The sequence below is a fragment of the Sylvia atricapilla genome, chromosome 1, assembly GCF_009819655.1.
Source record: "Sylvia atricapilla isolate bSylAtr1 chromosome 1, bSylAtr1.pri, whole genome shotgun sequence".
Classification (NCBI taxonomy): Eukaryota; Metazoa; Chordata; class Aves; order Passeriformes; family Sylviidae; genus Sylvia; species Sylvia atricapilla.
In genome coordinates this window covers 15,695,377-15,817,272 of record NC_089140.1, presented here as the reverse complement: position 1 = coordinate 15,817,272, position 121,896 = coordinate 15,695,377, and the positions used below count along the sequence as shown (strand labels likewise).

Below are 121,896 nucleotides of genomic sequence, written 5' to 3'. Positions count from 1 at the left end.
GTTGTAAAGATTAACATTTAACATGTGTGCTCCCTGATCCCAGAAACAGCAAGGAAAGTGTCAGATCAGGAAGGCCAGAGGAATCCCAGATGGCAAAGGAATCTGCAGGGTGCAGAGGGAAGTCGTGCTGCTCTGCCAAGCAGGAGCAGTTTGCTGCTCTGCCCTCATATTTATCTCAAACTTACCATTTGCTTATTTTAAACACTGTTCAGTCAAATGTGTCATTCAGGAGAGAAGAATTTGATCTACTTGCAATAAGAATTTGTCACTTGAAAGGTGTCTGAATTCCTATATGGATTCATCTGCATGTTTTACCAGTCAATCAATGACAATTCTGCCACAAGAATATTTCTCTTACTTCTTAACAGAACTTGTCACTGCCAAGTTACATCTTGAAGCCATCTTGTGTGTGTTTTAACACTGCAAGTGAAAAAGTAGTCATTTACTTCACAGTGTTCACTTTGAATGACTTAAGCATCACAATAAAGGATTTACAAAAAAACATGTTGTGTTTTATTGCCCGCAAAATCTAAATATTTTTCCCCTGAGAGCAGGGCATGATGAACTGAGCAGTGCTTTTGTCAGCTGTATGTGCTGAAGCTGAAACGCTCTTCGGAGGAGCCAGGTCTATCCATCGACTCTAGAGGGAAGCAAAGACAAACCGGGCCCCCAGTTCGCCCTCTCCCCTGGATGCCCGTGTTAGCTGGGACAGATGCAGGCACTGCTGCACGCTCTGCCCTTCCCATTGCCCGTTCTGTCTAAAGGTCGCCGGAATTCTGCCCTCTCGGGAGTGTCCTAAATTAAATTTCTTACAGCATGATGGGGCTGAAAATTCCAAAAATGTAGACAGTCATAAACAGGAGCTCCAGCAAAGGCTGCTGTGAAATGTTTCACGCTTATTTTCCCAAATCCAGGACCGCCCTCTCCTGGCGGTCCGGGCGAGCTGCCCGTGCCGGGCACAAAGAGCGCCGGGGGATTTCTGCCTGCCCGGGATGTACCGAACTGAGATTTCCCTGTCGAGCACAGAGCATCCATGGCTCCCCTTACAGACATACTGAGTTTTAGAATTAAATGCCTGAGGCAGCAGAAACACAGCGCGAGTGACAAAACGAATTGTTTAATCTGCCTGCTTGGTAGCAGATAAACGGCAAATCTGATTTTATCTCTTCTAAGTGAAGTGGAAATTATGGAGATGAACAAACTCCTAAAAATAACAGAACAGCTAAAAGCTCTGCTTTCTCTAGAGTAAATGTAGCCCTTTGGGGAAGTGCAACAAATACCATCTGTGTTTCCAAAACTCCAATGTTAATTTGTTGCAGACGTCTCCGTATTTACTGAAAATGGACATATTTTTGTGGTAGAACAACATCTTGCAGTGATGAAAAACAACCCAAATACTCCCATCCAATTAACTCCAAAGGGGGATTTACCTGAAAAAGCTCAATTTGAAAGATCACTGTTTAAATCAGCCATCAAACCTATCTGTTGGGCGTTTTTAAGTTAGTTTCATACACATATTGACAGCTGTTCACAGAGGAAGCTGAGAGGGGAAACTGTGAAGGAGTTATGACATTTATGACAGCTATCTTTTTCTGATTATCAGACTAGAAGTGTGACTTACAAATAGCTAACACCTTGGTGAGGTTTCTTCAGAATGGATAACTCCACAGGCTTTCCTGACAATCTGTTCTTTTCATTGTCCCTTTTAAGCACTTCTGTTGCTTATAGTTCATGTTCAGTGTAAAGGAGAATTTAGAAGATATGCTTTTGCATCAAAATGTTTAAGTGGAATTTAAAAAGAATTCAGAGTATAATTCTGAGATGACATAAAGGAGTATTCACTTTAAAACAGCTTATCTGATGGGAAGCCAGGGGAACCCAATACAGTACTTCAGCTGACAGCACCTAAACATCTTTGTTTAAAACTATAGCTGGAATTGGGCCATGAAATACAGAATACAGATGGAAATGTGGATCTGAATTTCTCCAATGTTGGGTGTGCAGTTTGGGTCTGTTGCAAAGACAAATTCTGAACTAGATTTTAATCTAACTTTTTTGAAGCACAGTAGGTCCCCAAATGTTACCCTGTGAAATGCAAAAAGGGAGGCAGCACATGGGAAGCTGAGGCACTGTGGTGCTGTGATTTTATATTTGACTGCAAAGATTAAATATGTCTGTTTTCTCTTGCACTGCTTGGACTCTGAATGACTGAGAGATCAAGCATCAACTGCTCCTGTAGCAGCAAAAATCCCTTTGTAGGGTTGTTACTTCACTTTTTTCCCCCTACAATTGGGTTATGAGAATGCAGAAAATGTGGAGTCATTTGAGCAGGCAGTGATGCAAACACAAAGAAGCGAGCCCTGGAAGGCAGCGCTGTGGCCGAGGGGATGACAAAGCCAGGCACTGTCACTGCTGAGACGAGTTCAGTGCAGAAAAATGTTTCTGGAATGCATATGTGAGTCCTTGTCCCTGGCTCTTTGTTTGTGAGCTTAAATCAATACTGCTGCAACAAAGATTCCCAATAAGCTGAAACAAAATAAAATATGCATTCATGGGAGCATTGCCATTCAAAAGCACTCATTTCCCAGTTAAAATGAAGGTCAGTCATAAATTACATCTCTGATTCCCTCAGGATTTCTCTCTCTTGCTCTATTTTGGCAGTTTAAGACCCCTTTGATATTTGAGCAAGGCCTTTCCCTTTGCACATCTGATCTTGATTACGGTTTATGGCAATGGTAATTCGTTACCTCCCCAAGGCAGCAATTCTGAGAAGGAAAGTGAGTACAGTATGATTGTTTAGGAGAGAGGCACACTGTACAATGTTTTAACCATTTCTCCTTTTTATAGCTGTCTCTTCCCCACAGATTGCCCTTGCACACAGCAACACCATGAGCTCCTCCCATGGGAATGCCCCACATCCATCAGAGAAATAACTGTAATCTGGAGGCACGAAAAATCAGGTTGCATATTTACCGATCAAACAGTGACCTCTGAGCAATAAATTTGTGGTTTGGATACGTTTTTAGATGCTGTTTTGTGGTGAACAAAGACTAATGAGGTATCAATAAGCACCAAAGTTTTCCTTCCAGCTATAATGGTCTCAGGGGTTGCCCTCCCCACTTCTCTCTTATTTTACAAAATGAAGAATGTTCTTGCTCAGTTTCAGGAATTCAAGTCTAGATTTCTTCATGGATCAACTTTGTGGCAGCCAAAAATACACTGATGCTTTGCATGAGGGAATGGCATGAATGAAACTGGGGTTTGCACTGCTTTTCTGCTTATGCAAAAGACAGAGGCAAATGTTCCAGCTGAAAGTGTATTTGAGAGCATTTGAGACGTGAAGGTGGCAGAAAATGTTGGATGTTTATGTGCTTTTCCCTGTGGGTGGTATGACGCATTTTGAGGTGATTACAATTCAGAAAGATTTTTCATGTCAGTTTATAACATACATTTCATTCTTTTACTGCTTTCACTTTTCTGGCTTGGTTCTATTGACCAAGTTCCTTGGGTTCATTGAGGATTTTCAGAGTTTCCAGTGTGAGAGGCTATTGAACATGCCTTTAGCACCATCAAAATGCTGCTGGAGAAAATACATTTTTATAGACTTCGGGGAAGATTACAGAATTATTTAATTGCCCTTCAGGCAGTATAAATACCACCCTGTTAGTGACGACAAGTGATGGGTACATTTCTTCATAAAGGTGACCACAAATACTGCACTGAAGTGCAGGGAACTGGCAAGTTTTTCAAGTTTGATCTTGGTGCCTGGCAGAAACACAACAGGCAGAATTGCTAACGATATTTTTTTTTTGTTTGCTTGTGTAATACATTTTCAAAAGCTTAAATGTGTTTTTAAATAGGCTCATGTACATTTTCAATGGGACTTCCAAAGTGCAGCAGGACTTTCCAGGGACACACTGCATCTTGCCATGAAAATACCAAGGAAGTGTGATGAACTAAGGATATTCATAACATTTTCCCTGGAAGAAGGAAATTTTCTAGCTTATCATACATAAGCCTTTCATAAAAGTAATGCAAAACTTCCACAGAGCAGGAGAGAAACAAACCTATCAGCTCTTCTTGTTCCAGTGACACAGCGAACTTGCTTGAGGAGTACTTTGTAAGCCAAAATTTACACATAGTTAACACTACGGAAGGATCTCTCTCCTCTATTACTTTAATTAGACTTCTAATATTAACTTGGAACATCCAACTTGTGAAGAATACCACGTGAAGGAAAGATGTGTTTATTGCACGTGTTTGTCCATTTTCACTGATATTAAACGTTGAAGAGATGGGGGTCCTCCAGTCCGAGCCAGCGGGGAGGCCCAGCTCTGCACTGCCAGCAGCTGGGTGGGTGCCCAGCCTCCCGTGGGGAACACTGTATTAGGAAAGCTCTCCTCCACTGTGCCACTTTCTCATAAATCAGCCTAATTACTCTAATGAGGAGGGCTACATCCCTCTGCTGCGAGCCCTGCTGGTTTACAGAGAGGGGGAAGTAAATAAAAAGGAACAATGTTGGCTGCTGCTGCAGGAGGGATACAGGGATGGAGAACAATAGCCTTCAGTCTCCTCCCTGCCACCACCCCGTTAGGAGGGAAAAAGGAGATGGCTTCGTGCGTGCCCCTGGAGTTATTCCAGATCAGGACAGAAATCAGGCGCTGGGCTTGGCAGCACCTGCTGAAGAAAAATGCACATAAAACAGAGGGCAGAGACATGCTATTTTCCAGGCTCTGAGAGAATGTTGCTAAGCAAAGAAAAAGGATGGGATACAAGGCTTTGCAATGCCTGCCTGAGCAACCAACACACTATAAATACTGACCTGAGCTCTAATAGCTGCACCAAGTCAAAGTACGCCTTTGGATTTTTTTAAGTAAAGGTGATTTTACTTTTTGTCTCTTAAAAAGATGTATTTTGGTTCCTCTTCGTACTTTGTATATAAGCTATTTTTTGCAATTGCAGAAATTAGAAACTTGTTTTTGTGTTATGAAATCTTAAGATTGTTTACTACATGAATCTGAGAGCTGAGGCTTTAAGCAAACCACAAAGATCTCCATAAAAATAGGAGAGGCAAAATTATGTGCAGCTCTACTTGTTGTCTATATTTTTGTCATGTTTCCTCTATTGTCCCTTCTTTATGATGACTGAAACAAATCATTCAGTTCTAGATTGCATACTATGACACCCACAAAGCCTCCTTGCTATTGTTTGGACCAAATCAATAGCATTTATCAAAAATAATTGTGGAATGGCATTAAAATTCATGTTCATTTTTCAAGGATTCAATTATTTCTATTGTGATAAATTTTTGTTCATGTTAGATACTAAATTTTTATGTTTTAACAATTTTGGCAGTTCTTCTGATGATCTCCTCTTGGAAAAATTCCCCTGGATGTTGTCAGTTGCTTATTCTCTCTTGATCAGAGTTAGTTTTATTAAAATGTTTTTGTCCTGCCCTTTATACAGCATGCTTACTTCTATCTTTAGCTGGAGTCTGATAAATTGTTCCATTTCTAAATTACATCTTCAGTCTTCAGCTAGATGTTGTGATCATAGTTTTGGCCTTTCAGACTCCAAAGCAAGCTCTGCAAAAGCACTACAAACCCCTCCTGTTCAGTCATCTTCTCATTTACCTTTCCTGCATTCACTTGAAGGGAATAAATACATTGTGATATTAGGAGATCCCTTGGAGCCTCTTTCAGCCCTAAAATTGCTTTTTCCTCTAAGATTCTTGTTTCTGGGAAGCATCATGTCAGGTTGACACTTCTGACAGACAGGCCATGTACTGCTGCTGCATACTCTCTCTCCCAGGAGTCAGCCCATCCCATAGAGCTTCCAGCTTCTGCTGATCTGGAAGCTCCACAATTCCATCTCCAAACCACACCTTGTTCCCTGACACCCGCACATCACATTGAGGTTGGACTAAAAGGGGCTTCCCTGACAGTTCTGAGTAACCCATAATGAACGTGGAAAGCCGGGTGTAATTGCTAAAGGTATACTAAGAGAGGAATTTAAATACACATTTACAGAAAGCCACTTATGTCCTATAGCCACAGATTATGGGTGCCTTTCTTAGAGCCATCACTGCATCTGACTTGACTGAAGTATAACATGGTGTGAAATTTTCAATAGGACTTTGACCATAACCAGCTTCAGGCACTGAAAAAGACACACATCGGGCGAAGCACAAAGTGTGAGACTGCTGTTAAATCACAAAAAAAGACTTAGAATTAATTGTATTTGCATTTCTGAGCCTTTCTACATGCTTTTACACTTTCAGACTTTTCTCTACAAGAAACAGAAATGTAACTTCAGAGGGTAGGGGGAGGAAAAACAAAGAAAATGCCCTGCTTTCAGAAGCCAGCCCTTTGAGAAATGCACGCAGAATCCTGAATCTTAAAAACCAGAGGAACAGCAAGCAGAGCACAAGACCTACTAACTTTCAGTCAGTCTTGGGGCATAAAATCCTTGGGCACCTATTAAATTCTAAGTAATATCTCAAAACTCATTCCAGAATTATAAGATTAATTTTCGTTATCTTCTTTGTTCTTATACAGGCCACAGCACAAGAATCAAAAGTCTACATTTTGAAATCCAGTAACACTGTACTTTAGTTAGTTTAAGGGGATTTGTGCTCCTGCTAATGAGATTATTTTAACTACAAGTTACATCATAGCTTCCCAACATAACAATCCCAATGTAGCAGAGGTAGCATCAAGTAGCTCAAGCAGATATTATCTATATAAAAACACTTAGATGTGGCACTTAAGCACATGGTTTAGTGGTGGACTTGGCAGTTCTGAGTTAATGGTTGGACTTGACCATCTGGGAGGTTCTTTTCAATTTAAATGGTTCTATGGCTTTTGATACATCTTTAAAACATTTGGCTGTGCTCTCCCACCACACAACCAGATGTAGAATTTATTTGAAACAAAGGCAAGTTCTGTGTAATGAAATATGCAAATTTTAATTTAAATCTGCAAAGTTAAGTTACACTTCTCAATGTTTGGCTACTTCTGACTTTGCCAACACCTGAAACTATAAAATACTTAACAGCTAATCCAAATTTAAAGGTCATCTTAATGTCTGAGAACCAAGATTCACTCCAGCTACATCAGTGTGGTAACACATGTAGTAATACATGGCACAGTAAGCCATGGAAAAACACTTTTACTTAAGAATTACACGTAAATTTTATACCTAAGTAACAACACACTCATATAAGTAATGTATAATATGTATATATAATATACATACAACTAAAGTAACAATGTACACTGCTTTATTAAGTTTATCTAAAATAAGAAAAGGAATTTTAGACTGAAGAGGTGTGAGACCAAAAATCCATGTTTTGGACAAGCAGTACCTGCAGCCAAGAGAGTGCACATAGGAATGTAGTTAATGAAGTATAAAAGATCTGCAATGACAAGCAAACACAACATTTTGTTGTTTCTCTTTTCCTTAAAATGGCTGCTTGCTTTTAAAACTTGCATTATAAAAATTTTTTGAAGGAAAAAAAAAAATAAAGCTTGCATGGAGCAGCTTTAGATGCCTCCTGTGTGGAACTAGCTTTCCTTGAAGCAAATTATCCCATTTATTATTATTCAAAAGAAAATTCTTTTCTTACTCAGCCCTGTAATGATGTAGGAGGGAGCAAGATAAAAGAAAGAAAAGCCCTCTCACTCGCTACTCTTGGAAGCAATCTCATTTGATTCAGACCATGGCTAGCAGTTTTGTCCTTTTGTGCTTCTCCTTGTCTTTGATGGAGGCCAATACTAGATACTGCCCGGCCCCAGGTTCTTTCACAGCATTATCAGAAATTTGCCCTTTCTTTGTCAGAAATTAAATGATGTGCTGTAATAAAACAGTGTCTGATCTGGAGGAGCCACTTTGTCACCCAGACTTTGCTATCAGTAAATAAAAATGGAAACCTTTATGCAAACCAGCAGGACTTTAGGCAGCATGAAAATAACTGAGTTACTGTCCCTGTTCAAAAACTATTTGCATTCGGTCACCCCAGACAGCAGGAAAACCAATTGTTCCCTAAAACATTGTAAAGGTCTGTGCAGACACTGTTGGTACCCAGAGACTTCACAGCATGCAGACTTTTAATTGCCTCTCCTTCCTCTCTGCACACAAAGGCATCTGCAATGTTTATCTCTAGCACATCTTAGTGGGGAATAGATTAGGCTGTAAAATAGAGCAGGATTGCAAAGAAAATTGCTGAATACATACAATGCCTTGACATAACTTTTTCCAAGTAGTATTACTGTGCCATACTCCACTCTGTCTTAGCACCTATTTATTAATTTGCAATACAGGTCACAGAACTTTGAAGAAGACACAGGTGACCTGTAACAGCTTCCTCAATGAGATCATTATCTGCAAGATCCAGCACTCTATTCCTTTTCCTCTTTCCATTTTCAAGTTATAATCTTTTCTCAAACACAGAGCAAACATTTCTGGAACAAACTCACATCCCTCTGAACACAGCCTTAATACTCATTAAATTACAGTGTTTCATAAAAACCTTTATCTGCAGATTATACTATTTATCCTCAATGACAACAAAGATAAACTTCTGTTCTTTAATCTCCATAGTATATCAGGAAAGATTCCCATCTATCCATTGCTTTGACCTACACCCTTTTTTTTAGGATGAAACTCAGATCAGGTGTCTGTTGTTTCTTGCAATATAGTATTATCACCTCATCCAACCGTAACTTTTGGGGGCGTTATCCAATTGAATGTAATCTGTTTATCTTTGCAAACAATTTTCCCAAGTGTGCCAGAACATGTCTGGACAGCACCAAGATACTGGAAGCATCTCTGACCCACCACGTGTCAGTGCAGACATGCAAGAGCAGCATATTTCCAGTCAGCACCTTGGGATAACCAAAACCATGGCAAAAAAGGAGCTACAAAATAGAGGCAACAAAAAAGTTGTTGCAGGAGGAAGATGAGGATGGTGCTACAAATGATGGCTTATGTGGATGCAAGACTGTGAAGGCTACTGAAAAAACAGGGTACACACGATCATGCAAGTTGGTAATGTCCAACGTGTTTGAATTGTCTTTTCTAATGGCAGATAATACTGAAGTATTAGACAGCTTTCTACCAAGAGCTCTCTATACTTATGAAAATGCTGAGTATATTTATATATACATTTCAATGTGAGTATGTGTGAGTGTATATATATGTATGTACATATATGTATATATATATGTGTGTGAATATACGAATACTGCTGTCAGGTGCCACCTGTCCTAAGTCAAAGCAGTTCTTAATCTGAATTCATACAGCCAACTTCTTTTCACTATAGAAAAGCCCCATCCATTCAGATATCTAGAGTTCCTCACTTGCCATACTACTTCAATCCATTAACCCAAAACAAGCTGTGGTGGAATATGGTTGCCCTTGCAGCCTGCTGCTGTTATATGTGCTCTGCATGCTGTTACAGATAAAACAATAGGATCTATAAAGGCAAGGTATCTGAAAAAGGTTAGGCTCCTAAAGGTAATTAATTAGCAACTATCATTAAAAGTTCTTTCTGTTCCTCTGCTCTACCTCATACAGTCAGGCCCAAAGCAGGGGCTTGGAAAAAGCAGGTCTGGAAAGCGAGAGTGGGCGCTCAGGAGTTGGGATACCTTGTCATGCAGGGTCTACCAACAGAGAAAGGAGTAACACATTTAAACATCACCATCATGCTGCATGCAATATGGAGAAAGCAACATAAAAAAAGTGTGCCTCTAATCAGTTATATCTATCCCCTCCCCCAGTACACAGGTTGAGAATGCATAATCCTGTCCATTTATGTCAAAACATCAAACAAGACATGAATCCCCTGGGAACCAGTCCAAGTCAGAGCATTGAATTGAGGCTGAAAAAGCAAAGCCTCCATTCCCAGATCTGTCCCTCATTTGGGGCAGATTACTCCTGAGTGTCACTGTCAGTCAAGGGGATAAAGATATTAACATTCTCTGTAAGGTACTATGTGATCAGTTCACTGGAAGCACTTGTTTATATACCCTATATAATGTATCTATTTATATATGCATAATTTTTAAACACTTTTAAAAACAAAACCACCACAGCATAAACCCAAATCTTGTTTCAGTTCGATTGCTGCTGTACAGATAGTTTCCTTTTGACATTCTCAAAGAAAACATTCTCACATGCACACCATGAATGTGTATGGCAGAGTGCCATGGGAGGCTTCAATAGAATAATTCATTAAAAAACAAACAAACAACTGAAAGCACATTCCAAATCCAGCAAGCAACACTTGGTGCAAATCATTTAAACTAAGAGGGGCCACAAAGTTTGCAACTTTACTGAAGGATTAAGACTGCATTTGACCAAGAACTTGGTGTACTACACAGTGAATACCAACAACTTACAAGCCTGTGGGCCTCAGTGGAACTTGAACATCGGTATTTTTGGTCACAGGTATTTGAACAACTTGAATCTAAAGCAAGAACACTTCAGGCTTCAGAGAAAAATCACTAAATTGTACAGGATTTTAAATAAATATCCTTCTTATGGTGTCATGCCACTAAGTCACATGTCACTAAGATGCAGAATTCCCTGAGTTTCAAGAACAGGAAGAGGTCACACTTTTCTAACAAGTCCAGTGACTCCAGAGTGTATCAGATTTCGTAAGTGTGTCCACAGGGCCAACTGCTCCTTGACAGGTCACAACAATCCTCACCAAGCCCAGTTTTGCAGCTGCTGCTTCCAGCTGCACCTGAACCCCTGCATTTAAAGATAACCTGGCTGCAATCAAGTATCACATTCCTTGTCACTGACAGCATGGACTGGGTTTTCTTTTTTTCAGCTTGCTTCAGTGAACCTTACAACAGGGAACTATGACCATTATAACCACTTTATTTGAATTGTTTCACATCACTTTACCACGGACAAGGCTAACAGGGATGCTCCTCTCTTTCCAGATGGTGGTCTCTACTAAAAAGGCAGCTCATCTTTTGTTCCCTGGAATGGAGTATCCATTCTGCTCATGCTAGCAATGATACTTGAGGAAGAATCAGTATTTAACAAAAAAGTACCTTGGGTTCATGAGGTACAGCAATTAGCCACAAGGCAATGAACAGCACAAATGTCTAGCACGATTTCTATTACAGAGTAACTGTAAAACTGCATATAAAAATGACTGCAAGTTTTTTGTTTTAAACTCCTGACATTGTATGGTTCAGCCCTGAATACTAACTATGTTAAAAATTCAGAAAACAAACTCTCATACTGATATTCAACTTAAAGTGCTCTTACTATTACTAAGGAAAAGGAGGTTTTAAAAAAGTGTAAGCTTGTAGAATATGAAGAGGGTTTTGTGTCAGGAACTGACAGACATGCCCAACTAGAATCAGTATCCAAGTTGTATCAACTTGTTAATAATCATATCACAAAAACAAATAGTACTTGGATCTGATTCTGAATACAGAGAGAGACTTGAAAGCCTTTAGGAAAGAAATGTAATACTTTTTTACTACCTTCAACTAAATCAACTATATGGTTTTTAAAAAAATGTAAATTATAAATCTGTCATGGACTATGATGAAAATAATTTTCTGGAAGTGTTCCCATATATCCCATATTAATGGAAAACCTTAAGCCAATTATGGGAGCTCTGACTGAAGCAAGAGAACCTACGCATATGAAGCTCAAAAAACACCACCTGTGAAGATTTAACTTTAAAATGCTCTGTGACCAGTCTATTAGGTTTTGTAATTTTAAACATTTGTCAAAGTAGGTGTTAAAAACTGTTCAGCCTCTTACTTTGTTTTATAGTCTCTAACACTCCTGTGGCCTTGATTTAGGCTGGCCAGGAAGCTGCTTCTTTCTTCACACAAGATAGTAAACAAGAACACTCAACACTGCTCTAAACCCCTGAGAACCAAGTGCACTCACTCTGTACACAAGTGCTGCTAAGGCTGAGAGGAGAAGCCACCCCTTGAAACTTCACAGACCTGAAGTGAGGTGTGAGAGAAACAAGCTCCCATCATAGTCAGTGGATCATGATCAAGCCCACCTCCAGAACATGACTGCCACCACCTTTTCCAAATGCTTTTTTCCTGAGCATGATCTCTGTCTGCATGTGTTTGTTTTCCTCTAATATGGATGAATCTTATTCTAAAAGTAACATTTTCCTATTTGTGACATTCCAATTAAGCATACTTACAAATATTATCAGCTTTGTATCGGGTCACAAACAATAGGTGTGCTATAATCAAAATACATATATTTTCCACTGTTATTTTCCACTGTGCTGCTAAGTAAGATATTCAAGTCTGTACTAAAATTTAAAATTTTCTGTAGTAGTTACTGCAGCATATCCATAGCCTTGCACAAATAGACAAAAAAACCCCGCAATTGTTCCACCCCAGAAGATCTTGTAAAACTACTTTTGAAACCACTAACAAATGGAAGTGTTCTACTAGCTCCAATTCTATCGACATCTTATTTTTGTAAATAGACTACAACACTGAACTTCTTCTCACACAAACCCTACAAGCTAGAGCTATGTATGACCATACAGCTCCCTGTTCTGCAAGCTTGAACCTCTCTGTGTTTTATCAACACACAATATGTAAGTAGCTGGTTTTTACAGCTAGATAGTGACCCGAACTTCATCTGAAACCACTGAGGTAGACATCTGTCAAGGACTACTCTGGGGCATCTAAAAAAATCCCTGACAGATTTATAAGTAGTTAAGGGGCCAAGAATACAAAACCCATCCCAAGTTTAAAAAAGGCATAGAACAGACACCCAAGTGGCCATGGTGCCTCACTCCTTCCCAGTAAAACAACAGACACTGACAAAACAATTGGTGCACAAATTAAATCAAAGTCTAGTCTGTCCTTTACCCAAACGAGAAAAAAGAAAACACATCTATATTTAAAAACACACGCATACATGAAAGCTAAAACTGCACTCTGATTTTAGGAAAACTTGCCTATTCATCTGTTAAGAATACCACCAACACACACATAAATAAATCAATACTAAAGTATTTATTAATACTTCTTTGCTCATTCCTGAAAAGGAAGAAATTAAAAAAATAAAATAAATTCTAAAAAAACCCATTTTGTCTACTTCTTGCATAAAATCCCAAGAATCTAGGATCTACTCAAAGTTAAGGCAACTGCCACAAGCTACATCTTATTACTCAAATCTCTCCTAACAAGCAAAATCATCTAAGGAGTAATAGATACTGGTTTTCTGCACAAGACTCATCTGTATAATAAACATTTGATCCTTTGGCTAGCAATCTTCTGAATGTTCTTGTTACAGAACTACCATTACCTTGTTCCAGTTGAGCTTAATCCACTTAATCCGTTTGGAGTGGAACACACTTGTACCCCAAGGCCAGATGGAATTGATTCTCAATACTGAAACAGCAACCCAAGATCCAGCCACCTCTGTTCAGACTACAGTTTGCTTCATTGTTTGAATGGGTAATTCTTTGGGTATTTGAAGATGCCTAGTCTTCCTGGTTTGATGAATTCTTAGTTCAAGGAAACTAATCTCTTGCATTCACAAAGAGCTAAAAACCTGCCAATCCTCTGCCTAAACTCTCCAAGGTCAATCTGACATAGAGAGTACATCAAGTACACACAGAACTTGAGGTTCTTTATACAACCTGAGCAGTTCACTGAGGACTGTTCACAGCAGAGCAACCAGGACAGGAAACAACAGCACTGCACCCTGTGTGAGCCTGGCAGCACACTTACCCAGCAAACACGAGGCTCAGAGTCCACAGCCTCTGCTGCAACAGAACGAAATAAAAGACAGAGAGAGAAAACAAAACACAGGTTGCCTCTTCTGCTGAGTGTCGGTGGGCTTAAAGGAAGGGGGAGAAAGTCCAGAGTTCAGATGAAGCTCAGATGATTTCTAAAATTTGATTTATTGGGTAGCAAGAACTGTAAGCAATAGCTCAGTACAAGTACACTTAGAGCAGACATAAATTAGCAGAAACTCCACCTCTCTCTCCATCATACCCCCTCATGCTCCAGTCTTCCCAAACCAGAACTTCACATCCATACCTTTTCTTTATGCCCTACCCTTAAAATTAGGCGAACCCTCAGTCCTCACCTCCATTTCTGTAAAGTGATTAACAGAAACTGCAGGTGGGAGGTACCTGAACTGCAGTGTAAGCACCTCCAAAAAGAGACAGTAATGTGTGAAAAGCTGCTGCCATAAGCACTTCAGCCCAGTGGTACCCCTATCACTTCCACACAGAAAATTACTTTAACATACCACCCACAAGCAGCTTCTTTGGGAACTGCCAAAATCTCTTCAGTTTACTTGCAAGGAGTCAAAAGTCAAATGTTTTGAAAGAACTGTTGATCACTAGTGTTTTAAGCACTGGGTACATTTTCAAGAAGCATTGCTATAAAAGCAGGGAATCATCTGATCTCTTCCAGCTATGTTCTGTTACCTGGAAACAAGGCAAAGTGCCTTGACATAAATTCAGGGCTTTACACCAATGCTCTAAATGCATTTCACTAAATCTCTAAATCAGGCACAGGTAGGAGTTTCAAAAACTGTGTCTCCTCACATACTAAATAAGACACAGAACAACACAGCAGTTTAGATTAGGAAGCCAACTTCTGTCAGTAAAGCTCCTAGACTGTAAGCACTCCAGTAAAGCACCAGGTCGAACTCAGAGAGTCAGAAATATATAAAATATCAATATAAAAATTAAGTTAGGAATAATTATGATACTTTTAATTTATGACTCGCCTTATTCAAGGTAAACTTTCTGTTTCAGGCTACCCCTGCAGACCTGCTGCCATCTGCAAACAATCATTTCTCTTTCAGCAATGCTTTGGACCGACTTACTCTGCATGTCTTCTGAACAAGGTGAAGCTGTTTAACAAAAGCTATTCATGTCAAGATTTATAGTGTCTGAAAAAGCAGTGGAAAAGGTTGCCACTTCAATAAAAGGGTTCAATTGGGTCAATACAGAATAAAATGGTAAACACTATGTTTGCGCAGCAACTCTACAGGTGCACAGTGACTGCCACACTTGGGAGTTATTCTAAAAATAGGCAAGCCTTAGAGGTATATTATTTCTCTCCATTTTTAAATGTGAATTTGAATGGAAATTTTTGATTGGGATCACTGAATGGAATTCTAGCAACACTTCAAATTTTTATTTGAATCTTGGGAGGCCCGAGTATGTGCAAAAGTACTAGCCAAGTTACATTTTCCCCTTAGTTTTGTGTAAAAAAAAAAAAAAAAAAAAAAAAAAAAAAAAAAAAAAAAAAAAAAAAAAAAAAAAGCACCTCCAGTTATTTGGTTTTGACACTGTAATAGCTACAACTAAACATAATGGCTGTGAAGTAGATTTCTTCAAAATCTTATAAAGCTTCTCTTAAAGCTTCTTTAGTTTTATCAGCTTCAGTGGAACAAGAGGCATTATTTATGATTACTCTAAGGCAAACAAACCTGTAATTATTGTGTGCGACCAATACTAGTAGTTAACTGTACTGTTCTCTATAATTGAGCTTTCTATTATATAAATTTTCAGTTTTGCGTTCCTGTGCAGCTAATAAGAAGCATCAGCTTACATTTCCAACTCAAAATTCTTGCTCTTTAGTTAGCACTTTTCCCAAATCTTCCTATTTTGCTGTAAATCAGTTACTGCTACCAGTCTGAGGGCAGACAGAATGCCATAAAAATGTCCAGTCAAATAAATCACTTTTTTGCTACTAAAAATAGCAAAATTTTTGTGTTTCACTTCAGCATAAACAAGGTGGTCCTGAGTGCTGTGGTACTACAACAGCAATACCCCTGAGATGATGTAATTTTATCACCTGTGCATTACCCACTGGGAATTCCCCAGAGGGAAGCCCCTGGAAGTGCCATACAAGTAAACTGTGATTAGCCCTGTCACACTCATCCCTGATGTAGCTTGGCAACCAGAAGAACGTAACATTTGCTCCCTATTATTGATGAAGAGCTATTACCAAAACTATTCACATCTCCATTCCCTCTGTACATGCACCTGAGAAACACACTGCTATCAAGTCCGGATATTTCAGTTGCACTTCTTTCAATTTAATTAATTGGCATTGAATGGAGATTTGACTACAAGACACAGCTTAAAAAGCTGCTGTTGTAACACACAAGTAAGTGGGACAAAATGCAGGTGTATGTACACACACACTGCTGAGAAATTTCTGCTGAACAGAGAGGTTCAGCAGAAACAAAAATCAGCATTAAATTAAAATTTATGCCATGCTGTTATGTCATCCCTGATCTCTGAACTAAGTTCTATTATAATGTCCTCTGTAAGAATGGCTGATATCTGCAAACCACTTCTCATTTTCTTCTTTCACCTTCCATTTGTATTTCTTTTGCATCATTTCAGGATGTTCATTATTCTCCCCAGTCTTATTACAATTATTTAATAGATCAGTATGCAGCTAAAAGGCACTAATAAAAAGGCTTTCAGAAATTCTATTGCTGGCTTTTAGCTAGGATTATCTTCTTTGGTCTTGTATTTACCTCTGTATTTTTAACTGGACCCCAGTGGTTTTTCAGAACTTCCAGTCACTACCGACACGTTTTCTTACCCCCAAGTGAATTACTTGTCCAAGTGTTCATGGTGTAGCTGTCTGTGCATCTGCACCAAACCCGACCTACCCCGCAGCAAATCTCCTTTTCTAACAAGGCTTTGGAGAACGGCTTCAGAAGATGCATGAACCACATACAGTGTTAAATTTTAAGCCTCCAGGCCCTGCATTAGTCCTGATTTCTGACCTTATCCCTCTATTATTCAAGTAGGCAATTATTGTAAACAGGGCTGTCTTTGTGCATGCATCAGACAGAATTCCAAGCTCCCAGGGGAAGCTAAATAGCTCACTTCTACTTAGTCCCACCAGTAAAGCCTAAGCATTTGTAAAGTGAAAAGAAGTAGTATCTGGTTGACTTGCACCCATTAGTTTTCAAAGAATAATTTACTTCAGAATAATAATCTGAAGTGAACCAATAAAACATGCCTTCTTAAAGCCTTGAAGCATCATGATGTCAAAACTGACAATCTCCCATCTGCCTCGACTATCTATGTGCTCATTTTTGTAGTGTTCAATTAAGTAGATTTTTAAAGCAAAACGGCAGCTTTATTTAATCTATGTTCTAGTGCACTTAAAAATAATAAAATATACAGAAAGACTGGAAGAAAATCCCTCTCTGCTCATACTGTGGCTGTAAGGTTCCGTGGCTGACCACGTTTCTCACCTAGTGGAATTTTAGCACTGCAGAGTCCAAACATTTGACTGTTTCACGTTACATTGGTTTTCAGATCTGGTGAATGCTTTAAGCTTCCCACTTCCTTCTTCAGGACATTAAGTAAAGTTCTAGAGCTATCCAAAATTTTCATGTAAGCAGCTTCAGTTTCAGCAAGTATTTTATCAAGCTCATTCCTTGAAGCCACCTTTTGGGCCAGATTTTCACATACACACTCCAGCTGTTCACTGAGGACTTGGATTTCATGCTGGAGTTTATTCTTTTCCTCTTCTGCTTGCTGGATTTGTTTGTTCAGTTCTTCTTTTTGCATACATAAATCTTCAATGCATTTCACCAGTTCATTATTGTAACCCTGAAGAACAGCTCCCTGCTGAGTCATCCTGCACTCACTCCCTTCAGTCCTCTTTCAGCAACGGCCTTCTGCACTCCAATTAAAGGAAAACAAACAAACAAAGAAACAGAAAAAAAATCTGTAAGAGTGTTGCCATAAATAATGCTTCACTAGCACAGATAAGAGCCACGGGGCAAGGTTCTCTGCTTAATGTTAACATGCCCACTCTGAGATATGCCACATCTCTTCCCTCTTCAGGAGGGGGACAGCACAAAATTCGGCACATGCTCTTAAACCTGTACTGAAAACTGCCAGCTCCTATGACACTGTCATGGCAATAGTATCGAAGTATTTATTATATGTTTTTTAGTATCTTTATACAACCCTGAATATAGGATGCTTTGTACCTCAAACTTCGAGAGCCTGGTCAGAAATAAGCAAAAATTACAGAATCACAGAGTGGTTAGAGCTGGAAGGTACTTCTGGAGATCATCCAGTCCAACCCCCTGGCAAGACAAGGTCAGCTAGAGCATCCAAGTGGGTTTTGAATGTCTCCGCACAAGGAGACTCCATGCCCTTCCCGGGCAACCTCTTCCAGTGCTCTTCCACCCTCAACACGAGGAAGTTCTTCCTCACGCTGAGGTGAAACTTGTGTTTTAGTTTATGGCCATCGCTCCTCGTCCTGTCACCGGGGACCACCCTGAGGGGCTCAGCAGACACTGACAACAGCAGGGAATCATCCCGACACAGCGAGCGCCCGGAGCCCCCGCACACCGGGGTGACCCGGAACGCGTGTGCCGGGGCCACGACGATCCCCTTCGCCCGCCGCTTACACCCTCTGCAGACGCACCGGGGCCAAGGCCCGAGCCGCGCGGCCGCCGACCCAGGGACATTTTAACACCCTCCTCGCCGCCGAGCGCGGCCCCGCGGAACACGCGCCGCGCACAAAATGGCTGCTGCCTGCATATCGGGTGCCCGGGCGGAAGGGGAGGAGGGGGTAGGTAAGAGGAGACCTTCCCATTTCTATCTCCCCCCCTCGCAATTCCCCCTGTTGCCCCCACCTGCCTGGCAAGATGGCGATTCCTCCCCACCGAGGGAGCGGCTCTGCCACCGAGGCCGCGCTGCCCTCGGCTAACCGGCCCCGTGCGCCCGCCAACGGCCGCGCCGGCCCGTGAGGGGTCACGGAAACACCCGAGCGCTTCCGAACGCGGCGCCGCCCTGACGGCCGCGCGGAAACGTCTCTCCGGAAAAACGCGATGTTTTCCGAAGACAGGTAGAGCTCGGGAGAGTGGGCCGAGGCGGGAGGGGCAGGGAGGGCCGAGCGTTACGGAAGGAGCCGATGTTTGCCGAAGGGAGGGACTGAAGGGCGTCGTGCTCGGCGGAGGCAGCCGATGTTTGCCGAAGGGAGGGACTGAGGGGCGTCGGGTTCGGCGGAGGCAGCCGATGTTTACCGAAGGCAGAGTCGCCCGAGAGCAAAGGGGACAGAGGGGACGGAGCGCGTCGGAAAGAGCCGGAAAGAGCCGACGTTGACCGAGCGCGGCGTCGCCCGAGTTCCCCGGATGTAGTTGGAGCGGCGGCGGCGGCGGGCGCGGCGGGGGGAGGCGGTGGCCGAGTCGGTGCTCCCGGTGTGTCTCAGCGCGCGCGGGGCCGAGCTGCCGGCGTCTCCCCGCTCGAGGCGATGGGCCCGTGAGCGCCGCTCCAGCCGAGCTGCCCGAGCCGCCCCCTTCCCCCGCCCCTGCCCCCGGAGCGCTGCCGCCCCCGCCTCCCCCCTCGGCGCCTGTGGCCCGGCCGCGGCCGTGCCCTCCTGGTCCCCTCACCCTCACACACACAGGCCGGGCATTGATGGTAATGTATGCGAGGAAACAGCAGAGACTCAGTGATGGGTAAATTCAGCCCCCCCCCCACCCCCCGGCCCCGCGGGGCCGCCCCCCCCCTCCTCCGCCATGTTCGGCCCGGCCGCGGGGCCGGTAACGGGTGCTCGCTAACGCCTCTCTCTCTTTCTCTCGCTCTCTCCTCAGCTGTCACGACCGCAGGGGGGACTCGCAGCCCTACCAGGTACCGCCGGGCCGGGAGGAGGAGCAGGGGAGACGGGGGGGTGCTACTCCAGCGGAGGCTCCGGCGGCCGCCGCAGGCCGCGGTTCCTCGGCCGCCCCGGTCCGGGCCCGGGCGGCGCTCTGGGCCTGGGGCCGCCGGGCGGAGAGGCGGCGGCGGCCCTGGCTCAGGGAACGGGGCCCCGGTGCTCGGCCGAGGCCTACGGAGCCGGGGCGAGCAGGAGCGGCCTAGTGCGACCCGTGCGGGGCTCGAGCCTGGGAGTCGGGGAGGGTGCGAGGGGCGGGAGAGGGAGCCGGGGTCACCTGCGGTGGAGTGGAGACCCAGGAGAGGTGAACGTTTTTCTTCTAAAAACAAAAGGAGTCTTGTTTCTCCACCGCCTCACCCCTTTCCCAAAGTCCTTTTTTCTCCCCAAAACTGCTACTGTGGGCTGTAACTTGAGCAGGGTACAGGTTTAGACCCTCACCAGCTTGGGGTTGCATATGAGGCTTAATTTCTGCAGTTGCCAGCTGCTAGGCATGTTCAGAAACCATCAAATCCTTCAGTTACTGACAATAGCGTCAATTTCTGTAAGGTGGATACTGCACTCCTTGCTGTGTCTACTGAAAAAACCCAATTGTCGAGATTTGAGTCTGTGGAAAGCTGTATGTTGTGATATTGCTCTCTGTGGGCCCTGAAGTCAACTGTTCTACTGCATTTCTGTGTATTTGAATCACTAAAATGCAGTACGGCAGTCCAAGGCAGATGTCAGTGACAGTTCATGTGAATGTAAACACTTGCCTTTCAGGAGTTCACACTGCAAAACTAAGCAGGTCAAAGTGAGGCTAAGCATGTAATGTTTGGTAAAGACTTTAGAACAGTTGTTATATTACATGTTTTGGCCTCCTAAAATTACTTTTTTTTAAAATTACATCTGTTACAGGGGTATTAGTACTAGAAAAACATCACAGAACTTCAAAGTAATGTTGAAACTAAATGGTCTTGACCACAGTATGGAGGACATACTCAAAGTTTACACTGATTCAGAGTAACTTTAAATTTGTTTCCCTAGGAACAAGTGGAGACTAGTTCTTCTCCCAAAAGTGTGGAAGAACTATGGCCCATTTACTGCTAAAAGTGTGTAGTCTATCAGTGAAAAGATAGAGAAATGAGGTTCTTCTTAACAGCAAGGGTTGCATTGGATTTAATAGTGGGAGAAGGTGGTTTGAGTTCTAATTACAGAACTTGTTGCTTTAACGCAGGTAATTAAAACTAGGAAGACTTGATACTGATTTTTTTTTTTTAATAGAAAATGAAAACTAATTAACTTTTTAAAATACTTTTGAAAGAGAAGAAAAAAACCCCCAAATTTCCTGTCTAATGTGAATGCCTGTTTTCTTGTTATCTGTTACAGGCTCTTAAGTACTCATCCAAGAGTCACCCCAGTGGTGGTGATCACCGTCATGACAAGATGCGAGACACCACAGATCCTTCACCACCAAATAAAATGCTGCGGCGCTCTGACAGCCCTGAAAACAAATACGGTGACAGCACAGGGCACAGTAAAGCAAAAAGTGTGCATACTCACAGAGTTAGAGAGAGGGATGGTGGTGAGTTCTCTTTAACAAACTTTTACTTAAGCATTCACTAACTTCTCATTAAAATTAGCTATTATCACTCAGGGGATGTCTTACACTAAATGGGCCTTGTACTCAGCTAGGGTGACTACAGTGGACCCAGAATGGGAATTTAATTGGAAGTAATCATCGAGGCATTGTAACACATAATAATTTTTTGGTAGGGTAGTTTTCCTTATAGTCCCAAAGATTAAATGAACCCTTTTTTTATTATTTTAACTAGTATGTCTCATTTATTTCGACATAGTGCAGTGTTTGACAACATAAAATAGTTTTTTTAATTTTTCATTAGCAACAAATATTGGCTGTTTTGGATCATTTTTTATAACTTTGTGTATTGGATGCTGAACTATGTAGGCACATGCTCCATAGACTAAACCCCATCAGAAATGAAAAAAGCTTCTTTGTATTTAGCTGCTATGTAGAACTCTTAATAGATGATCAAAGGTAGCACATACTAGAGCCTTTCTTCACAGGAGCTTTAAGAAGTGTGTTCACAGTCAAGTCAGCCTCCTGTGTTTTTACAGGTTTATAAACAGTAGTAATATCCCCAGTATTTTTTAACTGATCTTATTTTGTATCCCTGCTTCCTAGGAAAAGAGGAACGTTTTCCAGGTAATATACAGTGTTAGGTAACAAACAGCCAGAGTTTAGAAAATTGCACTTACTGTCAGAATTTGGAAAAGTTCTTTTATTTATTGGTGTTTGTGTCAAGGTACAAGATGAAGTATTCAAGTAGAGAATTTGGAGCTTTAAATCAGTGCTTCTTTGTTCTGTATAAAGCTAACAAATTCTGATGTACATATACATTTATTGCTGCACTAGTTTTACTTGATATAATAATTATAGTAAAATAGAAGAAGTGTCTTTCAAGTACTTTTTTAGGAAATACTAGTTCCATACCACAAATCTGTTCATGGTACTAAGTTGTTCTTATAGATCCTATTTGTTTTTCCTTTTTTGACTTAATGTTGAGGCTCTGTAGACCACTGTTAGTGTCACAGAGGTGTGTAGATGGATAAGAATATGCCTCTTTTGTTAATACACTGATTTTCGTTGTATGTGATAATAATTAGAATTGTAGTAATCTCAGAATTAAATGCAGCCCAGATGCTGCTATTCTGTGCTACCTTTCACAGTATAGAGGTGTCCTGTCTTATTTGCTCTTCACCTGTCCAAAGGTATTACTCCCACAATTCTACTTAGTTTTGCTACAGTCAGTATTTTTTTTCTGCTTGAATGGAGCTGCATTTAGTGGAATCATGCATATATGGAAACATCTGGAGGATGAGGCTCTCTGTGGGGAAGTGCATTTGCTTATTTGTGTGGTGGAAGTGTTCTAAGGTAGGAAAGACATTCTCAAGTTCTTACAGGGTCCAGCTGCATTTAATAGCTGGAGAGTGATATGAAGCATTTAGGCATGCAGTCAGGATGAAGGAAAATGAATTATTTGTAATTTTGTAAATGAAAGGAACACCATCCTACTGTACCTCCTCCTACTTGTTAAGACAGTGGAAAGTTGAATTCATTCTGATCTGAAAGCAGGTGTTTTCACATCGTGTTAACAAACTGGAAGAAGGAAGTAGTCTTCAACAGTCTCAGAGAAATGACTAATTTTAAAAGTTGAACATTTGTACTGTTTAATGCAAATAACAGATTTTTTTGTGTGTATGTCATTAGCAAGGTTAGTTTGACCATAGTTTCACCTTTGTAAAATATATTCAAAACAACCAAAATTATGTTAAATCCTGTGTACTGTATGTAGTAAACCAAAGCTGAGCAGATGTGGGCAGAAGGATATCAATTTGTATTTGCTGTACTGAATATTTCTGTCAGTATGAATTGAAGGTAGGTGTTGAAGTATAGGAGAAATGCTGTAATAGACATTTGCATATTGCTAATATGCAAAAGACAAAATAATTTACCATTTTCTCTGTTTGTTGAATAACACTGAAGGGCTGCTATTGCTATAGTATTCCCTTAGTTTTGCATTTAGAGGCATACAGTGGAAAAAAGAAAAAACACTACAGAAGTGCTAATGTTTTTCATCTAAGCCTTTATATGACAGAAGAATATTAATTTGCTTTGATACTGCTGTAATTGTCTGTCATGTTTTCTTTTTGCATTCTTTGTAGAGAAGGGAAGAAGTTGAGTTGTTTTTATTTTTTGTAATTGCTGTGTATTGTTTTAAAATTGGCGCTGCTTGATTTTAAACTACTAGAGGTGTTACTGCCTTCCTGTAATGTAGCTGAATTTAACAGAGCAAATCTCGCTGAAACATCTCCAGTATTTATTTTTCTAAACTGAATTAAAGTCCAAAACAAACAATCTCTTCTTCTCTCATACCTTAGAAAATGAAATAGGACATAAATTTGGAGTATTACTACTGGACATAAAGCTGATTTAACCTGATCTCTCCCTCTCAACTCAATGTTTAGCAAGAACTCTCAAACATCTCTTAGTAATTTTAGCTCTGAAGAGAAACAGGAAGATTCAGTGGTGTAGCATGCTGATTCAGTCATGACTGGTTCATGTTTTTGTGGTAAATGCAGAATGTCATTTAAATGTCATTTCAAGATTTAAATGTACACATTGAAAATATAAGAGCCGGACTTGACTGAAAATTAATTAGTCAAAAATGGTAGAACCACCTCCTATTAATATCCTTAATATGTGCATAAAGGTATTTTTTGTAACAGCTTATTTTTGTAATATTCATGGCAGAATGTTTTGTAGAATAGTAATCCCTGGTGAGAAATTCAATTAAGGTTTTAAAATGTGTTAGGGGTAAGCCCTCCATACTGATACAGTGCAAACAAAGCGTTTTTCAAAGTTGCTTACTGCATGGTTTCTGTGGAAAGAGACTGTGTACAGGGACAGTCCTTCTCTGGAGAGAGACTTCGAAGTTTATCTTGGACTGAACACGGTGGAGTAATTGCAAGTTTTTGTCACATCCCTGGTTTCCTAAGAGCACTTGTACATCCAGCGTGTCAAAAAAACTGCCTTAACCTTGTTCTTGCTTTCAGGTCCCTGTGCATGTGGGCATTGTCTCTGTATGCAAGTGTTTAAAACACAATGAACAGCTTCCCCCCCTCAGTGCATCTCTTATTTATAGGTCAGCTGCCATAGGCAAGTGTGGGGTTTGAAGAGATTAGGGGGTCTTATGAGACCAGCTCAAGTGTGAAGTTGCTTAACAGTAACAAATAGGGACTTAAAGCCAGCATTGTTTATGGGGAATAGAACTATGAAGGGCCTTGTAGATGTGGAAAAATGTTTCCATTAAAGAAAAAAGGAAATAAAAAGATTTAAGGGCTCTCATGCTTGAGGATGGAAGGCTGTTGTAGGTCTTTTAAAATGCATGAATGACGATATACTGGTGTACAGAAAAGAAAATAAAAAGGCCAGATAAGTTGTGTAGCTTTGGGAATAATGACGGCGAAATATATTGATATATATGATTTAAGAGTAAAAATGTGAGATGCAACCCTTGTTACAAAAAGGGCAAAGGGTGTTTTTCTACTTAACTGTACGGAGCAGAATGACCCACTAAGATACACAGTAGAACTTCCTGCAAGAAAGGTTAGTTCAGTTAAGCCACGTGTACTCAATTGTTTCTTACTGTGAAGAGAATACTGCATGTTTCACTTCATGTTTAAGAGACTTTGAAACTTTGCTTCATGCCATGATCTTACTGAATTGCTTGAAATAACAACTGGAGAGTGTAAATGTACGCAGCATGAAATCTGCTGAATTGTGTGCTGTTGTGCAGTGTAGGCTCTTTTAATGAAACTTGATTATAACTTGTGATATTTAAATTCTAAAGTATAATTGAAGCTTTGTGGCTGTTTCTTTTGCACGTGAGTTGTTTTTGGTTTTTTGTTTGTTTTTTTTTTAAATTAGCAATTAACATTTGTCAGTGAGCACTGTTACTGACTAACAGTTCTAAGATTAAAAACATTACTGCTGTTAGAGGCTGAATGAAATATTTTAAATAATGAGTTCTGATTTTTATCGAAGTGGTGGTGGAAACTTCTGTTATTTTTTTGTTGGTTTGCTTTGTTTTACTGGTCCCTGAAGGAGTTCAGAGTCCTCATAGCAAAGGGATAGTGAGCAGCCCTAAACAGAGAGCTGTGTTAGGTTCCTGTGTTGGCAGCCCTGGCAGTCGGGGGAACTGCTGGTTAAAATGAGTGTGATCATTGGCCAGTGAAACAGACAATGAACGGGGTGTTAGGGCAGCTGCAAGAGAATGGAAGATGCTCAGGCAGTGGGCCTTGTGAAGAGGAAATTGGGTAGGGTAGTTGGAAAGAGGCAAGTCTGAGAGTAATGGAACATAGTGAAGGTTTCAGGAAGAAGCTGGAGTCGATTCTATACTATTAACTGCTGTTAATGTTGAAGTAATAATTCATTACTATGAAAGCCATTTCCTGACCACAACTATATGGTCAAAGCTGGGATGAGAGAAGTCTGATCACACAGAAGAGTGAGCTCTCCATGAAACATGCTTGGAATACCCCCTAGAAGCCAAGTGTAGATTTAGTGATTCACTTCACTGTTCCCTGAATGATGGCTGTTTAGATGCTTTAAAGGGGGTAGGGGTTGGTGGCTGGTTTGTTTTTAAAAAAAAATTGGAATTGCTTCCGGGATCAGTCACCTTTTAGAAGCTTTTCTTTGAACTTAAAAAAAAAAATTGGGAAAAGTAAGTTTCTGTTTTCTGAAATTTATAAAAGCTTTCTTTTAAGTGTTCCTACTGCCTTCAAACAGGGTTTTAATTTCAAGTTTGCTTTCAAGATTAGGACTTCTAGATAGAAAGTAGCTTTCCATTTACTCAGTGGATTTGGCAATATTTCTGAGGTGAGTTTTTGCAGGATCAGTTATAGAACCATTTCTTTATGTTACTCTGTTGTGAGGATCTCTAGTAGAAAAGAAATTGAGAATGATGTGCTCATAGAATGACAGTAAAAGATACGACTTATGTTTGTACTTCTTAAATCCAGAGGTTTAGAATGTTAATACTGAAAGTTGCTTTTGAAAAATACCTGCAAAGCTTGCTTTTAACTAGCGCAGAATGGAAGATAAAACCCCCTAATTTTATATTATTGATGTTAGGTAGGAATTGTGATATTAATAGGGTGATATTAAATGGTAAGTCTTTATTCATGTAGGTGGATGGAATTCTCTCTTTCTCTTAATCAAGTTCAAGTATCTGGTGTAGGTTGCTAGAATAAAAGATATATTAGTGGGAGACTTGATCTGAAATGGAGGCTGCATCAAATGTTAATAAGCAGTGCTATTTGTTTGTAACCTGTTGATGCAGCTGCTTCCCAACCTCTGTTGCTATTAGGACTTTGACATGGGGAATTTTTACTTACTGTTTTTACATTCTTTTATATGTGAGAGTGTAGAATTCAGATCTGTAAATAGGTGCTCCGAAGGTTTTCATTTATAATTGTTCTGTTTAGGCAAATACATATCTTAGTTTTGAGAATTCGTTGGATTGTAAATGTATGTAGTATGTTCAAGTCAGTCTGCCTGCTAGGTCAGGTAAGCTTCTGTACATAAGTATATTTTATGTTTTGGGAAAGAGAAGGTAACTGACTATATACAAAATATCTTGAATTTGGTTGTTTTTGGTATGTAAACTAATCAGAAGGGAATAACTTTTACTTAGTATCATGCTTTAACATGTGCTGCTTAGCTCTGACTGCAGAGCTGGAATGTACAGTTTACTAAGCTACTTTAGGGCTGCTGTTTTGAAGATGAAAATAAGCAATGAAAACTATTAGTTTCTCATGAGCTGCCTGCTACTAGGCCATAGTCAAGATAGCAGTTTGTAAATTGTGTAACATTTTGCTCTGTATTCCCCAATGACCCCTGATTAGAATTATTCCTTAACCATGTGTTGAGACATGGCTGCTTTCTAAGAGAAACACTTTTTATTAACAGTTTACATTTGTTTTCCTTGCCATTTCTGCCTGTTCAGTGTAAAGTGTCCAGTAAGCCAAGTATCACTGAAACTGTGCAGAACTTGGAAGAAAATGCTCTGCTTCTGTTTTGGCTGAGAGGGGAAGTGAAGCTGTAATAACTTTACTGTGAGGGATAGTAATTTAATGGCACCCAACTTGCAATGGTAACTGCATTTGTTTACTAAGTCAGGCCTTTATGCAATTTCATGGACATTTTCAGGGGAAAACTTCTTGCTGTACAGTGAGATTATCCCTTATGTAGCTCTTCAGTAAGGACTGTTTCCCTTTTTCTCCCAGCTTTCAAGCTTGTGAAGTGAGATATGTATTCTAAGACACTAGTTTGTACTTGCCTGCTAACTGGAAGTAGAGTGATAGAATACTAGTCAAGAATAATCACAGAGTGGGTCAGATTGGAAGGGGCCCCAGTGGGTCTGGTCCAAACTCCCTGCTCAAGCAGAGTCATCCTAGAACGAATGGTGCAGGATTGTGTCCCGATTCCAGTCCTGGTTTCTCTCCAGTGAGGGAGGCTCCACAACTGCCCTGGGCAACCTGCTCCAGTGCTCGGTCACTCATGCAGTAAAGAAGTTCTTTTTCATATTCAGGTGGAACTTCCTGCACCACAGTTTGTGCCCGTTGCTTCTTGACCTGTTGTTTGGCACTGCTGAGAAGAGCCTGGATCTATCCTATGACACCCTCCATTCAGATACTTGCAGACAGTGATGAGGGTCCCCCTTAGTATGTCTAGTTGGAAACTGTCCTTCAGGTCACTAGAAAGGGAGATAAAATTTTTGAGCAGATGACTGACTTCACTGTTTTTACCAGATGCATTAAGAGATGTCTGTTGAGCTTTTATTGCCTTGACTTACCTTTCCATGCATGCAGCAATGTTACGTTGTGTTTGAAATTAGTGAAAAATGAGGCCTAGAGACCTGTGATGAGGCCCTGTGGTAGTTTGGGATATCTGTTCCTTAATGTGACTGTTGTTACAAAGGAGAGTTGCAGAGGAACAGTCCATCGAAGTTAAATGGAATTTTTTTCTGTTGCAGTATTAAAACGTGATTTGTTTTGTTTCTGCAGCAGAGGTATGACAAAAAATGCTAATACCCTCCTTTTGTCATTACTCAAAAAAAGATATGTAAAACAGTTTTCAAGTGCTTCATGACAAGGAAAAGGCAGCCAGAAATATGAACAATGAGCTAAATGAACTAAATTCCCTGTGTCTGAGGGGCAGCAGAAATCTTGGAAAGGTCTTTTTTTGGTCTAAACTTTTATCATTACTTTACTTACCTGTCAATATACTTTGTGACTTGCTATATATATTTAGGCATGTCAGGCTTTCTGAAAATACTTTTACAGAACAGATTTACAGTTCCATCCTAGCTACACAGTTCAGTTCCTCTACGATGATTTCCCAGATTTCTTAAATCTTGTGCTTTATTATGTCCTCCAAAACAACAGTCTTCCTCAGTGTTTTTCTAAATTTATTACTGAGTTTGTTTGAGTAGCAGAGTTATCAATTATTCATGTCTATCAGTAGCAGAAACAAGGAAAGGAAATTATGGTCTGTCCTGCTCATCTCATTTTTATGTTTCAAACATACCTATTCACTCCAAAGTGTGGGAAAACCACAAAGATTTTTTTAAATTGAGCTATATAATAAATAATGCACATTTGTGCATAAATGCCACAATGCAAGTTAGGTAATGTGCTCTACCTATTTTTTTTCCTGCTGTGTTTATTTCACATAATTATGTTCTTCTGGGCCCTGGTGTGTTTATGCCAGCTCTGCCCCTTGAATGCATAGGGAGGAGTTTAGATCTCATCCAGTTAAGTTGGCTGAGTAGGTTCCTCATTCAGACACCTGCTGCTGGCAGATTAACACAGACTTAATTTTAAAAACTGTTCATTTGAAAGAATGCTGTTTTTGCTTGCTTTAATACAAGAAATAATATGATCCTCTTCAAATTCAAGTATTATGAAGTCCATCTCATATTGGCTAGACACTGTTGATAATGATTGCAGTTTTTGTATTGTCCTTTTGAGAGTGCTTACTTAACTAGTGAAATAAAATGAAACACTTAGGCAATCAAACAATTGTAAAATAGATTTTGACATAGTAAACATAACTACAGCTTTTGTGAAGAGGCTTACTTTCCTATAGTAAGTTCCAGGAAAGACCAGTTGAATTTTATGTATGCAGTAATTACTTAATGGGAAGAAGGATGAATTGTCTTGTCACCTATTGTGCTTCAGATGCTTGAAAACCCTGTTGCACAATACCTTTGTTAAGCTGAGCTAAACTTTGTTAAGCTGAGCTGGGCCAGCCTGAAATAAAGCCGTGAATCCTGTGGTTTCTTTTATAACCACAACACTATATATATTAATTCTTAGGTCAGCTTGCTTGCCATCTTTGCTTCCTCCCAGAGCTGTGGGCCAGCATTCCTTTATTAGCGAAGAACTTCTATGTGAAAGAGAGTAATGAAGTAACTTTTTTTTTTAGTATTACTTGCATTGCTTCTTTTGAAAAACGATTCCCAGTTGTAAATTAAATAAGCATGAAATTAAAATTATGCTTGTTGCAATTTTTTACTGAAATAAATACATGTGTGGCAAAGTGTGTCCAGAACTGAAAATGTATTTTGTCTAAACCGAATAATTTCTCATGTTACATAAAAGTGTACTGACCAATTGCTGCTTTTAATACTAAGTATTTTCAAGTTAGGTTGCTCATTTGTGGTGAAGAAATAACATGTCCGGGAAAAAAAGAGTAATCTTTCTGAAAACAAAACTATTCCAGAATTCTTTACAGGCAGATCAATCAGTATCTAAATTTTAGCTGAAATAATGCTTTCTCTGTTTCACTGAGACATTGCTATAGTCTTAGAAGAAAAAAAGTTCTCTTCAAATAGCAAATATAAGTAGCACTCAAGGAATGATCTGGTATTGAAATAGAGGTTGGTTCTTCTATTGTGTTTGATGTATCTTAAGATACGAATTTGAGATAATCTGACTTACAGCTACTATTTTTAAGATACATGTTAGAAGGGAGATACAGAGTGCCTTTTTTATTGCCTAATTTAATGTGGTTAGACATTGATTCTGCCACAGGTTTCTGATTAAGGATATAAGTGTGACTTATATCCTTATAAGTGTGATATAAGTGTTATGTGTGTGACTAACCTTCTTGCAGGATTGCAGTAACGTTTTATAAGACAGACTCCTTTTTTTTAGTACTTGTGCAACATCATGTACTCGGTGAATTGCTGATTCTGAGTGGTTCATGGTCAGTTGGGATGAAGGAAACTTAAGATGGGATGAAGTTCACAAGAAAAGCATTTGTCATTGCATGGCACTACCTATATGCATAAAAACTTGTAGTTTCACTTTCCTTATTCTATGCCTAGTAATGGAAACACTCAGTGCAAGTTCATTTGTAAGTAGTATTGCATTCACAGAGTTTTCTGTTTAAACTTCTTTGTCCTTGAGGAGCTATTCTCAAAACATCAGAAGAAATTTGAGAGTTGCTAAACAACCTGGCCTTGTACTTAATTAACCTTATTTTTACTCAGTGGATTTTGTTAGGCAGATTAAGATGTCATATCTTAATTGTTTGGAGCTTCTGAGTGGGAGTCCTAATTTGGTGCTGTGGATACATAGAAAGAGGGGAAATAGTCTGAGAGCTGTGTTTGTCAACTGCTTTTGTTTCTCCTTTGTAAGGAGAAAATGTTTTGCATGACCCCTGATTTTAATCAAACTAAAATTTGTGATGACTAGGTTATGGTGTGTCATACAGAATATTAATGTTTTATATTCTTTGAGAAGCTCTTTGAATGAAAAGTAAAATATACGTTGCTTGCCCCCTCCCCCTCCTGCAGTGTTAAAGAAATTGTTTATCATCCCTTGAGCCTAGTTTTCATGAAGCATTTGAGTATGTGCCTGTTGCCTCAGATGACTAATACATTTTTTTAGAAATGTCTTGAGTTCTCTAGTTTTTCTTGGCTTTTTAGAGGGAAAATCTTCTAAAATTGGAATTACCTACTGAAAATTAATGTGAATCAGAAATAGAGATTCAGTCTTGTGCTTAGCCTTAGTTGATCAGTTTTGTGAAGTGTTGTTGCTGAAAGTAGGAGTGTGTTGTGGTGCTTGTTAGACTTCCATCACTGAGCTTGACTCTCTGGGTGCTGTATTACAGTGTGTTCATGGGGGGCTCCTTTGGGTTTCGTGGTGTGTTGCTAAGGGAAGGGGGAAATTCAGTCCATTGTCCATTTGCTGTGCTGATCCATGTGGAGTTCAGATAATGTGGTTCTTAGTTTCTGGTGAGGCTTCTAGCTGTCAGTTTAACATACCTGTTTTTGCTGTCATAGTAATTAAAAAGTCTCTATGTTACTTGAGGTCAGAAGAACCTCTCTTGAGCAGTCTCTGACACTGTATTAGAGATGTAAATGCTTTATGGGCCACAGTCTAGAACAAAGGCAGAGTTTGGCTTCATTCTCAACCTGCTTCCTTTCTTTTTGGAGCAATGTCCCACTCCTGGTACAAATATGGTAATGTTAATTAGTGTTGCAGGCTTAAAAATACTTTAAACTGTCATTACTGATGTTGAACAAGGATTTTTGTTTTTATTAAACACACTAAAATCTTCTGGTGTCATGAGCCAGAGAGTTTGGAATATGACTCCGTGTTGCTGAAATTCATGGTACTTACTCACATTTCCGTGGGTGAAAATGCTTAAGCTGCCTTTTTCAAATTGATTGATCTCAAATGAAATACGTGTCTTGGTAGATCTTCAGCAGTGTTGAGGATGTTGATAACAGTTTTTTTTATTTTATTGGGTGACCTGAACCTAAAGTTCCCTATGGGGAGGAAATGACAAACTTAATCTGAAAAATTTATCTGCTCATAGTTTTTAATTCCACATAAATTCATTTTGTAGATTATAATTGTTCAATCTGCTTTAGTAACGTTTACGTCTTACCAGAAATGTTTAGAAGCTGGTGGGAATTTCCCTTAATTCTTGGGAAACAAGCAAATTCTTTCAAATGTACTGTTTACCCCACTTCAGAGTAAAGAATAAATATCTTTATGGGTGATGGTAAAATTATTTGTCTAGTCTTTGTTTATTGTTATTTCAGTAGTTGAGGTATCGAGGAAACTGATGATGTACTGCCTTTTTTTTTTTTTTTTTTTAAGAAGAAAAATGGTAGGCATTCTGTCTGGAGTGTGTTGAAGATGCATTTTCATCCCTTAGGCTTTTTTCAGCTCTCTGATTTGTGACATGTGAGTACAGGATCATACGGAAACTCACTGCATTCAGTGGACCTTGTTAGTGAACCTGATAATGTTCAAAGTTGCGTCTTAAGTTAAAAAGGGATTTCTCATTGCTGCTGGGAAATGGACTGAGGGGAGAAAGAAAACAACCTCCAAATTATTTAATTATTAAGCTGTAGCTGTAACAAGGAAAGGAGCAAATGAGAGGATGGTTAGACAAAAATAAGTTTATCTGCTCTATCAGTGAGGGGAACCCAAGCTGTGTTACTCATTTAGGCTGAAATACAACCCTAGGAAAACAGTTAGCTGCTGGAGTAATAAAACTCTGAATTATTATTTGAAAATTCAAAGTCTGAATTTAGTTTGAGGCATTTTATTACCTTTTGCTTTCCATTTTGGTGGGCAGGAATAATTTGGTATTCTTTTAAGAGCAGTTTAGTCTGTTTGCTCTAAAATCAAGCTTCAATTTCTGAAATAAATTGAGTAAAACTAATTAAAAAAGTAAGCTGCCAAGAGTAAAATAAAATTAACTCTACATGATGCAATGTGTAAGATTTAACTTTATCTTCTTCATTTTAGTAATCAGTAATGCATTTGCATTTACATTAGTAAAATGAGTCCTTGACTTTCATTAGTTTTCTGCTTCTCACTTTCCCTTCTCAAAGTGTCTGGAGTGGACTTCACTAGGATTTTAGAAAAAAATTTCTATTACGAATAAAACCATTTGTTAACAGTATAGTATTTGTCCACTGTTGGTCATTTGTGCCACTCCATGTATGTGTGACTCCTGGTCTGTTTATAGTTATGTTTTTAGCTGATGTCTGTGAAATCGTTTGTGAATGGTAACTTGGAGAAAAAGAGAGCTTCTTTACATTGGAATGATTACCCTGTGAACTGGATATTGCAGAACAGTACAGACTTGCTGTCCGGGATTGGCAGTGTGGCAGGAGAGAAGGGTAGGGAATGCAATAAGGCTTTTTAAGTTTTTTTGTTCTATAGAGCTACTCGTTGACTGGTATAAACCATTTATTTGGGGGGGCATAATGAGTATGTAGTTGGGCAGTACAGTGATCAGGCTAGATTTTCTCTTTTGGCAGAGCATTGTTCATTCAGCTTAGTAGATTATGAATTTCTGGAAAATGTTACTGCACAGTTGGTGTATTCTCTGAGGCCACTGTTTTGCTAGGAAAATTGCAAGTTTTTATGCTTTTGGTTGCATGTGGAAGGCAGTCATGTTTATTTCAATACACCAGGCCACATAAAAATGCAGTGAAGAAAAATTGTTTTGTCTTACTACTTTTATATTTGGCAAATCAAAAAGACCATGGTAGGCTGTTCTGTTACTGTTGGCATGTTGGGTATTGTGTTCCTATTGTGTTGGTTTATTTCCTCCCATATGCAGTACTTTAGAAAGTGTTCTGCACAAAGATTTGTGCTGAAGTAACAAAGCTAGTTGAAATACGCTTCAGGCATTTTAATTTAAGCATATCCTAGATAAATTTCTATCATTTTTACTTTTGAAGAAGTCTTCTTAATTAGTTATCCCCATGTAATATCACTACCATAAAATATCTTGCTGTCAAGTTTTCTCTGTTAACAGCTAATCAGTATCTGTTACTTGCAGTGTTTGTTCTGTTGAGGAAGTTCAGATTCTGATACTGGATGTAGTGTAATGAGTTTGGTTGCAGGTTAGCTGAGAGGTGGAACATGGAGTCATAGAAAGTATGGATGGAGTTGTCACAAATGACCTTCCTTGCTTTTCTGCTGCCCAGTGTTTGTTTCTGTCTGCCTAGTATGTGGGCACAGAAATGGTGACTCTGCTAAAACCCTTCCTGAATCCCAGTTCCCTTTGGAGGAACTGAAGGAGTAGACACTCTTTGAGTTCCAGCTGGTGAGCACTTTAGGTAAACTTCCTTTATTTTGTGTAGACACTGACACTTTTTGGTATGGACAAATGAGAGTTAGGATATTAACAAGGTAGTTTTGTGGCTAAAAAGAAAAACATAAATGCTCTATCAGTGGTGAACTGTGTAAAGTTAACTGCGATTAACTTTAGTTAACTGTAGTGCATTAACTGTAGTGCAACAGTGTATGTACTGCAGCTGTAATGTCTCTGTCCCAACTTGTGCATTTCAGTTGTAGATTTTATGATTTTGATACTGTACAATGTTATAAACCAAAAAGAGACTAAGATACTTGGAGCCAGAGGGTGAGGAATGCACAGTCATGTATTAGATTATTCTAATCAAGTGGCAGGAGAGTTTATTTTAGGTGGTTTCAGGTGGATGTTGTAAATACAGGTTTTGTAAAGGAGTTTCAGTTTGGTCTTGAAAGATGGCAGGGGAAGAGGGAGGGAAACCAGGTGCTTTATTAGAACAGTCTGATCCTTAGTTAACTCAAAATTCGAACTTCTTATACTTTCAGAATTGAAGTGGTGTTAATGGAAATGCTATCTAAGTGTAATAATTGCTAGAGAAAATGACTGTATTGCAAAATGGAGTATTCTTATTTCATCATGCGTTTGATCTGTTTTTCAAGTCCAGCATAGTTTTGAGCCCTTGTTGCAGTTCAAAGTGTCTTGGATTCAGCAGTTGGGATATGGAAACAACTTACAAAAAACATTAAAATGAGTCCTACTGTAACAATCTCAGATCTGTGGTAGGCATTAAGTCAATTTTGAATTGCGTCCCAGGCCCTTGCTCTTTGTGCTTTCTGGTGATTTTCATGCATTAGTAAGGAAGATGTGATTTTTGTTGGAAAGACTAGGAGATAGCTGTGATATTTTAACCTTGACTCTGATCTGCCCTATGACTTGTTCATCACTAGGGACGACTTGCTTCCACAGTTGCACCACTACAGTTTTATATAACTGTAAGGCTGATGCCCTTGTTGGCCATCTTCCAGTTAGGAGTAGCTCTTTCCAGCCTCATCTACTTTCAAAATAATGATTAAACTGAGGAAACTCACTGTGATTGTGCAGTAAACGTTTCCATGGGGAGTTCTGAAACTGAATTGAGGTATTTATGACATGATATGAATTTCCTTATGGTGCACTGAAGATATGTATTGCTAAATCTGAAAATATGCTAATAAGGAGTGCAAAAACAAGTCTTTGTTCCTCTTTCCTGAAGAAAGTGTAGCTACTAAGGAAGTCTAAGAGGAAAAGGTGAGAAGTGCTATAAGGATCTGTCTCAAGGGACAGTAGTATGCTCTCTACCTTATCTGGGCTATTTCTGGGGTATGGACTAGTCTTGGTGATCCTGTTCTTGTGATCTGCTTTGCCAGGCATGCAGCTGGGTGATGCAGAGCTGGTGGCTAGTCACAGCCACCTTAAAATGGCTCGAGGTTAGACTTCGCTAATTAGCGTTCAAGTGAGGGGAACCCCGTTGTTTTCAGAGGTAAACCTCTGCTTGCGGGTTGCTTTCTGGCCTTTTGAACATCTTCAACAGCTTTCCCAGACAGCTTGAGCTGGCACTGCCTGCTTGGCTGGGTTGTCAGGTTCCTAGATGACTGCTGTGATTTGGTAATATGGTTGTCATGTTTACATACAGTGTTTAAACCCTTGTTTGAAGTGCCTAAAATTCTTGTTCTCCAGAGGATCTTCTGCTTTGGTTCTTGTAAGCTTTCCAACAGCAAGCAGTTCGGCAGTCCTTTTGTATGCTCATTCCTGAAGTTTAGGTACAGATCCAAATATAAAGTGATATTATGTGTAAAATAAAATGGAGGTATGGGGTGGTGAACCCACACCTGTGATTGCCCTGTGTAACTGTCCCTGGCACCATCAGTGTGTATTTATGGCTGGCCCTGTAAATGCCCACATCACTTGTCATGGTGACCCAAGGCAGTCAGCATGGGTGTAGCAGCCAAGATTAGTTTCTTTGCAGCTGAGGCCAGCTCAGGTAGGACAGTATTCCTGATGGATGGAGTGTGTGGGTGGACAGTCTGGGAGGACTGCAGCTCAGAGAGACCCGGGGGCCCCTCCTGAAGAACCCTCTGCATCCTAAGTGTCCTCCTATCGGTGCCAGCTGAGGTGGGTGCAGCTTGCTGCAGCTGCTCTGATACTCTTGCAGAGTGCTTGGTGACTCAGTACAGTGTGAAATGGGGGCATGCTGCTGAGCTGATACACCATGTGAGTTTTGAAAGTCTGCATAGTGAATTGGAGGATTTCTTTATGGGTTGGATAGAATCGGCTTTGTAATATTTTCTTGATGTAATAAGTATGTTGTTGGCTCTTTGTCACGTTTGGAAAATACCTGGTAGATTAGATTCACGGTGGCGGTGTATAGAGCACTACAGGGTTTAAAAATCACCATGTACATCTTAAGCATGCTGAAGAAAATGTACGAAGACTGCATCCATGGTACAGGATTATAGTAAATTAAATACATTGATACTTTCTGATGTTTTGAAGGGACTGTTTAAACAAAGCCATCTGGTAAATTTTCATTTCATTTTTTTCCTTGAAAAAGGGAGATGATTTCTACCTCATAGTAGAAATTAATTAAAGGATATCTATGTTGAACAACCTACAAAAATACATTAAGAAATTTTAATCATTTTTATCTCAGTAGAAGGATGTATTAAATACAGACTAAAAGAATTGCTAATATGAAAATATTTAGCAGCTATTTCGCCGCATAATCAGTGTCCAAAAAATTTTGAAACTGTTGGTGTAACTAAGGCATACGGTTTTGTAATTATGATATACTACTTATATCTAGCAGAATCGAATGCATCTGTAAATGTTTTTTTTGTGTTTGTTATGCATGTGCATCACAAGTGTGTGATGGTTGTACGTATTGCTTTGACAAGCCTAGCTTGCCAACGTGCGAAGTCATTCTGCTGGGCTCTGAACATGCAAGGTACTTTTGGTGTAGGATTATGGTATAGCTTTTGAAACACTGTATTTGAGTATGAGACTTACTGTGTTTTCCTTATTTTTTCCCCTTCTGTCTTTACAGAAAATAACATACAGTTTTAGCCAACATAGTGTAGGGAAAGATTTTGAGGTAGTGCTGGTTCAGGTTGCAGTAACTCGTGTTTGTGTAAATTGACCTTTAACCTTTGTAGGGTACTAAACAGTTCGGTGATGGTGTACCTCTTTGCTTTTGTGATGGACTGTTTTTCTAACCTGCGGGGTTAAAAGTGGAGAGAAAGAAGTTTGAAATAGTAAATGTTTTGCTTGTGTAGTTAGAAGGTTCAGAAGACGGAATTTGCATTATAATGGCTCTCATTTTGCACCATACTGTGTCATTCAGTCATGCTCTGTATGTGTTGCTCTTGGAAGACTTTGAAACAATTACTTTATTTTTTTATGACTCCATTCACTCCTACCTATCAGTCCTTTACTGTAATTGCCCATAAGATAAAGTCTTTGCCATTTTCCAGTCACTTTGACTTCATGTTTAGATTGCTATACAACTTGTGAAGCTAATGGAACTTCATGTAGTACCCCTGGGTATTGAGAAATTTCTCAGTAGGGAAAGGGAAAATAAAAGCTGGGAGAGTGTTATATTTGCAGTATCTAGATTTTTCCCTGAAATGCGTAAGAAAATTATTTTTCTTTGGTGTGATTTACGTGAACGTTTAAATCCCATCAAGAATAATAAAGAGTTTTTACTTGCTTAGCTATTTTAGAGAAAGGCGGCTTTAAGAGCAGGAAGTTTAAAAGAAGATTGCAGAGTGGAATGGGTGTCCTTGTTTAATTGCAGATGGAACTGTTCAGGTGACTTGAGCTTACATACAAATACAGATCTAAAAGATGTTCAGAATTATCTCCTATCTCGTTTCAGCTGTTCAAGTATTTTCACGTTGAGGAAAACAAAGTTGCCTTGAAGAGTAGTTGATAGGGAGGCCAGAAGGAGGTGGTGGTTTGAGAAGTGCTGCTTTTGGTGTTCTGGATGTCAGTACCTTTGTTGCAGAGACTCAGGTGCAGGAAAATTTAGACTGCTTGGTATGCATAAACAGAAATGGTTACCTAGAACTAATAACAGACAGTCTCAGAAGAAAACAGCAGTTTTAAGAAAGCAGCATTACTTCAGTAAACTTAAAACCTGATTTTGTCCAACCATGTAGGCTGTTGATAAGCCTATTTAAATTTTCTGATCTAATGTTGAGGAGAAAATAGCTGTTAATATCTGAATTGGCATGTTAGGGCTCTTAGAAGCATCAAAATTATAAAGGCTGTTTGTTTGCTAATAATGGAGTAAAGTTTGAGAGCTAGACAGTGAAGGGGCAAATTGCATTACTCTGATTATAAAATCAAAGTGAGTTTTTATGTTATGTGGAAAAGGAACGTGCATGTGGTCTCTTGAAATACTTCTGCATCTGAACTATTATGTGATCCAGGTTTTGGACAACTTGCCTTGTCTTCTTCCCTCTTCTTTCCCCTTCCACCTCCTTATAATGCAGATGATTGATTTCTTTGAAAGCATACATGGTGAATAGTCTTTCTCTTTCCTTTCAGGGACCAGTTACTCTCCACAAGAAAATTCACATAACCACAGTGCTCTTCATAGTTCAAATTCACATTCTTCTAATCCCAGCAATAATCCAAGCAAAACTTCTGATGCAGTGAGTATTCGTGATTTGATTTTCATGCCTGTATTGCCCTGTTCATACCCACCATATTTTCATAATTTTGTCTAAGGCAGCATGTGCGTTGTTCTTGAGTAGTTTTCCAACATCAGTCTTTATTTTATAAACACACTGTAAACCCAGCCTGCAGTTGTCATGTGTCTTAAAACTATTCCACTTGGGTAATCATTACAGCTTTCAGTTACCTGTCATTAATTTAAAAATACTGGATTATTTAAATGTCATAGATACAGAAATATTTTCCATGAATCCATGGTAAATCTCGACTAGGCAGTATGATTTAACTTATTTGAAATACATTACATATTGTGAATTTTAGTCACTTCAGTATTGAAGATTTAGTAGTCAGAGTGGCGTGTTTGTAAAAAACTGCCCAAAACCAAAATCGGTAAATTGGTGGTCAGTAAAAAAATTTGGAAAAGATAATAATTTTGAGAGTGTTGTAAGGTGAAGGCAACTAATGTTATCACTGTTGACCTTACTGTATCCCTCTAAATGTACTATTAGATTTTTAAAGGGGTTTGATGGGTATAAACCAGAGGAAACTATTGCAAAATGCAACAGAAGGATACTGGTCATGTGTCAAAGCTATCAATGAAAGGGCCATTTAGAGGTGGTGGAAAGTAATGATATGGATACATTAAAGGGTGCTATGTAGTTTTAAAAACAGTGAAAGCTGTTGAATTTGTATATTAAAGCTCTCAAGTAGTCTTTTGTCCAACACTGTTTGTATTTAAAGGCTTATGATTCTGCGGATGATTGGTCTGAGCACATCAGCTCTTCAGGCAAAAAATACTACTACAACTGCCGAACAGAAGTTTCACAGTGGGAAAAACCAAAAGAGTGGCTGGAAAGGTATATGTTTGTATTTGTTTGAATTGTGTAAAGAACAAATATTCTTAAGCACATTTCAGAGCAGTTGAGCTTATCTAATAGATTACTGCTGTAAAAGATTGTGCTCTAAGTCTGTGTGTTCCTACCCTTACCATGACCTCTGGCACCTCTTTGATCCCTTGACAATCCAGAGCCTGAGAGGGAAGTATGATTGGTTTGTGTGGGGATGATTTTTTGGGTGGTGGTGGTGTTTGGGGGCGGGGGGGTGGTGGTGGAAGGGTTGGTTGGTTTGTTTTTTGTTCCGTTCTGGGGTTTGTTTGCTTGTTTTGGTTGGGGTTTGGTTTTGGGTTTTTTTGGTGAGTGTCGGTTTTAATGTTTTGGTTTTGTTTTTTTTTCTTTTTTCTTTTTTTTTTATTTTTTTTTTTTGTTTTTTTTTGAGATTAGTTAGCTGAACTGGTATATTGTGGGCTTCAACAAGCACAGATGTAAGGAAGCCGTGGCTGGAGTTTGCTAACCCCACCTGTAGCAGCAAGCTCTTAACAGTTTAATTCATCTCATATAATTTATAGAAACTGTTACATTGTTAGATAATGCAAGTTCTTACCTAACTTTTGTTCTCTTTTCTTCAGAGAGCAGAGACAAAAAGAAGCAAGCAAAATGTCTGTTAACAGTTTTCCAAAAGATAGGGATTACAGAAGAGAGGTGATGCAGGCGACAGCTGCCAGTGGGTTTGCCAGTGGAAGTATGTGGTTTTATTACAGCAATACATTCTTGCCTTGTTCGCATTACTGTTTTCTTTTCCAAGCTTCAAAAATCATAAAAAATCCCTTTCCTTAGCTCTTCTTCTCACCTTTTCCTGCATAAAAGCCAAAGTGGATAGCACAGTTAACTCTCCCAAATATTGTTTCTTTAAATAACTTTACTGGTGCAACACTTGGCTTAATGCATTTCATGGAGCTCCTCCTTTTTGTGGCTTTTACAGTCGAGTTTAATTATCTTCATGGGTAGTTATTAAATAGCTTGCATAGTCTGTATTTTAGTTGGACTGTTGTGATCATTGAGAGCTGCTCATGTCATATTCTGACCTTAAAAATAAAGATTCCACATCTAAAAACAATAACCTGATTCAATGGATTTTGATTCCAGGGTTTTCAGATGCTTGTGTATGTTATTGAGAGCTTATTTTTACCTCACCAGTGCTGTTAGCAAAACTTTTCCTGGACTGTAAATTTCTGTAACTTGGAGATTTTTGTCCTGCTATCTAGCTTTTATTTTTGTCAGTTTTCTTTTGGAAAATAGTTGTGCTGAGAGATTCTGTCTGTATGCTGATGTAGTTTGGATAAATCTGTAGTACAGTTCTCAGGGTAGTTTAAAAGTAGAAGCCAGAGTATTATTCTTCACCCACGCTCTTTGGATTTGACAAGGTGGTGGAGGTATAAAGGGGTATTTCTCTGTGTACATGAAACTTACTCCATATGCTAAAATATACTGAATGCTGCAAAAAGATAAGAGCCATGCATAATGCAGTGAGTATTTGTCTTGTGACAGGTGAAAATGTAAGAATCTATAAAAAGAGCTACTCTGTGTTTACTTGGTATGTTCACTGAGTATCATATTTTAAAGTCTGTGATCATGTGACCAGTGGCAGATTAGTCATTCATTAATATATATAAATGTCTTGAATTAGCTCTAAGTTTGTTGTAGTAGTACTCAAGTGACATGAAGAGGAGTTCTTCAAAGGCTAGAATGTGAAACTGTTAAATTATACTTGATGTTCAGGGGTTTTGATGAACAAAAGAAAAATGGCACAAATTATCTCTTCACACTAAATACAAGATGGAAATAATAGATCTTGATTTAGATCTTTTTAGGAGACTTCAAAAGTTAACTTGACTGTAACACTCGTTATAAAGCAGCCTTTCATCAAAACACAGTGCTAAACCGGAAATCTAAATCAAGCAAAGGTCAGAGAAAATGCATTTTGTTAGTGAGTAGAATTAAATTTTGCTCTTTTTATGCTGATCTACTTGAGGCTTTTTTTAATCATAAATTCAGCTCTAGTTATTGGTGTGCAGCTGTATTAATCAGTCACAGCAATCTTAGACTTGTTTCTAATTCAATCTTTTTTTTTCTTATTGCAACTTTACTTGGGAATCCTGAAAAAAAGTGGAAGACAAGCATTCCAGTGACACCAGCAGTATGCTCCCACAGAATATTTTATCTCAAACAAGCAGGCACAATGACAGAGACTACAGACTGCCAAGAGCAGAGACTCACAGTAGTTCTACTCCAGTACAGCATCCCATCAAACCAGTGGTTCATCCAACTGCTACCCCAAGCACTGTTCCTCCTAGTCCATTTTCTCTACAATCTGATCACCAGCCAAAGAAATCCTTTGATGCTAATGGAGCATCTACTTTATCAAAACTGTCTACATCCACATCTTCCATCCCCGCACAGAAAACAGAGAGAAAAGGTATGTCTGATGAAATTCCCTCTAGTATTCAATATGATACATTGCAATATATTGCTTGTTTGAGGTATGTTAGTACTAGAATGCAAAGATTTTTTTTCCTGTTTGATTGTATGTGCTTAGAACCTGATTACTGTTTTTATGTGTTTATTTCCCCCTAAACCTCGTTTGCTCAGATTGACACTGTGATAGTTACAATGTACTGGCTTATTCTGCAAATTAACATTTCAAATGATAATTTGAAAGATGTGTTTTTGTAGAACATATTTTAATTCTTGTCTTCTCTTGTTTTGGATCTTTGCCATTTATTTGAGTTGTAATGTAGTTACATAATTTGAAAGTCATTTCGGACCATTATGTTTTATGAACTGCTGTTACTGTTTGGAATGCCAGTGTCAAACCTTTCAGTCAACACAAGCACAGTTCTTACAGAAAGCAAGAGTTTTCTACATGTTTGTAAGAGCTGATCTGTTTTGATCTGTATCTTGAGAAATATTGGACTTCAGTTCTAAATCTGCTGATAGTATGTGTTTTATTATCTGATAATACCTGTTAGATGCAGTTAGAGTCAAGCGAAGATCAGGACTTCACTGTGCATTGTTTGTGACATTTCAGACTTGTCTTTTAGTTAGATTTTCTTCATTATTAGGGATGAAGAGCTCAGGAAGATTGTGAGAATGAAATGTGTGTCATTAATGATAGTGTGTTACTTAGGTGTAGGTGAGTTTTAGGATCGTGGTATTATGTAAGAAAATTCTATTTTGAGGGCTTAGAGAAGGAGAAGAGTAATTTTTGGATAATCATGTTGTGTTTTAATTTAAAATACTGTATAATTAATATGTAATTGAATTATTTTTTGAAAGATGGCTTTTTGCACTGTCCACACTTGCAAGTTGGCCTAGTTAAATAGTTCTGAAAATAAGACCAAAACAGACTCTGGTCTGACACTGGTCTTGTACTCTGTGTTTGTTTTCGAGTCTTCCAGTTCTGTTTATTAAAGAGTTCTAGCTTCTATACAGACTTGAGAGCAGCTGGCCACCCAAAATACTCAAACGATAGCATACACTGACAAATACTATAAGACAGTTGTGCATGTAAAGAAAATTAAGGTTTTTTCTTGACACTTTGTGCAATATTTATATAACCTGGTTTGTAAATGCTGACTGTAAACTACAGAGGAACAGGTTATTTTCAGCAAGCCTTTTCTTGTTCAATACATTAAAGCCCAAAGTTTGGTGTAGTAGTTGAAGCATAATTCTTGTACTGAGTGTGGTAGTTACCTGCTTCAGTTAAGGCTCTGTTTTCTGATTGCAATTTGATGCACTTATACACATTACAGCACAAAACATCCATGTCAAGTGTTCTTTCCTTTAGAGCGTCTACTCCATTTCTATATTTAATATACACTTAAAACTCCTCTTTATTATTTTTCAATTCTGGCACGTTCTTGAATCCTGTTTGGTGTGTGATTAGATTTCACACTGGATATTCTTTCACTGCTTTACTGCATGTCTTCATTGACTTAACAGCTGACTCTTAGAGCAATTAAAGGAACTTCCCATTCTGACAGCTGCTACAGATGTTGGCAGAGAGTTCTAACACTTCTTATATACAACATTAATTTGAGAACATACAGCTGGGTATAATATTGAAAACAATTGCACTGGGCAGTCTTAATACTGTAATCTTACTTTAGAATCCATATTACCATGGATGGTTCTATATTAAATCATTCACTGAATTTCTGTATTGTTAGATAGTTGGGGTTTTTTAATTTTATGTAGGTTAAATGAATAGATTCTCTGTAATAATCATATCTCATTGATTTGTTTCATGACACTTTATTGTGAGCAAATATTGTACTTACTGAGCTTCAGAAAAAGGTGGATTACAGAGAGTTAGTAAATAATTTAAGAATTGGAATAGGTGAATGTTGGGCTTGAAATTCTTACTCTAGAAAATGTGAGTTTTTACATGTTGCTTTAGCTCTTGTACAGAAACAGAAGAATTCAGTGCCAGTGCTGTCATGATCAAAGGTCATCAAAGAGTACATTCAGTTGACTTTTTTTGTGGGGAATGTCAGACTGTCTTTTTAAGGAAATTAAACCAGTAAATTTTCTGTAGAATTGTGCATATTTAAATTTTAAAAAAGGGAAGAAGCAGTGCTTTGGATGATTTACTGTTACTCATTCTCTCAGAGGTGACTGTGAACCTGCAGTACTAGAAATATGCAGTTTATAAAGTATTTTTTGTAGCTGTTATAAAAATCGAAAATGCAATAATTGTCCTGAGAGACTTGGTTCAAACAATCTTCTAAAAGTGTCTTTGCAAAACTGAAAAATAGTTTGAGAAGTTTATGTTTACAGTAGCAAAGCAGATAGCGTTTAATCTTGTTTTTCTGTTCACTGACGGTGCCATCCCTCTCTAAAAAGAGGTAAAACTATTTTTTGCCTATAAAAATAGGTTGGTCCAAATGACTGAATGCGTGCAGAAGTCCTTCCTTAAATGAATTCTTGCTTCTTGTGGATGTGTTTCTAGCTGCCTTATGCCAGCATATTTGTACCACTGTTCTATTAGTTCTGATTTCAGTGTGGTGGGTTTTTTTGTTTTGTTGTTTTGGTTTGTTTTTTTTTTTTTCCCAAGCAGTAATAGTTTTGAAAAGCAGAACAACAGAAAAACACAAAACCCAACAACAATGCTTTTTTCAGCTCAATCTCTTTTGCTGCAGGGATATGTTGTAGTCCCACAAGGAGATTGAATAAAATCCCTGGCTGAACTATAGCTCAGCTGTTAGCAGTAGTCTTCTCCCCTCAATGGCTGGCAGTAGTGGAGAGTTCCTGGGGAACTATTTGACCTCTACCCTTTGGTTTGAATGTTCCAGTCAGAATCTGCTGCTTCTGTTTGTGCTCACTGTGAGTGCTTTATGCAGGTAAAGTGTGGGGTTGCTTTTCCTACTTTTTGGCTGCTTTATCTGTAGGGCACATCATATTTTCCTATTTTTAATTCAGAATGAAATGTTGTATTGTCCGTATCTTAACAGTGTGTCTGTCTGTAGGATACTGCTGCTCACACCTTTCCTCCAAGTCCCCTCAGGCAGCACTTCTGTTTCTAGCGCAGCAGTAATCTAAAACTTCTGTGAGAACACAGTAACTACCCAGTGCAGTGCTGTGTGGGTTGTGACTCTGGTGCTTCTTTTCCTTTTCTCACCCCTGTGGTTTTCTTGTAACACTGAGTAGTCTTTAGTGGTCAGTTATTAACATTGCTTCTGGTATTGTTGCATCTTCTTCGGCTGAGTTTTACAGTTTCAAGTATATTACTCAATTCATATGTCAGTTAGGAGAAGTTACGCGTGAGACTGTTCGTTTCTTCCGATTCCTTATAATTGTTTGCTGAGCATTGCTGCTACATTTGTTTTGACAGCAGAGGTAAAATACAAAAAATTCAGATTTAAGACTGAAGGAATCCAAATGTGTGAAATAGGGATTTTTTTTGTATTTTAGATAATTTGAGTATTTTTGAGAATCTAATTGCTTTTGTTACTATAGTTTCATTGGTCTAATGTGTTTACAGAATGCATTGCTTATAATCTTTATGTATTTTTGTTGTGGCTTACAGTCCCCTAGTAGATCAGAACTGAACTATGTAGAACATATGAATGTGACTGTCAGTGCTCAGAGAGCTTAGTTGATGGACTGTACACTCCAGGTGCTTCAGCACAGAAAATGTGTTACGGTTCTTAGTCAACAGCAGAAAATGAAGCAATTCTGTTAGCTGTTCTGGGTAGTAGATTTTTAATCAGCAGAGATGAGGTTTATAGGGCAACAAGATAAATATTTCTGAAAATTTTGTAATGCAGTTTTCCTCCTACAGAGAGCACACTGTGAAAACACACCTACCTGATGGTTGCTAGCAGGGCAAAGATAACAGCTCAAGCTCACAATAGAGTGGTTGGGTAATATTGTAGTGTTGACTCCAGAGGACTTCGGATGCATTTGTTTTGTTTTAAATGGGATAAAAATTACATCAGTAGTAAAAGCTATTGGAACACTCAGAGTAATTTTAATAATTTAGGAATCATCTAGTCAACAGCAGTCAGTAATTTCCACATCATTAGAAATAAATCTTGGTTGCTATAAATCAGAATAAGAGCATGCTAATATATAGCATTAATTTAAAGCTAGTCATGCAGGGAGTCCTTGCATGTTAGCTGTCAGAAAGAGGGCTGTGAAGGAAAGTCCTTCCTTCACAAAAGAGGCATTTCCCAGTTTTGTTCTTTTTTCCCCATCCATTTCTCTCTCATGCTGATGTGCCTGATGAGCTTGGCACACTCTGGTCAGGAGGAGGGTGAGTAAGTTACAGGACTCCAGCAGGTTGGCAGAGGCACAGCAGAGGTGTAGGACTGTCAGTGTTCAAACCTCTTGATTGAAGCAGAGTGCCTGAACAGTCAGAGGGCTTCATTCCCACCCCCTTGCATTCAAGCTTGTAGGCTCAGGGTTGCCGTTCAGAATGTCAGTCCTGGCAGGAGCAAAAATTCTTGCCATAAGGGGCGGAGATTGAGTCAGTATGCAAACATGCTGCTGACTCTTGCCATCACCAAACTGAGAAGCGAAGGGTGCCAAGAAAAAACTGAAGATCATTTTGGCACAACTGCTGAAGATGATCTGTAATTTTTTTTCCGAAAGGGTCATTTGGCCCTGTTGTTAAAAAATTCCCACTGCTTGGAAGCATCACATCGGAATGTTCCCATTCTGATTTGACCTGGTGTTTCTACTTAAGCAAAAATTTCAGCAAAACTCTTCACAAAATTTATAATGCATCTTGTGTCATACAGGTTCTTGTCATATGAAATTCAGACTGATAGTTTAGATTTCTTTACTTTTTGTCCAAAAGATGTGATTGTGGGTCACATTCCTAGCAGAGAGGGTTATTAATAGAAAGCTCTTCCCTAATCATTGTGGTCTACAAAAATTATTTTCATTATAAAAAGTTTTTTTCCTGCTCCATTTTAATGTTAAGCCAATTTAAAATTCTTCCCATTAAGTTAATCACCACATCTAATGGTGTTTCTTTTTTGCCATCTGCTTACTTTGTTTTCCTCATTTTTTTTGTTTTGTTTTTGGATGGCTTTATTTTTTGGTAATTTTTTTTTCCATGTGAATAAAGTTGCTGGTCCAGAAAATTGTTTAGTTCTATAATATAGTTCTGTATGTAGGCTGTGTCTAATAAACTTGTTTGCATAATTGTCAGAAAGCAAACACTATTTTCATGTTACTGCCACAAAGTGAATGGATTTTTAAAGTTTTTTTTTAAAGCTCCGGATATTGAGACTTTATTGTGCATAGCTTATAATGGAGAAATATGTGCAAAGTCATATTTTTAAAATCACAATAAGTAATTTAAAAAATAATCTAATTTTCTTTTTTTTTTTTTAAGTTATTCAGAGGAAGAGAAATTTTATTTAATGAAGTTCTTAAAACTTGAAGAGATCAAAACGTGCTATGTTCTAATTTTAGTTTTTGTTTCATTTTTTTTATTATTAAAAAAGCTTTCCTTGGGACTTCCATGATAAAAGGTGGAGTTTCAGGTGAGGTTAGTCATTTGCATAGCATTTGTTTTGAAATTGATGTTGACAATGAAGAGGCTGCAGCCTTGCCCTGTTCCACTTCTTCAGCCATAGTCTGTGCTGTAAAGGCTGCGAAATTCTTAAGTTGTTACAAAAAATTTTTTTATAACATACAGGTTAATTTGCATTTTCTGTTGGTAAAATTCCAGTTGTTACTTCAGAGTTAGTCTGATGCTTAATGATTCAGATTAGGTTTATGAATGACTGCCATGTAATCCAAATCCTTATTCTGCAATAATAGTGTAGATTGTTTGTTTAGAAACGTGAATTGATGTTGACCCAGATGTAGGGACCAGTGTATCAGAATTGTAAAACTATAGGATTTAAATTTGTGGAGATACTTAACTTCTCTCAGCATGTTATGTTCATCTTGGCTGTGTTTCATGATGTTTGAGGGCTTCAAGTGCACTTAAGAGCTACAGGATTGTATTATTGATAAGTATTTCTAAAAACTCTAATAAAACTAGAAGATAGTGCTTAGATGTTGGAAAGTAAACTTAATTCTGTGGCAAAATAAACAATAAAACAGTCTCTCAGAAAAAGGGAGTTAGGCAGGAAAAGAAAGGAGTGAGGAGTTTCTGTTTCTGTTTGTGGAAAAAGCAGAGGAAATGCATACACCCCAGTGAGTGATATCTGAGGGGTTTTGTCAGGCAAATATTTAATCTTGAGTTCTGCCTAGTTAAATTAACTTCAAAAAGCAAAACTTACAGCTCTGTACAGCATCATAAATTAAACCAGGCTTTAACCTTTGTAGTTACGTTACTCAAAAATAGATGTTAAAATATTTGGAGGCTTTGTTTTGTTAGCAGTATTTCTGGGATTTAGGATGCTGTCTGAGCCATTAAGTAAGATAGATGGGTGTGAATTAAGCTAAAGAGAGTTGTGATTATATACAACAAATTTGTAGTCTTTTTTTGAATATGTGAGTTTGCATCACAGAGGAGTTTCCCTTTGTGGAGAAGATACAAGATCACGGCTTGAAATGAGAACAGTTTACTGGGAACAGCAATGAAACAAGAAGTGAACAGTAAAAGCAACAATATTATTAGACGGGTGTACAAGAGAGATGAAAAATTCACGAAGCTCACCAGGGGGGAACTGCTGCCACCCTCTCCAACTGGAGAAGGACTCCCCTCCCCTCCCCAAGGCAGTGAAGTGAGGTGGTACAAAATAACTGCCTTTCCTGGCTGCTGAGGAGATTAACCCTGTGCTGGCCAGAACCAGGATGTTACCCACTCCTTATTCAATACCACCTACATCAAGCCCAAATCCTGCACATTCCAACTGGCGTGCTCCCGGCTAATTGCGAGATGTATCAGAAGTCCTGATTGGTGTATCTGAAGCAGTCCAGACTCACTGTCTGTGGTGTTACAGCATACAGTCAGTGACAGTGTCATTCAGCAGCTAGTGTTTTAAAATTCAACATTACACACTATTCTCATATAAGAGTCAAATCCCCTTAAGGTACACAGTGTTTCCCCATCCCTCTGCATTACCCACCAAGTCCACCCAGGTCCTTGAGCAAAAACATGGATGGGTTTGCCTACCCTTATGGGACAGGTTTTGCCTTTGCTTGAGGAAGGACTAATCTAAACTGTCTTCCCTAACACAGTCTTCATATGCACCAGAGGGACTTAATCCTCTTCTATGGTACATGGAAGTTTTGTTTGGACAGGGCCAGCTTGCTTGGTAGAGCTTCTGGCATTAACTAACAATGTGGCCTTTGCTAAATGCATCTTCCAGTGTTTGAAAGTCCTACCACTTACTGCTTTCAATGCGTTTTTAAACAGTCCGTTGTGTAGTTCAGTTTTCCCAGAGGCTGGTGTGTGATAGGGAATGTTTCATACCCACTCAGTACTGTGGCCAAGTGTCTATGAGTCTGTTTTTGAAATCAGTCCCGTTATCTGATTCAGTTCTTTCAGGGTACCATGTAGCTACAGGACTTGTTTTTCAAGGCCTGAGGTGGTGTTCTGGGCAGTTGTGTGAGGGACAGGTTATGTCTCCAGCCATCCATTAGTTGGTTCTATCATTGTAAGCATGTAGAGCTTCCCGTGGTGGGTTTGTGGAAGTGGTAGTCAGGATGCCAGGAGTAGCTGTACTTTGGTGCTGGTGACTTCCGAAGCATCTCAAACCCCTTCATAAGTTGCCAGTGTCTTTTTTTTTCAGTTGAGACATAGCAGGCCTTGTATCTTTGCATCCTTTCTCCAGACCTCCAAAGGTTGTCCTTGAATCTCCTCAGGTGCTTTTTACCAGACTCCAGGAAGGATCATTCTCCCTGACTGCAGCGTAGAGCACATTTTTCACTACTGCATGATTCTGTTTTGTTTAAAAGCTTGTTGTTCAGGACCCCACTTGAAGTCATTCTTCCATGTCACATGATAGAGAGGCCTGACAATCTGACTGTAATCTGGAATATGCATTCTCAGAAAACCCATAGCACCTAGAAAGCTTGTGCTTACTATTTGCTCATTGATGAGAACATAGCTGCTATTTTGTTGACCACATCCATTGGACTCTGATGATGTCCATCTTGCCATTTTACTTCTAAAAACTGTATTTCCTGGACAAGTCCCTTGACCCTACTTTGCTTTATGGCAAAATTGGCCTTGTAGAGGATTCGAATTATCTTCTCCCTTTTCTCAACAACTTCCTGTGCTGTGTTCCTCCATACAGTGATGTCATCAATGTACCGCAAGTGTTCTGGAGCCTCACCCTTTACCAGTGCATTCTGGATCAGTCCATGGCAAATATGGCAAATAGTGAGGCTGTGTTTGCGCCCTCGGGACAGTCGGTTCCAAGTGTACTGCACACTCCTCAGGTGAAGGCAAACTGTGGCCTTCACTGTCCTGCCAGGGGAATGGAGAAAAATGTATTAGCAGTGTCGGTGGTGGCATGACTTCCATGCTTTGGACTCCAGTTCATATGGAAATTCAAGCCGTGTTTCTGCACAGCAGCACTCAGTGTTGTTGGTGTGACTTCATTCAGGCCATGACAGTCCAGTGGCAATCTCCACTCTCCACTGAACTTACACTTTTTTTTCAGTTGAGACATAGCAGGCCTTACCATATGAGCCGTTGAAGTATGAGTTGAGTCTTGCTGACATTCCCTGGCTCTCCAGGTCACAAATCATCTCATGCATGGAGGTCACAGAGTCCCAGTTGGTCTGGTATTGTCGAGAGTTACTGTTGTGGTAGCAGTTGGGTACCTATTCTTCTTCAGCTCTCAGCAATCCCAGAACAGAAGGGTCCTCTGACAGACCAGGCAAGGTATTGAGCTATCTTAATTTATTCTGTCTCTAGAGCATCTATCCCGGACACCCAACAATGCCCTTTTTGGGTCCTTGAAATACCCTCTCCTCAAGTAATATATGCCAAGGATGCATGGTGCTTCTGGGTCAGTCACAGTGGCATAGTTTTGCTGTTCATTCCCAGTCAGATTCACTTGGCTTCCAGTACAGTCAGCTGTTGGGATCCCCATGTCACCCCAGAAATACAGATGGATTCTGCCCCTATGTATCTTGATGGCATCATATACATTGTGGGCTGATATCAGCTAAAGCCTTATACTCTTGTGGGTCTGATACACCAGGGCATTGCATCCACAGAGTCCAATAGATCTGGTTATCCCTTTCCTGCATCTGTGTGGGGGCAGGACCCCTTTAGTCCTGGTTGTAGCTCTCATTGCTCACTCCTTGTAAATATGGGCTGGAGGTCCCTTCTAGAGGATCAGCAGTAACAATCAGCTCTTCTGTCTGAGGACTTGCCCACTGAAAACTAGAGTGGCATTTGTCCTTGAAGAATTTCCTGTTGTGGTTGTTTTTCCATATATTTAGCTCACATACACTGCTAGGGCAGAGGTGGATTTTCCACCCCACTTCCTCATGTCCTCTGTTTTGCTCACAGGAGAAACACAGGTTACCTTGTTGTGTCTGTCTTCTCTCTCGAGCAGGGGGATGCTTGCTCCCAATAGCAGAGACTCTGGTCCCTACTGGTAGGGCATGAGATATTTCCACACTGACTTTTTCAAGTCTGTCCAAAGTCTTGGACAGTCTGCACAACCAAAATGTGGGTCAAGATGATCTTCATGTCCGGTTCACATACTGGATACCTTTTTTCCATGGCATTCTGCCTACTGGGGTGCACTACTAGATTGTCCTTGAGACAGTATTTTCCCTCCTGCATGACAAGAGTCACTTTCAAAGGTTGAGAGTTTGTATTCTTTCCAACTGCGTTTTCAATGCCCATGTCACAGGACAGGGATCCCAGTTGCTTGACTTCACTACCACCTAGTTTCGTATCGTGGGCCATGATACCCCAGCATTGGAGCAGCTGTATCACCAGGGGTTCATTTGACTGGCAGCTGAAATCTTTCTGCATGCCTCACAACTTACACATGGACAGGGATTGGGTGATTATCTTTGGCCCTTCCTCTTCCTGCTTTTGTGAGGGTTCTACTTCCTCTTCATCCCTACCAACTGAGCTGATTTGATCTTGGATTTCTTCTTCTGTATAGGGACAACTGCTACTGGCACAGGTTCCTCCTCTGGTTCAGCTGCTGTTTGAGTTGTCTCAGTACTTGTTTGTTTTCCTCCTGTTCTCCCTGAGGGACTGTCTACTATTGAACAGTAAAAGTAAAGAGTAGCCAGTGCCCAGCGCACTGCAATGATTTGCTCCCCTCTGGAGATGTCACACCATCCTCCTTGAAAATGCCCTGCTGCTTTATCAGGATCCTGTAGTTGTTCAGGGGTGAACTTCCAAATCACTGAAACATAATTTTCTCCAAAACTCGCCCATTTTCTCCCACATTCCATGCAACTCATGACAATGCACCCACAGGGCAGACAGACCTTCTTAGAAATCTCTCTTCTCCCTCTAAACGTGGTGTGGGCCACACTGACTCTTAAAAGTGATATGGACTATGTCATGAGACATAGCAACAAGACCACATTTTATTAACAACCAGAGGAAATTCAAAATTCTCAAAAGCTGGTTTAACAGGCCTGAAAGAGACAAAGGCATAAAAAGCTGGGGAAAATTACCTGTGCCTGTTCCCCCATAGACTAGGTACAATTTAATGAACTCCCAGAGGTAGGCCCCAAAAGAAGGGTAAACCAGCATTACTGAACACACATCCCAAATCACCCTCATTGCCCCACATGTCATAAATTGGTTCCCTACAATACAGCACTACAGCAACAGAGCAATCCTGATTCCTCTCTCTCCCTGCTCTGAAAAAAATACCATGGTGGGCCCCCAGGGCGTATACAGGAGTACATACAGGGTTAGGTGCCACAAGCAAGCAACACTGTCACCACTGACACCCTGCCTAGTACAAGAAATGCTTAAATCAAATTTGTTTCAAAGCACTCTGGTCAGATCTGATCATCACAACCCTTTGTACCCCATTGGGCTCCAAATAAGGCTGTTGAGGTTTGTGATTGGTGTTCCCCCTGCACTGTTCATTCACTACCTCTGCCCTCTCCCCTGTGGCAGGCTAGAGCGGAGAATTTGAGGCACAAAAGGGAAAGATTGCAGGTTGAGATAAGAAAAAAATTACTGGGATCAGTAATGAAATAAGAAATGAACACTAGCAGCAACAATATTAATAAAAGGGTATACAAGAGAGACAATTCACACCATACTGTGACTGGAAAACAACTCCCTTACCCCTGCTCCTGAAAGTAAAGTGAGGCGGTATAGAATAACCAACCTTTCTGGCTACTCCAAAAATTAACCTTGTCCTGTCCAGAACCAGCACAGGTACTTAAGAGAAACAAGAAGTGCTTTTGATTTTCTACCAATATTTTTACAGGTTTGGGTTTTTTTTTTTTTTTTGGGCAGAAACAGGTTTATAGCTTGAATTTCAGTAATAATAATTCAATTTGTGTAATGCAGTGATGCTCTGAACAGTCATTTTATTCTGCATCTTCTATGATGTTAAATACCAGTTCAAGTGTGATGTACATGTAGGTAGTCATAATCATAGAGATGTATTCTTTTATAGCATTTAGTGTTTTGTTTCTGAGTTGTTAAACATCTCAGAAGATTGGAATGTTAGCATTGTATCTTTTCTCTAGGTTTAATAGGGTGATTGTACAAAGATACCTTTCACAGATACATTTTAACACATACTTAAAATACCTGCAGTAATAGAGCTATGAAATAGTGACCCTATATTATCTGAGTAAATAACTTGGCTGTATTGTGTCGATGCAATTCAGTGTGCATTTTTATAGCATAAAGGCTCAAGTAGTTTTACGGACCTCATGGAATTCAGTGGTTTTGAGTGATGTATTTTGAGTTCTGTTATTCAAGAAATAAGTGAATACCCAGATCTGGGTTTGTATAAGGTTAATTTAAACTGCATTGTTAACTTGAGTTTGCCTTTGATTCAGTGTGTTTTCTGTTCAGAACTGCAGCGTGGGTGAAAAGCACTTCGAGCTGTTTGGTATGGTGGTGTTGTTTGAGGGTCAGGTATTTGCTTACATGAATAAATAGTACAGTAGTGAGTTGCTTCTTTACTTCAAAAAACTAAATATTGAACTGTGAAGACAAGCCTGAATACATTAAATGTGTTTTGAAATTAGTGCTGGCAGTTGCTCAGCATTCTTTTTTCATTTTGAAATGAGAGTATTTTGTGTTTTGGGGTTTTTTAAGTGGTTATTTTACTGGTAAAAAACCCTGTAGGTAGCAAGCTTGTACATAAAAGCACTAACATGCCCCATTGTGCTTATTTCCCTTGCTTTTGTCTGCCAGTGTATCTTGATCTTACTTGGACAGATCCAAGTTCAATTTGAACTTGACATGTTTTTGTTTAATGTGATGAGATTCTTGTTTGGTAGATGTGTCTTGACCTCCAGTTGTCTTAACATTTACTTTGAACACTATAACATAAGATTTTATATGCATTACTTAATAATTAAAACGTTTACTAATGACTTCATGTTTTACGGGTAACTAATACCTCATCAGCTGTCCCAGTTCACCTCACTGAAAACCATACAGAAATTTTATAACTGGTTTTTCTTTTTTTCCCTGTCTTCAATCTTCGTAACCCTTTTTATCCCTTTTAAAGTTGTTCTTATGAAAGCTTCTGGCCAAATGACCAGGTCCCTTCACAGATACATTCATTGCAACCAACCCTGAGGAGACTATAACTAGATATGGGCACATCTTTTTCAGAAGTTCGCCTGAAACTCCGAAATAATATGTGTTTGTGTCCTGGCTGTTGCATCCTTGCAAGCTTTCAGATTTGGGTTCTTCAGGGATTTTTTTCCTGGTTCAGATTTCTCAGCTACTTGTCTGGAAAAAGTTTTCTGGAGTATTTGTGACCTTCATAAGCTATATATAGTGTAACAGCGTGGAAGCAGAAATCCTCTTCCCAGTGAGATTAGAAATCTGAGTGAAAAGATTTACACATCGTTACTCACTTCTGTAATTTTTTATGTTTATTTTTTTAGGGTTCTTCTCCAAATTAGCCTTGAAAGTTGCAGTTAAGGTTATTGTACTACAAAAGCTGTTAGAAATTCTGTAACATTTTATTCTTCAGTAGTAAAACAAAACAAGACCTTTTCACTTCCTTACTAATGAAGTCAGCATCGTTTTACTTCAACCATTTCTTCAAATTAAAAAAAAAAAACAAAACAACAAGCACACCCTTATAGTTAAAGAACTTCCCAGCCCATTTAATTTAGACTTTTGCCTGAAATGTAGAATATCCAGGTTGACTTTCTCTGCCTGGTTTGAGGTAGGTTTAAAATCTAGATGTTCATTACTGTGGGCAAACATCCTGCATGAGATTTTGGATCCATAGCTTCATGCTCTGCATCCAACTTCTTTGGTGCTATAGAGGTGTTAGTCTTGGCTGAATTTGGAGGCAGGGATCTCTGAGAGTTCAATGAGGATGAGAGAAGGAGGAGCCAAGATTGAAATACAATAGTCCAGATTTCTTAAAGGAAGGATATTTGAAGTGACTGATGGTACACCTGTACTAAGTTGAAATACTTCCATTGCAGAGATTTCTCATGGTATTGGAATGGAGGAGCAACTTTCTGTTAAATGGAAGTAATATTTAAAATTAATTAAATAGCTCATATTAATCAGAGCAAATTGCCATGCAGTACAATTGAATTTAAGTACTGTGTATTTCTGTGGATAGTAAGTAACCCTAATATTTCCTAAAATGGTATTAATGAAATAAAGGATATAGGTCTTAATGCTTCAGAAGAAGCTGACAAGTTAAAAACTAAATTGTGGGCAGATAAATTTTTAGATGTTTTTCTACCCTGCTATGGGGATGTTAATAGCACTGTCTTTACATTTCTAGTACAGCTCATTATCCTTTCTATATCCTCAGCAATGTAGCTGGATTTTGTATAATAGACTTACTTTATATGTGTGGCTTCTTGTACTGGTCTCGTAATAAGTGAAGCATGGCTTATACCCTCCCCTCAAATTCGGCACAGTAGCCTAAATGCAAAATCCATGGGCTGTAAGGTTTTTGTTCATACTATATTTTCCAAAGAAAGGTTGAAATCATACATAAAAATGTAGAATGAGTGTAGGCACAGTGAAAGAAAAGATCAGTAAGGGATTTTTGCCCCATATTTGCTGTAAAAGCTAAGGGAAAAAAAAAATTAATACTGGCTGTTTTTCATCCAGTATCTTGAAGTGGAAGAGTTGCGTGTGTGTGCTCATAATAAATATTAGGTTCAGTAGCATAAATTGCATTAAATATCACCCCTCTTTAATTTTTGTTCTATTAATGTTGTGAGTTTTTTTCTTAAAATGGTAGTTAGGTATTTTATCTTCTGAATTTGAGTATTGTACTAGCGAGCTGTCAGGTTATATTGGGGAAAATGAAAAATACTCTCTGTCTTCTGTTCAGAGTCTGCATCTGTGGACAAGTCTGTATCCCATTCTTGCACAACTCCTTCTACATCTTCTGCTTCTGGACTGAATCCAACTTCTGCGCCTGCTTCATCTGCTCCTACAGTTCCTGTTTCACCTATCCCACAATCACCAATTCCTCCATTACTTCAGGACCCAAATCTCCTTCGACAGCTGCTGCCTGCTCTGCAAGCCACCTTGCAGCTTAATAATTCTAGCGTAGATATATCCAAAATCAATGAAGGTAAGGATTCTTTAAAGTTCATGTAATCTCTCATTTACTTACATTAGTATATTATTGGATACCAGGCTGTAGTAAATGAAAGCCTTATTTGAAATGAAAAGTGAATTAATGAATCCCTAGGTAAAGTGGAGATTTTTGTGGGTTTTTTTTTCCCTTAAACCTTCTCAACATCTAAGGTTTTCAAATCAATAAATGTTGATGTACTGAGCATTCTGATTGAGACTGGTGACTTAATCGCTGTATCAGCGTTTGTCTGTTGCACAAAATTTTGTTAGAGCTCTTTGTCCTTTTGTTTCGTGCACTGTTCTTTGTTTTCTGTAGTTTGTGCTGCTGTTCTGTTAACGTTTGTTGCAAATAGTGAAACTTCTGGGGTTCTTAAATCTTGTTGCCTAACAACTTTTTTCTTCAGCATAACAAGTTAGCCTCTCTGAATACAGGTAGTGTATCAGTATTCACTATCAGTATTAAGTTAGTATTCACTAACTTAGCTAGCCAGTGAAATTTTCTGCATTTTATCAGTGTGTCCCTTAGATTTTTGTCACATTGGTGTAGTTTGTTAGAAGTCAGTTTATCCTTTACCTATAGTGCCTTTTGCTACAAGAGCAGGTAGAGTTGATGATTTTGAAAGTTGTTTTATCTGTGTCTGCATGTGACAGGTTACTGATAAAGTAGTGTAGGATTTTCTTGTTTGCTTCTTGTGCACAGATGACCAATTTAAATAGGAAGTATAACATTTACATGTAGTCCCAAGAGTTAATTGTCTTTAACTTTCTGAAAGTGCAAATCAAGTAAGTGAAAATACGTAGAAAATATTCTATACCTTTCAATTATTTATCAGAAAAAGCTGTCAGTTGCTTTTTTTTAATCAACAGATATTCTGTCTTCATTAAGTACTAATAAGTGAGTTGGTCACTGGTTTCTTTTTCCTGTGCAGGGAGATGCGTTTAAAACTGCAGTGCACTAGGTTGGACTACGAAAAGGCATGTTATGGTTGTGTTGAAAAATGAAAGGTGCACTGAACTCCAATTGTATTTTTTTTTAAAAGCAGTGAAATTTCTAGTTATTTTCTCTTGCCATATCTGAGCAGCAACTGTGTCTTGGAACAAGAGTGTTCAGAATTGTACTGGTGGCATGAGGGCCTGGCTGTGTCTGTGTGGGCAGAGTGACTTCACCTTGCACAGCAGGGCTGCCCTTACTGTGCACACAGTTACTCTGTGCCTGTGCTGGTGAGTCAGTTTTTTCATGAGTGTGCATGGGTGGAAGTATCCCACAGAGCCTGTAGACTTTTTTGGAAGAGTTATTCAGAAGCTCATAGTTCAGGGTCTTGTCATCTCATACTGCAAGATCCTGTTCCTGTATTGTGCAGTTTTTAAATGGTTAAAAGTGATTGTGTTTTTTTTTTGTTTGTTTGTTTGTTTGTTTGTTTTTTACTGGGGGGGGATGACATGGGACAGCTAAACCAGGAACAGATAGGAGTTTTTTTAACAGTAAAAAGAAACACAGATTTTTAACTTGAAAGATACTTGTTTTCCTCTTGAACGTGAAGTCTGACCCTCATCTCTTTTATTGAGTTAAAGTGATTCTGCTTTTTGCTTTTTAAAAAAATTACTGTAGTGTAAAAACACTTCACACACATTCAGCTTACTATAGTAGCAAATGGAACAAGTTTTCTCTTGCTGTTTACAAGAATTATTACTGATCCATATTCAAGTGGAAGACTTGAAGTTACTTTTTAAAAGAATTTTTAAGTGTATGTCTTAAATTTAAAACTGCCCAAAAAGGACATGCTAGCCATTCCAAATCAACTTGAAATCAAGTAACTGAAAAACAATTCAGGTGGATCTTTGGTCATGGTAGATATGGGAAATAAATCTGAAAGAAAATGTACCTTAAATGTAATTAGCCAGTTTAAAGAGTTTCAAGTGGTGTTCTAGAATTGTCAGTAAAACAGAATGTTTGTTTTCAGTTCTAACAGCAGCTGTGACACAAGCCTCTCTGCAGTCTATACTCCATAAAATTCTTACTGCTGGACCATCTGCTTTCAATATCACCTCCCTAATTTCTCAAGCTGCACAACTGTCTACGCAAGGTATTCAGAATCTTTTTTTTCACTTATGTAAATTTGTTATGCAGCGTTTTTAAAAGGCTGATACAGTTGTAGAAGCTGTCTCTTGTCATATCTTTGCCCACACAATGTGGAGAATGTTGAATTACTTCTTTTTGCAAAGATAGGATAAAAAAATTGTTATTGAGGAGCAGGAACCCGACACAACCAAGTAAACATGCTTCTGTGTCTCACCTTTTGGGATTTTCTTGGTGTATTAAATAATTCTGTATGAGTAATGTGAAACTTCGGTGAGACCCTCTCAATTTATTCTAGATCAGAATTAAGTGGTATTTAACAGTATAAAACAGAACTCGCCCTTACTTCAACACCCATCTTGTAGTACTGTGCAACTGTAACTCTTAGGGGAGGCTTTAAATTCTTAAAGTTTCCTCTGTCTGGTGGGGAGCCTTCTTTTTCCATCTTCCAGGCAAGATACTCTTTCAGGTATTTTCTAAGCATTTCCTAACAGCTTCTTCTTGTGCCCTGTTCTGTGAAATTTTAGAAGTGAGGAGTTTGGGTGAATCCTTAGCTAGGATGTTTTTGGAATATTTGATTATTCTAGTTGTTCACGGTAAATGTGTTTCTATATCATCTAATATCACATACTCCAAAGTACCAGAAGAAAATTTAATTCACATTTAAGATAGGACATGGTTTTATTAAAAGCAATTTTTGTTCCTTTACAGCTCAGCCATCGAATCAGTCTCCAATGTCTCTAACATCGGATGCCTCATCGCCAAGATCATACGTGTCTCCAAGGATCAGCACGCCGCAGACTAACACTGTTCCACTTAAACCTTTGATGACTACGCCACCAGTATCATCCCAGCAGAAGGTAAGCTCCTTTTGATTTATGCCATATTGTAGTAAGCCACTGCATATAATAATAAGTATTGCCCCTCTATATCTGTGTGCTAACAGTTGTATATAGGATTATAAAACACTTATGTTATCTTGCCCTGTAATAGAAGCAAACAGCTGGAAGCAGCTTCTTGACTGTATTTTGGCAGTGCAGCTCCACCATGAGATCTAGTTTACTTTTCTTGAAGAAATTTTTATGTTGGCTTCAGATGCTGTCTGGAGAGATTACCAAGGCATCACTATTCTAGCATATTTAAATAGAAATAAAAACATACTTCACAGGCAACAGCTGCTACAATTCTCTAGACTTATCCAATAAAACTTGGAGAAATTAACTTGATGTAGTCTCAGATTTGGTTTAGAAATGTTCTAGGTGTTTACAGATCAATTCATTTGGAATTCTTTCATTGGATCAGTGACTAGGAAATGTAAATTGAAGCTAACATATAAGCTCCTGAGGTTCTTGCTGAGAAGCATGACTGTAGACTTTGGGGTGAGACACCCCCACCTTCATAAATCTGTGTTCTCTATCACTAGCCTTGCTTAGCTAAGGTGTCGTTTTCTCAATTTTCTGCTTGCAAGTGAACCTCTAATGTCTTGGATGCCTTTGAGGAATACTTTTCTCTTCAGGAGAACATACTGCATTCCTCATGGTATTCAAAATGCCTTACTCTCTTTCATCAGATCTTTTTCATGGGTAGAGGGAAAAACAAGTAATTCTCCCAGTTTCTTTGATCAACAATGATACAATGAATTGCAAAAGCTTCATGTGTGTACCGCTACTGGTTATTACCTTGGTTTCTGCCCCTGGATTGCATCCTTGATCTGTCTTCACATCCCATAGCTGGATGGCAAGTAATGAAATTGTCAAATAGCAGGGTTAAGATATTTGGCACTTCCAGATCCTGAGATATGAAAAAGAATCTCCTTGTGTACTGTGAGTAACAGGAAGTAGATCTCTTCTGGTCTCTACAGCCCAGAAATTGTTGGTCCCAGAAGTAACAAATTTCGATTCAGCAGCAGATACTTTTCCAGTTCACTAGGGAAAGAACTATCTTGATAGTTGTTGCATTTATGTACTCAGTTCCACGAGATGGGAACTTAGATGTTGATAGCTCCAGTGTGAGTATGTCTGTTTTAGTAGCCTGTCAAATATGTCACTCAGGCTAGATTGTCCAGTTGTACAGTTTGAGGTAAATTATGCCCAATCAAGATCAAGTGCTCTGCCAGGATGCTTGGTTTTAGTGGATATGGGCTTAGGGCAGACAAAGCTGAACTGGCCCTGTTCAAGAGGAGTCCAGTGCCAGATGCACAGGTATTTGAACTGGCTGTTGGACTCCCGTAGTGCCGTTGGCAAACTACTATTGCACAGGACTCCTTGAACATGTCAGTGCTGCTTTCACACTGAAGCTGGTGTGTCTGCCTGCAGGTGTGCTGTCTGTGGCAGCTTAGGGGTCACAGACTGCAGGAGCCGGGGTGTCACCTTCTGCCTTTTAGCTGTGCCTGTATTGTGTGATCAGAAACAGTTCTGAATTTCTGCAAAATAGCTGTGTAAAGCACTTTACACAGACCTGTCAAGCTCAGTGAGAATGTTGCTGTTGGTTGGTATTTTGAATTTATGTAGCCCTCACTGTTTTTCTGTTTCTGGTATATGTATTTACAGTCTTTGAAACACTTGGTTTTGTGGTTCATTTATCTTAAAATCCCACTTGTTCACAGTCCTTTTTCTTTGGTTATTTTCACCAGCCAAGGAGCTGGTTACTTTACCAGTTTGGATATACAATGTGATCCCGTTATTGCTGGTGGACTTCCCTTTTCAAATTGTTCTGTTTGAGCAGCCTTGATGGTTTAATGTCTGCTCACAGGCTGAGCAAAATGCAGGCATTAATAGCAAAGTTCTTCTTGTCATGCATTTCATAAAGGTACTTGTGTAGTCTGTTCTCATAAATCAGTTTACAAACTGCTACTGTTTCAGCCCTGTCTAGTATATAGTTCTGTTTATTTCAACAGCAGAGTGATCATACAATTATCTTGCTTTTTCCTTTTAATACCCTGGCTTTTCATGTGCTACTCAGACTTTTTTAGCATATACCTATTAATCTAAAAACCAAAAAGAACACCTTTTCATTTTGATGATAATTTTAAAAGGTGACTTTTCCTCTTAGACATGTAAGAGTTTGAATTTGCATTAAAACTCCCCTCTGCGTATTTAAATGAATCAAGTCATGTCTTGAGTTTGCTTTAGCAGATAATGTCTGACTTGCCATCTGTGGTTTGTTTCACAGAAGTCTGTTACTGAAATAGAGAATTTCTGGAGGTTCAGGTGATCTATAGTTAATAATTCACACTAATGTGAAGTCAGCAAATGCCAGACAGGCCAGACAGTTTGTGGTTTTTGTCTTTATGGACCCCTAGAAGCCATTCTTTCTTTGTTCCCTCTCTTTTCTCTTAAAATCGTTAGCTTGATTTTGCAGAGCTAATTTTGAAGCTCAACCTCTCTTGTACATACTTTGAAATTGACTGAGGTATGCAAAGCATTGGGCAAGATGAAGTGTCTTGAACTTCATTTGCTGTAAATTGGATGTTCCTATATTCCCAAACTTCTCATCCTGACATAGTTCAGAAATTCACATAAAAGACTGTATCTTACTACTGGTATCTTAATACCTTGCATTGAATGTACACTACAAAGGAAAAGCAACAAGGTACTGATGATTATTTTTGTAGTCATACATGAGTTTAGAACTTAGAGAAAAGGGAGCAACAAACTCCCTTTTTGTAAAGCAAAACAAATACACTTTAGATTTTCTTTCCTATTTTTGATAGAGATGTTTTTAATGTGCTGTGATGTAATTATGTTCTCGACACCATGTAATGTATTTTCAAATAGGGAATTCTTAAGATTGTACATGAAGATTTTACTTGGGTAATGAACAACTCTTTTGAGGTTGAAAACTCAGAGCTCAGATGGAAGATACAGTCAAAATAATATTAAGTTGAACTGTTTTGCCTAATAAGCTTGCAATATTTTGACAAGTCACATGGGTCTAAATTTGCTTCTGTTATGTCTATTAATAATCACTTCTTAGTAAAAAATAGTCTTTCTATCACAGCTGTGAAATTAGATTTTTTTTTAAAAAAAGAACACCTTGTAAAGAGTAAAAATTGTGTCAAAAAACCCCACAGGTGTTGAAACTGTAATTTGCTTGGTTTCCTCTGTTTCTTACACTTGCTCTTTACTGTGGAGGAATTCTAATGAAATTTTGAATTTTCCAGGTTGCTACTCCAGGTGTTAAACAAGGACCAGCTTCCCAGGCAGCACCTCAGCAGCCAGTAATAGCTGACAAGCAGGCTGGTCATGAACCTGCCTCTCCACGAAGTCTTCAGCGTTCAAGGTATGTTGAAATGCTTCTCTCTTCTGTCATTACTTTTTTATCTGCATTCAGTGTGTATTGAATATGCTGCAGTTAATGGACTGATCTTTGCCCTATCTATTGAACATAAAATTTAACTGCTGCTACTGAGACGATGCAGATGAGTTGTTGCATAGTTAATGTGATAGATTCTCCATTTTTGGGGATAATCATTAGCCCATTTTCACAGAAGCAAAATGGAACTCATAGTTGTGTTCTGTCACTCTGGTATCATTTTTAGAAGTGATTCCTTGTATTTTGATTTGAGAGTTTGGAGTTTCTGTCTCTCTGCAGTTACGGAATCTATGATGTGCTTAGTGTTAGATGTTTGTAGGGGCTTGCTGTAGTGTAATTTGATTTTGAAATTGGCATGGGTTTTTTTGTTTGTCCAGTGATTTTGCTGCTGTAATAAAAAATAGTAAAAATTAAGTAAGTTTCGCAAACACCTTTCCTTGGCCAGACTTTTTTGTCAACATTGCAACATATTTAGATGTTGCATTGATTTACAGGGTAGGTTTAGAATCTGTATTTTGTTTGGAATTTTTCTTTTGAGAAGATGGACTCTTCATAGTGTCAGATGCTTTGCTTTTTGTCATATTGGTTCCAGGGGCTGTAAGCAAAGATGTGTCATGAGGACATTTTGTGATGGAGTCATAGTATTGAACTGTAGCAGGAAGAAGTTGACTTTTTTAGAGGTTCTGTATATCTACAGTTCTTAATAGCTGGATTTTTTTAGAGTGATTGAATAAAGTGTGTGGTGTGGTATGGTATTAAAAAAAAAAGAAGCAAAAAACCCAAACCCAGTACTCTTTCATTGTCAGCATACATGAAAGCTACATGTGCTGGTGCTTTCCAGATCATAAAATACCGAGGTCCTTTTATCTGCCCTTCTGGGGCTAATAACAAAGGGGACCTTTGTTTTCTTTGTTGGTTTTGGCTATTTTTGTGGGGAGAAGGGATGATTTTGTGGTTTGAGGTGTTTCGGGGGACTGAGTTGTCTGTTGTGCGCTTGACGGTCCTGTTGCAGAAGCTGGCTATACTGGAGACCCTTTAGTATTGACCAGTTGAGGGTATAAACACAAGCAAGTCAGAAATTTTGAGGTTTTAGTGTAAGCTATTTTACAAACACTTGATTTTAATCTTTGTCAGATTACAAGCCTATAACTCATTTTATCTCTTTTGGGAGAATAAAAGCAGAGTGTCCAGCTCCAGTCCCTAGTAATTATGAATGGTGCTATTTAAATCTTTTTGAGTTACAGTACCAAAGATAAAATTACACTTTGCAGCAAGGTAAGCTTTTTTATAGCGGTGAAGTTCTGGGAAACAGCTCTCAGTCACAGGCCCTTTTGTTCTTTGCTCATCACCCTTTCCCCATGGAAGATCTTCTTAAGAAAGATAGTCTTATTTTTGGGAACCTTTAATGTGGCATGGAGTCTGTGTGAGTTGATAGTGGTGGGCCTTTTGCCTGCTAGTCCACACCTCACCCTTTGGGTTACATGACTCTGTACTCCAGCATGACCCTTACCTACAGTGAGTTTAGGGATCTGCTGTTCCTCTGCAAACCATTGCTCCATTTGGCATCAGCGTTTCAGTGGAGGAAGCTGAGTTTGCCCCAGCACTGCTGGAGCAGGGACATTGTGCAGGTAGCACAGGAGGCAGTGTGCAGGCCAAGATGAAAGATACTGAGACAGTATGAGTATTGTTCGGTGTCTCGTAGCTCTCAAATTAATACACGTTTGTGATTCTGCTGTATTGTGAGTTCACATGATGCAGTTTGCTTTGGAAGTGTCTCATTCACAACAAGTGGAAGATTAAGGAAATGGGTGACTTGGAAAAACCTATGTGACTGGTGTTTCCTTCTGTTTAGTGCAGTGGAATTGAATAAAGGTGGACCAGGTCAGATATTTATTTACTTACCTGCAAAAGATTTGCTGCATCGAGGCAGTATGTCTGAATTGATACAGAACGGATGATTTCTTTGTGGGTGAAACCAGTTGGTTGGATTGGGAATTGCTCTTGGGAGCTAATGTCCTTTACTTTTGTAGGAGTGAAAAACAATTTAGCGAACTGAACTGTGGACAGATGGTCCAAAATCTTTTTAGCTCTGTGAATTAAGGTTGCATTTTTCTCCCAGCTTAAATACAGATTAGTTGAGCAGAAGTTAATCACAACATTTCCTTGGCTTATTAAATGTTTTAAGTGAATGGAAGTAAAATTATTTTTGACTTGTTGGGGTGGAAACACTGTGTAAGAAAACCTGAGTAGTTATTGCTAACTTTAAAGAAGTGAACATTTCAGCCATTTAAGTTGGGAAATGGACGCAATGCAGGCATACAGTGAGTCTGTGCATTAGAGATTATTCCAAAGACACACCATGAATTATGGCTGCTTTAAAAATGAAACTAAATGTGTGTTTCCATAATTAATAGTTTCATCAGGTTGGTAGGTTTTTTTTTGTTTTCAGAAAGAACTGAGAAAATTTTTCCTTTACCTTGGAAAAGTGCTGTGAAGGGAGGTATTTAATTCCATTTTTTGTAGGTTGTAAAATTCTGATGTTTGTAGTGGAGTATTTCAGAACCATCGTGTTCTCGTACCCTTGTTCCGGATATTTTTACCTCTCTGGAGGCATTCTGTTGCTTGTGGCAGTCAGTCTTTAACTCAGCTAAGGCAAGTATTTGCCTTTAGTGAAGCATTTAAAAATACTGTGACCACTTGGAACAGTCATAGCTGCATTCAGAGCTCCCCCTGCTGCTAACATAGCAGTGCTTAGGCTATTTCGTGACAGTATGTTTTAGTCATAATTAAGATACAACTTGATTTTTGAGAAGCCCACAAATTTTATTTATTTATTTTCTTGAATAATTTCCAATGTGTTAGAGTGATTTTTACTGATGAAGTAGAGTAGGAGAAGGCAGGCTGATAAATGAAGAGGAGGCAAGTCATAAGGGGAAGTTTAGTACTGGTGGAACTTAGAAGTAAATAAAGTTATGCCTGAATTCTACTTACTTAAATTCTACTTAATAAAAGTAGCCTTTCTGTGCACCATCACTATGCTGATGCTAAATGAATACATTGAAACTTAGAATAATTTACTTTGGAACAGAATTCTAGTTACGGTCTACTTTGGTCCCAGCTTACTGTAGGACTGGCGAGTTTGAATTGCTAAGGGCATAATATAGGTGATTTTTTTAATGTCTCAGAATATCTTCTTCTGATGTTTAGCTGCCCTTATGGCAATTTTTTTTCTCGTGTCGAATTGGCATTTCCCTTGTAGCAGCTTGTCTCTGCCTCTTGTGCTATCACACTGTATCTCTGAAAAGAGTCTCTCCAGAAGTAGTAAAAATCTGTAAAAAGATCCCTCAGTCCCCTTCCCCTCAGCCTTCTGTTTTCCAGACTGAATAAACTTTAAGCTTCTCCTGATACAGTGTGTATTTCAGCCCCTTAGTCATCTCTGTGGTCCTCTGCCACATTCCTTTGATATAGCAGTTTAATTCTTGTCTAGTTTTAGGCTTCCCACTACACAGTGCTCCAGATAATGTGAATCTCATAAACTCTGAGAAGAGGGGAGGATTTGCCTTTTTTTATAGGGGAAGTGCTTCATCCCTCTTGTTGACTTGGTGACTCTCTGGCTTTGTTCCACCAGGGCCATGTCAGACATCCAGTTTGTTGACTATAATTCTTCTTGCTGTAATTCTTTGCACGTGTGAATCCATTAGGATAAATGTTTGGGCATTGGACTAGAATGATAGTTGCATTCCGTAAGGATGTTTCCCAGGGGACTGACAGGTTGGGTGATGAATCAAAAAGTCCTTCAAAATTTGGTTCTCTTTCATAATACTTCTGCTTGCCTGCAAGTGATATAAAGTTTTAAAGACTGAAATTATGGTCTGTGTGGAAAAGCTTCTGCCAGTGGGAGAGTTGTTTTTACACAATTAGTGCTACTGTTTCTCAGTATATGTAGTGCCAAAGAACATTTAACTGTGAGGTACCATCACTGTTATGCTGAGTATGTTCCAGTAAAGCAGTCAAGTTTAGTGGCTACAAACACACTACTCCTGTGATACTTCTTTCCTCCTGAGTGCACTAAATGAAGATGTACAGTGTCACAAAACCATCTAGGTTGTGTTTTGACATGAGTAGTACAACTCCTCAAATCCCATATGTGGATGCATTTTCAGATCAGGCACTGTTCTTAATGATTATTGTGGCAAACCTCTGTTTTACTCTCATCTGACACATCATTACTGAAAATCTTAGGTTTGCAGCTGTTTGAAGGAAGAACATGCATGTATATATTTTCTATTCAACACCATCTAGGCACAGCTTACTTCTCTTGAACAGCTCTTAGAGTTAAAAAACCAGACAAACACAAAACCCTGCTAAACAACAAAGACTTCTTACATTGTAACACTCAGTTCCAATAAAAGTTAGAGGTTTGTAGAAAGGTGGCACTGGTTTGGTCTACCAGCAGTATTTATTTGTGGTTTGAACACTTAATGGATTTTTGTGCCTGGAAGCAATGAATTTTCAGTGTTCGTTACTCTGTAGATTCACATATGTTTTTAAATGCTTACTTACTTTTTTTAATTCTTTCTTCTAGTAGTCAAAGAAGTCCATCACCAGGTCCAAATCATACCTCTAGCAGTAGTGCATCAAACTCAACACCTGCACCACAGAATACATCTGTACGACCCACATGTTCATTAACACCTACGCTAGCAGCACACTTCAATGAAAACCTTATAAAGCATGTTCAAGGCTGGCCTGCAGATCATGCAGAAAAGCAGGTGAGTACTCCTTTGCTTTGTTACCTCTGAGAGTGCATACTGTGTAGCTTAAAATTTGGGTTTCTTACTCAGGTTGCTTTTCCTAGGAATTAAAGAATTAAAACCCTTATGCTTCTCCTTACCCAGAAGAGAGGAGAGAAAAGAGAGATTAGGCCAGACCTGCAGGTTTTACATGTGTTTGCCTTTCAGTGGTTGGGTATTCTCAATCTCACTTGAAGTGTCAATGCTTTTGAAATTGCCTCAGATGAGTAGCTGTCCTCATAACTATTTTCTTACTACCAAAGCTCTGTTGAAATTAGCAGAGAACACAGAGTTCAACATATTTTTTCATAATGATAATGGTTTGGTTATGTGGAAAATGTTACAAATTTGGTACAGAGTTAAACTATTTGAGACTACTCTACAGTTTTAGTTACTGACTTGTTAGTTCTACACAAAGTCTACCCTTTTTGTAAATTGATGTAGAGTACTCAGACTGAAGTTGGGCTGTTTTTATAATGGGAAATCCAGTAGTACTGCCATCCATATATTATAGCTACTTGCATGAAACCTGTTCTGTTGCAGTAGTACAAGGAAACTGGATGCATGTCAGCTGCTTGGAATGTATTACTCAAAGGAACCATATTGGTTATTGAATCTAGTTCAGTTCTTTCCACAGGCAGCTCTATGTAGTGCATTCTGTTTGGGTTAATGATCTTACCTAGCTCAGTTTACTTTGGTCTTTTGAAGAATTGTTGCATGCTGGCACAAGTCTACACTGGAGGCTTTTGGGTAGTAGCTTGCAAGATGACTCTTAAAAGCACAGTCTAAACTGAGACTCTTGTTAGGATTCTTGTTTTATTTCATTGATTTTTTTTAAAATCAGTTTTAAGACATTCCAAACCTGTACTGAGTCAAACACTGAGGCATTGCTGAGGAGTGTCTTTAAGGAAATGTTGTAGCACAGGCACTTATCTGTGGCCTTGATCCTTAGTTTCGAAAGTATTATTTTCACTGTGTACTGAATTCACAAGTAGCTTAACATAGAAAACAGATTTATGCAGTGCATAGGTTTTGGGGTCTTTTTCCCTTGCTGGTAATAAAGAGAGCAGAAAACTCAGCTAATGCTAGGCAGTCATGTACTCAGTTGGGTACTTTTCCCTTTGTGTTACATGCTGTGTTATCCTGTCCACTATTTCAGATGGTTTCACATGGCAGTGTTGTTTATAGACCAGTTTTGAATAGTAACACTTGAGCCACTTAAGTGAGATGTTTGATATAAAAGTAAAGGAAAGTATAGGTGCAGTACATAGTGAAGAAGATAAGATTCATCTTATGGAGATGAAAGTGGAGAGACTAAAAATGCAGTGCCTTGGTTTCTTCAGATAGCTGCCAGATACACAGTGTAATTTGAACTTAGGGTAGAAGAGCACATGCCAGAGTAAACTAATGAATAAATAAATTAGAAGGGTCAGGACAGGTATGTGCTAAAGCATTAGACTTGAAGAAATGTACTGTGCAGTAGTTAATAGCTAAAACATTCTTGAAGTACAGCAGTTACCTCACAGAACTCATAAAAAGCACATAATATGGAAAACTGAAAAACAAGTCAGTAACTGGAGTTGTGCAGAGAAGACATGGGCAATTACATCCTGCTGGAGACCAGGGTACTCCTGGATGTTAACAAACCTCAGAAAAGAAAATTTTTATTGTAGGGAATTAGAACACAAAATGCTGCTTTGAACTGGAGAAATGCCAAAAGTTGATGAAGACCTCTGCTAAATAACATTATTTTTGGGAAGGAAAATTAAGCAGGTGTGGATGAATTCCAGTTGGCAGCTAAGCACCACACAGCCACTTGCTTGCTCTGCCACAGTTGGATAGGGGAAACAATTAGGCAGAAGTGAGAAAACTCAGGAATTGAAGTGAAAGCAGGTTAAAGAGTAAAAGAGGATGGGGGAAAGTGATACAAAAGCAGTCGCTACCAGCCAGCCAGTGCACAGCCAGTCCCGAAGCCTTGGTAACCCTGGAACACTATCCCCCAGTTTTACTGCTGAGCATGACACACTGTTTGGTGTGGAGTATCCCTGAGGTCAGTTGTCCCAGTTTTGTTGCCTCCCTGCCTATTGCCCACCCACAATGTATTTTCTGGGTGGTGAGGGGGTCAGAGAGAGAAAGGGAGAAACCTTTGATGCTGTGTAGGGTCTGCTTAGAAATAGCTAAAATGTGATTGTGTTGTCAGCACTGGCTTGGTCCTAGTTTCAAGAGCATGGTACCACCTGGGCTGCTACGAAGAGAACTAGTTCCATCCCAGCCGGACCGAGTGTACAGAGGATAACATTGCTGAACAGTAATGCTACAAGGAAAGCTGTATTTTGAAACCATTTTTCCATGTGCCAATTGAAAGAAGTCCTGTTCCTTATTGCAGTGTAATACACAGGGCCTCCAAGTAATTATACTGGTCTCCTTGGTGCTGTTGAGGAGTTCTCTGGAATCATATTCAGTTCAGTGATGACAGTTCAAGAAATACACAAATTGGGAATTGGAGAGGTCATGCTCTTTAAATTTACTCTTCTGCTTGTTTCCAGCTGACTAAATAGGAATAGTAAAGTAATGGACTTGGTCTGTTATAGAACACCTGAAGAGGCTTGAAAAGTTTTTTTGGTCAGGTAGAAGGTAGCTGGAAGGAAGATGACATTCAGTTATTTTTTAAGTCACTAAGGCTTAATTAGATGGGAGGTTTAAGTCTGCCATTGGAATAATGGTTGGATACTTGGAACTACTTGAAAAAATCATTTTAGAAACTGCAAACCCTGTCACGTACTGTCTTTCAAGATGATCGGGTAAACATTTGTTAGGATGAAGAAAATTTAAACTATCCCTGCTTTAGCATAGGCGTGAGTTAGACAGTTTCTGGGCAGCAGTATTGTTTATTTGTGATTCAGAATACGTTTTTGTAGAGAACTTAATGTGCTTCTGATTTAATACTCCCTTTTGAAATTAGAGGGCTTTGCTGTTTCAAGAGATACTCATCCAGCAGTTCTCTGAGTATTGCCAGTTGTTTCCAAAGCATGATTCAAAATCCTAACCTTCATGTTTCACCACTGCAGGCATCAAGATTACGTGAGGAAGCCCATAACATGGGAAGTGTGCATATGTCAGAAATTTGTACTGAATTAAAGAATTTAAGGTCTTTAGTTCGAGTATGTGAAATTCAAGCAACTTTGCGTGAGCAAAGGTAAGTGTGTGCTCTGTGCTTATGTTCAGTTTCCAGGCTGCTATTAGAACTTCTGTTCTGGCATTACTTTACGTGAGTTCTGTTTACTGATGACTTTTTAAGTACACCAGTACTTGCCATGTTTGCAAGCTGTCTTCCCTGTGTACATTCTGCCTATTTCTCTCTGCTAAATAGAACCAGGTATGCAGTTTCTATATCTATTATTACTTGGATAGAAAAGAAACATCTTTGCAGAAATCTTAGTGCATTACAAAAAACGGATTAACTCACAGTATTTCAGCATGCTTCTAGAGTATCAGCCCATACGTAATGCATAGATCACATAGGTACACATCTGCACAATTTATCCTGATCTGAAACACTACAGTTTAGATGAGAGATTCAATAATTCAATAGGTCTAAAGTCAGAGCAAGTTTGAACAGGTGTAATTTACCTCGTAAGCTTAGGAAAAATTAACGTTTGCTTATGGCAAAATAGATTTTGCTTCTTTAGTCGGTGACAACAGGTGTCATGTGTATCACTGAAGTAATACACAACCATGCTCTTGAGTACTTTCTTGCTGGATTGGAAACTGTAATCATAAAATACCTGCTCAAAATATTCACCAGTGGTCATAATTTTGTATCTGTTTTCATACTCAGTTTCATCTTTCGGTGGTGTTATCCCAGCTGTTAAGTCACACTACAGTATGAATACAGTGCTTCTAATTTACTATTTGAAGCCACCCTAATTGTGTTGCATGCTGTTAAAATAGCTGCATTTATTCTAGAAGTTCTTGCATTTTGGCAGTTAGTGAAAGAATCCTTTAGAAGTAAGATATAATATATTTGTAAACCTTTCCTGATAAAGAATTGAAAATACCCATTCTTTCTGAAGCTTTATTGCATAACTTCACTACATGAATTATGATTTCTGTAGTATATTTAGTGAACTGCTTGGTTTCTTACAGTTTTAATTTTCTGAGGTTTGCCTTTGACTACACATTTGATCTGAAATAACATGTCAAATGTTCAGCTCATTAAATAGCACCTTCTTTCTTGTACACTTTGTATCCTTAAACTGTCAATGGATAATTATTATTATGACTTTGAGCCTATAGTAACATGTATCTTTTATTTTTGCTGCAATCCCAAAGATGTGGAATACAAGGCATAAGTAACCAAGTTGATGGGGGAGGCTTTTGCAAAGGATGGGATGATGAAAATCAATAAGTTTAAATGATAATACTATTTCTGTACTTTGGCACAGAGGAGTACTACTTAAGTGTATTCTAAGAAGGAACTTCTTCTCTTGACAAAGCACATACATTGTTTGAATCATAACTGACAGCATGTGAAAAGGCACTTTTCATTGACTGATATATTTTATATGCCCATGCCTTGAAGCTAAGTGTCCTCTTTTCAGTGTGTCTATATTAATATATTATTTTCCACCTACTTTTGAGTAGAGAATTTATTTTTAATGAACTAGGCACATATTTGTAAAGTGTTCCACAAAAGTGCTGAATTGATGCTTTTTCTGCATTAATTAAAGTTGCTTCAGACTTCATAGAATATTTATATAAAACCTAAACTCTCCCTGAGTATTTTCTTATTTCACTGACATGTTTGCATTACACTTCAGCATCATGAAAAGTGTTTTCAAAGTGTTCATTAAAAATTCTGGGAAACAGTCCTTTGAACCAGATGTTTGTTAGTTGCAGTAATTGCTTATGTCAGTTCAGAAGAAGAAGAAAAAAATGTATAAAAAGTTGTGAGCAATATAATTTATCTCTTAGCAAGGTGTAGTTCCAACTTTTTTTCCTTAGATGCCTTTAAATGATGCCTTAAATGTTTTTGAGATTGGAGCTTACCATAACTAGAGACTACCATTAGCCACAGAGCCAAATACTTTTAAAAAAGCAAGTGAGAAGGAAACTCACTTCTTCTTTTTTTTTAAATGAGCACTTCAGGTTGTTTTACAATCTGGGAAACTGCATGACACTGGCATAATGCTGTTCTCCAGATTACTTAGTTTACTTGCCTTGTTTGCCAGTGTCCTGCTTTTTCTGGGAGCCACATTCAAGTGAAGAGCAGATGTAAGCATAACTGTATCAGTCGTTATAGAAATAGAGCAACTTAGTTTCTTGAACTGAAGTATCAAACACACCAAGCCTTTCTGCATCTGCATATGGCTGTAGGTTATTGAACAGATTCAGAATTAACTTGATACCTGAATTTTTTAATGAGGCTCAAGAACTTGGTATCTTTCATTGAAATTGTAGAAGTACATGTATACTTACGTAATACATCTGTATAATGGAAATGTTTATACTAATTTGTTTCTTTTCTCTTGCAGGATACTATTTTTGAGGCAACAAATTAAAGAACTTGAAAAGCTAAAGAATCAGAATTCCTTCATGGTGTGAAAAGTTTTAAACAATTGCACATGGTTTTGAGTACAAGAACTATTAAACTGATGCCCAGTCTTAACACTTTTGAGCTGCATTTGAGTAGACTTTGGACCGTTGAGCTGGGCAGAAAAAAAAGTTGACATGGGGAAGGGGACAGGAGGGAGTCAAATTCAGGGGAAAGATACAAGAATGATTTGTAAAACCCTTGAAATGTAGATTTCTTGTAGATGTATTCTTCACGTTGTAAATATATTTTGTAGAGTGAAGCCATGGGAAGCCATGTGTATCAGAGCTTAGACATCCAAAACTAATCAATGCTGAGGTGGCTAAATACCTAGCCTCTTACATGTAAACCTGTCTGCAAAATTAGCTTTCTTTTTTTTTTTCTTTTTTTTTTCTTTTTTTCCCTTTTTGTTTTTCTTTTTTCTTTTTTCTTTTTTTTTTCTTTTTTTTTTTTTTTTTAGTTAATTTATCATTCAGAAATTTTTCATTTCCTAAAATTCAATGCAAGCGCCAGGCGATTTGTGTCTAAGGCTGCAACAGTTTGGGCAATGTACAAAATACCACGAAACAACTGTTTCCACACTTGCACCGAGTCGAGAGCAGTGCTTCTCCATTTCTGTTTTACAGAGAAATGTTTTTCATCTTCTGTGTTCCATTTCCCTGTGAAATCCTAAATCTGATTTTATCAGCTTTTTAATGCTTCTAATTTTCTCTTTTCTTAAGGCACTGTTGCTATGGCACTTTTTCTATAATCTTTTCATTCCTGTGTACAGTAGCTTAAAATTGCAGTGATTGAGCATAACCCACTTGTTTGTATAAATTATTGAAACGTATTTCCATTTGCACCCTGTAAGAATGGACTTAGAGTACTGCTGGGCATGTGTGCTGAAAGTACATTACTTGCTCAAATATAAGGAAATAGCCCAATGAACATGTTAACATGGTTGTGGGAGGGGAAAGAGGATAAAAAAAAAGCTAGTCAGATGTGAATTGTATCTGTTGTAATAAACATGTTAAAGCAAAGAAACACTGGTTTTCATTTCCTTTGGTCAACACATTAAAATTTGGTCTTTTTGGGGATTCTTTATTAGAACTGTTCTTGTTGAACATTTTTGTACTTAAATAATTCCTCAAGGGAGGTTTTGTTTAAAACTTGTAAACAGGAAAATATGTATAAAATATTTAAGGAAATATGAAATTCAACAAGGATGATTTAAGACACCTCCCCAACAGCTGTCATATGTTAACTCCTGGTTTACCTGTCTTGATATTATGACATTTCATTTCGAAGGATGTTTGTGTTGTAGCTAACTGTTTAAGTCTGGTGCTGACTGCTGTTCTTAACCATCACAAAACGCTGAATTTGTGTAATTGGAGCAACTCACCGTTTGAAAATGGTGGAAAAGCTCAGCTTTGTATATTGTTTCCTAAAGTATATTAAAAATAAAAAAGAAACTATTGCTACTACAAAATAAACGTGACTTTTTCTTTGCTTAAAAATGACAGAAATCGTGATGGCAGGACTAGTTTAATGTTTGTAGAGGTATACATGTCACAGCAGTCTGTTAGGTAGGAAGGACAGCAGGAGATGGATGAAAAAAAAAAAACTTAATGATACAGGTGTTGACATGTGAACATGTGATGCTTTGTGGTTTGTTCCTAAAAAATACTTTCAGCACCAGAAATGGTACTTGATTTTTGTGTTGAGTGAATTTGGACTGATTTTTAAAATCAGGTTTTCATCAGTGGAAGCTGAATGCTGTAACATAACAAAGCATTGCTAATGGAGCAAGTTGAAATACCTAACAACAACAATGGGAACTTGAGACAGATGAACTTGTAATTTTTCCTCACTTTTTAACCCAGGATGTTCTGTTGTGTTTCATATCATGCAAATGTTTGATTTTTCTCAGAAAATTGGAGTAATCTTGAATGAATTATTTGGAACATAAATTGTTTCTGCATTTTTAGAGACCCAAGGCTGAGTGACAAAATTCTTCGTGAGACTTTCATATTTGCCTTGCATCCTAGTTTTGGAAGTTGCCCAAGTGTAGGGAGATAGCATGTGAAGTGCATAGGTGTACAAGGGGTCTCTAACCAGTGACTGTCCTTAGTTTAGGTATTTTGCTGTCTTGTTACTTGCTGAGACAAAGGTGGCTTCTATCTTAATAGATATGCTGGGTCTATTTTCCATGAGCTTATTTTGTTTCCTTTTGCTTGTTACATTGCCTTCTATAACATCCTGTATCAGTGAGCTTCAGAAGTCAATTTTATTTGTAGAAAATAACTTTGCATAATTTTTTTTAATATCTCTGTTTTGAATTAATTTTCTTATGTTTAACTACTGCCTGTTGATCTTGCAGTTTTGCAGAACAGTATCCTTTCCAGCCTAAAATATGCTAGTCTGTTTATCACTTGAAAACTTTCATGTCCTACCAATGGTCACAGATAATTTGGGAGCACATGGATTAATGTGCCATTTTAACCCCCTCAAACCACCTGCATAAATACCCATCACACAGAGATATGCTCTTTCTTCAGGTGACGTCCTCCTTAACTGCAATAAAGGTGGCTGCTTTGTCACCATCTGATGACATGTCCTCACCTTGTTGGGTTCTGTATTTGAACACCATGCAGTAGCTTTCCTCCCCATCCTCCACACCCTTCCATGACCTGGAGCTGTGAGCTGAGGAGGGGCAGCCTGCCAACTTCAAGCAGACAAGTTGGGGAAGAGGATTGCAGGCACTGCTTTAAAGTTGGCACTAACGTACAACTTGATTAGGTTAAGGTCCTTCAGAATGGCTTCACTAAGATGCAAATCCAACCCTGGCCTTACTGTGTCATCTGGAGACCCTCTTCAGCTTCTGTAGTGGTGTGCCAAAGCCAGCATTCTGTAAACTCCTTGGGGGAAAAACCACTGATTTTTCTTCTCCCTATCAAATCTTGTATCGGAAGCTGGACAAAAATGAGCAGATGCACTGAGAGCTATTACTAGATTACTAGCTATTCATTAATTATCCATCCTGAAACTGGTGCTATCCTTCACACTGGTTAATTAAAGGGTCTTTATTGAATTGCTCTACATCTGTAAGTCAAATCAAGTGAAATTTCCCTGGATCAAACCTTGTATTTTTCTTAGACAGGTGTTCAGAAGGTGTTGATTGGAGCTGTGGGATGTGTTTTCTGTATTAATTACTTAATAGAGGTTGTCAAGGAAAAGTGATGAGAAACTGGGGAAAGAACTGTTGTTGCATATGTTGCTCTTGATTTTCTTGTTACGCATTTGCTAAGCAATTATTTAGTGTAATAAAGAAACAGCCTTTAGGGGATTGTCTGAGCTGGTGCAGTCATAATACAAGCAGTGCCATTGGTGTAGTACTTTATCAGATGTTGTGGCTTGCTTAAGGACTGCAGCAGGAGCAGCTTAATATGATTATAAAGTGACATGACTGATCAAAGGAATTCCTGTTTTCACTTTATTGTTAAGGCACTCTAATAATTCTGCAAGTGAATGTATTCTTTTTACTGACCCTGATCTGAAGGTGCTGTGGTCAACTGCTCAATTTATATCAACTTCTTCCTGCCTGCACTGATCTTCTGTAGCAATGCAGTTTTCTTTTCAGACTCGTTTCATTAGTTGCATCTCTTTTGGTAGGAGCATTTTGTCTTTTGGTGGGTACTGGTGCTGTCTTTGCTGTTGCAATTAAAAATATATTCAGAAAGAGCATATAATTGAGACCAGTAAGATTTTTCAAAATATCAGTTCTGTTTTTGGCCAGCCTTATTGTAGGACTATCCCCAAAGATACACAAGAAAATACTGGGTAGTTGTGCCATGCCTCCTAATTCAGTGAGTCAGTCAAAGAAGGCCATGTCTTACTGTCACCCTTTTATTCCAGTGTCACCTAGCAAAGCAAAGCCCTCTGTTGCTGTGAGTTTGGCTGCCATGGCCAGTGCTGTGTATTCTGCTGCAAGGAAGGAAGGATTGATGTACCCTGAGCATCACTGGCATGGTGCCTCAGGGTACTCAGGAGTCAGCTGTGTGTAAGGGGCAGTCACTTCAACTCTGTATCAACACACAACTGCTTTATATATAGTTAAATATCAATTTTGGAATTAACTGGATGTTTCTGTAAATACATCATCCTTACTGCTGATCCTGGAATAATATTCTGTCCTCACTAAATCAGTCTCATTTACAGGTACAAGATGATCATGAGGCAAATCTGGATGTTTTAAAAATAATGCCTCAACTGTTGGAAATTTCCAGCAGAGGAATGTTTTGAGTTAAAGTGCCATCTCATTCACATCAGCACTACTCTTCTGCCCATCATTGATGATATGTGGAGGTTTCTTTTGTTCTGGTTTTCCTACTTGCTTTATATTATTTCTTAGAAGTTGGAGCTTTTGATGTGGGAGGAATCTGTTTTGTTGCCTAGCAAAAGGAAAAACCCACTTTTTTTTGATAGTTGTTTTCCTGTAGTCACTCAAGCAAAAGCTTTAATTTCCAACTGACATCCCTTGCTGCAAAGAAAATATTTTCAGCATTGTTAGTTTTGGATTCCAGTTACACATTGCTCTTTTTAGGTATATGTTAAGTTTATCTTTGTCTCTGGTCTACAACAGATGTTAAGAAAGATCCAGTCTTTCATAGCTATAGGTGTCAGCTTTATCCTAAGCTCCATGGATGCTGCTGGTGTACTAACCTATCTGGAACTGTTTCCTAGATGATCCTTGATACAGATTTCTGCATTTTACAACTATGGCTTTTTTGTTTGGGGAGCCTGTCTGAGGGACAGGAGTGGTGTAGACTCTACCACTCAGGGCTCCAGCTAGCTGAGAATCTGGAAGTCACAAAGCACTTTTCTCCTCCCTAATAAAGGCCCTAACCCACCTGATCTAGGACTTCCTAGAGAATGAACTGTCAGGTTTTGTCTCCCATGGGAACTAGGAACATCGTAGGGAAGTCATGTTGCATCCTGGATGGGTCCTAGCTGGAGCTGATGGGCTGGGTGCAGCTGTACTGCACAGCTCCATTTACCAGAGCACAGCAGGTTTGCAAACATGGCTTGACCAACTTGATCTTTCCAGCAGTTACTCAATGTGTGTGGCAGTATTTTGTCATCTTCTGTTAGTCACACGTGACAGCATTTGCAAAAGAATGCTGCCTACTCATGCATGCAGCACCATGCACAAAGACTGATTCCTGTGCTCCAGTTTGAAATCTCTGAATCTGAGCTGTGTAGGTCTGTTAATATAGTGATGCTCAAAATGTTTAATTAAGATCATCTTCATTTTCACTGTATATGACAAGAAAATAATTCATGGAAATGCTGTTACAGTCTTCTGTATCAGCAGCTAGAATTTAAGTGCAAGTCACAAACTGGTTTTCCTTCTTTTCCCAAATTTCTGAAGTTGGCACATGGAGGTCAGTTAGTGTGTTGCCTCAGAGTTCTGAACAGCCTGGACAGCTTTCTTCTGCCTGGCCAGGCAGATTTGCTGACAAGGTCTTTACATACTTCTCTGGAGAAAAATCTGTGTTTGGATCATTTTTTCAGTGTAATTGGGATGCTGTCAGAATTTGGTTTGGGTTCCTGTTCTGCTGGATGCCTCCTCACTAGTAGCAGAGAGCTTGTCCTGGGAAGAGTTACTTGGTAAAATGACCAAAGCCCATGGCAGATGGTGCTACAGAAGGCGAATGTGATGTCAGCAAGTCTGGACTACATGATGGTGCCAAGGGACTCTGATGTTCATCAATTCCACACAGGTTCCTTTAGCTGTTGCTCTGTATCCTCAGAATAAACGCTTTTCCTTTCTTCCACATTCTGGAAGGCTTATGAAACTTTTTGTTCATGTTGGAGATTCAATTTCACAGTAAGTCTTCTGTAAATTTTAAAAGGGAAAGCTATTAAACCACTGACAGCCTGTCCCTGTCTTCGCTTGCTAAATAAAACTGCCTTTCTGCTTGCAGTAACATTTCCAGTAGAAGCATGGCTAACTGAACCTCTTGATACTGCTCTGGTTTTAGTGTAAAAATTCTCAGGGTTCACTTTGACCTAGGGTGACATGTGAGTTTCATTTAGTTAAAAGAAGAGGATTAATTTGTTGTGTATTTTATTCTTACATCCCCTGCCACCTCTTCACCTGCACAATTAGGGACAGGGGTGTGGGAGTGTGTAGAGTGGAATATATGTATCACATTGATAGGACAAGATCTTTCAGGACTCCTGGTTTGCCTTACAGGTTGTTTCACTGAAAGAATTGTTCTGTGAGACTGAGGCTTCACACAGTTTATGTGACTCCCAGCTCCCTGATGAAAGAACAGACCCTTGCTTACTGCTTTCCCTGCTCCTGGTGCTGTGTGTCCTTTTTGCCAGCCCTGAGGTGGTCCAGGGAGTAAAGCCCCAGCAGAAACCTGCCTGGTAAATATGTCACTGACTTCAGAGGCTGACAGGGCTCACACCAAGGAGCCAAGCAAGGGTAGGGCTGGCACCTTCTGGCATTGAAGGGCAGGTCAGAGTAATGCTTGGGGTCAGCTCTAAGCTCAAATGGCAAATGCTCTTAAAACTCTGAGCTACATGTGCAGAGAGCAGGGGCTTGGGACATGGAGACTGCTCCAAGTCAAGCATGTTTTTCTGGGGTTTGGATGCATGTATGCTTTCATCTGAAAATTTCATCCCTGAATTAGTACCTGCTGTGCATCTGAACAAAATTCTAACAATCAAAGTGCTCTATTAACATGAGCTTTCAGGTAAGCATAAATCAAGGTCTAATTATCAAGGTCAAGGTCTAAAATTATCAAGAATGTTGTTAATATATTTAAAGCAAAGCACCCATCCCAAAGTAAACAGTGCGTCTTCAATAGATTTAGTACATAAAGGAAGCAATCGTCTCCAAGGAAATGCTGGTCATCTTTAACTACTGCTTGTTAAACTAACATTGCACTGCTTTCTGGCCCTAGATTGTCATCAGATACCAAACCTCTCTCAAGAGAGAGAAAATCTGCTTGGCTGTCCTCATCTGCCATCTGATGAGTTTGGAGCATTTCCTGAACTCCTCAGTTGTTGTGTGAGGATCTTGCAGACTCCCCTGCGGGAGCCTTGTGAGTAAGCACGTCCCTTGACTGCAGGTCCTGAGCAGCCAGCCAGGCTGGGGATCTGCCACGGTTCCTGGGCCAGTGCGGGGGCTTGGCAGACCTCTGCCCTTGTGCTGGTACCTGGAGAGACACAGGCTCTGTCCCTGCATGTGTTTTCTCTCACCCTCCAGACAATATGCCTCACTTCTGTGGCAGCTGAAACTGGTGCCAGGTCAGGGTGTGAGGGGGTGTGCAGAACACAGTTTCTGAGCTGGTCCAGTGCTGCCCCTGGCTCAGGAGAGACAGACCTAGTGCATGGCCTGATAAAAAGCCTCTGCTTCTGCTGGCATTTCTTTACCTAACTGGAGTTTTTAGTGCAGTAGTAGATGAGGAAACTCCAAAGTGCTGGAATCTCTCTGGCACATGCAAGGCATCCAGCTCTGGAGGGTCAGAGCAAGAGAACCACCAAAATGAGGGTTCAGAAAGCCACATCAGGAGCATCATTCACCTGAACCGCATTGAGCTGTTATGGCCAACTTGGATCTAATTTTGGTAATGCTAGGCCAGACCACTATTCCTCTGGAAACTAGCTTCCTTTTGCTTTAAAATCAATGCCACCAATTCTGGGGCTCTGATACCTCACCTAGAATAATCTTTGGTATAAGTCCCTAAATCTCTATTTCTTTCCTGGATAATATCTGTAGCTTTCTCTCCTAATTGTTAAAATTTTTGAATTTGTTTAAATTCTCTAGTACTCAGACTCAGTACTGATTGTCCTTGATCGATGTAAGTGGAGTTCATATGTTAGGTGTAGTTTTGTGACTGACTTATTTTAATCTGAAATGTCAGCAATTTTTTCAAGCTACTTGAGATGAAAGGTTCAATTTAGAATAGTTTATTGATCGGAAGGCAACATTTTGATAGGTGGTTTGTGGGAGTTTGTTCCATGCTTTTGCAGTTTCACATGACTGCCCTCCATGGCATTGGTAAAGCTTCATGTTGGTCTGAGTTTCACAAAAGTCTGCCTTTTGCTGTTGGGAGTGGTACACATCATCCCTGGGTAGTACTTAGTAAGAGACTTTACTTCAGGCATGCTATAGATTGATTATTCAACATTTAGTAGTGTGAAAACAAATTTTTGTTATCATGCATTGACCCAAATAGCCACTACTATTTTTAGGTAAGCTACTCCTATCACAAGATTAACTTCTGCTCACATCCTGTGTGCCGACCCATGGGCATTAGATTTTGTAAGATCTAGTGTGAAAACGTTGAGATGCCTCAGGCTTGTGTGGTGATATAAAGTTTTAGATGGGGACCACCTAAAAAAACCTGCTGTTAACTTTTGCATTGTTGTTTAGAAAAAAATCTTATATATTTAATGACATTCTGTTCTTTTTCCTGCCTTGTTCAACTCCAGTAGTGTTTGGATTATTGCACATTTTCACAAGGAAATTTTGTTCATCACATTTTTTCAGCAATGGCATTCCAGGCTGACAAGTAGAAATATTGAAATAACCTCATATTTTGTACCTCTTTGTAGTAGAGTTTATAAGATTTTCTCTTCAGAGCTGGAGGGATTAATTCATTTACACAGAGTTATTCAAGAGATAGAATTTCTACCTGGAAATTTAGCAGAGTTGTGATGCTTTTGATGTGCTTTTTTAATACATTAATCTTTTTTTTTTCCAAGCAAAATGTATATAAATGAGAAGTGTTGTCATAAACAGTGTACCCTAAACCCCCTGAATTAAAAAAAAACAAAACCAAAACCCCAACCAACCAAACAAAAAACCCCTGTGAGAGTCTGATTCTTTGCTAAAGGTAGGAAAAAAGGTAAAAGTTAAATCAGATTTGCCTGTCCATTTTGTTACATGCTTCAGTTCTGTGCAGATTGGAAATTTTCAGTGAAGTTGTATTCAATATAATTAAATGCCTTTTCTGTGTGCTTTTGCATTTTGTGGAATTTCCCAGGATGAGTGACAGGACTTCTTTGAACTATGGGAAATATTTTAACTGTATCTGTTTTTCAATATTAATCTAAAACTCAGAGATTATTAATGCATTTTAATCAATGCAGAAGTAGGCTACAGTGGCTTTAGAGACTTCTTTGAACTGAGAAATCAGCCTGATTTTTTTTCCCATTTTGAGCCATTGGGACCATTTTATTTGAAATGTTACTCTTCCTTTTAATTATTTGAGGCTTGTTTTTCTTCTCAGCATACTTCTATGTCTCTTAAATTGCTTGCTACATCCTGTCAGTGATCTTATTTTTGGTCAGGGATTGTGTCGCCTCTTCATGCCTGCACCAAAATGTCTTGCTGGGATATTTCAGTCATGTGATTTCTCTTTTTCTAGGTAGGATTTTATTCTCCATTGCATTTTTATGGTCTCGATGCTGAAGTTTTGACTATCGTGGCCTTTTCTTCCTCTGCCTAGTTCAGTCCTCCTGCTGCTCTTCCTCTCATTTTGTCAGTTTCCTTCAGTAAAAGTGAACAGTAAACAGACTGCCCTTTCTGTCAGCAAAAGGGCAATTCCCTTATCCCTCCCACAGAGTCCTCAGTGGACAGCACATGTAGAAATACAGAATCATAAGGGAAATGATTCAGGATCAGAAACTCCAGGATCTTTCCTCCAGGAAAATGTCTCTAGGCATCCAACTATTAACTGAGCACTGCCATGTTCACCACTAAACCATGTCCCCAAGTGCCCCATCTACCCATCTTTTGAACACTTCCAGGGTGATGATTTCACTGGGCAGTCTGTTCCAGTGATTGACCACCCTTTTCATGAAGAATTTTTTCCTAATATCCAGTCTAAACCTCTCCTGGTGCAACTTGAGATGATTTCTGCTCATCCTGTCACTTCCTGTGTGTGAAAAGAGACTGACCACCGCCTTGCCACAGCCTCCTGTCAGGCAGTTGTAGAGTGGAAAAGTCCCCCCGGAGCCTGCTTTACTCCAGGCTAAACAGCCCCTTCAACCATTTTTCATCAGACTTATGCTCTGGACCCTTCCCCAGCTTCATTGTCCTTCTCTGGACGTGCTCCAGCGCTGTGGTTCTTGCGCTGAGGAGCCCAAAACCGAGCCCAGCACTGGAGGTGCAGCCGCAGCACTGCCGAGCGCAGGGGGACAGACAATCCCTGCCCTCGCCCTGCTGGCTGCACTATCGCTGCTACAAGCCAAAATGCCACTGGCCTTCTTGGCCAAACAGTGTAACGGGTCGCTGGCCATTTCCCCTTGGGTTATGAGGGCTTCATTCCGCTCCCCATCCTCGTCTTCCACGTTAGGGGCTGAGTGCCCAGAGAACAGCCGTTCTGTGGAAACCTGCGCCAGTAGGGGGTTAAATAGCTCGGCCTTTTCCTCATCCCTTGTCGCTTTGTTTCGCCCCGCGCCCAGCGGAGAGCCGGGAACTCCTTTAGCTGCTGATGTCCGTCGGTCTCCCGGGAGCTCTCCGGCTCCCGCCGGGACATCCCCGTGCGGCGGGACATCCCCGTGCTGCGGGACATCCCCGTGCAGCGGGACATCCCCGTGCTGCGGGACATCCCCGTGCGGCGGGACATCCCCGTGCGGCGGGACATCCCCGTGCGGCGGGACCCGCCCGCCGCCGCTGGGTGGCGCTGCGCTCACGGGCTCCGTCCGCGCCCGCCCGGAGCGGCTCCGCTGCTTCCACCGCGGCCATGGTATATCCATGGTATCCGTCACATCCATCGTATATCCACAGTACCCACCGCGTCCATGGTATCCATCGCATTCACCGCATCCATTGTATTCATGGCATCCAGCATATCCATGGTATCCATCGCATCCATCGTATATCCATGGTATCCACCGCATCCATTGTACCCATTGCATCCAGCATATCCATTCTATCCATTGCATCCATCTCATCCACTGCTTCCACGGCATCCACCACATCCATCGTATCCATCTCATCCACCGCATCCATCACCTCCATTGCTTCCCTCTGCCTTCGCTGCTTCCACCACATCTGTCGCATCATCTCATCCACCGCATCCACTGCCTCCATTGCCTCCATTGCCTCCATTGCCCATGCCCCCCATCACTTCCCTCCACCCCTGCTGCCCCAGCAAGGTGAAATTGGGCTGTGGGGATCCTACCAGGCTCGGGACAAAATTCCCCTCATCCAGCATTTTCCCCAAAGTGGCGGCAGCAGCAGCACGGAGGAGAGGCGCACACTGGCAGATGAAGGTGACAGGATGCCAGCCTTGCGTGACACATCCCAGGCTGCTTTCCATACTCATGTGCTGTTTCCCCAGCTCTTGACCACCCACACCTTAACCGTGTCTCCATGGTGTTTCCCAGAAGAGAGTGCAGAACAGAGCTCGACCAGAAGCCTGTCTGAACTTTTGTAGCACTTCACCAGGCACAAACCCCACCAGCTCCTTCTGGAAAAGCTCTGTCTTCTTCCAGCGCTGCAGCTGGTTTCCTCTAATCAGACCCCCAAGGGACCCAGATTTTTCCCTGATTAAAGATGGACTGAAGACACAAGGCTAGGTGAAAAACTGAACATGTTTCATCATTATTTTGATGCATCTTACGGTTACCAAAACTTCCTTTTTACCTTTCTGCCAAAGGGGTTATGGCAAATGGAATTACTAAAGGACACTTCTTAAAAGAAAGAATTTAAAAGGTTCGGCATTTGGTCTGTGTGAGTGTTGCAGATCTGTCTAAACCTTGAGATCTCCTCTGTGCACAGGGCTTGCAGCACCTGAAGGGGAGGGCGATACACAACCTGCTGATGGTGTTCAGCCTCCCCTTCCCCCGCCCTCACAGTGCCCATCCAAACTGTCCTTGAAGACCCTGGTCTAAGCTACTATAAAGCAATGGCAAGCAAAAGCCTATCAGGAAGAGCAGGGTTTTGAGTAGTCCTCTGTCATCCTGGAAAAAAAATGCTTAATTTCAAAGCCTGTATTTGAACTGGTTTTGCAGGTTAGTGCACTTCTTTGTTTTTCCCCTTTGAGTCCCTCCTTTCTTAGCTGTAATCATCAGAGTTTTATTGTAAAATACAAGTATATTAACATAGCATTTGCTAAAACAATAAAAGGATCCAGCCATGAAGGCTTTGCTCTCTCAACTGGTAATTAACTGAGGTGGATTATGCCATTTTGCAACGACTGCAGCTTTCACCAGGGCTGCTCCAGTGGTGTGGCTCGGCCCTCTGTCTGGCCTGTCTGGATGTTCTGTCTTTGAAGAATTTTATATACTTGGGAACACAACTGGTAAATTACTGAGGAAAACATTGCTTTCATACTGGTTGTTTTTTACTTTCAGTGTTGGCACATTCTGTCCCTCCAAATCTCAGTGATTAAATGAGAAGGCTTTTGACCCTGGAGATGACAAGTAAATTCACTTGATTTGCCAAACTAGAAATGAAGTGTCTTCTGATGAGGGAGTAGTGATGATTTTTTCTGCCTCTGTTACCCTCGTTCCTCTCTGCACCCATCCTACTTCCCCACTCTCATATGTAGCACAGCTACTTCAGTCCCTTGATGGGTGATACTAAATTTCAAACGTGCATGACTGCAGGAGCACTGTGTTTGGGTGTACTTCTCTAGCCCCAAACCTCAGCCAGCATGGGAGTCACCGGGTGATTTTGAGACTTACTCCTTCCTAGAGGGACAGGGTTTGAAATTGCTTCTCTTTTAACTCCACGGTCCTGGCATTGTCAAGTCCGGAGAACGGGAAACATCAGAAGCCAAACTGAGATGTTCACTCAGAGTCACTGCTGATCAAAGGTGGAGCTGAGCTGACCTGGAATGGGCAAGGTCCTTTGGTACCTGCTCCCCTTTGGCCACACACCCCTGTGCTCTGTTTGCTGCCCTGTGGTGGGAATAAGGCAAAGACCCCCTCCAGGCACGGTGCTTGCCCTTCAGAAACCCCAGAGGAGGAGGCAAAAGGACAGGAACTGGTCACCCGGGATTGGCCTGCCCTCTTTCCAAAGAAATGCAGCTTGACTTCCAGCTGACCTTCAGGCTTTTACAAGCTAAGAGAGAGAGAGTTACAGAATTGTTAACAGCTATTTTATTGCACTTACAGATTGTGTGAGTTGCGTTTTATTGGAACGCAGCACTTGGCAGGTTCTGAGTTTGGCTGCAAGGGGAAGTTGAAGGGCTGTGGTTACTCCAACATGTTAACCCCCTGCTTCCAGCATCTCCTGCTGTGCTGAGCTAAGCCAAATTCTTGGGTACAGCTGCAGCCTGTTTCTTTACAGAGGTGCCATGCCAAAATTCTGTGATGTGAATCTGATAGTTTCTAACCATGAGAGAATATACCAGGAGGCTGGGGGTATCTAGAGGCAGAGGAATAGTTTTCGATTAAAGTTCTGTTTACTAAGGCTATGGCTTGACAAAAGGCTTGTGCCAAAAGCATTCTGTGCATTGAGAACTTGAATTCTTAGGTGTTTAGAACGTAGAACTTGGAAGCAGACTGTGGCAGTGTTCAGCCTCTGCTGGGGAGGCTCTGGCTTCTGCAGGCACTTGCTGGAGGTGCATTCCTAGTGCAAAGCTGGTGAGAGAGGGGGACTGCAGGCTGTGACATTTTCACAAGGTGCTTCTGTTCATGGAGGAGAGCCATTATGTGGGGATTCCTTGTTTCTTGATGGAAGGTTAATATCCATGCTGGGTACAAAGCAAGATAGTCCCCCTGGACCTTGCCAGGCAGCTTTGTTTTCCTGGATGCATCTTCCTTTAGCCCAGCTTGTTGCTCCATGACATCAGCTCTCCTCTGCATTTCTGCCTAAGTGTTCCTTACTTATTAGAGAGTTGCATAAATTCATTTTATTTCTGGCTTTTGCAATCTGGGAGGCAAACAATTTGGACAAGAGACTGGGAATGGTGTGACTGCCCTTTTTCTTTGCTCTGCTCTCTGCCCTGATTTGTCATCTTTCTGCCTTCACAAAGGAAGAGGCCCTGGCAGCTCCCACAAGATGTGAGATTTCCTAGCCTGTTATGCTCATCCTGGGGTATACTGGAGACAAAACAAACTCTGTTGACCAGTCCAGCTTGGCAGCATAAACAGAATGTTGCAATGAGATGATTAAGAACCTAACTGATTGATTTTAATGTGAGAACTGAGACTTGGCTCCTGTATATTTGACTTCCCAAATATCCTTGGACACAGGCTGGTTTCTCAGCCAAAATACCTCCTCTGTACCACAAAGCCATATCTTGAATTAAGAATTCATTTCCCTGGGAGTGACCTGGGTGGAGTTCCTGTCCCTTACTTGCTCATTTATGGGTGAAGTGTAGCCCTGCAGCTGAAAGGGTCACGATGTCTTCTGCGGGTTTGGGTTGTGCCAACAGTTGAACAGTGCTCAGGCTGAGTGAAAACTCCCCTAGATTTGGGAGAAATTATGGGCATGGCCCTTATGATTTTAGTTGAGGATAGGAAATAGTTGCTTCTGAATCCCAAAAAGGATTTGGAGCATTTCAGAAACTAGGAAGTAACCCTCACACTGCACAGCCAGTAGGTTTTAAAACAAGATGCAATGACAGCCATTAAATACTGAGAAAAGAAAGAGGAAGCTGGGTATCTTAACTTGATTATTAATCAGTTTGAACCCCTATCTGCAATAATTTAGTATATTAGGTGAATTAGCTTGCCTTAAAGTCTTTCTAACATTTGCATGCATGTAAGCCATGAATTTTGGGATAGATTTTCTAACCTAGGTGTGATTATGCTTACACTGCTTTATCTAAGTTGCCCATCAGTGACAAATCTACAGATTTGCTTCCCTTTCCTACCACATCCCCACTCCCCAGCATTCCCTGCCCCTGAGAGCTCAGTCTTTCCCACATCTTGTAGTTAAAGTACCATGGTACAGATGCCCACTGCGAAGTGTTACAAGTTTAAAAAAAAAAAACAAAATATCCAAACCCCTAAGTGTTTCTGGAGATGTCAAAAAATACGTAGGCTTGCAGAAGTCTCTTGACTTCAACACACAGGAATGCTTCTTTTAACATTGAGAGGAGACACAAACTTGAGTTATTTATTCCTGATTCTTTGGAAAAGTATTTAAGGCATTAGCTCATAAACAGTTTGGAAATGGCCCTGTTTTGGTAGCCACCTGTCCACATTTGGGCTAGAGAGGTATAACCTTGATCGTAACTCAGTCCTTCTGAGTCTGGAGAACCTGGTGCCTGTAGTACGTTAAAACATATCTTGTCAGGAGAATAGACTAAAAAAATGTCGGGGGACAGTTACCATCTCTTTCATAATGTTCAACACAGAAAGAGCCAACCTCGTTATGTTTTAAGATATATTGAACATAAATGGTGAGAAAAATAGCTAAAATAACACAGCTGAAAACTTTCACCTGGCTCCTTTTGAATATTATGGGCTTTAATGCCTAACACACATACTGACCTCTAACAAAGCCAATGGTACCTCTGCACACTGAGGAAAAAGCAGGTCACAATTGTTTGGCTTCTCTTACATAATGCAGGTAGCTACTTAAAGGAGGCAGCAGCTCACCTAGGTGAATCTTGGCTCTCCTTCTGACAAGGTAATCTTGTGAAAAGAGCTGATGTTTAGAATTGGTGCAACCCAGCCCCATTTCTGCTGTTGTGAGACAAGCTGTGGTGGCAGCCAGAAGCAACACCCTTGTTCAGAAGCTAATGAAGGAGATTTGTTGTGGCTCTAATGCTGCCCCTACCCCTCAGCTGCTTTAAGAGACTTTTTCATTTAGCCTTTTTAGATTATGGGAAAACTGGTTCTGACTGAGATGAATTATGGGGAATCCCAGCACAGCCACATAATCCCTCCAGCCAGAGCCATCTGCTGCAGCTTCTCCAGCTACATCAGTTTAATGAGAAGTAGCATCTCTGCCCTCTTTTTGCAACCAAATAAGAGAGCAGGAGGCAGCTGGGCTGGGAGAGAGCCTGTGAACCCCCAGCCCTAGCATCTGTGAGTGAATAGGGGTAACAAAGGGGAATTTTACAAGGCTAACAGGTGGGCTGGGACACAGCCTGAAAGGCAGGAATGGTGGAACACAATGCTGCTGGAGCCCAGACCTACCTTGACCTGACTCTGAGGGCCAGGCCCACATGGTCACCACAAACACGTTGTGTTTCAGCCTGGATCCTGGGCTGCGTTACCAAGGACTGAACTCCATTTTTTTCTCCTAGTGAGGCTGAGGAGAATAGTTCTGGGGAAACTTCTCCAGAAGCAGACTGCAAGAGCTGGGTGAGGAAAAGTCAGGTAGAGAAAGGATCATCATTCCACAGACCCAGATAGAGTAGATGCTGAAAATGCAAAAGCTGGGAAGCTGAGGGTTTGCAGCAGCATTGCCAGTGAGAGAGGGAATGCTGTTCTGCAAAGGGAAGTCAGAACTTGTTCTTTAGCAAGAAAGATTGACTTGATCCTTGCCCAAACACGAGGTGGGGAACTGAACACCATCAGTGCAGAAGGAAACACCACATGCCTCAATGGCTGTGAGATCTGTGTCTGCTGCACCAAAGAGGTGATGGATTTCACAGGAGTTACTGGCTCTGTCAGTGAGGATGACAGGCAAAGAAGGAGCACTATGGCTGCACATGTTCCTGCAGGCTTCTGTAGTAGGAAAAGCAGGTGGACCAGGCTGCTTTTCAGCCCCCAGCAATGTCATCCAAAGTACAGAGTGTGGTGGGCAGTCAGGGAGGGCTATAATCATCTGCACATCTGCTGGGAAAGGATGAGTGGGATGCAGCCTAGCGAGAAATTCCAGCACTTGTTGCCATAATGTGTTTCATAAATTTATGTGCCTATTCCTACCTATATGGATGAGATGGAAAATGATTTTTTTCACCTTCTTTATATATATAAGAAGTAATTAAAAAAGGTAAGTTCAAGGTTTGAGTCTAACCAGTAAAACAAAACAGGTTGACTATGAAGATAAAAAGTATTTACCGTTCAGGGATACAAAGTGAGAGAAGAGCAAACTATAGACAAAAGTCTTGAGTAAAATCAGAATTAGTAGGTGATTTCAGGGAGGAAGCCTGAAGGAAAAGGGAGTTAACCAGAACTGGCAATTCCTTTAAGTAATAATTAAAATATGAGTCCAAAGAATGCCAAAAGAAGTTGTACCAGCATGGATCAAGGAAAGAAAAAGCAGTAAGGGCTGACACTGGCTACAATGTGATCTCTTCTTTCACAAGATAAGAATGTACAGAAAGGGAAAAGAGTTTTTTCTGAAACAACATGGAATGAAACTCCTCAGTGAAAAGAAGGTCTGTGCGCAGAGGAGAGCCCACCACAGGAACACGGCTGGGGAGCAGCTGCTGGGGAGCAGCCCTTTGGAGGGTGTCTGAGAGTCCATCTGTGTCTCACAAGCTGAATGTGGCACTGGTGGTGTATCTGTCAGACACACCTTGGCTGATGCCAGCCGTCCCAAACTCCCTTCCTAGCCAGCAGTTACCTCCTACATTGAAATTTGGACTGCCTTAGCTAGTCAGCTCTTCAGGAATATCCTCTGGAGTAGACTGAAAATTTGCAACAGGGAGATTTACTTCTTCCTTTTGGAGATTAGTTCAGGATATGTCTCAGTGTGTTGCTGTTGCAGAAAAGCAGCAAATTCAGAGGTATATGCTATGTTCCAGTCTGCAAAATCGGACAAGAAGGGTCTAAGGTGTAGGGTGGAGTCTGTATTTGTAGACTGCCCTTTGGAAAGAATCTGGATGAGAAGGATCTCCAAAACATGATGTGACAGAGAGGGCTGAAAAAACAGGTATAGCTTAGCCTAGGGCAGCCTCAAGGTGAAAGAGGGGAACATGCAACATGCAAAACTTCAAGTATATATGGGGTTGTTGCAAGAAGTGTAAGTTTTTCTATGTCCTTGGCAGGTAGGACAAGGAATAAGCAGCTCTGACTGCACTATGTTGGATTTTTTTTTTAGTCAACTGTTACTTTTAAATTATTATTTATTTTTTTTTTGGTTCTGAAGTATGTTCCATACTTCATGGATGTTTATATAGTATGTTTCATGAAGTATGAAGTATCTGATTATGTATGCCATGATACTTTATAGCTGCCAGCAGCTCTTTCCTTGTCATTGCTGGATGATTGTAAATGAATTTTCAACATCTGTAGAACTCGATGACTCCAATTTTGGATGCTGAACAAATCTCACACATTATTTTATGTACTGGAGCAAGAGTCTAGCGTGGGGTAGGCAGCACTTTGCATAACTTAATTATTTCTGCTGATCAAATGAGAAATTTGGTTCATTTCTGTTCCTTTCATCTATTCTTACAGGGTCAAACAGGATGGTCTCTGATGATTTCTGCAGGGATATTGCTAGTATTTCCTAAAGTTTTTCTGTAAGGGCACTGTTCAAGGGAAAGCCAGGGAAAGAGAAGGTCTTTTGTATGGAGTTCCTGGACCCCTGTAGTGGAGCACGGTCCACAGGACACTGCCTTCTGCTGAAGGAGAATTATCTCTTGAATCAAGTGTGGAGTTTTCTAGTGGGGATACTTCAATGGGTGTTTACTGCTGGGTGTGCAAATTCACCCACTCATTCTGGCTGTAGGTGCTGCACGGCTCTTACTGACAACTTGTTCTCCTTCCCATGTCCCCCACGTTCAGACCTGGTTTGTAACCACCACCCTGTGGTAATATATGAGTGTTTCTGTGGCACATGGGAGCTTAGCACCATTGAATTCCCCTGAAGCATCCCACTCTTAATCATTGAGTTTGGAGGAAATAAGAAGCTTGTGAACAAGTTATTGTGCTTTCTGAATCAGCTTGTTTGGATTCAGGATTGGTTTTGGTAATGGTCCAGTGAAGTTTAATATTGTGATAAGAGCCATGGGGACTGGTGACAGAATTACGTATTTCCCAATTTACAGTAAATCAATTAATGTTTATTTCTCTTGCTTCAGAACTGGCATGTGCATTTTTATTTAGGATCATCACCTGTACCACAGTTGAGAAAACGCAGGTCTTTTAATCAAATATCGTGAGAATTAATCATTTTTGCTGACTGTTTTTAATACTGGGCTTTAGGGACCTTCTAGAAAAAACATGCTTTATAAGCTGAAGGTATCTCCTGACACACTATCTGCCAGTTCCTGCTGGTTGATGATGGTAAGTCATTGCATACCCCCACATTTTTAAGCAATCTGTGTGAGGGAGTCTGAGGCAGCTGTGTAGTTTTAAGGATTAAAGTAGGACCCTGGCTCAGTTTCCATTTTCAGATTTCTGTCAACCCCTTCTTTCAACACAAATGAAGTAAATCTCTGACACAAATGTAGTGAGAAGGACTGTTACAGATGTGCCAGCAAAGAGGGAAGGAGCATGCCTTCTCAAAAAGCCACGTCATTTGTGCTTTCCTAATTATGTCACTGAAATCAGAAAGGAAAAACTCAGTCAGCCATGGTGAGATATTCCTCACCCAAGTGTTCCTGCAGGACTGTCAGGGATGGAGTAGGCCATGGGGAGACTTGTTTTCTGGGCACAGTGAAAAATTCTGAGCTTGGCACGCTGGAAATAATGATCTGTTTCTGGGGCATGGTACTAGATTTTAGGAATGAAAGATTTGCCAAGATGGATGTAGAGGGGCCCCCTCAACTGAGAGAGGGATCCTGGCAGCACTGTCCTACACAGTGTCCCTGAATGCTTCTCTCCTCCTGCCAAAAATCTGCTCCTCGAACTTCAGGTGCACCTCATCTTTGTGTTCTCCCTGTACCTACTCCTTGTCCCCAGCTCTTCCAAGCACGTCCTCAGTGCCAGCTGGGCTCCTAGGTTTGTCAAGCTGCAAACCAGTAGAGAGGACAGTGAGGACAATTTTTCACACATCACTGTTTGGCAGTGCCAGTTTCTGTCAGTCACTGTGTCCTTAGCCATCATTACCACATCTCTTTTTCCTGGCACATCACCCCTTGTTCCCTCAGCAGAGTGCCAGGACCAGTTTTTCTCACTGCGGGGTTTATGCTCAGATCCACTCACTGCTTTTCACTCGGGTGGCTCATTCCTCATCCTTCTTCCCTGCTAGCTTTTTGGACTCCTCTCTATTTTGGCCAGTTTTCATTCCACTTCACTTTGTTCAACAGCTCAGTTCTTCTTGCTGTTATTACTTTCTAGCTTCATGTGTAAATACAGCAAAAAAATGTGTGAGCAACAGAGGTAAAGGGAAGTTCAGGTTTTTGGGGAGAGGCTTGAAGAGCATGTCAGTAGGGATGATTTTGAGCAACTTTGGTTCTGACAACATGTGAGGGGCAGAGATGCACATGGGTGCCCAGCAGCCCGACAGAGCTGGTGGGTGGTTATTCTCAGCCTCTTGCCATTTGGACAGGCAGAGCTGCCAGTGGATAGGCAGAGAAACTCTGCACCAGCCTCCTCAGAGCTGAATTAAGTGTTACCTCCTGCTACTGGAAATGGATGTGTTTCAGTTGGCATTTGTGCCATGAATTCACCAACGTTTTAACCTGAGGGTTTCAGAAAAGGCAAAGAGATTTTGTTAAATGAAATGGTCCTGGCTGGACATAGCACAGGGACAGAGCTCCTGCCAGTGTCCCCCTCTGCCAGCCCTGCTCTGAAGACAGCATCCCACAGGGTCCTCCTTTGTTTGGCACAGAGCTTGAGTCCAGCTTTATTCATGGCAAAGCAATTCAGATTAATATTACTGTATTTATTTAGAAATGCATGTATCTAGGGTTAACAACAGGGATACTAATTAATGCAGATTGTTGTGTCTGATTTCTATCATGCTAATAGCCATTCAGTTGTTAAGTGTTCTGCAGCAGTTTCCCTTAATTGGGCTGCTAATGTCAGTCCTTATGTTATTCTGATGGTTAGAACAAGATGAGTTTAAAATCTGCCCTTAGGAGGAAAAGAGACATTCTGTGTTTTATCAACCTTCCTGCCAGGCTCTCCATGAGGATCTAAAGAGACACACTTAATATCAGTCTGAAAGTGTCTTTAGAGAGATTGATAGAATTTTGTTTCATTAGGACCCAATAGTGAAGATGAAAGTGAAAACCAGGTTATTATTGAATTGGTTAAAAGAGGAGGTGATCATAGATGGGCTGCTGGGAGAGAGGGTGTGCCAGACAGGGCTGCAGCAGCCACAGGCAGCTCTGTGCTGCCATGAGCATCAAAGGCAACAAAGATAAGACAAAGCAGTTGGCCAGCCTATTCAGAGTCTGTGGGCAGACTGGTATATTTGCTGAAGGCCACAATTTAGTCCCTTCATTACTTTTGGTTTTCCATCTCTGAAGGTCTCTTTGAGTCTCAGATGGCAACACTCACTACCTCCTATTTTAACTTCTTTCTTTCAAAGTGAAGGGAATATATTCCTCCATAAACATGTGACAGTCGAACACATAAAAGTAGAAGAGCAGCAGCATGTTGGAGGTATGGCAGAGGATGGCAGCCTGGTGGAGGCAGAACCATTTCTGTTCTGCAGTGCAGAGACGTGAATGTGGGGCAAGGTTTGTGGGTGGCTGCCCAGCAGCTCTGGCTTTGGGGCTCTGGGCAGCACTCTCCTGCTTCCCACCTCCAGTGTCTTCAACTCTCATGTTTCACTACTGCCTTGCAACCTGTGGAGAAGGCCTTGGTTTAATATCCTACTCTGCTATATAATACTCTTTGTTACAAAAGGTGCTTTGAGAATTGTCAGACCAGCTTTCTCTCTCTGAGGCTTCTTAATTTTGTTTTAGTCCTGTGTAACTTTAATGTCTTGCACTTGTGGTTATGAAAACACAGGGGCCACCCCTCTGCCCCCTTCCAGAACTCTCAGCTCTCTGAACTCAGCATTCTTGCCCCCTCGCTGCCTCTGAGGCCTGGGCTGTGAATTACTCTTGCACTTGGTATCTGCTTTCTGCCAACACTGCTCTCTCCACCCATCCTTTCCTTTGCCTGATCTGCCTTTGATCTCAGAGTGCTCCTACAGATGAACCCTTGTGGCTTCTTGAGGTGTTACTGGCAACAAGCTGCATATCCTCCTCCCCTGCCTGAGATTATCCTCTCAGTCAGAAGGTGCTCCAACCTGTTCCTTGGGTGCTTCAGCGCCAGGCTGCAGATGATAGGGATGAGTGATCCCATCTGTCACAAGGGTGGGAGTGCCTCAAGGAGGGCTAGCAGAAAGCTGAGGGCATCACTACCTTCACCCTCCCTGGCTGAACCCACCAGAGGTGGTGGGCTTGGGTCTTCAGATGTTGCCCTGCCTGACATCCTGGATATTGAATGCCTTAAGCTTCTTATATATTTGCCAAAGCTCAATGCAGCTCCCTTTGCCCTGTTATTTGCCCTTTTTACAATTATTCTGACTTGGAGTTATCAGAATTACAAGCTGTCCGTGGTGTACTTTCTGACCCTGCCCTACAGCCGGAGCAGGGAAGTGTTCACACTCTCCCTTTGGAGCACACCATCACGTGCTGCTAGAATTTAAGTGGGTCCACGGCCTTTATGTCCCCTTTCACAAATATTTTTTCCCTTCTCATTTTCATGGTAAAGTGAGAATTAAGGTTTTGTTCTTATTGCACATCTGTGCTTAGATGTCCTGCTGCCTTCTATTTCAAACAGCAGCTTTGTGGGGCTGAACTATTAAAATCTTATAAAGATACATATCCATCTTCTTGAAACTGCTGGTCCTTGCTTTGAGATCTAGCTCTGCCTTCACTTTTTTCTACTCTATTTGCAAATGTCTGTCAGAACTGGAGCTTGGTGTGATCTGGCAGAGTGCTGCGTTTTTAAGTAGCTGAGACTCCAGTCTGCTACAATGTGTAAGGGCTTTCCTGACTTGCATTGACTGCTTTGTCTCTGCTATTTGGCTCTGAAATATCCGACCCAGAAAATAGAGCTTGAGCAATAAATATTGACTAACATGAAGTAATGTATCTCTGGAGAGTTTCTTTATCTGCATCAGAAGTTTTAGAGCTGCTGTTGTGAAGGGGCTGCTGACAATAGATTTGCAAGAGTGTGGAACAGTCTCATATCACCCTCAGGCCCTGCAGAGCACCCAGGGTTTGACTGCTTGGTGTAAGCCTTCCAAGGATTAGGATAAATCCTCCAAGGAACGGGTGTTTGTGTTGAGATTCATGGACAGTCTGTCCTGCATGTGCAAATATAAGCCTGAGATTCTTGCTTAGGCAATAAGCTCTTATTCAAAAGGCTCTGGTTTCACTGGCAAACATGACTGTTTTGCTACATGTCCTATATCCAAACTACAGCTTTTTCTAAGAAATGTTGCTTGATCTGTATGTTCTGTCCTGCTACAGTGATGCTCTACTCCCAGTGTTTTTTGGCCATGTCCAGTGTCAGCTCTCCTCCTCCACAAGCACATTGTGCTGTGACAGGGCGTATCTAATGGTTTCTCCTGCTTGGGATCTAAAGCAAATTCCTAATATTTGCCATACCTTATCTCTAGACACCTGATAACTCAGATGTGATAGGTGGTGCTTGACTTTTTAGGTATCGTTTATGAATTCTGACACGTAGCACCTTTACATGGATGTTTCAGAGGGTGATGGCTGAATACTGGATGTTAACTCCAGTGTGCAGGATGTGGCTGGGGGTAGATGCTGATGTGAGCCCCGGTGTACCCGCGCTGCTCTTACTCTTCTGGCGATGGGATTTACTCATCTCTACGCCTGCAGGCAGCCGCATCCCCCCGTGCCTCCAGCCGGCACTCCTTCGCCCTGAGCTGGCAGGGGACAGGCTCCCCGCCGCGGAGACGCCCCGCTGTCCGTGCTAGGGCCGGCTCTGCCGGCAGAGGGCAAGAGGCGTCCGCGCTGAGCCGCCGCCGGCCCGGGGAGCGCGGCCGGGAGCGCCGCCCGCCTTCGGATCCATGGAAATCTGAACCTCTGCGGCTCTCGCCCCGCGCCGGCCCCGGCTGCCTTATCTCAAAGAGGGTTCAACAAGCCTGCCCCGGTGCTGGTGGCTCCCTGAGCCCCCGGCGGCCGAGGGGGGCTCTGTGCCCAAGGAATCCAAGGCGAAGGCGCGGCTGAGCGGGTCCAGGGCAGACCCCTCGCCTCAAGCCGGTGTGAGCTCTGCTCTGAGACCGGCGAACGTGCCGGCCGGGCACGGGGACAGAGACACCGTGGCCCGGCAGAGCCGCAGGGAGACGGGCAGGGCTCCTCTCCGCCATCCCCTCGCTCCTCCGCGGAGTCACAGCCCGCACCGGGGAGCCGCCGGGACAGGCTGAGGTGGCAGAGGGTGTCTGCAGGGATGGAATGAAGGCTCAGGGGGTGGGGATAAGCTTGTCCTGCCTCGGGACAGGACGGCGTTTGGCCCTGGCCGAGGGATTTGGGGCTCAGCGAGCGACTCTCAACGCGCCGTGACAATGAACGCACCGAAAACTTCACAGAGTCTCCCAGGGAAAGGGAAAGGAGGAGGCCTCTGGGACCCTGGCAGCAGTGAGATCCAGAGTCGCTCCCCGAAATGCCCAGCACAGGAGACAGGCCTGTCCCGGGAGCATCCGTGCTGCTGCCGGCGGGGCGCGGGGCTGCGGGGGCCGGGCTCGGCCGTCTCCTTCATGTGCGTCTCACTCGGTATTGAATGATGTTAAGCAGGGCTGGAGCTGGCGCCTCGGCCTCATTACCTTCAATTACAATAATTGTTGCCTCTCTCCAGTGTTTTGCATTTCTCCCTGGGGGAAATCTCTCTGCTGCTTCTTTTCCAGCCTTGCTCCAGCTTTCTCCTATCGATTGGGTCGCTCTGGCCCCGATTCTAGGAGCGATGCCTCCAGGAGGATAAATGCAAATCGCCCTATTGATTGGGAGGAGTAGGAGTGTAGCGCGTTTGGGGGAGGGAGGATTAGTTTTAAATGAAAAAAAAAAAAAAAAAAAAAAAAAAAAAAGTGATGAGCATGGCAGGAAATGCTTCACTTTCTGGGCCTCTTAAGTAGTGTCTCTTTATCATGTCCTGTGTCTGAGGAGGATGCAGATTCGTGCCATCTGGATAATGTATCGTGCATGAAGAGGTGGATCTTACGACAGAGACATTTGCTCTGGTTTCCTACTTATTTTAGGTGAACATAATATCACTGATCCTCCCTGGAACGAAGCTCCCCTCCTCCAGTTTGAAGGTAACTGGGTTTCACTGGAGACACGCTAATTGCTGCTGAAAATGAGCAGGGACTAATGTGCACCTCCTTGAACTGCCCCAGTTACAGGGGTAAAGCTCCTTGGGAGTTATTAACCTTGAGGGAACCTGCTCAGCAGCCTGTCTGTCACAGGGGAGCGGCTGGAGGAGCCAGCCTTTGGGCTCTGCATTGCCTTAGATCCTGAAATGGCTACTTGCTTCAGTAAATCCATGGCCAGACGGAGAAGTGGGAACCCAAAAGAATTGCACAGTCACATTATATTCCCTGTGCCCTGGGCTTTATGCCAAGCTAAGCTAGCTTAAGCCTTAATTATTTTTTTAAAGACAATAATCAGCATAAATAAGTGTAATTCAGTAGAATTAGCTTGTGTGCATCATATCCCAAATGCTAGCTAAGTAACTCAAAAAACAATGATTGTTTGTTGGCTAGTGTTAAGAAGTTAACAAAAAAAAACCCCAAACTACCCCGATTAATGTTGCTCCAAAGATGCTTTAAACAGTCCCAATGCTTTTAACTTCACATAATTTCCAAAGGAGAAATTCCCAGCTGAATCATAATTGCAAGGTGCAAAAAGGAATGGATATGGTGTGCAAATGTTGCTCTTGACACCAATTTGAAATTACTCCAAAGCAGCAGTACTAACCTTTCCTTGCTAGTGCCATGAGCATCTGATGTGGCAGTAGTGACAATGCTGGTGTGTGCATGCAGATGCAGCAGTATGCAAATCCTCATCTCCCTGAGGAATGTGGGTCTCCCCAGGACAGCGATTCCTCCACTAGAGAGGTGTTTGTGAAAGGAATTTCCAAATTGCAGTTCTAATAATTTTTTTATTTTTGCCTAATTTTTTTTTTTGGTCGGGGTGAGGGGGTGCCTTCATGGTTGAAAGGTTCAAACAAGTGAATAATACTGTGAAAATACAGGGGAGGATTGCTAGAAATCTACAGAAGGATTACATCCAATCATTTGGGGGAAATGGTGGTGAGTTGCCAGCATGCCATGAAAGTTTATAAAGGGGTGAGGAATTCATGGTCGTGTTCAGAGCTGCCAGATGAAAAAATTACTTTTGACTCCAAACTGTTTTTCTGGGGTGAGTTACCTAAATCAGGGGCACCTGCAGGCTGAATTGTAACTTAGTTTTGCACACAGGTTGCTGTGGTGGCACATAAACAGGACACAGTAGCAGCAGGGACAGGTATTAATGCCAATTCATGTGAAAAAGAAAAAGAGAATATTTGGGAGAAGCAAAACAATGGGAGGAAGTTGAATCTCCTGAAGCTGAGTTCCCATAGCCAGAGAAGAGCTTTTCTCTTGTTCAGTGTTCTGTACTTAGAAAATGCTGCATGGTTGGCCTCTGTCTTGGCTTGTTTTATTTTCCTCCTTAACACAGGAAAGGCCTAAACCCCTCATGGCAGCCATCCTCTCATGCCTGTGCTGGGACTGTCAGGCACATGCAGACTCTGGAGAAGGTGATGGATGTGATTTGCCTCCTCACTGGAGGGATTTCAGCCTGACATTTGGAAGGAGACTCTTGCATGGCTGCACTGCTCACACACTCCTGGTGGAAAATAGTGAGCCTCTTCTGGAATGTGATCGTAGAGGAGAGCAGGTACTGTCCTGAGTTGTTGCTTGCCTGACAGGAGAAATCCTGGTCTGGAAGAGTTCAGGACACAGGGTGCTCATCTGAATTGGTCTTATAGAAGGACTTGTCAGTTCTAAAGTCCTTCTGCCAGAAACTTGGCACTGCAAGTATTAGCTTGTGAAATTAAGTAAAGGAATCAAACCAGCATTTGTGTGGCCTGCAAAGACTCGTTGGATGGATCTCTTGTTTTAGTTGGCAATTTCTTCTTAAAGACAAGATTTTGCATCGGTGACAGCGCTTTGAGCTGATGCAGAGGATGTACTCCTGTAGATGCTGCCCAAAACAGTCCCTTTCCATGAGGTGCCCAGAGGCTGATTTTGCAACCAGGTCCTTCTGTTCATGTTGGCTTCAAAGGCTTTCTGTATCTGGTGGGAGGGAGCAGCGCTGTGCTCTGCAGACTCTCACTACAGGCTCTGTCGTCCCTTCAAGTGGAGGCTTTAGGCTGCTCTCCCATGGCTGCTGGAGACATGTAATGCGGCCTCAGGCTCCTGACGCTTTCCTTGATGGTTCCTTGTAGTCATTACCCCACACTCCTTCTGGTTGCAGAACATGTTGTTATTATTGCTTTGTGCTGGGTCTGTCTCCTGTCCCTTTTATACAGGCCAATCTGGCCCTGTTAGCTCTTGTCTCTAAAACAAAAGCAAATTAGCACTGCAGAAGCTGAATTATCTTGTTTATGTTACAGTCTGTCAGAGGACCCCACACAATCCATGTCTCTCTGAGCACTGTACCAGAGACTGAAGAGATACAGTAAGTCGGTCAAACCCTCCTGACGCGGACTCAATCCACAGGTTGCCAAAAGGATCTTTAGTTGCTTTGGGGAAACTAAGACTTGGCAGTGATCCAAGCTGTCCCTCCTTCAGTTTCAGTATTTCATGCATGATTCTAGCATACAGAATTAGAATTTTTTTTACAGTAAATTGTGCCTCACAATTCAAATTTGACAGCTGTCAATGAAATTTGTTGTTCAAAACTGATCTCAAGCACATTGCCCTCTGGTTAGTCTGTCTGTGCTCCCTTGGCCAGGATGTTTATAATACTCAGGGAGTCTCTCATGTTACTTAGTGCAGTAATGTGGCTCCATGAATAAAAGCCATTTCCAGTCTGTCGGTACTGCATGTAACAAATGAGATCTGTTAAATGTGCTTGTCACCATTGATAGGAACAGGAGAAGCAGAATTGCACATGTTGATGTAATGATTCTAAGTTATAATGAATGATATTTCGTATGTTTGCAAATGAGTGTGAGATAGCTGGTGCCAGACTGGGAGATATGGCTTGGCTGTTCTTGCTGTTTTTGCAATTTCTAAACAGAAACAAGAATTAGAAAATTATTTTGTGGTGCAGTGCAAATATAGCCAACATAAGTGCAAAGACTGCGGCACAGCACACATATATATCTATCTTATACATATGCAAATAAGAAGACTCACAGTAAAACCATTATAACATGTGATGGCATCAGCACTAATTAGCCGGAGATCCAGCCTGTGCCTCTCTGCCAAAGTAAACTGGAGTTATCTCAATCTCAGATTTCATATTTCCTCCTTTCTCTTCAGGGAGGAATGTCTCTGACATATGGTACTATGTCCCCTATTGAAAATGTCTTTAAAGACTCACAAAAAAATTCAAATTAAAATTCTCAAGTAATTTTTTATTATTATCTACACATTATCCATCAGCTTCAATACTAGTAGTGGACCCAAATATGTAAAGCATTTTGCCCATAAATGGGTAACAGTCTGTGCTGAAGAAATCAAGGCTTGTAAAATGTAATGAGCAAAGAGAGAAGAAAACTAAGCTAGCAAAGAAATTTTAATTAAGGACCACATTTTTTTTCAGGACGAACACGTGAAGGAAAACTGTCCAAGCTAAGCAGGACTCACAGGAGCTGTGTCGGAGCTCAGTGGTAGAACACCAGCTCGTGCTTCCATCCCTGACAGCTGCTCTTGGAAACGAAATATTGGAAGGAGAATAGTTGCTGCAGGCTATATTTGATACTAGCTCTGTACCACGGGCCTGCCCTTGCTCCATGGATGTAACAGCAGCGGGTGAGACCCTGCGGGGCTGAGTGCGAGGTGCAGGAGCCCCCGAGCCGCAGGGTTGACCCAGGCCGGGACACCTGCGTGGGGCCGGGGATGGACACCCCAGCTGCACCGCGGTTCCAGCCGATGGCTATCGGCTTCGCGCTGCGCCAAGCCCGAGATTTCCATAACCTTGGCGAAAAAGCCCCAGCTGCCTTGAAACTGCCGCTGTTCCCGCTCGGGCAACATCTCTGCACCCTCGTGCAGCCCTGCGGGCCGGGAGCGGACAGACAGGGGCCGGGCTGGCGGCAGCGCCGGGACAGCGGGAGCAATCGGCCGCCGCCTCGTTCCGCTCCGGAGCTGCCCGTCACCGCGACCCGGGGCTGAGGGCTGCTCATCCATCCATCCATCCATCCATCCATCCATCCATCCATCCATCCATCCATCCATCCATCCATCCATCCATCCATCCATCCATCGCGGCTCCGCCGACTTCGCAGTCAGAACATGACGTTTTTTAGTGGAAACCGCACTGCTGCCTCCATAGGGAATTATCCCGGGGACCCGGCGGAGCCCGTTCCCCCGGCCCCGGAGAGCCCGGAACCCAAGGCGGCGAGCGAGGGCGCTCGGTGCCGCCAGCGGCCGCTCTCCCGGCGGCACCACGGGGCTCCCGGCGGCACCGCGAGGCTCCGGGCGGCACAGCGGGGTTCCGGGCGGCACTGCGGGGCTCCGGGCGGCACTGCGGGGTTCCGGGCGGCACCGCGGGGCTCCCGGCGGCACCGCGGGGCTCCGGGCGGCACCGCGGGGCTCCGGGCGGCACCGCGAGGCTCCGGGCGGCACAGCGGGGCTCCGGGCGGCACCGCGGGGCTCCGGGCGGCACCGCGGGGCTCCCGGCGGCACAGCGGGGCTCCGGGCGGCACCGCGGGGCTCCCGGCGGCACTGCGGGGCTCCCGGCGCTCAGAGTCCACGGCCGCCCCCAGCGCGCTCCCCGCCCGCCCGGCGCCGCTGCCGCCGCCCGGGGGCGCCGCGGGTGGGGCTCGGGTCGCGCCGCGGGGCCGGGCGGGGGCGGGGGCGAAACGAGTCTCCGCCCACCCCGGCAGGCACAGCCAATGGCCAGACGGGGCGGGAGAGGGGGCGGGGATAGACTGGGGCGGGGCGGGGCGGCCGGGTCCGCTCCTGGCGCCGGCTGTATTTATGGGGCGGGCGGCGTCGCTGCTGTGTCAGTGAGGGAGCGTTCGCCGGGCTCCGCCGCCGTGCCGCTGCTGCTCCTGGTGCTGGTCCTGCGGCCGCGGCGGAGCAGCGAGGGAAAGGCAGTGCCGCGGCCGTCTCCCCGGCGCAGCGGTGGCCGCAGCACGGCTCTTGCCCGCAGGCGAGCGGCTCTTGGGCGCTCCGGCGTGGCAGGGGCGGGCGGGCGACGGCGTCTCGGCCGTGCCTGCGCTGCGGGCTGTAGCGAGCGGCGCCGGGTAAATGGATCGCCATTCCAGCTACATCTTCATCTGGCTGCAACTGGAGCTGTGCGCCATGGCCGTCCTGCTCACCAGAGGTGAGGGGCCGCGGCGGGGCACCCGGGGGCGCCTGCGGGGCTCGCGGTGTGCGGGGGCCGCGCCGGCGGAGCGGCGTGCCCGGGGCTGCCGCCCGCTGTCTCGGACCCCGCGCCGAGCGGTCTGTGCCTCCCGCCCCTCCGTCCCTCCCCTCCCACCTGGCCGCCGGTGCCGGGCAGTCAGGGCCCCGCGGGTGTCCCGGCGGCCGCGCCCGGGCCCGTCCCGGCCCGCTGGGAGCCGTGGGGGCTGTGGGAGCCGTGGGGGCTGTGGGAGCCGTGGGGGCTGTGGGAGCCGTGGGGGCTGTGGGCTGTAGGAGCTCTGGGGGCTGTGGGCTGGCCGCCCGCCGAGCACCCTCCGGGACAGAGGCGACCCGCTGGCTGCCGGTAATCGTGGTGCTCCGGGGAGGAGGGTAAAGGATAAGTTAGCGTGGGGGTGATGTGCGACGCTATTTATTTATTTTGGAAGGAAGGCTGTAATTAGCCCTAAATAACAGCCTTGCAGCGTGCAGGGGGGAGCCTGCTGGCCCCATCAAAGCGGGCAGAACAGGGAGTGACTGAGTGATGTGAAGTCGCAGATACTGAAACTATGTGCCTGATAATGATATAATTAGGGGATCACAGACTTCTGGCTGCTGTTGACTTCAAAAGCTTTAAGAGAAGCCTGCAGTCTCTCCTGTAGCCATCTTGACTAAAAGCAGACATTTTTCTTTAATAGCTACATACAGTAACAAGAAAGAGGAGGGAACAGAAGGGCATTGTTCACTGTTTCAAAATACTAAATACCCTTTCTGGCCTTTTGCATAGCACAGGAAGAAACTTTATGAATTGACAGAAATACAGTAATACAAAGTCCATTCTGTTTTACTGAGAACGTGGCTTTAATTAAAAAGCAGTTGAATTAACCTGATGACTAGCCTGTCAAATTTTGTTTGTAAGATTGTCGCAGAGAAATAAATTGTAGATTTTTGAAGGTGGTTGTATAAGCAGTTAAAATGAAAGTACGTGAATTTATTCCTGTAGTGTGCTGAAATGAAAGAACTCATGAAAGAACTGTCAGCTCCGATACTGTGTGCCATGTTTGCATCTTACGTTTAATAGTGCAAAAATTATGAAAACTATTTTTTTCCGGGAGGGTATGGAGGAGACCGTATATATAGAATGCTTAGAAAATGATTGAGTTGTTTTTTTTTTTTTTTTTTTTTTTTTTTTTCTGTGACAAACTGGATGACAGTGAGTGGGAATTAATGAAAAATTAGGTTGCTTGGTCTGAAAGCCCAAGGGAATTGGACTGGAGACAGTGAGACACTCCATCATTTGGCTTCTATTAAGCAGAGTTATTAAAGAGCAGCAGGAACTTCAAGGCCTGGAGCCTGCCAGTAGCATTTTGAGGAAAGTATTAAGGTAGCCCGACAAGGGGAAGCTAACTTGTTTGGGATGATTTTTAACGTCTTGCAGTACAAAGCACAGACTGTAGGAAGAAGACATCTGACTATTCAGTCGGCTTTGAAAACCTTGGTGCTGCTATGGTGGCAAGTACAGTAGGCACACTAGAGGTAGTTGTAAGTCCATTCTTCCAAGGATGTCTCCAGAATCTGGCGTCCTCTTAAACCTTGGCTCGATGGCACATTGAATTATGTTTGAGTTGCAACTTGCCTAGAAATAAGTTTTTGCTACAGCACAGGTCATGTTTAATTCATACCAGAGGAGTTTGGAGAGCACAAAATGAAGAGTTTTATGAAGGGAACTTTTTAATCGCTTCCTTCAGAAATTTTTGAGGTTTCCTGAGATTTTTCATAGAGCCGGTAGAGGATTTTCAATCTCAAGTGTTTCCTCTTTTCTACTGCGTGTTGGATTGCATGTTAAATTGGGGAGAGACAAGGGGGAGCCTTTAGCCTTGCAGTTTCACTCCATAAAAAAACTTCACATTTGAGTTGAGAGTCATTGTCTCTGGTGAACAGAATAATCATAAACTAGAGCTTTTTCTTTTATGATATTGATTAAAAAGTCTTTTTGCATGAATAGCTAGTTAAAGATTTTCTCTTTCTGTCGAAATTACAAATAGTTGCTCCGTTTCACACAGTAAAACCTTCCTGATTGAGAGACTTGGATGGTAATGGTTCTAGCTAATAGCTTTATAAGGTGTTAGTTAAACCTTTTAAATTTTGGCGCAGTATTGAGAGGTAATAAACAATTCAGCAGTTCCGATTTTTTTTTTCTTTTTCATTTGTCACATAAGTATTTAAGCCTGGAATTTTTGTTGTGTGCTTATGAGCAGTTAAAAGAAAGGTTACTTTTATAAAAATAGAATGCTGTTCCTGGAGTAATGGTTAAAACATAGATGTGACTTTCTTCTAGGACTGAAGGTGTGTGTTGCTTTTAGAACTGGTATTTCACTTTAAATGTGGTTAAATGCAACTGCTGACAGTGAGTGGAAGTAGCTATAAAATGGTCTTGTTAGTTATTTACCTTGGGGGAAAAAAATGCCACTGTGACCTTCCTCCCCCAGTCCCTGTTTTAGTGAAATGCTCTTGCTTTAATTCAGAGGACTACAGTACTGGCCATTAAAGCCAGTGCCCCAAGGCCTTCACAGGGACTGAGATTACAAGGAGGTGGGCGCTGTACAGGGATGGGAAGGAAACAGCCCCAGCTCTTGTGGATCTACAGTCTAGGGAAGTACATCCAAACTGGCGAGTTTGGTTGTGTGATGCGTGTGGCTAATGAGGATATATGGTGAATTGTCCTTAGAGGACCAAATTCTTACCTTTCTTGCATGATTTTTGTTGTTTTAGGTGAAATCAGATGCTACTGTGATGCTGCACACTGTGTTGCGACCGGCTATATGTGCAAATCTGAGCTTAGTGCCTGCTTCTCCAGACTGCTTGATCCTCAGAATACACATTCCCCACTTACTCATGGCTGCTTGGACTCTATTGCAAGCACAGCTGAGATCTGCCAAGCCAAACAAGCACAAAACCACTCTGGCACCACCACCATGTCCACATTGGAATGCTGTCATGAGGATATGTGCAATTACAGAGGACTACATGATGTTTTGTCTCCTTCCAGGGGCGATGCTTCAGGTAAGGCAATAAAGCTTCAGTGAAACCCTTCTTCTGGCCATCAGGCCAGCAGCAGTTAAAACCTTGTCTATCTGCTGTTATTGATTTAGTTGCTAATGTAAGTAGAAACATCAGAGAGAGAAGCGGGTGGCTGGATGCAGGGGAACATCTCAGCCAGTTAGCTTTTTGTTTGCATTAATATTGGAAGCTTCTCTTGCCATCTTGACATGAGTTCTAAGAATCCGTGGCAGTGGTGTTCCTAGTTAAACTTGGTTACTGGGGTAAGAAATTCTGTGTTATAAGCAGACTTAGAAACTGATATTTTTACTGTAGATACTGCAGAGTGTAGCAGTTGCTCCTTAAACTTGTCAGTGTGGGATTTAAGGGAGTTGCTTATGTGTAAATCAGTGTCTATACAAGTCCTTAAATAAGCTTCACATCTTTCTGCTTTGCAGGACAAGGGAGCAGATATCAGCACGACAGCAGCAGGAATCTCATCACCAAAGTGCAAGAACTGACTTCTTCGAAAGAGTTATGGTTCAGGGCAGCTGTAATTGCTGTTCCAATAGCTGGTGGGCTGATCTTGGTGCTCCTTATCATGCTGGCCTTGAGGATGCTCAGGAGCGAAAACAAGAGACTGCAAGATCAGAGACAGCAAATGCTCTCTCGTTTGCACTACAGTTTTCATGGACATCATTCGAAAAAAGGGCAGGTGGCAAAATTGGACTTGGAATGCATGGTGCCTGTGACTGGTCACGAGAACTGCTGCATGACCTGTGATAAAATGAGACATTCAGACCTCAGCAATGATAAAATTCTTTCACTAGTACACTGGGGAATGTACAGCGGACATGGGAAGCTGGAATTTGTATGACCAATTATTTTTTAATCTGAGCTAAACTTACTCTCTGAACTCTTGAAGGCCTTTGGGTTCTACTGGACAGGAGCACTTTATCTTAAAAACTTCCGTAAATCATCTTCGAGAAACAAAGGACCTCTGCAAACAGAATCTTGGATATTTCTTTTGAAGGATTCCAAAAGTTGTCTTATTTGCACAGAGTAAAATACACTCAAATGTATTGTTTGCTTCAGAGTTGTGAAAGCAAAAGTTAGAAGTTGTAAACACTGTCACCAGGGTTATCTGAACTGTAGGGAGCTGAGAAATGAGTTGTTATAATAAACTGTGTGCAAGCTCCTATGTTTCCTGACTTATTGTAAAGATTTTTTAAAATATATATATATTTTGTCTGAAACTTGCTTGTGACTTTTGTTTTGTACAATGGGTTTTTTTGTGGGTGATAGTGGAAAACAAATCAAGGTGTGCATGGTAATGCCATGCGTAACAATTAAATTCTGAAAGCAGGTTCTTTTCCTACTCTGCAAAGAAATTTAGGTGGTTGAGAGTGAAGGTGGCAGCTTTGTTTTATACTTCAAGTAGCAGTGAACCCACATCCTCAATTCTTGGCTGTAGCATTTTTTAACAACCTCAATGAACTCTTCCAAAGCTTTGTGTGGTAACTTTTTCTTCCTCTGTTAATGAAGAAAAACTTCCTCTGTGTAAAATATGTCAGAAAGTGAATCCTAAGTCTTTATAACTAGTTTTCTTCCGTTGTCTCACAGTTCTTGTTTCTGTGATCTGTTTTCCTTTTGTACCTTTAATACCCAAACTTTTTTTGAGAGAGGAGAGAGAAACCCCAAAACCGCACTATTATTAAGTTATTTTTTTTTTTCTGCTTATAACCCCTCTGGGCACAGTGGAAAGCATCTGCCTTGCTCTTCTATCATATACCTAAGCATCACATGCTCCTAGGTTTGTGTGGGACTGAAGAAATAACACTGTACTTTAATCTCTGGCTCCTCCTTTATGCTATTCTTGCATAGGTAGCTTTTCTTCCTGGCCAATATTTGTGCACTTAGTTGTTTCTTACTCCTTCTGCTAGTTGGCTGCACTTTGGATCATTTCATTTATTCAATGCTTAGTTGCTAAAAGCAACCAACCTCTGGATTATTCAAGGAATTTATTGTATTTATTTTTCTTGCTATATTAGACTTTGCAATAATTAAAGTATACTTACTTAAAAGGTTGAAGTCACATCATGGTGAAAGAAGCATCCAAAATGCTGCTTTAGAAGCTAAAACCTGACAAGAGTCAAGTATTCATCTATGTTTTAAGATGCTTTAGAAATGCTTCTGCCTCTTGTTCTGTCTGTGAAGTTGAGGTCCTGTTGTTGCCAGCAGTGAGCAAGGGCTGGCACACACAGGGTTACAGTAACCTTGCAGCAATGCTCTGATCCCTGTGCTGATTGCTTTGGGATGTGCCGGCTGAAATGCAAAGTGCTGTAAGCAGAGAAAACCTGCGCTCTTACATCACAGGCCCACGTTCCTGAAAGTACACTTAAACGATGTGGTAGGGTTGTTGCTGGGGATTAAGTTGGTCACTTGGCTGTGCAAACAGAGGTACTGATATTGTAAACTCAGGCCTGCACTCATCTGGGCCGAGTGCAGTGAGAGCCTTTGGAAATGCAAAGGTCTCACTATGCCCATGTTTGCAATATTAAAGTGCAGTTTAGAAGGATTAGTTTCATCTCTACCTTAAGCTGCTGACCCTTCTTACTACTTCAGTGTGCCTGGAGAGTTGCTTTTAATGCAGAGAATTATATCTGATTTCTACCTCTTTCTGCTGCTGAAGTTAAAGAAATTACGTGGCCACAACTTCTCTTGGAATCTGGCCTGTGGTCTTCTGGCTGACCTTTCAAAGTGCTGCTTTCCTATAAGAGCTCTGCCCTTCCTTTGCACTGATCTGAAAATCTAGGGCAGTTGTCTGCTCTGCCAAGTGGTTTGTTTTTTTTTTTTTTGGTGGGGGGGAATGGCTGACTGGGAACTTGATGCTGAAAGAGACAAGCCTGAAATACCGTCTGTAGCTGCACCGGTAGTTACTGTGACTAGACAAGTTAGAAAATCTAATGGCTAAATCTTTTAAAGTGCCTTCTCCAGCAATCAGAGGGAGCATGTTGTATAGTCATTTAAGCATCCTGTGACCTTCACCACTTGTTTGCCACTGATTTGAATATATAAGGGCCTATTTATGCTTGCCATTAAAAGGCTAGTAAGACCAGGATGCTCTAATTGGCCCCTTGCTGTGGAGATGTTCTAAAGAAGAAAAGAGCTTGTTTGCCATCCCCTGCAGTCATGGCAGCAGGGCCACAGAGCGCTGGGGCTTGGGTTGGCAGCTGCCATCTCCTGGGGTTCTGTTACCCGGTGTGGTACTTAGAGCTTAGGTGTGGCAGCTGATATGGCCTAGGAGTTTCTGGGCTATGAGTCTTTTAAGAAGAAAATTAACTCTATCCCAGCCCAAACCAGGACAGTATGAAATCTGGATTTCCAATTTATTTTAAAGCCTTTATATTCAGGAAATGGTGCTATGAGCACTGGTGTCTGTCTGGCAGCAGCTATGTGAGTTATGTAATGAGCCTCAAATCTTTTCACTGAAGCCACTGACTGCAGAGTCCAAAGGGCGTTTCGGTAAACAGTAGCCAGCTTCATCGCTAGGATTTCTGTAGTAGCTGTATATGTATTTCTGTATATGGCCTGCAGGCCTCAGCATTATTTAGAAAACTTGTACTCCTGTGACAAGGAGGGTCCTTAGTGATGTTCCTTGGGCTTCCCGGCTGCTGGGTGCTGTACCAGCATGGAACAAAGCAGTCCTAGACAACCACTTCGCCCAGCCTACTGAGGCAGGCGACAAGTATTAATAGCTGAAGAGCCTGGCCAGAGGCTGGAGGCTGAAGAGGTGAGACAGTAATCGAAGGCTATCCTTTTAAATGCATTTGAGTTAAGAGCCTGGATTTGCCATTGTGCTAAGCACTCTCAGGTTTCCCCTGCAGACAATAACAAACACTCCTTTCTTTGAAACCCCTGCAAGCCTGGGAGCGTAAGAAGGACGGCCCTCTATTTCCAGCTGAGAAAGTCTCTCGGATTGGAATAAAGGAAATCAAATGTCCAAGATTTAATTTAGCATACCCCGTGCCTCTCTCTGATTCTTTCCTCAAAACAATAATGGTTGTAGCTTTTCTTATGTCTCTGCCGCTCCTGGCTTTGCGAGCCGCTGGGTTGGTATGTCTCCTCTTAACTCCTGCTGAACTGATTCTATTAAAAACCCCTTACTCCACAGGGGGCTTGACCTTTTCCTGAAATACCAAATGCGTCTGCTTTGGAAATCACAAACTTCTCCTCTAAAGAGCTTGTAAATCTGGTTTCAATATTGAGTGATTACAGGCTGTGCGGAGAGCTTGAAAGTAAGCAGCCCCTTCTGGTAGCCGAGCGCTGGAGCTGGGCTGCCGGAGCTGAGCGCCACTCTCATTTTTCACCCCGGTGTGTGTTAGCCATAAACCCCCTGACGTCAGCTGATTCAGCCAGATTAGCGCTGGGGAGACTGGTCAGGCTCTGCTCGCAGGACGCTTGTCTTCTCTTATCAGGACCCCGGAATCCAGTTTTTGTTGTACAACCACTTGCTCTGTTGTAAATTCAGGGATCTCATTGCAAATGGATGATGCCCTGGAGGCTAAACACCAAAAAAAAAAAAAAAAAAAAAAAAAAAAAAAAAAAAAAAAAAGCCTGGGAAAAGAGCAAGGCTTTTTCTTAGGTGTAATGGATGCATCTGCGCCTTCACTTGCTACTCTTGTGATAATTAAAACAAGGGCTGAAGAAGGGAAAATATATCACCAGGCTGCCTGTGTGAGATGGGATGTGCCTGTTAGCTACCAGTCAGTGGGGTTCCACGGTGAATAAATGAAAGCAAAATTTGGCCTTCTCATTGAAAAGGGGAAGGGATAAGAAGGCAATCTACCAAGAAAAAGAATCTATGGTAAAAAACCAACCAAACAAAACCCCACCATAATAAGGCACAAGTTGAGTGAATAATAAAAAAAAGAAAGTCTCTGAAGGAGGCAAAGTTGCCTTTATTTCTTTTTTCAGTTACTTTCCCACATGGAGATCACTGGAAGCATATTTATATTGTTCCAGTGTCTGGTCACTTGGCAGAAAAAAAATCTTCCTTGTTTTGGTTCTAGCAGCTACTTGGGGAAGTAGTATTTTGGATCTGTCACTGTGTTTTATTTCTGGGGAAAAAACAAGTCGTAGAAAGGTGCTGGTAAAGTATGATTATCTCTTGGGAGGGGCCCGGTGTCTCCAACATTATGAATTCTGTCTCCCTCTAAATAAACACCCAACCTCATTTTCTTTGTTTCACCTCTAACCCCTCATCTGCATCCTTTACAGTCCCAGGGGGTGAATCCTGAAGTAAAACAAACTGCGAGGGAAGGAAGCCAGGAGGGAGCCGCAGTGCCTGCAGATTAACACAGCCTTCCTCTCTCCAGCCAACCTTGACAAAAGGATTCAATCCTGAACTGACCTTGAGGGGGAAAAGCAAAACAAAAACCACCTTGACTTGAACTTTCAAGACCGCAGGAGTTTAATGCTCGGTTTGATGTCTCCTAAAGGGAGCATGGAGTTAGAAATGCCAAACACCTGTCTTGCAAACCCAAATCCTTAACAATTTATAGTGAAATTTGAGCCACAAATCACACGGATTTCAAAAATTTCGAATTTACTCATCACTGTTTCGAAGTCATCCAGTGTTGCTAAAAGGGAGTAAAAATGTGCTTTTTATTCCCCATTGTGATTGTCTAGGCAAATCTATAACATTTGGTTAAGCAAATAGTAGGTTCTGTTGAAACATCAATATTTAAACACAACTTTTCACTGAATAAATATTTCTGCCTGGAAGCAGGTCCTGCCTCCCAGCTGAGCCCTGCTCTTTTCCCTGTAGGCTGAAAGGAAGAGACCAAGCCAGCCCTGACTTCATAAAAACCACACTGGCACGAATATAGGGTGACTCAATTTTTAAAGAAGTTTTTTTATTAAAACTGAAATGTTAGAATATTTTTCTCTTTCTAGTTATCACACTACTTAAATATATCAACTGCCATGCAGTTGGGAAAAGCGAGTGAAATGTATTGTTTCACTTCCCTTGGCGATGGGCTGTGTTTAAAAACATACTGACTTGTGACAGCGTGTTAAGAACGGAACCTTTCCTGTAACTGCTTTTTTACCTATTAGATTAAAATTTCAGGACAGTGTCTATGGAGCAGCAAGATGATGAGCATTTGCCTTTCTCTTAATGTTATTTTTTACCTGTTTTCCAGCCAAAGAAAAGGTAGAAGTGGCACTATGATGAACTAGCATCTGTCTGGGAGACGCTCTGGGGGGCAGGGGACTGTCACCCTGACAGAGTCAGTGGTGTAGCCAGTGTGGCTGCTGAGTGCCAGGCTAGTCTCTGCTTTTGGGATCTTTTCACTCCAAAGGCCTGCGGGTTGCAGATGTAAATCCCCTTCTTGTCACTCGGAAGGAAAATATTGGTGCACTAAATCTCCTCCTGGCACTTGGCTGTGACAATGGGGAGGGAGGAACAGTACAGGCTCATGGTCTTGGAGCAGGCTGGGGATGCATGTATTGGTGTGCAAATCAGGGCTTGTGTCAAGTAGGTTGCTTTGAAATGCTCAATTTGTTGAGTTCTGGCTGTGAAGTAGCTATTTCATCAGTGGAAGATTTATTAACCAATTTTTTATGGCTATCGACAATGGCTTAGCTCCAGCAGGGTCCCAGGCATTTTTATGAAGTGCAGTGGGCTCCAGAGGTAGAGGTGTTTTATATTGCTCTGGCATTTTAACCCAGTGAGCTAAGGCCTCTATCCTACAAATACTTAAGAGTGTGCATAATTCATTCCGGTCCCAGGGGCTGTTTTTGTCCCTGCTGCTGCAGGGCTTTGCTGAGCCCTGCGCTGCGTACCTGCCCTCTCTCTTCGTTGAGGAGCTGCAGCAGGCTCTGGGGGAGTCCCTCTTGGCCATGGCATTTGCTTTACTAAAGCATGGAGGGGAATTGAGAGTTAGTGCCAGTGTTCTGTCACAGTCACACCACTGGTGGCCATCGAGTCCATGTTTTCCCTTGAGCAGTGACCCGGCTGCCTTGGCTGCGGCTGGTGATGGGGAGCAAAACCCCATGCTGGACACAACTCAGGGGCCAAATGAGTGTGGATGTGTGTTTGTCAGGGCAGCATCTCACCTGGCTCTAGAGCCTTGTCCTAGGCTGCAGCTGGCCCTTTCTGCAGGCGGCGTAGGGAGGAGCAGCCTGGCAGTTTCCATCACCTACAACCTTTTATGCTTTTGTGCACAAGAAATCATGAATCCCAAGCCTGCAGAAGGTCAGCTCTCTAAGTCTACCCAGCGCCCAAAGCTGCGCTCTCAGCCATCATCTCCTTCTGTCACACACAGTTTGTGATGGTCATGGGTTTAATTACATGAATGTATGAAATGTGGGTTTGTTTTTTTTTTTTTTCACAAAATCTCCTTATTTAAACTCCCTCCCAACCATCTGGGTCCCGATCTGGCTGGCTGCAATCTCTCTGCAGGTTTTCATCTCACGTCCTTGCTCTGGCTCTCCCTCCCCTGGATGCCTTTCTCTGCTCTTCTCAGAGGCCCAGAGGTGCAGGGCGCCCTGCCTGTGCTGGAGCAAACTCTCCCTGGCAACAGGTACTGTTCCCAGCCTCCCTAGCTGTTATCAGTCCACAATAACCTTTCCCTTATTTGATTTTTTTTCCCCCTGGGGGACTCTAGGGGACAGCCACAATTACGTTTCTTCCAACCCAATTCCACCTGACTGTTCAGTAGTGGGAGAGCAGAAAGGAGAGTGGTTCCCTCGTGACAGGCTCCCAGGTGGGTGAGCAGAGCCAGGCTCTGCCAGCTCCACTGATTAGCTGTCTCCTCTCTGGATGGGACAGGCCCAAACGTGGGGGGTCTTCCTCTTCATAAATAAAAAGTACAAAACACTCTCTCATAAGTGATTTTTTGGGGTGAAACTTTTATATCAAGCTGGAAACACTTTCTTTTTTCTGCATCAACAGATGACAGAAATAAATTTTTGTTGTTGTTTTTGTAAAAAATACACCAATTTTTGGACCTGCTCAGACGTTCGTGTAACCTAATGTAAATGAAGCTTACCATATTTTTTTTAAAAAAAATCTTGTACCGAAGCATAACATTTCTAATTGTGTTTATAGGCTGGGTCAAAATTGATTTACAGCAGCTTTTTGCTATGGGATGGATTGGTTGTGGAGTTTGTAATCTCTGCCTTCATTACTCGCTCTGTTATCTCTCCCGGTTGCTGCTGTGCTTTACTCACTGCGGGATAACTTTGTCTGTAGAAAGGTTGTCACCCTTTAGCTCTTCGGACTGAACTTTGTCTCTATATATCTGCTGATGGCAATTGGCACTCCTGTCTTTTTCCTGCAAGGCAGAGAGATCCCCATGGCCCCGGGGACTCGTGCAGCCTTCTGGGTCTGTGACCCATTCCTCAGTGCCCCCCTTGCTGCTCCCACCGTGTGAAGTAAAACGCTGGTGGTTCTGCTGGCATCTTGCAGCTTCCAGGAGAGCTGCAGGCTCCAGGAAGAATTTTATGGCAAGCATCTTATCATAGGTTATGGCTGAGCATACACAAGCACTCCCAGTGACCAGAGTAATCCACTCTTTACTAGCATAATTTGACTTTATTTTTTATTTACACAGGGAGGCTTGGGTGGAGTGTTATGTACATGGTATCAGAAAAACAGTCTGCTCCACCTCGGGGCTGCACACGTGCTGCAGCCAGCGCACCCTCCGCCCCGAGGGCTCCAGCAGCCCTTTGTATTGTCGGAGCGAATCCACACGTGGGAAACATTCGACTTTCTCCTATGAGCGTCCGAGCACGCAGGTTATAGTGCTCCAGTAATCTGCAGTACATGGTCAAACATTCAGTGACATTCCTTGTTTTACAGTGGCAATCGATGAGTCTCCAGGAGTCCTGAGTACAGCAGTGAGCCCGCTGAACTCGGCTAATCTCTTATCAAAGTGATGGATCCCGGCTGGGACTGCACCCTATCTACATATTAATATTTGATCATTCGTGAGCAATTTGCTAATTTGTAATGAGTAATGAAATATCCTGGGAACTGTTTGCTCACAAATAGTTTCCAGAGTATTTCATTACATGTGACAAATTTGTAAGTATGTAGTTGCCAGTATTGGGATTCCTGAGTTGTCTGCTCCTGAGGAAAGTGCTGCTGCAGGACAGATGGACTGGTACCTGCTTGATCACAGCTGGGGATGCTGTCAGTGGCTTTTTGCCACAGTGGATAAAAACATCCAACAGCAAGATTACAGGGATTTGCTACATGTATTATTGAGTGAAAATTAATCAGAAATACAATATACAGGGGTGATTTTCAATCTTCACATGAGTATCTTACCTCGCTGGTTTCTTCCACAGCCAGACATTTTCCCCAGTTGCCCACCTGGACTCTGAGATACTAAATCCACTTTTCCTTGATTTTTGCTAGTGTTTTGCCAATAGCTTTCTATAAGTCTGGTACAGTTGAACAGTAGTAGCAGCAGTGAAATATGGGGCTTCAGGACAGGACAGTGGAGTACAGACAAAGTCACTGGGAGTTTTTGCCCCGACCAAAGCAGAAGAATTGGCACAAAGGGGAGATCAATGCTTGCAAAAACCTATTTCTCCCCTGAAAATATCCATGTATGCTGTACAAAATTAACAGAAATAGCAACAGATGAACTTGTCCCAGCACTGTAATACAACATGGATGAGTTGGCTTTTAGTCTTCAGTGCTCCCATGGCATATGGAGGCTTTTTTCTGAGCCTGTGGATGACTGCACTGGCAAGGATCTGATGGGCTGGCTGCAGCCAGCATGAGGAAGAAATTGCATACAGCTCTTTGCTGATCCTATATTACACAGCGTGTGGACCAGGTGAGTTTGGGCCTCGTGGTGCTGTGTTTCCTGGGCACTGCACCAGGCATCACCTCTGAAGCTCACAACTCCCAGAGAGGGGCAAATCCTACAGCAGAGCCAGCAGCAGTGGGAGCTGCTGGGGCCACAGCACAGGCAGGTGTCTGGCAGCAAGATATCAGCTCCTTAAACAGGCTAGCTTGCAGAGAGAGCACAAATACCTTGAATTTAACACCTAACTGCAGGCTGCAAAGGCTGGCAGACTGTGGCTGAGGTCCAGCCTGGGTCAGATTGCCTTGCAGGGGCACCGTCACTGTCACTGCCATTGCAGTCACTAAACAGTCCTCTGGGTATTGCTTAAGTGAAACCTCGACCAAAGGTCTCCTGTCTCTCAGGGAAGTGTCTGACTTGGTGAGCTTTGGGTTAAACATATTCTAAAATACATTAAAATATGTGTTTATAAAATTTATAAATAAATTCGTCTTAGTCTTCTGGCTGAGGATGAGGATTATGTAATTAATTTTTATATAGGTAGTAAACAAATTATTTTATAATTGTGTAATGTTTTTTGTATAATTAACAACATATCCAATAGAACCTGATGGAAGTGCCCTGTGCAGCTGACCACACACTCATTCTTTGCTCTTCTGCCTACTTCCTCTGGCCAATCTATATATTCTCCAGCTAGGAAGAAGACTTCAGTGCTCAGGAACTTTTCAGGTCCATTCCAGATATGAGCTACAGATTCCCACCAAATATGGGATGTGGGAATGGGATCCCAAATATAGGATCACTGTGTGCAGTGATACCACTGTGTCTATTCACAAGCATGTGTGAGAAACCATAGGTCTGTATGTACTTTCCAGGCCAGCAGGATGTGTGGCATCAGCCACAGTTCTCCAGACCAGCCTTTGGGATGATCAGTGTTCCTCCCAGGAGGCCTGTTTCCAGGGGCACCATGTTTCTGGGACATGTCTTTAGTGAAGTCATCCTTACAACTGATCTTTCCAGGGCTGATGTGGACTTCTGGGTGCTGGTAAGCAGTCTGCTTTGTGTTGTGGCAAAACTCTCTGCCTGGAGCAGACCAACCCTCTTCTGTAGGCACGTTAGAGAAACTTCTCCCCCAGAGCCTGCACAGAATCAGAAATTATTCTTTGAAGTTTCCTTCCTTCTTTTCCCACCAGTCAAGAAATGTTCGCACTATTTCTTAAAAATAAGAAAAAGTACTTAAAATGCTACTCTAATTATGTGTGGGAAAACCCCTACTTAGCCAGAGGAGGAAAGAGTAGAGACATAGCAACAATTACTGCTGAGTCTGTTTATGTTTGTTCTCCCCAAAACAAGAATGAAGAATGGGACTAAACACAATTAGTCACCAGCCACTGGTGAGGGAGAGGATGCTGCTGAGTCACAACCACAATCAACTCTCTCCCCAGAAAGGTCAGTGCCAGCTCAGGGTGGAGGAGCCAGACTGCAGTGGTTCCTGCACCCCTCTCCTTAGGGACAGTGACCCCAGGACTGGGGTGCTGCAGGGGCAGCTGCCACCTACTGCCCTGTCTGTGCCAGAGAGGATCTCCCCTACAGAGGGACAGGATTGTGGATCCTCTGTGGGATTTCTCTGCTCCCTCTGGGTGTAGCCACACTGGTGCTCCTGTTCCAGCTTCAGCAGAGTGCAGGAACAAGCCACTTCCTCCCTGCTGGCCGAAAAATTGCAGCTGCAGATGGCACAGGTCTGGAGAGGCAATCAGACACTCTGGAGGAAGGGACCTGAAGGAATCTTTCTAGTCTGCTGTGCATAAAGTGAATTTTTAAGAACCTGTTGGTGACTGGGATGACTCCCAAGCAAATACATCTTACCTGAGACTTTCCTGCATAGTGAGTGTGAAATGTTATCACACAAGCATCTCTTGAAACCTCTCTCTGAATTCTCTGCTTTGCCCCCTCAAGGCAAACAGATGGAAGTTTAATCTTCTCCCCTTAGTGTCTCTGGATTGCAAAGCCTTTGTCAAAAGGGAGCCTGAGATCTTAAAACCTAATGCTTTCTCCTAGATATTGAGATAATTGCTATGGGCTAGACACAAGGAGAATAAAGAAGCCAGGCTAGGCAAACGGGAAATGGCAGGAAGTGAGAACTAGATAATGGAAAAAGTAGTTTAAAATTATTTTCTTCGTGTCTCCATATACTGATTTGTTGCTAGACCAAATGGAAATGAGCTTAATGGATTCTTCTCTGCTCTGAAGGTTTAGGAATAGGTGCATTGAATTTATGCCAAATTAGGGAAGAGTCTGGGCATTTCCTAGCCAACAAGATGAGAGAAAAGCAAACCAAAAGAAATAAGAAGTTCTTCCCACTCCACACTTCTAGCAGGTTAGGAAGCAATGCAGGTAGATGTAACAGAAACTGGGGTGACTCTCTTCCAGCTTGCTTCTTACTGGAAAGCAGCCCAGGTGTAAGGCACATACAGCCAGGTACAGGGGGAAGCAATGCTTAGTGGCTTTGGGATGGATTGTCCTTGATTAGGTGATGCTGTGGGTGGCTTGACTGGACTCTAATGATGGCCCTTTCTTGCAGGGGGAATTTGAGGGAGCTGACACCCCTTCCAGCCACACTTCCAAGCTGCTGAGGTCCTGCAATGGCTCTCGTGCCTGGGATGGCTTTTCTCCTCAGAGACTCTTTGGAAAACAGAAGTTCTTCACAGTGTGTCTCTCATTGTGTGCTCACACTTATGTGAGTATATCGAAGTCAGATAAAAAAAAAAAAAAAAAAAAAAAAAAAAAAAAAAAAAAAAAAAAAAAAATCATGCAGAAGATTTCTACTTTCCGGGTCAATTTACTGCACAAATTTTCTTATTGCTAATCTCTTATTCGTGTAGCTCTTGTTGTCTGAATAAAACAAATGACCATAGATGGCTATCAACTTATGCTTTCTCCTGAACAGGAAGAACAGCAGCCCTGGAGATGCTTGGGCAGAAATCTGTTGCTGCAAACCAGCTGTGTGGCATTGATCAGCAAGACAGCACTGATTCTGCACCTCAGGCTCTGTGAGAGAGCATGTCCTTGAACATCATGGCCATGGCTTTATTTAATCCTCACTGTATGCAATCAGTAATAGGAAGACTCTTGACATTTTAATTGTCAGATGGAGATCACACTCTTATGGAAAATTCCCTGTCTGAAACAGCCTCTTAAGAGTGGTGCCTGTGCAAGAGAGAGAGTGAGGGGAAGGTCCTTTCACCTATGGGCCCCCAGCAGTATTTGCATGCCATGTGCCCTATGGTTTGGTGATAGAAACTTGCTCCAAGAACCTCAGGATTTGGCTGTCTATCTGCATCAAGAAGTGATGAGCAAAGTGGAAGCAACTAATTCAAGTGTTTGGTGATAGTGTTATGAGCAAGGGTACTTTGTTGCATGGAAAATACATGATTGTCCCTTTTAAATTGGAGGTACTGTGTAAAATATTGTGGTGTGTCACAGGAACAGTGCAGCTTCCAGATAGATCAGACCAGTGTAAAGGCAAAAATCAAGCATAACTTTTCCTGTATTGACATAATGCACATTGCAATTTCAGTCCACTGTAGCACAAAAAAAAAAAAAAAAAAAAAAAAAAAAAATTAGAAGGCAAGCTACACAAATGATCAATGATGTTAATTACAGTTCTCAATGAGGGAGATAATAGCAGTGCAAGGGAAAGTAAATACTTATTAGCCCTAAAGAGCATCCTGTTATCTATATGGAAAATAAACACATTTATCTAGGCACCACAGTTATCTAGGCGCCATCACCGTGGCTCTGGCTATGAGAGGTAGTGTGCTTACTTCACCCAGTTGTTGGCATCATTACCATGGCTGGTGGAAAACAGAAGAAGCTTCACTGATGCTAATGGATGTAAAACTGGTCTGAATGGCCAACTGGACCTTAATATTCACCTCAGCTGGTGCCAGAACACCAGCCTGTCACCTAACAGCTAGGGCAGGTGGTAAGTACCACTTCGCAATATGCTATATATTATATGTGTCATATGGTACAATATACAGCCCCCTCTCCCTCCTGGCCTTCTGAAATCCTTTTGAAGGTCTCATTAGCCCTACTGCAAAGACAATGGGCACTTAGATTATAGGTAGTTGGGATGTGCTGAAGACCTCTGGGACAAAGATGGCAAAGGATTTTAGTCTTTTCTTTAAGATCCAGATGACAGTTTTGCTGAAAGCTGTTGTGGTTTCATGTTTGGAGGTGCTAAAAATCCCAGTGGTTACAGGGTGGGTGGCAAGTGCTCAACATTTCTGGATTTCAGGCCAGGCATGTCCTCCCTGACCACTTCTCTTCAACCACCTCCAAATGATACCCTGATATACTGCCACTTAAGTTTCAGCCCTGTCTTAGAGGTTCTCCATTAGTGGTATAATGAACTGATTCAACACTAAGTCAAAGGATTCAGAGCTAGTGTGCAGTAAACATAAACATATGTTTAGTGTTGGGTTATAAACTACTGCAGCCAAAGTGGGCAAGTGTTACAAACTTCAAACACGAAACAGATGCAAGTTAATTGGAGGCATGAAAGTGATGACAATAGAAGTGAGCTGTAGCAAGGAAATGAAATGTTGGTTTAGGCAGAAGTTGCTGCAGCTCTGCCTTGCACTGGAAATGCCTGCAGTGGCTGCTGAAGATGGGAAGGCATAGACATACTTTATTAGGACAGCCAAGCATGTTGTCTATATGTCAGAAATGTAAGTCACTGCTGTGAGTGAATG

General features: G+C 41.4%; 3 protein-coding genes across 9 annotated transcripts; 2 read left to right on the top strand and 1 right to left on the bottom strand.

Moving 5' to 3' along the window:
- Nucleotides 1-496: 496 nt before the first annotated feature.
- LOC136359202 (microtubule nucleation factor SSNA1-like) lies at nucleotides 497-19,779 on the bottom strand. Of its 4 annotated transcripts, none has more exons than XM_066315651.1 (3): nucleotides 18,664-18,860; nucleotides 17,263-17,691; nucleotides 497-4,680 (listed from the first exon to the last, which is right to left on the bottom strand). In XM_066315651.1, the coding sequence occupies exon 2, from the start codon at nucleotides 17,648-17,650 to the stop codon at nucleotides 17,306-17,308; it is 345 nt and encodes a 114-aa protein (XP_066171748.1). In that variant the 5' UTR covers nucleotides 17,651-17,691; nucleotides 18,664-18,860; the 3' UTR covers nucleotides 497-4,680; nucleotides 17,263-17,305. The 4 variants fall into 4 exon arrangements, with proteins under 4 accessions (XP_066171748.1, XP_066171739.1, XP_066171730.1 ...); XM_066315642.1 differs by having other exon boundaries at nucleotides 497-4,677; XM_066315633.1 differs by lacking the exons at nucleotides 497-4,680; nucleotides 18,664-18,860 and adding an exon at nucleotides 19,655-19,779 and having other exon boundaries at nucleotides 17,123-17,691.
- WAC (WW domain containing adaptor with coiled-coil) lies at nucleotides 18,906-74,965 on the top strand. Of its 4 annotated transcripts, none has more exons than XM_066315595.1 (14): nucleotides 18,906-19,485; nucleotides 19,621-19,657; nucleotides 21,045-21,240; nucleotides 38,965-39,071; nucleotides 39,835-39,950; nucleotides 40,559-40,671; nucleotides 42,097-42,405; nucleotides 56,912-57,157; nucleotides 59,124-59,246; nucleotides 59,951-60,099; nucleotides 63,402-63,520; nucleotides 68,142-68,325; nucleotides 71,415-71,542; nucleotides 73,881-74,965. In XM_066315595.1, exons 1-14 carry the CDS (start codon nucleotides 19,445-19,447, stop codon nucleotides 73,948-73,950), a joined length of 1,938 nt encoding a protein of 645 aa, XP_066171692.1. In that variant the 5' UTR covers nucleotides 18,906-19,444; the 3' UTR covers nucleotides 73,951-74,965. The 4 variants fall into 4 exon arrangements, with proteins under 4 accessions (XP_066171692.1, XP_066171708.1, XP_066171700.1 ...); XM_066315603.1 differs by having other exon boundaries at nucleotides 18,909-19,447; nucleotides 68,139-68,325; XM_066315585.1 differs by having other exon boundaries at nucleotides 18,909-19,485; nucleotides 68,139-68,325.
- Nucleotides 74,966-103,954: 28,989 nt separating this feature from the next.
- Nucleotides 103,955-108,568, top strand: BAMBI (BMP and activin membrane bound inhibitor). Its single transcript, XM_066315573.1, has 3 exons — nucleotides 103,955-104,259; nucleotides 107,046-107,336; nucleotides 107,771-108,568. Exons 1-3 carry the CDS (start codon nucleotides 104,184-104,186, stop codon nucleotides 108,187-108,189), a joined length of 786 nt encoding a protein of 261 aa, XP_066171670.1. The 5' UTR covers nucleotides 103,955-104,183; the 3' UTR covers nucleotides 108,190-108,568.
- The last annotated feature ends 13,328 nt before the right edge of the window (nucleotides 108,569-121,896 follow it).

Bases quoted from the DNA above. Each gene is read 5' to 3' on its own strand.
- LOC136359202 (XM_066315633.1), bottom strand. From the start codon at position 17,650: ATGACTCAGCAGGGAGCTGTTCTTCAGGGTTACAATAATGAACTGGTG.
- WAC (XM_066315585.1), top strand. From the start codon at position 19,445: ATGGTAATGTATGCGAGGAAACAGCAGAGACTCAGTGATGG. The intron at 42,406-56,911 runs GTATGTCTGATG...TCTTCTGTTCAG, and splicing joins ACAGAAAACAGAGAGAAAAG to AGTCTGCATCTGTGGACAAG. The intron at 63,521-68,138 runs GTATGTTGAAAT...TCTTTCTTCTAG, and splicing joins CGAAGTCTTCAGCGTTCAAG to TAGTCAAAGAAGTCCATCAC.
- BAMBI (XM_066315573.1), top strand. From the start codon at position 104,184: ATGGATCGCCATTCCAGCTACATCTTCATCTGGCTGCAACTGGAGCTG. The intron at 104,260-107,045 runs GTGAGGGGCCGC...TTGTTGTTTTAG, and splicing joins GGCCGTCCTGCTCACCAGAG to GTGAAATCAGATGCTACTGT. The intron at 107,337-107,770 runs GTAAGGCAATAA...TCTGCTTTGCAG, and splicing joins TTCCAGGGGCGATGCTTCAG to GACAAGGGAGCAGATATCAG.